Source organism: Dromiciops gliroides, chromosome 5 (genome assembly GCF_019393635.1).
Source record: "Dromiciops gliroides isolate mDroGli1 chromosome 5, mDroGli1.pri, whole genome shotgun sequence".
Lineage (NCBI taxonomy): Eukaryota > Metazoa > Chordata > Mammalia > Microbiotheria > Microbiotheriidae > Dromiciops > Dromiciops gliroides.
This window is the reverse complement of record NC_057865.1, coordinates 301,781,426-301,923,617: the sequence shown is the minus strand read 5'-3', so window position 1 is coordinate 301,923,617 and position 142,192 is coordinate 301,781,426. Positions and strand designations below refer to the sequence as shown.

General features: G+C 51.6%; 1 protein-coding gene across 2 annotated transcripts; it reads right to left on the bottom strand.

The window, feature by feature from the left end:
* Positions 1-28,005: 28,005 nt before the first annotated feature.
* Positions 28,006-122,467, bottom strand: WNT7B (Wnt family member 7B). 2 transcript variants are annotated; one of them, XM_043968339.1, is made up of 4 exons: positions 122,349-122,467; positions 57,174-57,400; positions 42,402-42,673; positions 28,006-28,490 (listed from the first exon to the last, which is right to left on the bottom strand). In XM_043968339.1, the coding sequence occupies exons 1-4, from the start codon at positions 122,417-122,419 to the stop codon at positions 28,011-28,013; spliced, it is 1,050 nt and encodes a 349-aa protein (XP_043824274.1). In that variant the 5' UTR covers positions 122,420-122,467; the 3' UTR covers positions 28,006-28,010. The 2 variants fall into 2 exon arrangements, with proteins under 2 accessions (XP_043824274.1, XP_043824273.1); XM_043968338.1 differs by lacking the exon at positions 122,349-122,467 and adding an exon at positions 114,435-114,539.
* Positions 122,468-142,192: the final 19,725 nt, after the last annotated feature.

Sequence of the window (142,192 nt, the reverse complement as noted above, 5' to 3'; positions counted from 1 at the left end):
CCTCCTCCCCCTTCATCAAACAGGCTAGGTGTTGAGGCATTTCCCTGTACCCTCATGTGTGAACAGTCCCTTCATCAGTCAGAGGTGGAGAAGCAGCCCTATCCCAAGGCATCCACTTCCACTCTGGTTCAACTCTGAAGGTTTTCCTGACACCATAACTCCTCCCCAGTGTGCCTGTCTCTATGCACCAAGTGCCAGACTTCATTTAGCCCTATTGAATTCCATCCTGTGAGATTTGGCCCATTGACCTGGTCGCAGTCAGTGCTGGCACCTGATGTTTCAGCCTTCTCTCCCAGTTAGGAGAATAGACTTCCTAAACTTTCCCTTGAGTCACTGATAAGAATGGTAGATCTCACTGGGACAGATCCCTCAGGAAATGCTATGAATGACCTTCCCTCGGGCTGGCACCATCTCCTCATTGAATCCTGTAAATCCAAAGATTTGAACTTGTACAAGCCTAAGATTCCAATGGACTCGAGCTTGTGGGGGAAGACTGATACAGTGGCTAGAGCTGGGTCTGGAGTCAGGAGGGTCCCAGCCCCTTCTGAACAGTGTTCAACTCTGTCAAATGAGTCCCTAGTCCACAGGGTTATTGTGGGGATTAAGCCTGCCCATTGTGATAAGGCTCCTGTTCTGCTTCAATGACTTTAGGATGAGATGGCTCTCCAGAAAGGCAGGGAGGCACAGTGTCTAGAGCTGGAGGTCCTGGGCAAAGGGTGACCATTTTGTGTCTCTAGGCCCTGAGCAGCTCTCTAAGACAAGGTGCACAGAAGATGTGCCTGAAGACAGACTCTTTACAGGGTCCAAGGTCCAGGCTCCACTGTACAGGTTCGGGGCTCCTGGGGTTCTAAGGCCCTGGACTCGAGATGCTTCTATTGATATCACCATGTCTCAAGGCAGCCTCTACACTTTGGAACAACTCTCCTTGGTAGGAAGGTTTTCTGCTTTTTGTTTTTTGGTTTGGTGAGGCAATTGGGGTTAAGTGACTTGCCCAGGGTCACACAGCTAGCAAGTGTCAAGTGTCTGAGGTCAGATCTGAACTCAGGTCCTCCTGACTCCAGGGCTGGTGCTCTATCCACTGCACCACCAAGCTGCCCCGGTTTTCTGCTTTTTAAGCCTAGTCTGACTTGGGGTTCCACTGCTCTTGCTTCTGCTCTCTGAGACAAATAATCCCCATCTGATCTCTTTCCTACATGGCAGCCCTTCCTTTGGTTCTGCTATCTTTGCTAAGTCTTCTCTCCTCCACAATAGACATCCCCAGTGTGATGGTCTTCCCATTGTAATGGTCCCCACTCTCCTCCTCTGGGGCATCAGTTGGTCAATCCCAAGTGCCCAGATGAATACACAGTGCTGAAGATGTGACCAGGAAAGGATAAAGGCTGCTAGGGCTTATCACCTCCCTAGCTCTAAGAGTGAGAGGCTGACCATGAGCCAGATGCATGAGATGGAGAAGAAGCATTTGCAGAGGTCGATAGAGCACGGAAATGCAGTATGACAGAAGCCAGAATGTGGAGGAATTGGAATGCCAGTGTAATGCTCCAGGGAAACAGAATGGCCCTCAGGTCCCTCTTCCATTGCTTTAGGGTGTTTATGTTGTCCAGTTTTTTCAGTCATGTCTGATTCTTTGTGACCTCATTTGGAGTTTTCCTGGCAAAGATACCAGAGAGGTTTGCCATTCCCTTCTCCAGCTCATTTGACAGATGAAGAAATGTAGGCAAACAGGGTGAAGTGACTTGCCCGAGGTCCCTCAGCTGGTAAGTGTCTGAGGCTGAATTTGAATTCAGGTCCTCCTGCCTCCAAGGCCAGTGCGTCACCTAGTTGCCCTTAGGGAGTTTATAGTAATGGGGAAATTAGAAGTACCATCACAATGGCTCTGAGCAGCCAGATGGGAAAACTCCTAATATTTGAGCAGAGGCTGGATTCTCTTAATTTACACTGAGATTTATCTCTAGTTAACCTCTGGTCTCTTTGTGGTTGAGGCACAATTCAGGGTCCTGGAAATGTTTGGGTAAAAAAGCAGTTAGGGTATATTAGGGTTTCTGCTATTAGCCAGGCAGATACAAGGAAGAGTGGTTGAGGAAATAAATCTTTGGTTGGATGTTCCCTCAGTCCTTGGAGAGGCAAGTAAAGCCAGTGGTGCCAGCCCAAGTCTCCTGCACTGAAAAGCCCGGAGAGCCAGGGGCCATCCTCAGACTTCTCTGCTGCTGCTCAGTCCTACCTTCTCCTTTTCCTTAGGCCAATTGTCCTGGCTTGGCTCTGAACCCAGCCCAAGTTCCTTGGGACATGACTGCATCATCATTCACCCAGTCAGAACAGGCTTCCTATTCTACCTAGTTCTGATAGATTCACCCAAGTGTAATTGCTTTCAAGTGAGGTGAGATAATCATTACCCTCACCTCTCTCTCACTCACACACGCACTCTCTCTCTCTCTCTCTCTCTCTCTCTCTCTCTCTCTCTCTCTCTCTCTCTCTCTCTCACACACACACACACACACACACTTCCTCCCTTGAGAATCTCCTGCTTCCATGAGTTCAGTGAACACTTGCAGGCAAATGATTCCCAGAGGTGCTTGTGTCCCCTCTCTTCTGAGTTTCAGCTCAGTCTCCATCACCAGTTAGTTGCCTGCTGGATATCCCTCCTTCCTGATGGTTTACCCATGTGCCCACATCAGAGCTCATCAGCCCCACCCTGGAAGCATCTGCTCCTCCAACTTCTCCCTTTCCCCTGGGGCCAAACATGCTCCCACTGCAGGGGTCTGGAGCCCCCACACTTTGGGCTCTTCCCCGAGTCATCTATCTTTCAACCTATGTCCAGGCATTTTTACAGTCCAACTCCACAGTCATGGAATCTCAGAGATGGACTGTGGAGGCCAGCTTGTGCTCTGCAGCTCACCATCTAACCTTCTCTTGAATACTGCCAAGGCTGGAGAGCTCCCTCCCTCCCATTTCCCTTTGGCTAGTGCTCGTTATCAGGACACATCCATTCTAGATGAGATCTGCCTCTCTAGCTTCCAATGATTCATTCTGCCCCTGACCACCACACACAATTCCAGCCCAAATAGAGAGTGCAGGACAGTGCTCATGCTTGGGGACCCTTTCTTTTCCCCTGTTCATTGGTGGTTGTAAGCATGTCCTTCCTTCAAGGTCTCCTCCAGGAAACCTCCCTTGGTCTCTGCAAGTGAGAATTCTTCTGATTTCAGATCCCTTTCTTCCCCTCAAGAGCATCATTTACATGAATATAAGGCCTGACACATAGTAGGTGCTTAATAAGGCAGTCACTGTCCTGACTTGTCTGATATCCCCCTAAGATGGGGAAAACACAAGAGGAGCAGCTGCCAGTTCCCTCATGTCCCTATTCCCAGCTTCCCACCCCAGAGACTTCAGGGAGGTTCCCCTTGGGTGAGATCCAGGACACTCTCTCCCTCCCTCCCTCCCTCCCTCTCTCTCTCTCTCTCTCTCTCTCTCTCTTTCCTCTTCTCTTCTCTCTGTCTCTCTTCTCTCTGTCTCTTCTGTCTCTATCTCTCTCTGTCTCCCTGTCTCTGTCTTTCTCTGTCTCTGTGTCTCTCTCCATGTGTCTCTCTGTCTATTCTGTCTCTACCTTTCTGTGTCTCTATCTCTTTCTATCTCTCTCTGTCTCTCTCTCTCTGTGCCTGTCTCTGTCTCTCTCCTCTTCTCTTCTGTCTCTGTCTCTCTTCTCTTCTCTCTCTCTTCTGTCTCTATCTCTCTCTTTCTCTGTCTTTGTCTCTCTGTGTGTCTCTCTGTCTCTTCTGTCTCTACCTCTCTCTGCGTGTCTCTATCTCTTTCTGTCTGTCTGTGTCTGTCTGTCTCTGTCTCTATCTCTGTCTCTCTGTCTCTACCTCTCTCTCTGTCTCTATCTCTTTCTGCCTCTCTGTCTGTCTCTGTCTCTGTGTCTCTCTGTGTGTCTCTGTCTGTCCCTCTGTCTCTTCTGTCTCTCTGTGTCTCTCTGTCTGTCTGTCTGTCTGTCTGTCTCTCTCTCTGTCTCTCTCCACTCCTGCCTCTCCTGCAGAGTGAGTTACTCTGTTCCCAATGGGAGATGATCCTGCATCTTACTCAAGGGGAACCTCCCTGAGGTCCCTGGGTGGGAAACTTGGAATAGGGATATGAGGGAGCTGGCAGCTGCTCCTCTCATGTTTTCCCAGGGTCTTTTCCTTCACCAACTTGAAGCAGGGTTGGCATCATGCATGTGCTCTCTCCGAGCTGAAAAGCAGAAGAGCCCAAAGTCTGACAAAGAGCCCAGCTGAGGTCTGTCTCTTGAAGAATCAAAAAGAAGCCCCCAGACTTGAGCTCCCAAAGGGGACTGGCTGGAGCCTCACCCCCACATAGGGCCTTCATCTCCACCAATGAAAGGGTCCCGTGCCAGTGGACCTTGGGGCAGGGGTTACACCTATTATTAAGTAGGGAATGTCAGTGCTGGGAGGGGCCTGAGGACAAGGACCGTCAGAACTGGGCAGGTCTGCGGGTAAATTGGTGTCAGTATTTTGGTTCTGTAGCCTAGAAAGAGGCCTAGCGAGGAGTATGAGCTACCCAAGATCCCAGGCCTTGAATCTCAGTCTCCCAGATGTCAGCCCTGGTCCTCTTCCCTCCCATCCCCTTCCCTCTAGCCAGCCCACTTGAGGGCCCCTGAGTCAGCCCACAGTTGGGCCGTCACCGTCTCTGGTGTCAGAAGAACGAGTGTGTCTGTTACTTTAGGCAGCCCAGGAAGGCCGTGGGGAGTTTGGGGTGAGGGGGAGGATGGGGGGCAGAAGCTTTCCATGGCCCATGGGTGACGTCAGCTCTGGTCAGGACTTCTATTTATTTTGGTTCCAAGTGTGGGCCTTAGCTTCTGATCCCTTTGATCTCCCCGTCTGGGAAAGTCCATGGCAGACAAGGAGTCAGAGGGCAAACGCAGAAGGGTCCCCGCCTCCAGGCCTGGACCCCGGCATTATGCACACCCCCCCCTTCTTTGGGGCAGCGGCCAAAGCCAAATCCGCAGCTGAGTTCCTTGATCGGGATGTGAGGTTTCTGTGGTTGGGGGTGGCTGGCAGCTGGCCGCACCCCTGATGTAGCCAGAACAGCTGCCCGGCCCCACCCTCAACCTCTGACACACAGACCGGCCCAGGCGCCAGAGACTCAGTCATTTACTGAGACATGCGTGACCCTTGGTAAGTCCTTGCCCTTAGTCCTGCCTCAGTTTATCTATCTCCCCTGATAACATTAATAGGCTGGAAGAGATGACCTAACAGGCTTTTCCCAGCCCTGACATCCCCTGTTCTAAGGCCCCTCCCAGCCCTGACATCCCCTGTTCTAGGTTCCCTCCCAGCTCTGCCATCCCCTGTTCTCAGGCCCCTCCAGCTCTGCCATCCCCTGTTCTCAAGGTCCTCCCTCTCTGATGTCACATGCTTTCTTTTCTAAGCCCAGTCCATGAAGTTTCCCCAGTGACCTCCTCCAGGAACCATTCCTGATAGAGCCAACACCTGTGTGGTCAAGCCCGTGTCTTCCACAGAGCCAATTGCTGCTCTCCTTTTCCTCCCTCATTCTGTGTGATCCCTTACTATGCTCCTGGGATCCCCCCAATCTCCAGAGCCAGGATCCGAGATCTTTGCCAGGCTGGCCACAAGCACTGAGGAGGAAAGGAGCTTTGTTCTCAGGAAATGCATTTTCCAGAGGCTCTGATTTAGCTTGTGGCCAGCATGTTTCTGAGGCGCGCTAGGACTGCCAGATCGTTTTTTTCCCTCAGAATTCCATCACCACTGTGCACTAACGGGCAGGGGGATGGACTAAATGACCTCCCGGGGCCACCTGTGCTTCGCATGAGCAGTGTGAGGGGGAGGGAAGGCCAGGTTTGAGCCTGTCTCTTTCTTTTGCTTGTCTCCTAGACCAGCTTTCCTGTCTGTAAAATGTGGACAGTGCTGGGGGCATCGCCTGGCTCCCCCAGGGCACATTCCATGGTCCTTCAGTGCATACGTGGCAGTGACCCTGAGACTGTCACACTCCCCCTGTCAGAGGAGCCAACCCCAAGCAGAATAAACAACTGCTGCTGCAGCGCCGTGCCTGTAATTGGCGAGGCCATCCTGGCAGCAGAAAGCGCCTCCTGCCATCCTGTAGGGCTATTTGTCCATGGGCACGAAAGCCTCAGCAGGAATCGAAAGTACCAAAGATTTGTCATTGAAAGTGGAGTTGGGGGAAGGGGCTGGAGTGTCAGACCTGGGAGGGGCCTGAGAACAGGGAATGGCAGAGCTGATAACAACCTCAGAAAACTGTCAGACCTAGGAATTACCCAGAACACGGAAGGTCTGATGTCTCGTGAGAGCTTTCACTGAGGCCTTGGCCAGGTCACAAAGTGAGCTACTTAACAATAGTCAGGGGGTGGCTATGTGGCATAGTAGATAAAGCACCGGCCCTGGATTCAGAAGGACCTACCTGAGTTCAAATCTAGCCTCAGACACTTGACACTTACTAGCTGTATGACCCTGGGCAAAAAACAAAGAAACAACAAAAAACCCCACAATAGTCAGGTTACAATTCTGTGAGGTATCACATTAGGAGACATTCCACTATATTTGGGGAAAGTTTTGATATTTTTCAGAATTAAAAGCCTCTGTAATTGGTATTGAAAGATGATAAAGCCTTTTTTAAGCACCGACTGTATGCCAGGCTATGAGCCACGGCCATGGCTACTTTGCCCTTAAGGGACTGCTAATTTATCTTGCTGAGACATCTGGGGATGGGGAACAGAACCCTAATTCATCAGCACATTACAATTTCCAGAGCTAGAGGCAGAAAGGGGCTGGGTTGGGAGGGGAGGGGCCTGAAGGGAAGGAGCTGGGGGCCTGGGGGCACCTGGGGGCTTGAAGGTGGCTACAGAGACCTCTGCTTGCTCTTCGAAGAGCCATCTTTTGGAGTAAGTATTAAAAAGCTCGATTAGACCCAGAACCAGATCCAGTGAAGGCCGGTCAGCCATCAGGCAGAACAGGGGCTCCAAGCTTGGGAATACCTCGAGGAGCCATCTGGAGGGCAGCCTGGGCTCGTGTGTGAGCTGCTTTTTTCTCATCTTGGTCTGTGGGGTTTGCTGGTGTTTTGTCACATTTATACCAACAAAAGAAAATGCATATAAAAAGAATTATTCAAGAAAAATGACTAAGTGCCCATAGCTTTTGTCCCCAGATGACATCAGAGAATCCAAGGCCCACTGCACACCCAGATACTCACAGCAGCCCTTTTGCGGGGCAGTCAGTGTATGGGGGGGCACAGACTCTGAAGGTCCTGGAATATTCTAATATCGTCATCAATGACAAACAAGAGAATCTTTTTTAAAAATCAATAAAGCATTTTATTTTTTTCCCGTTACATGTAAAGATAGTTCTCAACTTTTGTTTATACAAGCTTTCCAATTTCAGATTTTTCTTCCTCTCTCCGCCCTCCCCTAGACAGCAGGTTATCTGATATAGGTTATACACACACACACACACACACACACACACACACACACACACACACACACACACACACACACACATATATATATACATAATAACATTAAACATATTTCTGCATTAGTCATGTTATAAGAGAAAAATCAGAGCAATGACGAAAAACCTCAAAATAGAAAAACATCAGCACCAAAACCAAAAGAAATAGTATGGTTCATTCAGCATCTATACTCCACAATTCTTTTTTTTTTTCCTGGATTTGGAGATCCTCTTCTATCATGAGTTCCCTGGAACTCTTCTGTACCATTGCATTGGTGAGAAGAATCTAGTCCATCACAGTAGATCAACACTCAATGTTGATGATACTGTGTACAATGTTCTTCTGGTTCTGCTCATCTCACTCATCATCATCCCAGGCAAGACCCTCTAGGTTTCTCTGAACTCCTCCTGCTCATTGTTTCTTACAGCACAATAGTATTCCATTGTATTCATATACCACAACTTGTCCAGCTATTTATTCCCCAGTTGATGGGCATCCCCTCAACTTCCAATTCCTTGCTACCACATAAAGAGCAGCTATCAATATTTTTGTACATGTGGGTCCCTTTCCCCATGATTTCTTTGGGAAAAAGACCCAAAAGTGGTATTGCTGGGTCAAAGGGTATGCACAGCTTTATCACCCTTTGGGCAGAATTCCAAATTGCTTTCCAGAATGGTTGAATCAGTTCACAGCTCCACCAACAATGCATTAGTGTTCCAATTTTTCCACAGCTTCTCCAACATTTATTATTTTCCTTTTTTGTCATTTTAGCCAATCTGATAGGTGTCAGGTGGTACCTCAGAGTTGTTTTAATTTGCAATTCTCTAATCATTAGAGATTTAGAGCATTTTTTCATATGGGAATAGATAGCTTTGGTTTCTTCATCAGAAAACTGCCCAAACAAGAGAATCTTAAGGAACATCTAGTGCCTCAATGGGCTCCATCAACAATAGCAACTTTCTGAGATTGGATAAGGTCCCTCCTTGCTCTCCAGCAAAGGGATGGTGGCCATGTTGGGCTGGTCCCCACGGGTTCCTGAGTCTGAATTCTCTTGTGCCAATTACACTTCATGGGCCAGGCCCTCTGGGGCAGAGTGAAGCAGGAATGAGATCAGAGATATGGTTTCTATGTCTGCCTGGCCACTCTTGTATGGGTCAGCACGAGAGGGTCATTTCAAGTAGCTAGGCTCTGTGGATAGTGCTGGGCCTAGAGTCAGGAAGACCCGAGTTCAGAGCCGACCTCAGACCATGCGGGCATCCCTCAGCAAGTCACCTGATCATTGTTTTGTCTCAGTTTTTTCATCTGTAAAATGGAGAGATAATAGCACCACCCTCCCAGGGTTGTTGGGAGGATGAGATGAGGTAATAATTGCAAGGCATTTTGCAAACCTTAAAGCTTGAAGTCTGGGGTGACAAATATGATCGGCCCTTGGAGGCCTTGGTTAGCTTCCTTCTTCTGCACATGTTGAGGTGTTACCCATTGAGGTCTACACAAGTGTCAGCCTAGAGGCAGTGGCGGGGGCTGCTTTGCAGTATCATAGTGACCGCCACCTCAATAATAATGATTTTAGCCACTCCAAGTACAGCCTTCTCAAGTCTGCAGGATGCTCTCCACATATTCCCTCGGGCATCACAGCAACATTGGGAACGGTAGTGTTGACTAATAGTGCCATTTTACAGGTGAGGACCTGAAACTGAACTGCAGGGACGTCCTGGCCACATCACTAGATGCTGCCCTCAGCAGAATTAAAATCTGTCTCCTTGACTCTTGATTAGGGTTTGTTGTTGTTTTTTAAATATATTTCTGTATTAGTTATATTGTGAAAAAAGAATCAGAGCTCAAGGGGAAAATCTCAAAAAAGAAGGAAAAAACAATGGCCCAAAAGTAGAAACAGTATAATTCAATCTGCATTCATAGTCCATAATTGTTGTTTTTTTCTGGATGTTGAAAATATTTTTCTATCACAAGATCTTTGAAGTTGTTTTGGATCGTTGCACTGCTGAGAAGAGCCAAGTCTGTCACCATTGTTCATTACACAACGTTGCTGTTACTGTGTACAATGTTCTCCTGGTTCTGCTCACTTCACTCAGCATCAGTTCATGTAAGTCCTTCCGGGATTCTCTGAACTCCTGCTCATCATTTCTTACAGGACAATAGTATTCCATTACATTCATATATCACAACTTGTTTAGACATTCCCCAATTGGTGGGCATTCCTTCAATTTCCAATTCTTTGCCACCACAAAGAGCGCTGCTATAAATATTTTTGTATATGTGGGTCTTTTCCCTAGGAAGCTTCAACTTGACCCTCTGCCCTCACTGACCATGGAGCTCAGCTGTCCCTGGGGTCCATGAGCAATGAGTGATGCAGCCATGAGAAGCCTAGGAGAACAGGCTAACTCTACTGTGCCTCATGTATCCATTGATGTAACCCAGTGAAAAAGATACTGGCTCTGAGCCAAAGGCCCCAGGTTCAAATCCTGATTCAGTCACTATTTACTGGGCAGTGACCTGGGTAGGACTACCATTCACTCCACATTCTCCTTTCCTGATCAATGCTACAGTCCTGGTTAAAGGGGACGAGGCCATGATGCCTACAAATAATCCACGTTCCTGGGGAGTCCTTATCACGGGTGCCTACACACTACCTAGACACCCAGTGGAATTTGCAGGAACTGAGGGGAGGATATAGCAGACATAGCCGCCTGACCAAAATGCTGTGGACTCATGATCTTAAAGGAAGGAGTCAAGTCAACAAGCATTTGTGAGTCCCATCTAGATAACAGGTGTTGTGTTTTCTCTTAATGGACCTCTTTTCTCATCATGCCATGGGTCTGAGGTGCTGTTGGGAGGCAAGCAGTCCTTACTAGAAGAGCGATGGAGAGCAAAATCAGAGAAGAGTATTAAGAGCCAGCCTCTCTATAGTACCTGAGAGACACGTCGTCTCATCTGATCTTCACAGCATTCCTGGGAGGTAAGTGCTACAGATGAGGAAACGGATGCAAATAGAGGTTAAGTGACTTGTTCAGGGTTATACAACCTACAAGTGTCTGAGGCAAGATTCAAACTCAGGTCTTCCTGATTTAAAGTCCCGTGCTCTAGCCACTGTCTGGGGGTAGCTCTCAGGGAAGGGCTCTTGGGTCTTGGCAGCAGGATGAAGAGATAGATAGCAGCATCTGAGACATCCAATGTCTGGCCAGCGCTGAGGGCTCCTGAGTCATGCCAGCTGATCCCAAGGGGAGGGGAGCTGTGAATGGTGCATGGATAGAGAGGAGGCATAGATGTGCCAGCTGCATGGGTGCTGGAGCCAGCAACCCAAAGTCCCAGGAGAAGCAGGCATGCTCCTAAGGCACCTGGCCTCTGATATGTTCCTGGCTCTCCTCCCACTTTGAGATACCCCTTGTCTGTATCATGAGAACACTGAGGTGGGGGAGGGAATGACCCTCTGGAGGGACTCTCCTGTCACCCCTGTCCTTGCTGATGGGGGCTTGGATGGGAGCCCCATTCACTGTATTTAATAAATAAGTCCAATGGTTTCTCAGGCTCTTGATGCTCTAGGGAGGAAGCTCTACATAAACTATATTCTGATGTCCTTGGAGATGACTCTGGGTGGGGGCAAACACCACCCTACTGGTTTTATCAGAGAGGAGTTCTCAGGGGAGAAACTAGTGTGTCTGCCAAGGGTGGAGGGGCCAGGAGCCCCATGCAAGAGTCAGGTTGTGTAATGGGGGCTCAGTTGGATCAAAAGTCATGGAAAGCTGGCCCTGGGCTCCAAGACCATCCCCAAAGGTGAGAGTTCCTGTTCTAGGCTGGAAACACAGCCTGATAAGCCCTTTTAAGAATAAAAATAAATATTTGTGTTGTCGACGGGTGGGGGGGATGGCACATTGGGAGACTAAAAATAGGCAAAGCTCCTCCTAGACTCTGCAGAGGATTTCTCCCCTCCTCGCTCGCCAGGTTTGTTGTGCAATGCCCGGTGTGATGCATCAGGTGTCTCGTGCCAAGTTTTGACTTAACTGCCAGTGACAGGAGTATGAAAAGCATTAGAAAATTATTATGGGATTAAGGCCGCCCATTCCTAGGAGACAAAAGACATGTTGACGCTGAGCTCCGTGGAGGCCTCGAAGGCCAGCCCAGAGCGGGTGTGGCCCCAGCCCCGTGGGCATCCAAGATGCAGGGAAAAGGAGGGGTAAGTCTGGGGGGGGGCCTCCGATTCTGGGCCCGAGGAGGAGAGAGGCTCTGAGGTGGCGGTGGCTGGCGGGAGATGCTTCTCCCAAAGAGGCTGTCCAGAGGAGGGGCTGCCCGGGATGGGGGGGGGTGCCCTCATGGAGGGCTTTCAGGCAGAGGCAGGGGAGGATAAGCCCATCCACTGGGCATGGAGGGGGGGCCTCCTGTGGGCCTGGGGGACAGGGACAAGGAAGCTTCCTCTCCAAAAGCATGAAAGGGTTCCGTGCTTATCCAGAGTTTTATAGGCACAGAACACCCTGGGCACCAGCTCATGTTTACAGACTAGGAGCCTCCTGTGGAGATATTTGGTGCCAACTTCGTTATGCCCATTTTAGAGAGAGGGGAGCTGGACACATAGGCCATCAGGGGCCGGATCCCTAGCCACCCGATGCCAAGGGGGCTCAGTCTGTGCTCAGTGTCCTTCAGGCTCCTCCTGCTCAGTCCTCCAGGTCTCACCCAGATGACCCAAGGCTGGACCTCCTAACTCCAAATGACCTTCCTCAGTGCCACTGCCCCTCAGGTCCTAAAGTTAGAAAGGGGAAGCTGGCATTCAAATATTGGGCCATGAGGGTGGGAGATTCCCCTCACTCCGGGTCTTCAAGGGTAGGGAACTGGAGTTGGGCAAGTTGAAGAGGGGCTTCCTGCTCTGGGATAGGCTGTACCCCCCGGCCTTGGAGGCCTTGCCTCTGACACTCCTCTTATGACCTGGGGACCTCCATGGGCCTCACCTGACCCATCAATAAAGTCGGGGGAGTGGGCTTGGCCTCCCAGCTCCCTTGGAGCTCCATGTCCTGGGGGCCTCCTCTGCCTCAGATCCAGAGATCTGACCTTTTCTCCCACATGACCAGTGGGGGCTGTCCCGGCCACTCGTCCCTTCCTCACTTCAGCCCAGGCTAGAATCCTGGCTCTGCCAATGACTCACTGGTGACATTGGCAAGTCCCTTCCCCTCTCTGAGTCTCAGTTTTCCTCCTCTGGAGAATGAGAGACGCCAGCCTCCATGGTCTCTATGATGCGTCTAGCTCCATGGGCTTTCCCTGAGCCTGGGCAGGAGGCAGACTGGACAGTCACCCTGCACCTTTGGCCAGGCTTCCTGGGGTCAGCTCCCTGGCTCAGCCCCACTTTGGAAGGCCTGACCCAGACTTCAGCCCCACAAGGAAAACCATTCTTGCCATTCTGCACAAGGTGGGGAAAGAAATAGAAACTGGCCCCACCCTTGTCCTGTGATCCGCTCTCCACCCACCTGTGCCCACACCCACACCCAACCACCTGGGCCCCTGTCCTTGTGGAACGTGGGCCTCATCCTATTGCTTCCCAGAAAAGCCCCTCCCCCTCCTCTCAGCTACTCTCCAAGCCCTGTGATGGGAAGGTGCAGTGAGGGTCAGAGTCTGTGGTCTGGTGAGCTGAATGCCAGGGTGCCTGCTGCACCACCTTGGACAAACCTGTTCCCTCTCTGGGCCTCAGTTTCCTCATCATGAAAAGGTGGCAGAGATGGCTGGACCCAAGATGACAAAGTCCAGGTTTGAGTCTTGGCCTTGGCTTGCATTGGCTGTGGGACTCCAGAAAGGTTTCAGCTCCCTCAGGTGCAGAATGAAGAGAATAATGGCACCCACTTCCCTAGTTTGAGCTAATGCATGTACAGTGTTTTCAAAGGGCCAGAGAATGGGAGGTGATGGTGATGATGGGGAAGGTGGTGGTAGAGGTGATGGTGGCAGTGGTGGCGGTGATGGGGGGTGATGATGGGGAAGGTGGTGGTAGAGGTGATGATGGTGGCGGTGGTGGCGGTGATGGGGGGTGATGATGGGGAAGGTGGTGGTAGAGGTGATGATGGTGGCGGTGGTGGCGGTGATGGGGGGTGATAATGGGGAAGGTGGTGGTAGAAGTGATGGTGGCAGTGGTGGAGGTGATGGGGGGTGATGATGGGGAAGGTGGTGGTAGAGGTGATGATGGTGGCGGTGGTGGCGGTGATGGGGGGTGATGATGGGGAAGGTGGTGGTAGAGGTGATGATGGTGGCGGTGGTGGCGGTGATGGTGGGTGATAATGGGGAAGGTGGTGGTAGAGGTGATGATGGTGGCGGTGGTGGTGGTGATGGGGGGTGATTATGGGGAAGGTGGATTGTTAGAGTCAGCCTTGGAGTCAAGAAGAATGGGGTTCAGGTCCTACCTCTGACACATGCTGGTTGTGTGACCCTGAGCAAGTCACTTAACCCATTGGTGTTCCAGGCTCTGTCAGCTCTTTATGTGAGCAAGTTTCAGAGAAGGGGTTGCCCTGTCTTCCCTGGCACTGGTGTTAGCATTCCCATGGGGGAGGGGCTCCTTTGTGCCAGACTCATCCTCATGGTGATGCTGTTGGGGCTGCTCAAGATGGTGGATGAGGTGATGATGCCTCCCGATCCTTCCAGGCAGAGGTCAGGCGGCCCCTTCTGCTCCCATTCAGGTCTGGCCTGTTCAGGACCATCCATGTCCAGCCTATGGGGCTGGTGCTGGGGATCCTGAGGCAATAACAGCAGTGTCATTTCTATTGTGCTCTCAGGCCTGCACTTTCTGTACATTGTCTCCTCGGACCCTCACAACAACCCTGGGGTTGGAATGTTTAGTGCAATTATCTCAACTTACAAATGAGGAAACTGAGTTTCAGCTATTGAATTGGGGCTTAGCAAAGTTTCAGCCAAGCAACAAGCAGTTATTTAGTGACTACTATGTATACCAACAAGCATCTATTTAGTACCCAGGGCACCAGATCTAACTGGCTCTGGGGAAGGTGAGACCCATGATCACACAGCCTCTGACCTTCTCACTGGTCTCCTTGCCTCCAGTCTCTCCCTTATCCAATCTGTTCTCCACTAACTCCACCCCAAGGCATTTCCCTAAGGACAAATTCTTGGCTCTCCGAGAGTGGCAGGGCTAAGAATGACAGGCCCAAATGGGGGTATAAAGCTAGCATAGATCTATAAAAGTTCAGGGAGACAGAGATTGCTATCAGCTGAGGGAGGGTAAGACATCTAGGGAAGCTTCATGGCAGCCCCTAGGCTAAGCCTTGAAAGAAGGGAGAGGCTCTACCAGCACAAGGTAGAAGCAAGGGCCAACATCACACTGGGCTTTAAGGACATTGCAGAGATCCCTTGGCACAGTCCATTCAGGGAAGAGCTGAGCCTCATCTGGCTGGAACACATCTACTGAAGGGAGACCATGATGAAGCTGTAGAGTCAGTGAGAGCCCAAGTGTAGACAGCCTTGAATGCCAGGTCAAGGTGCCATAGGGAGCTCCCAAAGGCTTTTGAGCAGGAGGGAGGTTAGATTTTGAAGGGTTAGCAGCTTCACACTGGAGCTGGAGCCAAGAGGACTCGCCTGTTCTCAGACTGAGCTTCTCCACCCAAGGCACTTAGAAAGGCCTGAAGACTAGGCAGTCCCTTCTTCCTCAGCCTCAGACTAGAAGGAGGACACACCAAGCAGAGGGGCAGCCTGTGCAAAAGCCCAGAAATTGGGGAAGGAATGTTGCCTACAGGGAACATGGAGAAGAGTTTAACCCTGCATGTGTGAAGGTGGCTTTCAGAAGTTGGGTAGGAACCAGACAGAGATGGCTTTCGAATGCCAAACTAGCATTGACCACATAAGGGGTGACATGGTCTAACCCTAAATTTCGGGAAAATCCCTGTCTGCTTAACGGAGGCTGGATGGAAGTGGGGAGAGACTGGAGACAGGGAGACCAATGATTCTAGATGAGAGCCAATGAAGACCTGGACTTGGGTGAGAAGGGGCTGGTTGAGAGACCTGTCTTGAAGGTAAATGGGTCAAGATTTGGCAGCTGCCTGAATCTATGGTGTGAGTGAAAATGAGAAGATGAGATCACACTGAAGCTTTGAACTTGGGTGACTGGGAAGATAGCAGTGCCCTCTATAGTTATATGGAAGTTAGAAAGTGGGTAGAGATTGGGAGAAAGATAATGAGTTCTGTCGGGGATGTGTCACCAAGACATGCATTTGGAAATATCTGATAGGTATCTAGTGGTGGGGGCTGGAGCTCAGGAGAGAGATGAAGACTGGAGCTAGAACCCTAGGATGCATGTGTAGAAAGAGGGTCATTAAATCCATTAGGACTGATGAGGAAGGCAGAGGCTGCATTCCTAAGTCCATGGTCCTAAAAAGAAGCTTGTGGCCCTCATGTGGGGTCAGTGAAGTCTAGAAAGCCCCAGTGTAGCCATTGCTTCCAAGATTTCCATATTTATGGAGACAGCTCCAGGGAAGGAGTGGGGGAAACCTGCATGGAGTTGGTGAAAACACGATTTTGGTGGAGCAATGGTATGGCAATGTTCAGATTGGATAGCTTATGCATGGGGAAGGGAGGAGCAGGGGTGGAAGTAGAAGTGGACAGCATTTGAGGGAAGCAATGAGCATTTCTTTTTTGATGATAAAACAATGAGTAGAAGGCAATTTCCTGCAATTTAATAGGTAAAAATGCAAAGTCCTAGATGTGGGCTTGAAAAATCAACTACCCTAATATAGCAGATGGGTGGAGGGAGCTATGGCTAGGAAACAATGAATATAAAAAGGCTTAGAGATTCTAGGGAACTCTAAGCTGAATATGAATTATCCGAGTGAGATAGTAATTGAAAGAGCTCATGCAATTTTAGGGGAGCATTAACAGAAGCCTGTGGTCTAGCACAAGAGAGGTAAAAGTCCCACTCTGCTCTGGTTGATTCCATCTGGAGTATTATGTTCATTTCTAGACACCACATTTTAGGACTTATCTTGGCAAGCTGGAGGGCAACCAAGACAAGATGGTTGGGGAACAGAGACTAGCATTAGTGGAAGGAAGCAGAGATGATGAACCTAGAGAAGACTTAAAGAGGATAAGAGAGTTTAAAAAATGAAGACCTATCTTGTGGTAATGGTTTGGACTTGTTCCTCTTGGCTCTGGAGAGAAGAGCTAGGACCAATCGAGAGAAGAGAATAGGATGAAGATCTCGGTCAGACATAAGGACAAATATCTAATGGGATTAGAGCCGTCCAAAAGGGGAAGTGAGTTTCCTGTCACTGGAGGTGCTCCAACAAAGGCTGAGCCTACCTGGGGACAAATAGATAGGACTCACTATTTGGGCTGGGCTTGCACCACATGTTCTCTGAGGTCTCTTTCAATTCTAAGTCTATGGTTCTTATGTAAATAGTGTTAAAGGAGGTAGTGCAGGTGGACAAAAGTGCAGGAAAATGTCCGTGGTGGTTACTCATCACTGACTCAGTGACCTTTGAAAGACGAGGGGAATGGGAGCAGGCACCAAAGGACTGGGGAGAAGTGGAGCAGGTAACAGAAGAGTGGAGATATAGAGGAGTTTACCTGATTTTCAAAACTGGTAAAAAGGAGGGGGTCTACATGCTCAGGACAAACAAGTCGGCCTTGATTCCTGGCAGAATTCTAGACGTCACCACTGGAGGGATGGCTACTGAACCTCTAGAAAAGGAAGCAGTGATCCCCAAGAGCCAGCTGGCCTGGCTTCTCCTAGAGTAGGTCATGCCAGACTAATCTCATTTTCTTTTTTGACAGGGTTACTAGACTAATACATCAAGGGAATGCTGTAGGTCTGGTTTACCTGGATTTCAGCAGAGCATTGGACAGTCTCTTATGATGCCTGTGGGGACAAGGAGAGGAAATGTGGGCCACATGATAGTTCAGTTGGTTGGGTTGGGAACTGGTTGAATGATTGGACATGAAGAATAATCATTAACAATTCAATGTCAACTTGAAAGGGTCTTGTAGGATTATGGATTTTGAGCTGGAGGGGACCTCTGAAGCCATCTGGCCCAACCTCTTCATGTTATAGGTGAGGAAACAGCCCCAGAGAGGGGAAATGATCTGTCCAAAGTCACACAGGCAAGTGTCAGAAGCGGGATTTGAACCCAGGTCTTCTGACTTCAGAGCCAGCGTCCTTTCCTTTATCGCACGCTGTTCCCAAAATCCCCACAGAAATGTCCCAGGAAACTGTGCTTGACCCTGTCCTGTTTAATGCTTACCCATCACACTGATGAAGGTGTAGGCAGCTGAGATTCCTGAAGCTCTTTGCAAACAGTGTGTATTTTGAACCCCTGAACAATCCTATGAGTATTATCATTATTCTATTAATTCTAAGTTAAGTGTTAATATTACTCTCATTTTTTGTGGTTTCTAAAAACTTAACCTAAGTTTTTCAATGAACAAAAATGTATTTTCTTTCTTTCCCACTTCCCTATATTGAAAAAACAAAAACAAACAAAACCTTGGAAAAAATATGCATAGTGAAACGAAACAAATTCCTGAATTGGCCCTGTCAAAAAACCACATCTCACTGTGCACCCTCTAAGGAGGTGGGTAGTGACTTCATCATCAGTAATTATCCTCATTTTACATGAAGCACATGCTCTGGAGTGATTTTCCCAACTTCCCCTCTGGCTGAGGGCTTGGGTCTTCAGACCACAGCTGCTGAGTCCTCTGGGGGTTATAGTGGTAGCCCCGGGAGATTGGCAATATTTTTCAAGTGCTATGTTGTTCACAAGCCCCCAGTAGTGTGTTTCCTCCAGTGATTATCACTTTATATCAATTAGTCAACCAGACCTCACTGACTTTGTAAAAGGAGTATTTACTAAGTTAGTGCAGTAAGAACAGTTGCTACAAAACTTTCTTCCTGAAAGTGCAGCCTCCCCCCCCCCCCGCCCCAGTACATATGGAATACAAGGGAGATTGGGCTCCAGTGTAGAGAGCACATATGATAAAGGATGATAAACCTCTTTGTTATATTCCTCTAGGTATTTTCCTTATATAGTTTCTTTGCTGGGCTCCTTGCAGATCTGTGAATCTGTCCTGTCTCTCCTTGGCTTTTGATGTAGGCACATCTGCCAGCTGCTTCAGGGGCACTGGATGCTGATGGGAAGATGAGAAGTTCAAAACTCCCTAGACCCTTCAAAGCTTGAAGGTCCTCCTCTGGTCACTGGCAGGGGAGGGAAAGGAGGAGACCAAGGCTTGCTCATCTCCTTTCCGCCTGCCCCCACCAAGGGGTTCTTTCTGGAATGGTTCTCACCACTGTGCTGCTCAATGCTTGATTCCCCTAGTTCTGAACTGGTCTGGTATTTTATAGAAGACCCAAGGACATGCCCAAGTCCTTCACCCAATCAGAACATATTTCCTATCTGGCATTATTTGACATCATCCAGTGGCATTCAAAGATATGTGAAATATATCGAAGACTTTTCACACTAAATCTGAAGTCTTCATGGCTTGGTTGATTGAGATATGTTCTCACCTTATTAAAGTGTCAGGGCTCAGCATCTTACTTTAAGGTGGGGGAAGGGGAGAATAATCGTTCAACTGATTCAATGACTGCCACCCTTATATAAAGGAAGGGGACCCGAGGCTTATCAAGGGGAAATGACTTGCCCAGGGTTGTCCAGCCAATTAGAGGTGGGATTGGAAAGGCTCCTGGACTCCAAGTCCCCTTCTCTTTCTACAGAAGCATCCTCTCTCTAGCTTCCCTCTGTCCAAAGGCCAGTAGCCTGAAGCTGGGAGGGATGGTGAGTTCACTGGATAACAGAGGACTTTCCTGACTGTAGGCTCAGGAATGTATATGCCTCCCACCCCCTCCCCTTTATCTCCTTTCCTTCTCATGCATAGCAAGCCATCAGTCTAGACAGATCTCAACAGGTTAGATGGATGGGCTGCATTCTACAAGATGATGAGTCTGAGGCTGCTCCCACAGATGGGCTCAAGAACAGGGCTCAAACATCTGCTCTGTGAGAGGAGGGGGCAGGCTTGCAGGGGAGGGGAGAAGAGACCATGCCCCAGCTCCCCAAACTCTCTCAATCACTACCACTCACACCAGGCTTCACTTAGATTTGGGCTGAGGGGCTGAGGCCAAGAATGTGGGAGGAGGCTGCTGAGCTAGGGATCACAAAGCTGCCCTTGGGAGGAGCTGGTGGCACAAGAGGGTACAAGAGAGACCATCTGTCCCTGGGCTTCTCTGGAAAATCCCTGGCCACAGAGATGCAGCAGATTCTGGCAAGAGCAGGAGGGGCAAAGTGCCTGGGGCCCCCCAGTCCACTCCTCCACATCTCTGCCTATAGAGTAGGAAAGAGGAGCAGTATAAATTCTGGTGGCTGGGCTCCTCAGGAGCCTTATTCACAAACACCACCAGCAGCCACAGCCACCCAGCCTGGAGAGACAGAACTGATGCCCCCAGAGGGGAAATGACGCTGTGGGAAGATCCCAGATCTTAACCCAGCCCAGGGCTCTCTGCCTCAGGCTCAATCTCAGACATCCCCCTGCACAATGAGGGAAGCACTCAGTGAGGATTGGGAATTGGCCGGTCATGACAGTGCATTCCAACCTTATGGCATAGTGCAGAGAGGGCTGATCAGAAACTCAGAAAGATCTAGGCTATGCTCTTGTTTCTGACACTTTCTGTATAATTATGGCAAAGTCATTTGGCCACAGGGAGTCTCAGTTTCCTCATCTCTAAACTGGGGATAATCTTGCCTGAGAGGGCTAGTATGGCCAATCTCAGGAGTCAGGAAGCCCTGGATTCATGTGCAGTTGTGTGACCCTGGGTAGGTCACTTATCCTCTCTCCCTCCAGAAAACTCTAAACTTGGAGGTTGTACTGATGGAGGGATGGGAGGGGGTGTCAGGGCAGGGCTTTATCTCTGGGCATTCCATGCCCCAGGGAAGTCACAGACTCTATCTAAAACCAGTCACAACAATCCCTATAGTCCCCCTTCATGAGACTGTTGAAAAGGAGGGGAAGGAGAGAGAGAGAGAGAGAGAGAGAGAGAGAGAGAGAGAGAGAGAGAGAGAGAGAGAGGGAGAGGGAGCGAGAGCTGAGCACAGAGCAGAGACTTGAGAATAGAGTTTGGTTACTTGATGTAAAAACAAAAGATATGATATCTACATATCTATCTGTCATTAGTACAGGCATCCATGCCAGACTAAGGGGCTTGGACAGAATGGTGCCCAGTATCCCTCAGAAAACTCTCCTCCCCACTTGATGACTCTCTGGTGGGTCCCCACCAGGCCCCACCTCCCAGGGAGGGCTTTGCTCATAGCCAGGAGTCAGTCGATCCTCAGTAAACTTTCCCGGGCTTGAGGCTGAGCCTCCTCCCTGACACCCCAAGCTGTTTGGTGACCACTTACATGCCCTGGAAGCCCCCTGAGCCTCCATTCTCCCCCACTCTCTGAGCCTCTCTTATTCCCTTTGTATCATTTCTTCAGGTGCTCCCCAAGGTCTGCTTTCTTCATAGATAGGATTTGTATTCTCATCCCTAGATAGCCCTTTCCCTGAACGAAGCTTGGTTTTAGAGCTAGAAGGGACCTAAGAAGTCCCGCCTAAGACCCTCCCTAAGGGGTCTCCCCACCCCAACATTTAACAGAGAGTGAAAGTTAGCCCCAGGCTCGTCCCCATTGATAAGTCAGCAGGCTTCATGACCTGCCCTACCCCTGGGAAGTCCACAGCTTCCCCCTGGCCCAGGAGAGGAGCAAACACCCTGGGGACAGGCATTCCTGACCCCAAACACCCTCCTGAGGCTGGGGCGGTCCTAGCACAGTTCAGAGCCCAGGATGCTGGGGGTCCTCCGTGAAAAAGGCCTTGGGGTGCAAACGTCTGTTTGTCTGTAGTGTTTGGGAGCAGTGTCTGTGTGTGTCTCTAGTTGAGTGTGTGGGACTGGGTGTGTCTCTTGGGTAAGAGTTTCAGCGTCTATGAAGATATTTGTGTATGTCTGCATTTACCCGTGTTCAAATGTGTGTGATTGTGTAACTGTGTGCCTGCGTGCCAGCATGTGAGCGTGTGCAAGTGCTTGTGTGTCCGTGGAGTTTCTAAAGGCATGAGAGGCTCCAGTGGCTTCCAATACGAGCCTCCCACAGTGTGCAGGGGCCTGCCCTCCGGAGCCAAGCAACAGGCCAGGCAAAGGGATGACCTGGGGACTCTGCTTGAGGGCACACCATTTCCCAGCACCACCCCTTTGCTTAGACCATCCCCCAGGCCTGGCATGTGTCCTCCCTGCTGTCCCACTGCCCTTTAGGGTCTGGAGCTGGCTTCCCTCCAAGCTCCACTGTCCACATGAAACCTTGTCTGAGGAGCAGCTAGCTACCCAGCCCCTGCCCTCCACTATCCCTTTTGGGGGGCTCTTCCTTGGCCTGGGTTTTTCATTTTTATTGCTGTTAGATGAAGGAAAATTCTTTAATGCAGCTGAGCTCTTATTGATTCAGTGATGGAGATAGCAGGCCATTTCTGCCTCCCCAGAATTCACCAGGTCCATCCATCATGTGGGAGGCTGCCTCACTTTCTCCAACATTGGGAGTAGACCAGGGAAATGCTCTGGTGGCCATTCACCAATCCAAGTGTGATCGAATGAGCTCATACTGGTCCTGGCACATAGTAGGTGCTTCATAAACACTTGTTTCCTTCCTCCCTCCTTCCCTCCCTTCTCTCTCTCTCCCTCCTTTCTTCCTCCTTTCCTTCCTTCCCTCCTTCCTTCCTCTTTCCTTTCCTCCCTCCTTACTTCCCTCCCTCCTTTCTTCCCTTCCTTCTTCCTCCATCCATTCAATCTTCCTTTCTTTCATTCTTTCTTTCTTTCTTCCTCCCTCCCTTCTTCAATTCCTTCCTCCATCCTTCCCTCTCTCCCTCCCCACTGCCTCCTCTAATTCCTCCCTCCCTTCCTCCCTCCTCCCCCTTCCTTTGCTCCATTCTTCCCTCCCTCCCTCCCTCTCTCCTTTCCTTCCTTCCTTCCTTCCTTCCTTCCTTCCTTCCTTCCTTCCTTCCTTCCTTCCTTCCTTCCTTCCTTCCTTCCTTCCTTCCTTCCTTCCTTCCATTTCCTTGTAGTTACTCCAGGATAGGGATACAGAATCTGAGAGTGAAAAAAGCCTGGCCCACCTTCTAGGACAAACCTAGAGCTAAGCTCCCTAAAGGGGGGACCCTTGGGCAAAGGGGTATCTCTTTCTGGGCCTTCTCCTTCCAGGCCTCACCCCCTTGTCCAACAAAAAATAAAAAGGTCTGCAGAGGAGACAAGAAGGTGGCAGAAGGCTGAGGGCCCTTTGATGCACACAGGGCATGTTACAAGGCCTGTTTTGGGGCGGGGCAGGGCTGGTCAGTGGGCAGACAACCGTGCCCAGGGCAACAAGCCTCCTGTCTCAAGATTTACATGGTGTTTTCCTCCTAACAGCCTGGGGAGAGGAGGTGATAAGGATGATTCTCCTCATTGTAGACATGGAGAAACAGAAGCCTAAAGACAAGCAGTGACTTTGCCAAGGTCACACAGGAAATAGAGGCAGGATAGGACTCAGGTCTCCTGACTCATGACACTGTCCAGCACTTGTCAGAGCCAGCTCTGAAATGCCATGACCCTCCTCTGCCTTCATGAGGTGGTCATTCTAAGCCCTTGAAAAACTGAAAACTGAGAGAAAAAACGGTTTGGAATGAATCAGACACACAGTAGGAACTTAATTAGGGTTTGCTGGAGGCATGAAGGAATGAGGGAGGGAAAGAGAGATCCCTGGCTCCTGGGGCCCCAGGGAGTTCTGGGAGGTCTGCCATCTTCCAGGAACAGCTCCTCAGTTTCCTCTTCTGTACAACGGGGGTGAGCAGGCAGCTGTGTGGTGGCCCAGCTAGTCCTTAAGAGGCTCTCCAGGCATGGAAAGGACTGTGCTCCCTGGCCTGGAATCCCCCCCCCCCCCCCCCCGCCCATCACCGCCTCTGTCTGGGATCTGGGCTCATGCAGCAAAATGAATGGCATCTTTTTAAAGGCCAGAAACTATGTGGCCAGGCCGGTTTGGTTACTGGTCCTGCTCCCAACCCCGCCTGGCATGGGGCTGCTTTCTGATTCAACAAGCCCTGTCCGACGGACACTTTGTAAATCTTGAGACAGGAGGCTTGTTACCCTGGGCACGGTTGTCTGCCCGAACCCACCTACGTGTCACAGCCCAGAGAACGGCAGCTGGGGACAAAGGAAGTGCCTCCCAACCGCTGGATCCCACAGAAGAAGAAAGCTTCTGAACTTCCCTCTGTTGGATGCTCCAACGGAGCTGGCTCCAAGAAGGGGCTCTCACTGGCCAGTCCCCTCATTACAGAGGGAAGGCCATATGTGAGCCATAAAGGTAGAGAAATCAGGCCAGGAGAGCAGCTAGGGATTATCTCTGTAATGGGCCTGGCTTCAAGACCCAATCTGGCACCAAGTTGCAGCCACCTTACCTCTCTGGGGCTCAGTTTCCTCCTCTGTAAAAGGAGGGAATTGGGCTAAAGGAACTCTGTCTTTTCTCGAAGCCCCCATTTGTCCAGAGAGTCCAGGCTGGCCCTGTCCCTGGGCCCAGGGCTTGTGTCCTCTCCCCACCACCTCCCCATGCCGTTCACTCTCATGTTGTCCCACCCATCATGTAAGTTCTTTGAAGGCAAGACCCTCTTTCTTTTGGCTTCTGTTTTTCCCAGAGCTCAGCACAGGGCCAGGCTGGGACTAAGCCATAATACATTCCAGTTCTCTGGGAGGGGCTTTGAACGCAGCCAGTGCCTGATAAATATTGGGGGCAATTGAAGCAGGGCAAACAGGTGGTCTTTGTTGAAAATCTTTAATAACATACAGTATTCTGAGCTCTGTTAGTGTTCACTGCTTGCCAGGCTGGGCAGCTAGATGTGTGGGGACCTCAGGGGCCATGGCCCAGCCCTTGAATAGGGGACCACGGTACCTTCTTCTGGTGGGAGGAGGAGAGGGTCACTAAAAGGGGGGCATGAGGATCTCCCCAGCACACCATTCTGAGAGCCAAGCAGGGAGGGGCAGTTCAGGGATCAGGCCACTCTCTCCAGGAACAAGCCTCCCCTTCTTCCCTCCACCATGGGCTTTCAGGTTGCGTGGCATGCTGCTCCCCCGCAGGTCATGGAGTTCCTCAGATTCTGGCCCTGGGTCCAAGGTGGAACTTGCCAAAACATTCCCTTGTTTTCAAATCTTCTTCTTCTCTTTCCTTTCTGGTAGCTGAAGTGATGATGAGAACGTGTCCAAGGACCACAGAGCCAGGGGTAGGGGGGCAGCACAGGGGCTGGTCTGGCTGCTCCTTTCTTCCTCAGTGTAGTTCACAATAACTTAAGTATTCCATAGACATTTAAATGATATACAATAATATAACTTAATTGGGTTCCTTAACAAAGGCTTCTCTAAGGTATTTACAATCTCCAGTACCTCCTGCCTGTGCCTTCCTCGATCTGGGCACTTTTGACTCTTACCCCAAAAGAACAAGCTGAAAGGACACCCTATCATAGTGTACAGGGACCCCCACCTGAGAATCCAAAAGACAATTTTAAATTTGAGGAAGACGAGTGACCAGGAGTCCTGAGGACTGGCTTTGAATTCCATCTTTGCTACTTCCTATCTTTGTGACCTTGGGCAAATCAATCCCCTTCCCTCCTTAAGCTTCAGTTCCTTCTCCTGTAAGATGGGGATAATCCTGGCTACAGGGCTTTGGTGAACTGTCAGAGGCATGAGATCTCTAAAACGCTCTGTTTTCTGAGAAAATCTCAAGGCTCTTCTCCTCCCCCCCCCCAAGTCTGGGGCCCTAGTGACGATCAATCAGCACAACAACAGAGCAAACTACACATGAGGATATTTTTCTGTCGTCTTCTTTTTTTTTTTTTAACTGTAGCTGGGCAGAGGCAGATATCCAGTGGCAGAGCCAAGAAGCTCTGAATCTTGGCTCTACAAAGAGATATGAACTCAGAGAAATCTCTCCCCTCTCTGGGTCTCAATTTTTTATCTCTAAAATTGAGCAGACTCGACTCCACCCTCTCGTAGGGTCTCTTTCCTTCTCTAAAATTCATATCCCAAGACTTCCCAGCTTTGACTTTCTGCATTCTAAGGCTCTAACATTCAGTTTTAAGGACCTTCCCAGCTCTGACATTCTTTGTTCTAAGGTCTTTCTCAGGTCTAACATTCCTTTTCTAAGCACCCCCTGCCCTGACATTCTATGTTCTGTTTTTAAGGTTAGGAAGCATCCTATAAGACCCTTCCCAACTCTGATATCCTGTCTTCTAAAGGTCCCTCCCAGCTCTGCCATCTATGTTCCAAGGGCCCTCTCAGCACCAAAATTATAGGTTCTAAGGGCCCTCCCAGCTCTGGAATTCTAGGTTCTAAGGTCCCTCCCAGCTCTGGAATTCTAGGTTCTAAGGTCCCTCCCAGCTCTAACATCCTAGGTTCTGAAGTCCCTTCCATTTCTGAAACTAGATTCTAAGGTCTCTTCCAACTCTAAAATTCCAGGGTCCAAGCCCCCTCCCGACTTTCACATTCTGGGTCCTTGGGTCCATTCCAGTTATGACAGCCTAGGTTCTAATATCTACCCCAGCTCTGGTGTTCTATGTCCTTGGTCCCTAAGTCATTTTGACCCTTATCCAAGAGGCTCCCATTAAACACCTCCTCATGTGAAGATCCTTCTAGAGCCCCCTTGGGGACATAGTTTGAGGGTGAACAGAGAGCTGGGGTGGGGGCACAGTAGAAAGAACTGAGTGTGCTGCCTCTGTTAAGTCACCACTGTGGCTCTTTCCTTCAGAGCAGAAAGGACTCTGACTGCAGGTTGGTCCTGCAAAAGCCCCAGACCCAGGCAGAGCCTTGGGGTTCCCATCTTCTAATGGGAAAAGCCTTGGAGTGGAAGCCAAGATACCTGAGATCAAATCTTGACTCCCTCAGTCACTAGCTTGGTGGTCTTGGGCATGACATTTCATATCTCCAAGCCTCAGTTTCCTCCTCCACCTTCACACTATCTCTGGCTTGGATTTGCCACCAGGGCGGGGCTTTGGGAATGGGGCTATTATTTCACATGAGGATAAAGGAAAAGGGATTTCCCGGAACAAGGACTTTGGACATCCCTTAGAGAGGCCCTCAGTCAAAGGTGAGTCCTGGGGTGGAGGGGAAGAGGTCACGGGGCAGCCAAGAGGTCCTGAGGCACCTCTTCCTTGCTTTTGCACATAGGTTGACTTGGGAAGGAACAGGCAGGTACCCAGGCCAATGGCCAGGGATGGGAGAGGTGGTTCAAGAAGCACCATCTGGGAGATGTTTTCAAAGGATGGTGTTAGGGGTGGAAGGGAGGAGGCTGCTCATGTAGAGATTCTCTCAGTGCATTTCTTCAAAGTTCAGCTTCTTTTTGGCTTGGGGCTAGGAAAGGCCCCAGGTCCCATGTGCCGGAAGCATTCTGCACCTGTTCCCTGCCCTGGGGATGCCCAAGCCAGGGCTCAAGGGTGAGGGAATGCCACCCCAGGAAGAATCTGTCACCCCAGTTTGACCGATGTTAGCAGGCCCCACCTAGCACGCTGTAGTCTAAACATCTGCGACCACAGATCAGTAGCACTGAATGAAAGCAATAGCAACAACAACAAACAACAAGAACAACAACACAACACAACACAACACAACACAACACAACAGACCAATCCAGGAATCAGGAAGTCGAGGATTCCAACACGCGGCTGTTTAGTACAGAATGAAGACGTTGCTACCCGTTAGTGCTTAGACAGATATAAATAAGGACTTTCCTGTCCAGAGGCCCCAGGCACCAGATGCTCTGCTAATTGGGGATTTCGTCTTCGTTGCCTTTTCCTCACCTAAGACAGTGGCATTTTGTCCATTTCAACTCATTTTCCTACAAGTCCTCGTTTGTTCCCTAGCAGGTGTCAAAATCCCCCAAACACCTGAAGAATTTGAACAATCGCAACCTCACTCTAATTTTCTTTCACTCGCAACTCTCTCTCTCTCTCTCTCTCTCTCTCTCTCTCTCTCTCTCTCTCTCTCTCTCTCTCTCTCTCTCTCTCTCTCTCTCTCTCTCTCTCTCTCTCTCTCTCTCGGACCTGGGGAGGGGCTTCCTGTCTATGTTTTCTCAGAAATAGGCAAGAGGCGGGAAATGCGCTCTCTTCTCCAGACCGCTCTGGGAAGCGTTTCCCAAGCAGCTTCCTCCTTGGAGATTCCTTAGAGCCAGCGGACCTCGTACCCCCACCCCCACCCCACCCCTGCCCCGGCGGTCCGGCGACTACGGGAAGAAGACCGGCCTTCGAGGCTGCGAGGTGGAGGACTGAATGGAGCCCCCTGTCGAGGCTGTGCCGCTCCCCTCGGGTCCCAGTTGCCGTCAGCTGCGGGGCCACCGCCTCTCGTCTCCCCAAGTACGGGAGGGGGAGGGCCCGATGTCCACACCACCCCCGGGAAGATCCGATGTGCAAATTGCTGCCGTGGTCCGGTGGGCCGTCCTGGCGGCTTTGGTCGGGAGGTGGAAGTCGCTGGGAATCAGCCAGGCGCCCCGGCCGGCCGGCCGAGCTGGGGGGAGGCGCGCGCTCGGCCCGCTTGCCTACTTGCAGGTGAACACCTCGGTCCGCTCGCTGCACGTGTTGCATTTGACGAAGCAGCACCAGTGGAACTTGCAGTTGCATTGCCAGACCTTGGTGTACTGGTGCGTGTTGTAGCCGCGGCCGCAGCACATGGTGTCACAGCCGTCGGCGCCGGGCGACGTGCGGTTGCACAGGCGGCCCTGGGTGCCCACGCTGCCCGTGGAGGCGTCCTCCTCGCAGTAGTTGGGGGACTTCTCGATGTAGACCAGGTCCGTGTCCAGGGGCTTCTGGTAGCTGCGCAGCTGCTTGACCTTGAGGAAGGTCGGCTGGCGCAGGCGGCTGGCGCGCACTACCTCCACCTGCACGGCCGCGTTGTACTTCTCTTTGAGCAGGTGCCCGACCTCCCGGAACTTGGGCAGCGTGGTCCAGCACGTCTTGGTGGTGCACGAGCCCGACACCCCGTGACATTTGCATTCCAGTTTCATCCTTTCCTCGAGGACCTGGGAAGGGAGGGGAGAAGGAGAAGACGGGCCGGAGGTTAGAATGGTGGCCACCTCGGAAACGCGTCGGCTAAGAATCGCGGTGACCGCAATCCCAGAATGCCGCCTGCCCTGGGAAAGAGGAGGGCAGGGAAATCAGTGCTGGCTGGCTTCGCAGTCAGGACATTGAACTGAAGGCCCAGCCCCATCGCTAACTCACTACCTGGGTGACTGAGCAGGACATTCATTCCCGTCTCTGGGCCTGTACGATGTAGGTAGGGAAGGACATATTCTCTACGGTCCTACCCGACGACGTAGGACACAAAGAAGTAGGACGGACTTGGAAGATGCAGAAGAGACCTTCGGGCACAGATCACGGATTGTCAGAGCTAAGACCCCCGGGATTGGGAGACAGGGGACATCATATGGCATTGGCCAGAACAGACTAGGACAGCTGGGGGGTGCTCCTGAAGGCCAATCCCTGGCCCTCTCCTTGAGAGACTGACCCCTGAGGTCAGGCTGCCCCATCAAGTTCAGAGTTCAAGCCAGGATTCTCGATGCCTCCTCTCTGCCAATCCAGTCTGGGAATCCTTCCTCCCCCTCCCCCTGCCCCTGCCCCAACTTTCAAAGAGGTCAGCCGGGCTGGATAATCCCCAAACAACAGATAAGCCCCCAGTCATTTCTAGTTGGCTTAGGAGGGGTTGGTGTGCACATTCCAGCTTTGTCTTCATCGGCTGACTCACCCTCCTGTCTGCATTCAGAGCCAGGGCAGCTTAAGCACAATGGGGTTGCATTCCCCTAGCTGAGTTGGCCCCAAAGTGGGCTGGCCCTGGGTTCAAGAGCCCAGCTGGAGGGCACCCACTCTGGGAACAGGATGATGATGAGAATGACTGGAGATGAGCTACATGGGCAGTATGGCCCAGTGGCTAGAGAGAGAACTGAGGAAGCCCTGGGGTCAAGCCTTGCCTTGACACACCCTGGCTGGGTTACTCTCTGAGGGCCCCTGCATCTCTCCAAGACTCTGAATTGCAGAGCAGGTGTCGATCTGCTCTGGGATGTGGTGGGGAGGGCGCGTAAAATCACAGGGCTGGATGGTGGCGGCAGCTGTTGCTGCTGGACAGCTGGAAGGACTCCCAGAACAGACCCCTTGTTTTACCCATCAGGAAGGGTTAGGGTGAGGGCCATTGAGTGTCTAGAACACTCGTCATTCAGCGCCACCCTGGCACCCCCACGCCTCCTCGACCGAGAGAAGTCCTAAGGGTGATTAGGGAATGGGGGACCCAAAAGGCCCCTCATCAGAGACAGGATCTGAACTCGGGTCTCCTTCTTTCCAAGTCCCACAGTCTGGTATAGTCTGAGGGAAGGGGATCTAGAAGTGCCCTTGGGAATGTCGGAACCAGAAAGGCCTTTAGACCGAGGGATGTAAAGGTCAGAGCTGGGAAGGAACCCCGAGATTATCCAGTCCCATCGGCCCATTTGATAGCTGAGGTCCATGAAGCCAGTGATTTGTCCAGGGTTACCGATGGAGGCCGGGAGAAGGGGGATCCTCACTTGAACCCACAGGATCCTAGAAGCTGACATTTAAAGCTGGAAGAGACCTGTGAAATCATCTAGTTCAACCCCCTCATTGTGCAGATGAAGAAACTGAGGCCCAGAGCTATGTGTCCAAGGCCACATGGGCAGGAAGTAGCAGTCAGGATTGGAATGTGGGTCCAGCTCTCCCCACTGTCTTCTGCTTCTGCCTCTGACTCCCCGGAAAGTGTTCACGCCAGCCACTCACACTTTGGGCATTCTGGAATGAGCCTGGGATCAGGAGGCCTGGGTTGGGTCCCAGGTCTACTACGTACTGTCTGAGGCTCAGTTTCCTCGTGGTGACATGGGGATAATGAGCATTACATGACTTCCTTCAAAGGCCTGGTGGGGGAGAGCACCCTAGAAAGCTTAAACTCTGTCACCAGCGTCACTAGCATCAACAGCGCCATCTCCCCCAGTGTTCCCCCTCAGCATCCTCACCGCCAACGCCCTCAGCACCATCATCTCATCTCCAGAACAGCTGTCACCATTCTCCCCATTGTCCCCATCATCATCAGAAGCATTTCAAAATGGCTCCCATGGTCCCCATCACCATCTTTCCCCTCATCGCTACATCATCATCCCTACCACCATTACCTCCAGGACCCTCTCCACCACTGCCATCCTTCCTGTGGTCACTGTCACTGTCCTAGTGACAACCATTTCTACCACCATTACCTCCGGGACCCTCTCCACCACTGCCATCCCCACTATCAGGATCACCGAACCCTTGACATCTCAATTGGCTTTCAGCTCTTTCAATTGAGGCTCTCAACATCTGGTGGACCAGACCACAATGGCTGGCTACCTGACACCTTTCTCTTCCCCTTTCAAAGCTCCATTCAATTCAGCCCAAGGAGCATTTATTAAATGACCCTTGTGGGCTAGACACTGGGCAGGGAGTATGCAAAAGTTAAATGTCCAACACGCCTGCCCTCGATCAGCTTAAGGTCAGGATTTTAGAGAGTCTCTAGAGACAGCAGGGGAAGACTGATGTTTGCGGGGGTCTCGAGCCTGAGTTCTCTTCCTGGCCTCTCCAGGGACAATCACCTGGATCCTCAGTGCTCATTTGGAAAATGGAAATGAGAGCATTTATGGGGGGAGGGGGAGAGAGAAGCAGATATTGTGAGGACCCAGAAACACCTGAAAAGTGCTTTTTAGCTAGAGTAAAAGGAGGGATCCGAGGCCAGGCTCACCTGTTTGAGGCGGTGGGAGGAACACTGGATTTGAAGGGTTTGCTCAGCATAAAGAATGGATGTCTCTGGACCCTTTAAGCTCCAACAGTCTAGCCCACAGAGCCAGATAAGGAGCCCGGCGATTGTGCAGAGAGACAAAATCTCCCACAGTCCCCTGGCTGTGGGGCCACACAAAGGGAAGAACCCTGGGTCTGCCACCCAGTGCTTGGCTGATCGAAGGCAACCCCCTCCCTTCTACCTAAAGGACAAGGGGGTGACCTTAGATCTCTCCGAAGGGACTGCCAGCCGCCTCTCCCGTGAGCCTGTCATTCTGGCTCTTCACAATTTCCCTTTATCGGGGGCTCAGACGACCAGCATGACAACTGGGCTTCCCCTCTTCCTCCATTCCCAGAGCCAGCCCTGACCCCCGAGGTACTCATTTACCAAAATCGAACAGTTCCTGCCAAGCCCGAGGCCTGATTAAAGATGGAAAATCATTAGCTCCAGAAAAATTCCATTCATCATCCGCCAGGGCCTCTGGCTAACCTTGGTCAGCCCAGAGGCGGCTCTTCCACACGGGGAGGGCTCCTCTGCCCGGCCGCCTCTCCACTCGGTGTCCAGGGGCCACACTGAAGGCATGAAGAATTGGCCTTGGGAATGGAGAGGAAAGAGAAGCGAGGGGAGGCATAGGGGAAGGGCCCCCTGGACAGGTCCTTGTCTCCCCTCTAGAAGGGTGTCTCGGAAGAAAGACTAGTCTACAAAGGAAGAGCAGGAGAGGATCTCCTCTGAGTTTTTCACAGCTCAAAGGGATGGTGACCATGCCAGCAATGGTTTATAATGATCATAATAAACTTCTGAAGAGGTCTGGCAGGTTGTGGGAGGGAGCAAGCACTCCCCAGCCCAGGAGAGGGGGAGCCTGAGTCTGGCCTTTTTATTTTTGTCTCTGTAGCTTCAGGATATCTGATGCTTGGTACCTGTATGACCGCTTGCTTCATGTCCTTGGGCCTCAGTTTCCTCCGGTGTAAAATTAAGGTGTTGGGCTAAATGGCTTGTAAGGTCCCTGCCATCCATCTCTAGGGCATTGTTCTCTTTGGTGGGGCACTGAGCGTGGAGGTCAAGGCCAAAGACAAGGACATCCACCGGATCCCGGGCCATCACCGTCATCCTGGTGCTTGTCCTGCCACTGGATGACTGGAGGAGACAGTGAGGCTGGTGATTGTGCCTCACTTCCATCCAATTCATGTGCAAGTCGAGACATCATCCTCATGGATGTCATTGGTCCTCTTGGAAAATGAAGGATGACTGAGCTTGCACCTAAAACCCAGGCTCAACTTCCAGACCAAAGCAGCCTCTGCAGGATAGCCTGTGCCTTTGTCCCTTGTTCACTTTGTTTTTTTTGTTTTTTTTGGTGAAGCAATTGGGGTTAAGTGACTTGCCCAGGGTCACACAGCCAGTAATTGTTAAGTGTCTGAGGCCAGATTTGAACTCAGGTACTCCTGACTCCAGGGCCGGTGCTCTATCCACTGTGCCACCTAGCTTCCCCCTTGTTCACTTTGGAAAGACAGCAGAAGCAAGCTCCACCCCTGCCCCACTGAGACGTCTGAAACTGGTGAGCAGGGTAGAGTCCGTCAGGGTCAGGTGAGATAGGAGGCTGTGGGGACATCGGGAGAGATCAAACGCCTTCCAGATTCAGGGAGAGGCCAAAGCACATGGAGCTCCAAGCACAGCCAAGGGCATGTGGTGCCAACTGCAGTCTCAGAGAAAAGGGCACCAGAGAAGGCCCCAAGGGGTCCTGAGCTGGACTGTCTGGAGACTAGTGCTGTGTGACCTTGGGCAGCTTGTTTCCCCTCTCTGGACCTCAGTTTCCCCATTCTGTCATATGGAGATCATCATCCTAGCTTTGATGACTTGAGAGGACAAGGAGGGGTAAAGGTCCTGGTAGCTGTGGGTGGAGTGTGCCACTGCTGGGAGGGGCCTCAAGACAGAGAAACTTAGGAGAGGCAGAACGAGGAGTGCCCTTTTAGACACTGCCCAGGTGTGAAGTCCTCTGACTTGACTGCCCGTGTTTGTGAGGAGGGCTTTCTCTCTCTGTCTGTCTGTCTTTCCCAATGGACATGAAGTGAGGAGATGAGAGTAAGATGAAATAGATTTTTTTGTTATTGCAAAAATTTTGAATTAACTTTTAAAAAGAATGTCAGGGCTGGGAAGATTTTCAAGTTCACTTAGTATAGTGGTTCTTGATGTGGAGTCTCCTGATAGATTCCAGGGGGGGGGGTCTGTGAATTTGGATAAAAAAATGGCACCTTTATTTTCACTAATATTTGGTGTCCTTTGTAATCATATGGAATTTATTTGTTTGTTGGTGAGGCAATTGGGGTTAAGTGACTTGCCCAGGGTCATGCAGCTAGTGTTACGTATCTGAGGCCGGATTTGAACTCAGGTCCTCCTAAATTCAGGCCGGTGCTCTATCCACTGTGCCACCTAGCTGCCCCTATGGATTTTATTTTTTGCTGTGACAGACATGATTCTGAGAAAGTCCATAGGCTCCACTCAGTGGCCCAGGGGGTCCATGGAATGAATACAGTAAGAACTCCTGCTCCAGCTCAAACTACTCAGGAGATCAAGAGAAGTTTCTCATGGGATGCTTGTGAAAGTCCTGAGTGGAATCTCCCCTGGGACATTTTCTAGCTGTGTGATCCTAGGCAAGTCACTTGACCTCTCTCAGGATGGGTTTTGCCACCTGTTGTACCCTATGTGAGAGTAGGATAGAAGAGTGACATGATTTGCAAACTTGTAAGTTCACACCAAAGTTAGCTGTTATCATTTGTGGAGATGAGCAGGATAGGGCAGGAAAAGAGGCTTGGGGCCAGTGCCTTTGTAGTGAATTGGCAGGGGCCCATTTTTCCTGGGGAAATGTCCATTGTGGGGCCGGATGATAATAACCCCAGCCAACAGGGGCCAAACAGGTCCTGTCCCGAAGAGCGAGCGAGCTGGCCGACTGGTCACATCGAGCTTGGAGGGGGTAGCTGGTGGGCTTTGCAGACTCATCCCTGGAGCCTCCCACAACCCTGGCAAGTGGGGCCAAAGTGAGCAAACTGAGGGGCTGAGAAGTGACTTGCCAGGGTCACATCACTAGTAAGTGGCTAGGGTGAGATTTGAACTCAAGTCTTCAGTGTCCTCTCTGGGATGCCAGCTGCCTTGAGCACATGCCAGGCCTACAATGCCTATCACCCTTAATGCCTCACAACAGACCTCCAAAGGTCTACCCAATTTATAAGTGAGCAAACTGAGGCTTGGAGAGGGGCGGCCATGCATCAAGACTATGAGCTCTTCAGGGGCAGGGGCTGTCTGTTGCCTTTCTTTGCCTCCCCTAGGGCTGAGTGCGGTGCCTGGCACACAGCAGACACTGTATATTGGCTGACAGCGAGCTGGTGCAAGGACGACGAGATGCCTGTTCTGTTCTGGCTACAGCATCCTTGTCAGAGGTGAGAGGGATAGCTCTGAGCTTCCACCAGCCCAAGGTCATGCAGGATTTTCATGGCAGAACTTAAACTGGAACCTGAGTCCCTGTGTCCAGGATCTGTGTGATGGGCCCCATAAACCCCTGCTGGTTTTGTCTATCCGTGCTCCAAGAGGACCATGACATCGGGAGGTGACGTCATGGCTTACAGTCAACTGGATTTAAGGGAGGGGGCGCTATTCAAGGTCAACCTCAAGCTCTCCTCTGGAACCATCTGGGTCCAGTGGCAAGATATCTATCAGGAAGACTGGAGATGGACCCGGATGTTTGATTGTGGTTAAGTGACTTGTAAAATGTCTGAGGTGAAATTTGAACTCAGGTCCTCCCAACTTCAGGGCTATTGCTCTATTCATGGTGCCCCCGCTACATGTAAAGGGAAACCATAGAGAGCCCCCAGGAAAGCCCAGTCCACAAGGATGGAGACTGCCCAGAACAGTCCTGACCAACCACAGGCTGTGGAGGAGAGAGGCGCCACCACATAAGGTCTCCCAGCCTCTTGTCCTCAAAGACGCAGTGCCAAGCACAACTCTGCCTCTAGCTCCGTCCTCTCCAATGCCAAGCCTCGAGGGCCCAAGGCTGCAGAAACACTCCCTGGCTAGTGCCTCTTTGGAGGCCACTTTGACCACAGTGGGCGCCGGGGCAGCATGCCTGGCAGACACCAACACAGATGTAAGGATTCAGCTTTGAGGAGTCAGCCTGGGCTCCCTACCTGACCCAGCAGCATCCTCATGCTGCTTGTTCCAAGAACCCCAGCCAGTGGGGATGGCAGGAGTGCTCGAGGCCAGCTCAGCCCCAGGGCTAAGCATGCCTAGAACAGAGAATGGTAGAGCTCAGAAGGACTCTGGAACAGAGGACAGAGAACATCAGAACCCCAACAGCAGAGGCAGACCCGGAAGGGGCCTAACAATGATGATGGTGAGAGAAGTCAGGGTGTGAGGCTGAACCTCCCTTCTGGTCTTCCTGATTCTGGGTCCTGAGCGAGACTCAGAGATCAGATGGCCCCAGCACCATATTTTCCAGATGAAGAAGCTATAAAACTGAATACTCTCCCTCTTCAAGGGAGCAGACTTGGCCATTTGTCACACAGCTCCTGGCCTTAGCTACCCTCTGAGACTATTGTGAGGTTCCTGTGAGAGCCTGCATTGAAAAGTGGCACAGTCAGCACTATGCCTGAATGAGGAGCTCTTGTCACTGTCACTGTCGTGGGCATGGAAGCTCCTGGCTCACAGGAAAACTCAGCATGGTTCTCTGGGTTTAGGATTGTAAACTGAGGACAAAGATGCCCCTTTAGTCTGTGAGCCATCTGGAAGCCCCCATGTGGCCACACTGAGTCAGCCTAGTGTGGGGAAAAAAGCACTAGACTGAAAGTTAGATGACCTGAATTGGGATCCCAGTTCTGCCACTTCCTGGCCATGTGACCTTGGGCAAGTCACTTGATTTGTGGGCCTCAATTTCCTCCCCTCTAAAGGAAGAGGATCCCTTCCCCCTCCAAATTAAGAGAGGCCTGAGATTTATTACCTGGGCCTCAGTTTCCTTCTCTGTAAAAGGAGGGATTGTACTGATGAACTCTGAGTCTCTCCCAGCTCTGACATTTTCTGTTCTAAAGTTTCCACCATTTTGTGTCCTCAGGCTCCAGATCAGGCCATGTGAGTCTTCAGTGACTCTAGCTCCGGGGCTGTGGTCAGGACTGGTTTGGACAAATCCTGAAGTGCTGGAAAACTGAGCTTCAGTTTCCTTATCTGTAACATGGTATAGATCAGATCTCTACCTGGGGCAAGCCCCCAGTCTGGCCCAGGGTGCTCTCGGCCCCTGGGAGCACCCTACAGAAATGAGGCTGCTGAAGGGGGGAGCCCTGTCCTCCAGGAAGGCGGCTGGAAGGCGGGCGCTCTGATCGCTATCTGCTGCCACTGACTCAGCCTTCTGGCCGACTTCCGGCTCAGTTTCTCCACTTTGCTTTCTTTTCATCAATCTCATGCCTAGAAATGAATGAATGCCTACTCTCTGTGCCTCTGTCTCTGCCCCTCTCTATCTCTCTCTCTCCTCTCTGTCTCTGTCTTTCTGTCTCTCCCTCCTTTTTTCTCTCTCTCTCCCTCCCCCTCCTCCCTCTCTCTGTCTCTCTGTCTCTCTGTCTCTCTGTCTCTGTGTCTCTCCTCTCTGTCTGTTTCTCTGTCTCTCCCTCCTTTTCTCTCTGTCTCTCCCTCCCCCTCCTCTCTCTCTCCCTCCCCCTCCTCTCTCTCTCTCTCTCTCTCTCTCTCTCTCTCTCTCTCTCTCTCTCTCTCTCTCTCTCTCTCTCTCTCTCTCTCTCTCTCCAGATCCACATTACTAGTAAGCAGGAAACCCAGCAGATGAAAGTGATTGGGCGGCCCTGGGCCCAACCAGGAGCCCAGCCTGGCCGCGCTTGGGTGAGTAGCTTGGCCAAGAGTCTCCCCATGCAGTGATCACAGGCTCCAAGAATGTCCAGTGCTTTTCCCCTTAGCTTTCTGACAGTGGCGCCTGCCTGAGCCTGGGGCTGCTCCGGAGCAAGAAGCTCCAGATTCCTTTTAGTCACAGAGCAGTTACCCAGTGGCCCTTCCCCTCTCTGGGGCTCAGTTCCCTCATCTGTAAAAGGAAGGCCTTGGACTCCCTCAGTGGCCCCCTCACCTAGAATTCTATGATGCAAAGCACTTTTATTCACCTTGACCAGCTTCTATTAATTGCCTGACTTAGTGGAGACAGAGTTTGCCTTGGAGTCAGAGAGCCAGCCAATGAACATTTATTAGCCGCTTACTGTGTGCTCGGCACTGTGCTAATACAACAAGAGGCAAAAGACAGTCCCTGCCCTCCAGGACCGCCCGGTCACACCATGAACAGTTAGCCTAGCTTCCTTGTCAGAGACAGGGTGCCCCGAGAAGCTAAAGGGGAAGTGACTGGACCAGGAGCCTCCCCCTGCTAGATGTAGGCCCAACAGGGACTTGGGGAAATACCAGGTACCCCGCAAAATCAGCGGGAGCTCATTTAAGCCAGGAGCAAACATTTGTAGCTGGAAAGTCCCTCAGAGGCAGCTGGGGGTGCCACAGAACCCAGGGCACTAGACCTGCAGGTAGGAAGTCCTGAGTTCAAATGTGACCTCAGGTACTCACTAGGTGAGTGACCCTGGGCAAGTCACTTCTCCTCTGTCTGCCTCAGTTTCCTCAACTGTAAGATGGAGAGAATAATAACACCTCCCTTACAGGGTTGTTAAAAGGATCAAGTGAGATAGTTTTAAAAATGCTTAGCACAGCATGTAGCACACCATGGAGGATCTTCCCCTGCCCTTCCTCTTTCAAGAGGCTGAATCTGGGGAGAGCAGATGAAGGAACAGAGGCCCCCACAGTTAGGCTCCAGCAGAGCTGGGTTATCAAGGCAGGCCCTCCCCAGGCTAGGGAATGGGGGGGAAGGAAGGTGCTGCCCCCCACAGGCTAGGCATGGCTCACAAGGGAGAGGAATGGGCCCACCTGAGTAGACATTCGGCGCAGCCCATTGATGGCCAAACCATGGTGCCCCATGCCCAGGTTTGGAGCGGGATGGTACTGCCCTCAAGGAGCCGAGAGGAAAAGCATTTCCCCAGCGGCTCAGCTTCACAGTCTTCCCTGATAGCGATGGCAGAGAGGGAGGGGCAGGTAGAGCGCCAATTTCAAGGAGGTGACCTTTGGGTGGGACATTGAAGAAACTGAACAGGCCAGGGAGGGAGCACCCTGGGAACAGTGGAAGCAAAGGCAGGGAGGTGTGTGCTGTCGGGCATGGCTTCTGTATCGTCCAGGTCGTGGGGGAGCTGATGAGGGCCTAGCTCTGGTTCCCTGGCTTCATGGCATGAGAGAAGACAGCCCCCCACCCCCCAAATCCAGGGCCGGTGCTTTATCCACTGCACCACCTCATTTTAGAGATGAGACGATGAGGCCCAGGCAAGGGAAGGTCCTGGACAATCCATTGGGATCTTAGGGAATGGGACAATGTCTACTTGAATCCTTTCCTTCTTGGCCTAGAACAACTTCTCAGTACCCACCAGGCCCAAGGTGGCCAGAGGTAAATCTGAGGTCAGATAGAGCTGCTTGTCCTAGGTCTGAGAACCCCGCCCCAACCTTAGGGAAATCACCTTCCTTCTCTTGGGCTTTGGTTTCTCAGTCTGTTGAGTGAGGGGTTGGTGAGAACATCGCTAAAGCCCTTCTCCACTCTGGGACTCCCCAGTTCTGACTCTGCAATTGGATCTCCCCAGCACTGGGGAGTTGGAAATTTGGCCTCAGTCTTTCTTGGCCATGCAGGGCTAAGCCGCCCGAGCCCCTTTCCCAGCAGGGCCCCCCAGATCTGTGTCTCTACCCCACTGCCTCCCACTCTGGAAGGCAGCTGACCAATTTGTAGAACAGAGCAAGCCTTCCTATGACTCAATTCACCCCTGGGGAGCAGAGCTGCTTCTGCCTCTACTGGGAAGTCTTGACTGGACTGGGCTGCCCTGTTTGAAGGTGTACATAGAAGGGGGGACAAGAGCCCATCCCCTCTGAGGACAGCTGAGCCTTCAGAAGGCCCACATGGACAAACACGTTGACAGCAGCTCTTGCTGTGGAGGCCAAGAACTGGGCAGTAGAGGGGCGCCCACCAGTGGGTGTGGGCTAACCAGTTATGCATCAGGACATGACAGAATGCTGGTGTGCACCAAGAAATGGCCACACGGGGGTGGGGGGGGCGGTTCAGAGGAACCTCGGGTTAATAGGAGACAGTGCCCAGGGAGATGAGCAGCGTGAGGAAGCAGCGTGTCCAGTAACAACAGATGTACACAGTAACCCAACAACATACACAAGAACAGCAGTGTTACAAAGATCGACAACTGAGAGACTTAGGAACTGACACAATGCCCCACCCCAGTTCTGGAGGCCCCACCAGGGCAGCTGGGAGCACAGGGAAATGCTAGACCCAGGGCACACAACGAAGTGGCTATTTTTGGATACAGCCAATGGGGAAATTGGTTTTTCTTGACTTTGGATATTTTTACTAGTTTTTTCCCCCCTCAATTGGGGTGGGGAGAGGTAGGAGAAAATGGATACTTGTTAATTAACAAAATAATCAACTTCAATTAAAAAGGAAAGCAAGGTAGCAAGGGCAGATTGAAGGCTGGCTGTTGGCTTGGAACAGAGCTTAGGACTCATGCCATAGACACACATACTGGAGGCCCACAGGAGTCTTTAGCACTACCCTGGTCTAACTCAGCAGGCATGGAGGAAGCCCCCTCATTGGGCCCACTCCACATGAGTGGAGCTGGGGATAGAAAACCAAAACTCATAGTAAGACATGGTCTTCTGCTGGGGAGGGGGAAGAGGTGAGGAGCTGGGCTGTCAGGCCTGGTCGATGCTGGGAAATCCAACAAGCAGCTGCTCTGCTCCCCACATGGCTGAGCAGCCACGGAGACACAGGAGCATTAAGGAACCACAGACATCCTCCCAACAGCCCTTCAAGGAAGGCAGACAAACACAACTGTGCCCATTTTATAGACGAGAAGACTGGGAGCTTCCTAGAGAGGACACAGGATCTATAGGCATCAATTTAGTACCGGAACTTTCCGATGAGAAGCTGGAGGCTCAGGGTGGCTTAGCAGAGGTTTTACTGCAAGTCCTCCCTTGGGCCCAGGCTACACAAGTCAGCCACAAAGCCGGACCCCGGGCCCTCGTCTCCTGACTCCCATGTCCTCTCTATCCCTCAGATCAGGCACCTTCTGTCTCCAGAAATGCTCCCCAATGACAGCTGTTAGTGCATCCTCCCACCCACTTAATCTCATGGCATGGAGGGGAGATGATCTGTGAAATCAATGAGCTAAGAAAATTCAGAGCGGGGAGGGACCTCAGAACAAGGGAAATCAGGGTGGAAGAAGCCTCAGATCAGGGGATGTCAGAGCTGGGAGGGACCTCAGAACAGGGGATGTCAGAGCTGGAGGGACCTTAGAACAGGGGATGTCAGAGCTGGGAGGGACCTTAGAACAGGGGATGTCAGAGCTGGAGGGGCCTTAGAACAGGGGATGTCAGATGTGGAGGGACCTCAGAACCTGAGAAGATGAAGAGATAGAGCTGGGAGGGACCTTAGAACAAGGGAAATCAGGGTGGAAGAGGCCTTAGAATAGGGGATGTCAGATATGGAGGGACCTCAGAACAGGGGATATCAGAGCTGGAGAGGCCTTAGAACCTGAGTATATGAAGAGATAGAGCTGGATGGGACCTTGGGGCTCATCTGGTCCAACCTCCCTCATTTTACAGAGAAGAAAACTGAGGACCACAGAGGGGGCGGTGGCTCTGCCAGGTCCTAGCCATGAGCAGCAGAGCCCAGATCAGAGCCCACGTCTCTTGGGGCAGAGCTCTGGGGTCTTCCAAGCCAAGCTTCCTCCTGTCCTAGGCTATCTGCCATCAGTGACTAAGAGGCAGGCGGGCATGCAGACAACATCTGGGGGCATGGAAGCCATCCGTCCCCTGGGAGCCTTCTGGGGACACGGGCTGGGAAAGTGGGGCTGTGCCAGGCTTTCTGTCACTGTCTCAGAACCAGCTCATTCCTCTCGTTTCGCAGTCATCCCAGGGTCTGGATCTCAGGCTAGAGTACAAGAGAGCCTTCCCTGGGGGAGGGCTGACCTGCATTCTGGGCAGTCCCCAAGAAGCAGGCGGCATCCCTAGGAGAGGAAGGAGAATGCAAAGGCAGCCTTGCCAGGCCACTCAAAGGAGCTGGCAGTTGAGCCTGGAATAAGGTGGGGCATGCTAGTATTGGAAAGGCATGGGCAGGCCCACTGGCTCTCCCAGGGATGGGGAGCACAGAACCAGGAGGCAGAACCTGTGGCGGGAGCCACAGGAAGCAGCCTGGCTCCCAGGAAAGCCAGGAACCTCTGGGTCCTAGTGACAGGGGGCATGAGCCAGAGCAATGGGGGAATGACTCACACATGAGCATGTCCCTGGTGTTCACTCCTGCCCCTGCCATCCTTCAAAAATCTGCCCTGACTTGAAGCTGCTCCATCCCCCTCCAATGTGCCACAGTGAGATGCTGGGGGCTCCAGCAGGGATTGGAGGATGCTGCACACTGACAATGCTGACAAGAGCCTGCCTGGGGGGGTGCTCTGAGCAATAGTAAGCACCTTTCATACAGTCTCACTGGAGCTTCCCAGAGGGAGGAACTCCAGCTATCATTGTCCCCATTCTAGAGATAAGAACTGGGGATCATGGGACTCATGCCGCAGGGAAGATGACCAGGCTGGTCTTTCTGGCTCCAAGGCCAGCACCGCAGGGCCCCCACCAATATGCCATGTCCAGGAGCTTTGTTGGCCCAGCTAGTCCGGGAGCTTGTCAAGGGGAAAGGCTTCTGGCTCCTTTTTCAGCTGGGGTGGGGTTGCTCCTCTTGCATGGAGCTTGGTTTGAGCCCAGCTCTGCTACTACCCTGTTGTAGGACCACAGACAAGTCAATTCCTTTCCATAAAATGGGAGGATTAAAGGAGATCTAGTCCCAGGGCCTTCCCAGCTCTGGCATTCTGTGGGGTTCCTGCTCTCATTATTGCCAGAATCACAGCTAAGACTGCCTGTGCTTAATGCATGCTTGTAGAGCCTCCATTGCCAGCATCTGGTGACAGTAAGAGCCCTGTGGGCTGGGACGGTTTGGAGCGACTAGCCCCAGGCCTCCCGGGAGGCTCACCTTTCTTCCGGCCTCATTGTTATGCAGGTTCATGAGCCTCCTGGCATTCTTCTTGATCTCCCGGGCATCGACGAAGCGCCTGGAGAACTCGATGCCGTAGCGGACGTCGGCCGAGCAGCCGCCCCATTTCCAACCCTCCTCCTGGTTGTAGTAGCCCTGCTTCTCTCTGTCGCAGCCGCAGTTGCTCAGGTTGCCCTGGCTGCAGGCCGCGGTGACCGCATGGGCAACGCCGGCGGCCGTGATGGCGTAGGTGAAGGCAGCTTCCCGGCTCCCTGCGAGGAAGAGGAAGAAAGGGATGAGCTGGGCCACTAGCCCTGACGCCCGGGCCTTGGCCGTGGGCCAGCTCAGAACCCTCCCCTTCAGGGTCTAGCCCTGCCTCTACTGGGGAGACCTGGAACCTGAACCATCAAATGAAGGGTTTAGCACCAGACGACTTCTGAGCCCCTTCCCCCATGAGCCCTTGGGAGGATCCTCCCAGCTGGCCATCCTGCGCTTTTTACTCCCAGCTCACTTCCAGCCTAGACGTTCTGGATTCTGTGACTTGACTGCTCTCTCTGCACATAGATTAAGTCATGTGCTGTGCTCCAAGGCTTCCCCTTCTCATCACCCCTCCCGGCTTTCCTGTCCCCCTCCAGGGCCCAGCTGGAATCCTCCCATGGGCAGGAAGCCTTTCCCTCCATCCCTACCTCCTGGGAGGTGGGTGCTGTCATTATTCCCATTTTACTGATAAGGACACCAAGGCAAATAGAGGCTAAGCGACTTGCCCAGGGTCACAGAGCCAATGAGTGTTTGCTGCAAGATTTGAACTTCAGTCTTCCTGACTCCAGGCCCACTGAGCCACCTAGCGTCTCCTCTATCCAATTAGCTGTCTATGCAATTGACCAATCAACGTTTATTAAGCACCTGCTATATGCCAGGCACTGTGTGAAGTGTTAAGGGTACACAGAGAGGCAACAAACAGTCCCAGCTCTCAAAGAGCTCACACTTGAATGGGGGAGACAAGCTGCAAACAAATGTGCCCAAAGTATGCTCCACACAGGATTAGTAGGAGATGGTAAACAGAGAGGAGGGACTAAGAGGGGCTGAGGAAGGCTTCCTGGAGCCCTGATTTTGGTTGGGACTCCAAGGAAGCCTGGGAGGGTCAGTAGTGGGAGCAGAGGAGGGTGAGCATTGCGGGGGGAGAGGGGTAGAGAGCATGCCCAGAGTTGGGAGATGAAGGGGCTTGTTTGGGGGACAGCCGTGCAGGTGAGGGAGGGGTGAGAAGCCTGCAAAGGTAGGTGGAGCTGGGCTCCAGAAGGCCTTGAACGCCAAGCAGAGCATTTAATGTTTGACCCTGGAGGCCCCAGGAACCACTGGAGTACGTGGACATAGCCAGCTATGATACGAAGATGACTAGAAAATGATGGGCAGAGGGCTTGGCACAAGTCCTGACACACAGGAGGAGATTAATAAATGTTTATTGACTGACTGGCTGACTGACCAACACCTAGGCCCTTCCCACCGTCTTGCTGCCAGGTCCTCTCCCTTGGTGACCAGCCCCCTTCTCATCCCCAGCCCACGGCCTCACAGGACAGCAGAGCCGGGGTAGAGCTCGGTTCGATTTTCCCATCACCCTTCATTTCTCATTCAGATTCTCACAGCAGCACAGAGCCAAAGTCGGAAGGGCCTGATGCACCATCGTGGCCAACCACAGATAAGGAAACTGAGGGAAACAGAAGTTAAGGGACTTGCCAAGGCTCCCGCAGCTCCGAGGGCTTCCTCACATCCCATCTTTCCTCTGCTCTCCCTTTCCAAACTTCCCTATTCCTGGTGAGCTAATTACATCCTCCTCCCACTCCCTCAGACTCCCAGCCCAGGAGACAGCCTGGACTCCTCACCGTCTCTCATCCCTACATCCAAGCTGTGGCCGAGACCTCTTTGTTTCCCCTTCATGACACGCTCCCTCCTCTCCTCTGAAAGTTCCCACCCTGGTACCGACCCTCATTACCTCAGGCCTCCACCAGGGCTGCAGCTGCTGGGGGGGGGTCTGCTTGCTTCTATCCCCCCCACTAAAGGTCCCCTTCCATTCAGCCACCAAAGGGATCATCTTAAAGAAAAGGTCTGACCCTGTCACTGTGCCCCCTCGATAAACTCTAGCGGCCTTCAGGAGAAAACACAAAATGCTCTGCTTGGGAGCCAGGAAATATCCAGCTGAGGTTCCTGTCTTTGTGGAGTCATGGGATCAGAGGCTTGAGAAGTAGAAGGGACCTCGGGCTTTTCTGGAGCAACCCCCTCATTGTGCAGACAAGGAAACCGAGGCCCCAGGCGAGGAAGGGCTTCGTTCCAGATCACAGCGTTGGGGAGCAGTGGGCAATGGTCACAGGAGCCCAAACAGAAAACACACAGACACACACAGACACATACATGTATCTATGCATGTGTGTATGTATGGGTGTGTATGTTTATATGTAATATGGTGGAAACAGAGAGAGAGCATGGATGGGGGGGGCGGGCACCTGCCTCCAAACCAGGCCATGGTGTCCGCAGGGGAAGATGATCCAAATTGAATTTCATTTCATTTAATTGATGTGGGACCACCAGGCCAGCAGAGCTGTAAGTTATTCCTGGGAGAAACAGTCCACAAAGTCAAGGTGGTGAAGACTAGTGGTTACACCAGAGCCCTGGGCCGAGTTTGATTTCCACCTCAGGTCTGCATGATCTCTGTGAGCCTCACTCTTTCTTTTTGTGGATTAGATGGTCTGTCCAGCATCACCTACCTCTGCCATCCCCTGTTCTCAGGCCTCTCTCAGCTCTGATGTTCTATGCTCTAAGGGCCTTTTTATCCTTAGATCCTATGCTTCTCCTAGCTCGTCCTCACAGTAGCCCCCTTTAGGAATTAGGGCCTCCGTGTACCCCAGCACAATTTGGAGACTGTGCCCTTTGACTGGCCTTAAGGCTTTCAGGAATCAGGATGGGTAGATCATGGAATCTCACACTGGGAAATGTGAGGGACCTGGGAAGTGGTCAAGTGCTACACCCTGGAATTTCCAGATGAGAAAACACAGGGCTGGTCACCCAGGCTGTAAGTGGCAGAGGCAAGACTTGAACTTGGGTCCCTCGACCCCTAATGCAGTGGGTCCTCACTCCCGGATGCTCGCCCCAGTCAGACCATCCTCATGACCTCCACACAAAGCATTCTCACACCTGGGTTCTCACAGATTCCTCACAAGAATCAGGGGGAAAGCTGGAAATGTCCTGTCAGGGGAAGGGGTTCGAGTCCTGGCTGTTTGACTTGGAGCACCTCTGTCTCTGAGCTCTGAGGCCTCAGTTTCCTCCTCTGTCAACAGAAGTGATTAGACTAGACCATCTCTGAGGTTCCTGCCCATTCTAACCCTCCATGCCCTGAGTGTTTCCTGTAGACACAAGGGATGGGTGAAGGTGAATAACAAAGAGCTCGTGGGCCCATAGGACCCATAGTGAGTGTGAGACCATCTGAAGGGGAGCAACTTGCCACAGGTCACTTGGCTCATCGGGCTTGGGGTTGAGACCAGCGGGTCTGTGACCCTGAAAATGCCTGACTCCTAATGGAGATGTAGCATTTCCCGAGGGCCCTGCCTGTCTCCTGGCCCCCCCCCTGCTAAATTCTGATTTCTCCCTGGGGGGCGCCAGGCCAGGCCCCTCCCCTCTGGCGGGCATGAGGAGCTGGGGCTGAATGAGGAGGCCGGGAACCTTCCCTGCTTCCCCACTGCGGCCTCTGAGCCCAAGGCCCCCTCTTCTTGTTGGGCAGGTTTGGGTGGATGGTATTCGTTCTCCTCATTCCAATGGCATCTCCCCAGGCCCTAAGGTACAAGCTTAATGTGAACTCAATTCGGGCCCTGTGGAAGTAGTGCCCAGGCCATGGTCAGCTGCACCCCCCAGGCCCCGCCCATCTGTCTGTCCATCCTTCTGGACTCTGAGGGTGGACGGGGCAGGGCCCTTGCCCTGCAGAGGGAGCCCCCTCAGGGATGCACTGCCTGATCTCTGGGAGAGGGAGACTGAGGGAAGGGGCCAAGGGCACAGAGAGTGAAAGCAGGACAGAGGTCAAGTAGACAGGAGCAGAACAAGAGCAGAAAGGAGGGGGAAGTGGAGAGGAGGGTAAGGAGGGGGAGAGATGTGGTGGAGAGCCCGTGGGCAGCTCTCTGCCCATTTCCCTTCCTCCTCTCCTAGGCACCCCCAGTCTGCTGCCTGAGGCCACAGGTCACTGACCTCTCTCCTGCCATCTCTAAGGAATTAATTGATGTGGGACCCATCCGGCCTTCTTTGCTGCCCCACGAAACCCAGCACTGGGCCCTGCACTTCACGGGTGGGCAGCCAATGGGCCAAGGGCCTGCACTCACCTCCTCCCTTCCAGAGCCAAAGCCAGGCCTCTAATGGAAGCTGCAGAGCCCAGGGAAAGACCCTGGGGCTGTCGTCCCTAAGAACTAGACTGAGGAGGCCCATCCGACAGGTGAGGAAACTGAGGTTCTAAGGGGTTACATGACTTGTCCAAAGTCACACGTGTCAGGGGCAGGATTTTGAACCCATAGCCTCTTATTCCAAAGCCAGGGAATCAGCTGAATCTCAGTGGATAGGGTGTTGGGCCGGGACTCGAGAAGACCTGCATTCCAAACCAGCCTAAAACACTGACGGTGTGACTCAGGGCGAATCACTGAGCCTCTGACTGCCTCAGTTTTCTCAACTGCAAAACAGATGTAATAATGTCATCTATAATTTGGGGAGCAGATGGGCTCATTTGTAAAGTGCTAGGATTTGCCCTCCCTCCCTCCTTCCTTCCTCTCTTCTTCCTCCCTCCCTCCCTCCTTCCTCCTTTCTTCCTCTCTTCCTCTTTTCCTTTCTTCATTCCCTCCTTCCCTCTCTCCCTTATTCCCACCTTCATTTCTTCCATCCCTCCTTTCTTCCCTCCCTCCCTCAGCTCCTTCCATTGCCAATCAGAGCAGATATGGAGGAGAGGGGCATACAAGCTTGGCCCCGAAGGATTCTAACAGCTCTGGAGGAGGAGGAGAACAAGGGGGTACCTTCATTGCCGGCTTCCCAAGGGTGTGCTACTTGGCTACATGAACAAAGACTTGGTGTCAGCTAATTAGTCTGAGCTTGTAAAGGAGAGAAGACTTACTCTGGGCCCTGAGCCTGCCCAATGAGCTGAGCCCATGGGAGCATCTAGCGGCCTCCGGATCCCTAGGGCTGGGTCTGACCTGTGCCTTGACTCCTGGGCTCCTGACCTCTTTGGCTTCATGGATTCCTTTATCTACCTGCCTGCCTTACCCAGTCCTTCACTCCCTGTCCTTCTGGGATCTCCAAGCACATTTTAAAAAATCACTTATTTATCAACAGCAGGGCCCTGTGCTCAATTCTGGGATAAAGAAAGAGACAAGATTTGTCCTGGAGGGTCTGAAAGTGACCCAAGGTATCGTGAGAGTGGGGAGGGGGAGGCATAGAAAGATGGATGGGGCGGGGGGGGCAGAGAAAGAGAGAAAGAGACAGGGAGAGAGAAAGGGAGAGGAAGATACAGAAAGATGGATGGGGAGACAAAGATGGATGGATGGCAATGGATGGAATATATACACATATATCCATAGAGATAGAGACAGAGCGCACAAAGGGAGGAGTCTTCAAGTTGGGGACTGGGAAGAGGCAGGTGGGCAGTGACAGCTGTCTGCACTCATTGGTCCCACCCTGGCAGGCTGTGGTGGGGAGATATTTTGTAATCCTCAGCCGACCACAGGCAGAAGAGTTACTACTACTACTACTACTACTACTACTTCTACTAAACTATGTTATGACTTTAACTTAACAACAAGTTTTCACCTCCACAACCTCCTTTGATCTGCACCAAAGCACCTCCATGATGTGATGTCATTGGCCATAGTCAGGAAGGCCCAAGTGCCAATCGAGTACCAATGGTAATGATAACAGTAAATGTTTGGATAATACTCATTCCCTGCTAAGCGCTTTACAAATATATTCTTGTTTCATCCTTGCTATGACCTGCAAGCTGTGTGCCATTACTATGCCATTTTACAGTTAAGGCAATGGAGGCAGACAGAGGCTAAGGGACTTGCCCAGGGTTGCAGAGCTAGTTAGTGTCTGAGACTGGATTGGAGTCCAGGGCTTCCTGACACCTGGCCCAGCACTCTACCCACTGGGCTACCCAGCTGCTCTGACACTTGCTACCTATGTGAGGGGGGCAGGTCACTGAACTGCTCTGAGCCTCCATTTCCCAACCTCTAAAATGGGGGGAGGGGGCTACTAAGGCCCCCCTCTGGCGGTTGTTCCCTGGCTCCAAGGAGATAACTCTACTAGGCTTTGAGCCCTAAAGAAATGGGAGAAATCCCTCTTCTCATTACTGGAAGCTCCTTAGAGCCGTCAGGGCAGGGAGTCCAGTTCACTTTGGTCTCTGCCCTGTGAGCACTAGGCCCACAGTGAATGCATGTTGGATGGGGTGGGAAAGGCCTGGATGGATGGAGAGTGGGCAGAGACTCCCAGCACAGCAGCTGAGCTGGCCAGCGGGAGGGCCTTGGGAGGGCCCTCCGAGAGCTGGCGGAAACTCTGCTTTTCCAGCTGTGGTTCCCACTGGTGCTGGAGGTTGGCCGCTCTGGGCCCCTCACCTTAGACGAGACAACCAAGGCACAGGGAAGGGGGGAGACCTAGCCTAGTTCACAGGGAGGGGCTTGACCCCTTGGCCCAGCCCCGGTCCCTGCCTTCCCTGTGCCCTAAGTGGATCCCAAGCAGTCTTTTTATAGTCCCATGGTGTCATGGAGATAGGGCACAAGTCCCTACAGGGAGCCGGGAGGAGGGCCTCTGGGCCAGCTGCCCTGATTAAGCTTGAGTCAGTGTCTCCAGCGTAAGCCCTTCTATTATGTGATTAGAAATAGGGGATCATAAAAAGTCACACCACGTTCAAACATGCCAGGCCTCCTGTCAGCTCCCAAGTCATTTGTTTTTAATTAGTTGGGTGCTTTCAAACCACACCAGCAATGGGGAGCTCCAGGGATCCTGGGCCCACAGAATGTTAGGGCTGGGAGGAGCCTTAGCACAGGGAATTTCAGGGCTGGGAGGGACTTCAGAACAGGGGATGTCAGAGCTGGGAGGGGCCTTAGAACAGGGGGTGTCAGAGCTGGGAGGAGCCTTAGAACAGGGGGTGTCAGAGCTGGGAGGAGCCTTAGAACAGGGAATTTCAGGGCTGGGAGGGACTTCAGAATGGAGAATTACAGAGCTGGGGAGGCCCTTAGTGTCCACAAAACCAAGTCAATAGCAGAGCGGAGTCTCCTACTGTGTGCTAGGTGCTCTGGGGATTCAAGGGCAGAAACCCAAGGGAAGAATGGGGCCATGCCCAGTGACCTGTACCCGCCTTTCCACTTGTGCCCATGCGTGTGTGAGCCCTTGAAGGCTGCGGTTCTCTGCGATGCCTCCAATACCATCACACTTTGGGCACAGGGTTGTTATCTGTGGAATAGGGATGGTAAATACAGGGCTCACTCCAGACCTCTCCATCACAAGTCCGCAGGAGAGAGCAACCTCAGGGGGTAATGTTGAGGGCATGTTGAGGGCCAGCCCGGCCCTGCCCTCCTCAGAGTGCCTCCCATCTCTCCTTGGGCCACCCGTGGGGCTGCCACGTTCACACTTTTCTGGGGTCACCTTTGGATTGGGGAATAGGAAGGTCATGGAAGTGCCACACCCTCATTGTAAAGAGACTGAGGCCCAAAAAGGGGATGGCACTTGCCCCAGGTCCTCCAGCCAGGCTTTGAGCTGATCATTCACCACCAGATGCTCAAGAAGACTGGTCGTCTTTGCTGAGCATCATCTGCCTCCTGAGGAGGGGAGCCAGTCCATCCCTGAGCTCCCCCAGGGCCTTTTGGTTTGGGGCAGCTCCCCTAAGAGCCTTACGGATGGGTAACTCGACCCAAAGAAAGTCACTGGCGGAGGAGGGAAGGCATTTTGCAGGTGGGGAGAATGGAATGGGAAGTGGGCCAGGGGTGGGAGCCTCAGCTCTGCCTCTGTCCCGTCTCCCCCTCCCAATCTGAGCTTCTGTGGCATCCTTAAGTTTCCCAGTCAGGGAGAGATAGAGATGGGGCTGGGGCCCTACCTTGGGCTGCAGGCCCAGGGCTTCTCCACTGAATTCTCTGGGTCCAGGGGCTTCCTGGGGAACATAGTCCCAGCTACCAGAGACCTGGGCCTGGGCCTGGGAGAATGGCCCAGCTTTCCAGGAGTGTTCCTCCAGAACCCCCTCCCCCCAGCTCCACAGGCCTAAAAGCTGCTTGGGGTGCCCAGTTATGGCCAGAGAGCAGGGCTCAGCCTATTAACCTCTCGGGCTCCCCTGCTGAGGGAGCATTACTCTAGCTAAGCTCTGACTGCCAGGCCAGAGGCCAGCTTTGCATGGGGTGGGGGGACACAGCAGTAGTGACCGAAGCTACCCTGGTTGCCCAGAGGCCTCCAGGCCAGAATGCAAGGGGATGGGCATGAGTTCAGCCAGAGCCCCTCCACACTTGGCTAGACTCAGGAGTGCGTAGCTCTGTGGGTGCCCACAAACCAGGGGACCCTGGGCGAGTTGTTTCCCCCACTCGTTTCACTGTCTCCACCCCTACTTAAAGGAGAGCTGATAACCCTGGGCCCCTGCCCTGGCAGGGCTGGTGAGGAGTTGGGACTGATCTGCATCACTGTGTCAGAGCTGGGGTGTGGAGGGGGAGCTGAGAGAAGCCTTAGACGCTAAGTCAGAGGTGGAAAAGGCCCTGGAGATGCCTGGCTGGTGCGCCCCTCTCCAGAGGGTCCAGACCCGGCCTTAGAATTTGCTATGTGCTCCTAGAGCAGCTGACCCTGTGAGAGGAGGGAGACCCCAATGGTGGAAGGAAGCTCAGACCCCAGAGTGCAGCAGCAGGGAGACAGGAAGCCTCCACCCCGGCACCCCCCTCTCCTGACACCCTTTCCCTGTGACTCAGCACACACAGGTGTCCCAGGGGCCAGGGCATGTTCGCAGGCTGCCCCGGGCATCAGGTGGGGGTTGGGCCATGAACGCTGCCATCCCAAGCCAAGTTGGGCAGGGCATCCGCACGCGCTCCGGGCCGCCCGAGGCTCCGAGGCAGCTCCAGACTTGACGGGGATGACTCAGTGTTTATGAAGCAGTTGCTACTGGGGGAAAGGCCCAGAAAGGGACCCATGGGGAAGGTGAGTGGAAAGAGCAGGCTTCAGATTCCACAGGCCTGGGGCCCTTCTCTGGGCCTGCCGGTCGCCTGCCTGCTCTGTGACCTTGACCAAGACTGATCTCTCTCTGGGCCTTGGTTCTCTCATCTTTGAAGTGACAAGCTTGGACGAGAGGTTCCCTTCCAAGCCCTTGGATGCTATGACTTTGGAGGGCCAAGGGGGCTTCCCAGCAGGGCTGCAGCCCAACTGCATAGGCCCCTATAATGGCGCAGGGAGCAGCCTTCTTCTTCAGCCCTCCCTAGCTCCAGATGCTTCTGGGGAGAAGGGGCCGGCCAGGAGCCCAGGGCTTCTTTCTTTTTTTCCCCTTTTTTTCAGGGCAATGAGGGTTAAATGACTTGCCCAGGGTCACACAGCTAGTAAGTGTCAAGTGTCTGAGGTTGGATTTGAACTCAGGTCTTCCTGAATCCAGGGTCGGTGTTTTATCCACTGAGCCACCTAGCTGCCCCCTAGGGCTTGTTTCAACTGAGCCGACCCAAAGTGCCTCTTTTCTATGCATCCAGAGAGGACTCAGTTCATCTGCCACTTCTGGGCTATGTGACCTTGGACAAGTCACCCAACTTCCCCATCTGTTTAACGGGATGATAATTGTGACTCAGACTCCCTCTCAGGTTGCTCTTGGGTAATGGGTGTGAGCAGGCTCTAGAAATAGCAGAGTTGTCTGTGTATATGGGCAGATGGAGACATGAAAGCCCGCCCGCCCCTTCCTTCTCAGCTCGGAGCCTCCGTTTACACCAATACAATGAGCCTGACAATGTTGGAGGGGCCTCCAAGCCCTCATGTTAAGAGCTTCTCAGAATTCCCTGGAGCCCGATTTATCTCCTGATTTCTGCAGTGAATTATAAACTACCATAAAGGTTGGGTCCAGAAAACACACCAAGAGGGAGAGAACCACTTTGAAATGCAAATGGCTTCTGGTGAGAAATCCACACAGGCAGAGTCAGTCCCTGGGCACAGGGCACCACCCCCACAGTGGGCAGCAGACTCAGTGGGGGCACAGCCTGGCCAGCCCTGCCTAGCTCAGCCTGCTCCACGTGAGCCGGCAGGATTAGTGTCCCCTATGCCCTGTCATTTTTGCAGCAGGCACATGATGGGCATAGCTCAGGGTACCCCAGGGGGGAGGGGCAGGGAAGTCAGCAGGGCCCCCAGAGCCCCTCCCCACACTGCAGCAGCTCCGGCAGGGCCGGGTTCTGCCAGACTCCCTCATCAGGAAAGTCACTGTTAGCAGCCACCAAGCTTCCCGAGTCAGCCTCTAAGGGGGCTGGGAGTCCCCACAGAAGGAGGCCAATGAAGGCCCCTGTGGGGCTTCAAATCCCCAGGCAGGCTAGCACAAATCAGGGGTGTAGCCAGGCACCGATTCTGAGTCCTGATCACACGCAGTGCTTCGCTGCAAGGAGGCTGGTTTGTTTGGGAGTCTCAGGAATCCAGTTCGAATTTGGCTGGGCTGATCCCCACCTATGTGACCTTGGCCAAGTGATGGCTCTCTCTGGCTAAATGAAGTGCTTCCAGTGCCCTCCCATCTGTGATTCCTTTGAGCCCAAGCCTGAGCTTGGTCACAAGCTGAGGTCGCAGTCTGAGTCTTGACCAAACTCCTGAGCCCTGAGGTGGGCCCTCAGTCAGAGGCTGAGCCCTAGAATCTCAGAACCTCAGAGGCCAGTGGCCCCTAGCCCCATGGCTCCCTGATCAGGAAGATTCTCTATCACACCCCCAGCCATGGGTCCTCCAGCCTCCTTGGGAAGCCCTCCAGTGACAGGGATCTCACTACTTCCAGGGGCAGTGCCTCCCACCTTGCGACAGCTTGCAGAATTCAGGTGTTTTCCCTAATGCTGAGCCCAGAATCCTTGCCTCCTTTGCTCCCGATTCTTCCCTCTGCAGCCAAGCAGAGCCAGGCTGATCCTTTTGCTACCTGTCAATCCTTCCACTACTTGGAGGCTGCACCCGTCTCCTCTCTGTGATTCTCTTGCTTTCCCCAGGTCACCATGAGCAGTGTCTCAGTTGGGGACCTCCCCTGGGATTCCATGGATGTGGGAGATGCTGTCATCAGTGGGGAAGCTGTCTGCCTCTGCCAATGCAGGCCAGCACCTTCTTCTAGCCCCAGAGAGCTGTTGGGAGGTTTGCCCAGGGTCACCAACCCAGGATATACTGGAGACAGCCTGGAACTGGACTTCCAGACTCTGAGACCAGAGCTCTAGCCACCAGGCAACACTGCCTCTCAGGAACAACTACAGTAAAAGCTTACACGAACCCAGCACTGGCCCCCTCCTTGGGGACCCTGGTCTCCAGCTTCCTCACCATCCTGCTACCTGTCTCTGGGCCCTGTCTAGCTGGTCAATGCCCAGGTCTGATCGGATGCTCCAACGTGGCCTGGCCAGGACAGAGGGCATTGAGATGATCACTTCCCTATTTCCACTGTTATTCCCGCAGCCTGAAACGCCTTTCATTCAAGCCCATCATTTTACAGAGAAGGAAACTGAGTCCCAGAAAGGGATATGCTTTGCCTAACGTTGCCCTGCACACAAGCTGAGGCAGGCTGGGCACGAGGTCCTAGGTCCCCTGACTCCTGTTCTGCTGGTATCCCCAGCAGGCCTAAACCTTAGCAATTATGAATCAGGCTAGGCCTCGTGGAAGGAGCTGTTGTGAGAGTCCTTCTCATTTCCAGCCCCATGTCAAAGCCTACCTTGGACATCTAAGTGAATGATTTCTAGGTCGGAGGCCCTGCTCCCAACCCAGTCCTGACATCTGGGGCCGTGTCACCCTCTGAGTCACCCATCCCCATTCAGGCCATGGCATCTGCCTGGCAGCAGGGAGCAGGCTCTGTATCCTATTGTCCTGGCTGTTGGTGCAGGAATTGGGATGTCTACCTGGGAGAGAAGGTTTAGGGGGCCATGGTTACATGGTTAGGGAGTAACACCCTAGACTTGGGGTTAGCAGCAGAGTTCTGCCTAGGAATATAGCCCCTTGCTAGCTTTGTGCCCCAGGACCCAATCCCTTCCCTACTCCAAGCCTCAGCGTCCCCCTCTATAAAATGGTGATAATAATGCTGACAATATGATGGTCCAAGGACTCATCTGAAGAAACTTGCTGGACAGCCTAGTCTGCGAGTCTCACTTGGGTCCTATACTGTGAAGCCCCTTGATTCCTACCCTAGTCTCTGTGACCTTGTCCCCTTCCCCAAGGCCTATGCCTGGTCTGGTGACCTCTGATAAATTCACAGAATTGGGAAAATCAGAAGAGACTGGAAGGGTTCATTTGATCCAACTTCCACTTTGGGGAGAGGAATTAGAGGCCCATAGAGGTTGGAATACGTACCCAAGGTCACACAGCTAACCAATGGAACCACAGGGGTTAGAACCCCAGGCTCCTGGCTGGGTGAGGCCTTACCTCGCATCTCATGCCTAGCCAAAGTTTCCAGGTGGTCCCTGATGTGGCAATCAGTCTCTAGTGAGTTGGGGGATCCCCCATCAGCCACAGTCCAGACAGGAAACCAGAGACAGTGGGTGGCCAAGGTGGGTGGGGAAGAGGCCCTGAGAGCTGGGACTCTCAGCCAGCACTGGGATCGAGGCCGCCCTTGGGCCCCACATGAGGAGAGGAGCAGAGTGGAGTTGAGCAGCCAACGTCACCCACTGGCTTCTCCACAGAAGTGCCCCCAAGCAGCCTGGCACAGGGTTTTCCCAAACCCACAGGGCATGGAAAGTTTACCCCACCCACAGTCTTTACATCGATCAGGCCGCCCACATCCCAAACTCCAAAGCCTGGCTCTTCTCCTTCTCTGACTCAGAACCTGAAAACTGGCAGGGACTTTGGGGAGCTAATTCAACCTCCTCATTTAATGGGGGGTCCTGAGGCCCAGAGAGGTCAAGGGCTTTGCCCTCTGTCACACAGGTAGTCGTTGTAGAGTTAGACCTCAAACCCAGATCTTCTAGAGCCCGGGGACTCTTCACTACCCTGGACTATGCGGTAAGAAGCAAGGCATTAGCAACTATGGGCCAAATGAGGGAGAAAGACAGATGGGGCCTCAGGGAGGCTGAGGCAGAGAAGTCAGAGGGAGGACAGAAGCCCTCAGGGCCATGCTTTATTATCCCTCACTAGGCTGGACTAGAGCAATCAGATCTGGACTGGTTTTCCTGCCTCCATTCTCTCCTGTTGTTCTCTCTGATCCAGTCTCTACACAGCCACCAAAGTAAAATTAAGGTGAGAGTTGGAGGGCTGGGTTATGCACAGGTCTGACTATGACTATGTCACTCCCTTGTTCAAGAAACTCCTATAGCTCACTATTACCTATAGAATCAAACACACAGTCTTTTGTTTGGTGACAAAGCTTTCACCACCTGACCTCCACCCTACCTTTCCAACCTTATTGGGAATCACTCACTTCCCAGAATGCCCTCCCTATCCGCCTCAGTGCATGCGTGTGCACGCGCACGCGCGCACGCACGCACGCACACACACACACACACACACACACACACACCCTGAGTAATTAGCCTAAAGGCATCACCTATCTCCGAGCACCCAGACCAACCCAGAACCAGAATCTCTGCTATGAAATCCCTGGTGATGGGCATTTGGCTGCTGTGAGAACAGGAAAATCCTAGGATGTCCAGAGAGCACATTGCCCAACTTATACCTGAGCCAGGTTCCCCCTGTGACATGCCATTCCTCTGGTCAAAGAATGGCTGGATGAGTCAAATTCAGAATTTTTAGCCTGGAATTCAAAGCCCTCCAAAAACTTACATCAATCCATGCTACTCCCTTCTGAAAAATCAACACTCCAGCCAAACTGTATGATCAGAACAAAGACACCCCATAGATATCCATCCTTGAGTAAAGATTCGGGTAAGAGAGGTCAGAGAAGGGTCATCCCTGCCATTGATGTGGAAACAACTATACCAAATAAGAGACCAAGATGTGGATGAGATATCTCTCCTCTGAGAAGTCTCTGGACCATTTCAAGTAGACAAACAAGGAAAAGGGAGTCGGATGGAAGTGAGACATGGATGTTTAATAGATGGTTAATTGAAAGGTGTTTCAGGCAACTAAGGAAGTGGGATAGTGGGAGGAGCATCTGAGTTACAAAAATAAGTGGGATGGTCATATGTTATTTTATTTGGAGAAATAAGGAAGTGGGATGGTCTGGATTATTCAGTTAAAGAAATAAGGAAGGAAGGGATGGTTTATGCATTATTTCAGCTCTATAATTAGGATAGTTTATGTATTAATTTTAGTTACAGAATCAGGAGATGAGAGAGTTAATGCATTATTTGAGCAACCAAAGTAGGAAGCTGGTTTGTATATGGTTTTGTTTGAGCAATAAGGTAGCTGGTTAGGGTATTGCTCGGGCCACTGAATCATGCATTGGGATGGCTGGTGACTGTGATTGGGATAAATAAGAGGGTGGGGTTTTCGGGACGTTATTTCAAGAGAAATCAGGAAGCAGGACGGCGGGTGCCTGTCTTCAGTCTACCCAGGCAAGGCTGGTGAGAGGCACAAGGCCATGTCCCTGACGGCCGCCCACCCCATCCCATCCCTTTGGTTCAGCTGGCTTGAAAGGGCGTCTCTTACCCACTCGTAGCTCTTGCCCAAAGACAGTCTTCTCGCCGAGTGCCGAGCAGTTCCACCGGCCATAGCGGAACTGATACTGGCACTCGTTGATCCCCATCTGTGCCCCTTCTCCGATCACAATGATGGCGTCGGGGCGGCTCTGACAGATGGCTCGTTGTCGGGGGGCCAGGCCAGGGATCTTGTTGCAGATGATATTGGCTCCCAAAGCCACCACAGATGACAGCGCTCTGAGGGAGGGAGAGACAAGAAGGGGGTGAGGACCTGCTGTCCATTCAAGAGGCTGGTGCCCAGGGAGCAATGCTGAGGGATGGAGCCACAGCCACATAGATGTTTATATAATTATGGCTATAACTGGGGCCAGTTTTAGCCATAATTACACCCAGAGTGGGAGGGAGGGGAGAGGGTAATGGCAGCAGGACAGAGGGCAGGTGACTCTGGGGACAAGCATTCAAGAGAGGGCATTCCCTGGAGAAGAGTTGGCAGAGCTAGTCTGAAGAGGGGAAGGAGGGGAGCACTCAGTGATTGGCCCCTGGGGTGGTGACCAGGAACATTCCTGCACATGCCACTGGAGGAGCCAAAAATGAAACTAAGGAGGCAGCAGTGAGCATGAGCACAGAACCCCTACCCTCGAACCCTCCTTGCGAATACTTTGGGACAAATGACTTTTTGCCTCATTCAAACTCTACCTTGGACCAGAGATTTTGCAGATTCAATAAGACCTTATAAAATTAGATTTTCCAGGCCAAGACCTGCTGTGCATGAAGTAAGATTGACAAGGCACTCACAAATCTAGGAACTTGGTGGGCCTCCAAGACCCCTATGAGGACAGGATGGAGTTGGGGGGGGTGAGATTATATCCATTCAACAAGAGAGGAAACTGAGATTTAGGGAGGTTAAATGACCTAGAATCACAGATTGCTAGAGTCAGAAGGATACTTAGAATACAGATTATCCAGTGGCAGACCAGGAGGGGCCTTAGAACATGGACCATCCCAGCTGGGAGGGACCTTCAGAATTCTCCGAGAAACCAAGTAGTGTCTTTCTGAGATGTGTGGGAAAGCGAGAGATTGGTACCATTCCCATAAGGAAGGAGGCTGACCTATTTCTTCAGCATCACCAGGAATCGGTGAAAACCCAGGCATTCCAGGCCTGGGCGGACACTTGATGCCCACGCTCCCCCCTTATCTGGCAGGCAATGTCCCTAGGATCTCCAGCAGGGTACAGTAGGGCCGTCACCGGCCCCCACGTTGTTGTTGCCAGTGAACATCTGTGCCAGGAAGGTGAGGAGGGAATTTAATCCATTGTAATTGTAGCTCCTTGGAAAATGAAGCCAGGAGGGAGGGGCCCAGAAAAGCAAAGGAGCGAGCCTGGACCAAGCCAGCCCAGTGCTCTCAGGCCACCTTCTGGAGAGGACGTCGGCCCAGGGATGAGCCCTCTGGGCTGCTGCGGTGCAGCCTCTGCTCACCTGGAATTTCCCAAATCTCTTGCTTTCCCACACCTGTTGGGGGAAGAAAATACTTCCCTGTTTCTCACGGAATGACTAGGACCCCACCCACTTCTTAGAAGCTACTGTGTCCAGAGCATTGCTCAGCATGGAGATGACCATAATGAGCAGTGCTACGTGGCAAGTGAGTAAGAGAGGGAGGGGCCCGCAGTAGGCAGAGGGATTCTGAGGGGGCTGCTCATGAGCAGCACAGCATCCTGGGAGGTTGGGCTCTAAAGGAAGGCAAAGCTAATTGGGATATTCGACTGTCTTCTCGTACGGTAGGCTGGCTGTTGGACTTGGAGGTGGGGAGACCCGAATTCAAATCCTGCATCAGACAATTAATAGCTTTGTAATCCTGAGCAAGTCACTTCAACTCTGTGTACCCCAATTTCTTAACTGTTACATGAGAGGGATGGCCACAGTGACTTCGAAGACCCCTTTCATCTCTAAAGTTATCATCGAATTGGCCTGTGACCTTCCGACCCCCTCAGTCTGCAGAAGAGGAGACCAAGGCAAAGAAAGGAAGGGACTCTTACCTAAGATGCCAGAAGCAGCCAGTAGCAGAGACACAAATGGGTTCTCCCTCTTTGCCCTGGACCCCACTGCTCTGCTATGTCATCCCTCAGCTCAAAATCTATCAGCAGCTTCCATGGGATGGGGAGGTCAAGACCCAAGTCCTGCACCTGGCATTCAATGCCCTTCACAATTTGGCTTAGCTTTCCCCCTCACCTCATTATTCCTTTCCACATGCTTCTGGCTTCAGCCCGATTGGACAACCCATTGCTGCTCCCGCCCCTCACCTCCCTACAGTAACTCATCTCCACATCAGCTTGACAGAGCATCTGGCACCTCGTCTGGGCAAGGCTCAGAGGTAGGCACTGGGCACCAGGAAGATGGAGACATAACCCTGGCCCCATGGAGCCAATGTTGACAAAGCACTGGGCCAGTGCCTCCGAGAAAGGGGAAATGTCCCCCAGGACTTCAACCAAGATTGTGACACTGGGAGAGTCTCTAACCCTTTGTGCAGTTACTTCACCTGTGTCTGGAAAATGGATTTGCTGATCTCTAAGACCCCAGCTCACCTCCACAATTGAAGTTCTAATGTGTAGCTCCTCCCAGCCCTGCCATCCCCTGTTCTGAGGCCCCTCCCAGCCCTGCCATCCCCTGTTCTGAGGCCCCTCCCAGCTCTGACATCCCCTGTTCTATCCCTGTTAGGTCTGCCTTGCCCTCCTCTAAGCTTCCTCCCAGTTATGATGTCCTTTGATACATACAAACCATTATAAGACAAGGAAGGAAGTGAGGAAGACCTGAGGAGAAGTATCCATGTGGATGCCTGCCTTCCTATCTATCTGGTAAAAACCCCTCCTTTGTTCCAAGGCCTGGCTTAGGCATCTTTTCTTCTGGGAACCCTTTCCTCACTACCCCTCATGCATTCTGACCGATGGTGCAGGCACCTCAGCTATCCTCTCAGCACACTCGAAGAGCTCTATGGGACATATGATCCAGCCCAGACCTGAAGGAGAATCACCTTGACCAGCAGCCATCCAGCTTTGGTTTGAAATCCTCCAGCAGAGGGAAGCTCACTGCCCTAAGGTGCCCCTTACATTTGACCCCTCGGTTTGGGGGAGGAAACAGGCCAGCCCTGGAGAAGAGCCACAAGCTACAGAGCAGGGACTCTTCTGCCCACTGCCACAGTTAGGGAGGGAGCACAACTGAGGGGGCAGGAAAAGCCCAAATGATGGCAGCGCTATTTCTTCTGCTCAGAGGCTGATGATCAAAGCGGGCGGAGTTCAAGCCTCCATTCGCCACAAAGACATGCTGCCCACCCCCCCCCCCCGGGCTATTTTGTACTGTTCCTTTAATACCCGGAGAGTGTCACCCAGGCAGGTCTCCATACTCTGGCTCTAAAGCTCAGTGCATTAACAAGATAACCAGGAGCAGCTTCTTGGTAGAGCAGTGCAGCTCTGGGGCCCCTGGCTCCCTATCCTCTTTCCATGAGAATCTGTCTCTGTCTCTGGGGAGAGTCTGATGGAGTGGCCTGAGGTCTTAGGTACAGAGAATACTAAAGGATGAAACAGTAATAACAATTCTGGTCTAGGAGGTAAGGACTGGCTGGCTGAAGTTTTGGGGATGCTTCTCTCTTGATTGTCTGTCAAAAGCTCTCAGAACCTGGGATTTCTTTTGTTTTCCCCACTGGGTTCCAGAACACGGACAAGTATTCAGGAAGGTACTCAGTCTAGACCTTGGACAGTCAGGTGGCATAGTGGAGCGAGCACTGGCCCTGGAGTCAGGAGAACCTGAGTTCAAATCTGGCTTCAGACACTTGACACTAGCTGTGTGATGCTGGGGAAGTCACTTAACCTTGATTGCCTTAAATATCAGGGGCCATCTCCAGTCATCCTTATGTCTATCTTTCCACTGGACCCAGATGGCTCTGGATGAGAGAGCGAGTCTGGTGACTTTGCAAAACCCTGCCTCACTTCAATCCAATTCACTGCAAGTCCATCCATCTATCTACATTTCAATCTAATTGGTTTCCTTTGTAATTCTACATATTTTGTGTGTTTAAAAACATGATTCTGAGAAGGACTCATTGGATTTCACCAGATCACAACAAAGGCAAAGAACTGCTAAGAACTAGATTTCAGTTGCTCATGAACTCACAGAATCACTCACTGTGGTTGATGCCTGGAACACCATATCCAGCTACTCATCACACATGTGCTGGTACTTGGCTAGGAGCTGGGAGAGATTCAGCACGTACATTAAGCTCCTCTTGTGTAGAAGGTACTAACCTCAGTTCTGGGGGCACAAAGAAGGGGGAGGGGACATAAATGCTTGAAGAGACCACAGAGGCCAGCTAGTCCAACTCCCTCATTTAGTAGATGAGAAACCTGAGGCCTGAGGAAGTGAGGTGACACAGATAGTACAAGGTAGAGTGGAGGTCCAAACCTTCTGACTCCAAAGCCAGAGCCCTTCTTCGCTAATCTCTCCATGGAGGACTTCCCAGCAATAGCCGGCATTTCTGTGGTTCTATTGTCATTTGAGCCATGTGACCTTCATGTGGGCATATGATCAGGCTTATTCCCATTTCACAGATGAGAAAACCGAAGTTCAGTGATTTGCCCATGGTCACACAGTGTCGGAGACAGGTTTTGAACTCAAGACTTTCCTAAATTTAAGCCCTGTGCTCTTTCCATGACATCATTTTGACTCTCAAGAAACAGGCAGGTGTCGTATTGCAGAACACTTTAAATACATCCTCATTATGCTCTAAACAGCCTTGCTAAGGAGGTCCTACTTTGCCATTTTACTGAGGAGAAAACAGGCTCAGAAGGAGGGAGGCCAGGGCCACATAGCTCTCCAGTTTTGGAGGTAGGATTTTAACCTAGGAGAATCTGATTCCAAACCCAGAATTTTCAACACTGTTCATGTTGAACCAGACTTGAGTTTTCATGGAGTCAATGGCCAGATGGACCCAATGAACTCCAGATGGGAGCCAAGAAGCCCAAGTTCTTTGACATCTCCCTGACTGTGTGACTGTGGGCAAGTTTCATTCTGTCTTTGAGCTTGGCTCCATTTTATTTCTGGACAATGAAGGGGTTGGACCACATGGTTCCCCAAAGTCTGTTCCAGTTTTATTCTATAACACAGATCAGTGTGGGAGAATTTAGGGAGGCTTCCTGGACAGGAATGCTAAAGACCTCTCCAGAGGCTGGTATCTCTGGTTAGTGTGAGGTCTGTTGAGTTTGTACAAAAATTAATTATTAATAACTATATCTAATTTTGAATTTTTTAAAATTTGGACTTATTAAAAATTATGATTATATGAAAAATGATAAGTTTTGGAAAATTATAATTGGGCCATAAGTCCCATCTGGGTCGCCATTCAAATGTGAAAATATTTTGGATTGACTAGGGCTAATTTGGGGGGACTAATTTGATTGGGGTACTAATCTGGGACTGTTGATTGACTGGCTATCTGACTGTGTTTAATTTAATATGGGCTGTTTATAAAGTTCCACCACACTGCTCCACTCCCAAATTGATAAGCAAAATATTAAGAAGCCTCTTAACTAAATAATCCAAGCAGAGTTTATTTATGAGATACTATTTAAATTAAGAATATAGGGAAATAAAATGTACAACCTGACTGCATTGCGGCACTTCTCTTTCCACTGCTTGGAACTTCTTGAATACAATAAAGGCCTTAGCCGCCACTTGCCTTAGGGCACTCAGGTACTTTATTCTAACTCTGAGCCCCTTTCACTTTGTAAATCCCCCTGCTTCTAACTTTCCTCTCCTTACTGCCACCACTGAACCCCTGTGTTTCTCTCTCACCGACCTTCTGTCTGTCTGCTCCATCAGTCTGCCCTCTGCCACCTTTGCCGCCACTCTAATCTTGTCCGCCAGCCTTTCCTCCTTGCTCCTAGTCCTGCGTTACTGTTCAGCTTGTCCCCCGTCTCCTTGTACAAACCTCTTCTCAGCCTCTCTTGTCCGTCCTCCCAACCCAGAGTCTAACTCCCAGGTCTATATATACCTTTTCTTCTCTCCACTCAAATCTCCGGGCTTCCTGCACCCCCACAGACCAAGCTAATCTGCTAGCCAGGGCTGCGGCTAGTGGGGGGGGGTGCGGTCCAGCTTCACACGCCTCAGCACAGGCTATCTGGGATCTTTCAGATAGCTCCGCTCAGGTCAGAGGGAGCTGGGGGCTTTTTCCCCCCCAGCTCCGTCTGACCTGGCGTCTTGTACAGCCCATGGGGCTTTTTGGCTCAGCTGAAGCTGAGGAGGAGGGGCACCAGCTCCTTCCACACAGAAGAGACCTTGAGGGCCTAAGACTTTCCAATCTCAGCCCAAAGGTAGGGTCCCCAAATCAAAATAAATTTCCACAAGTTCATGGGTAGGTGTGGAGCCTAGTACACCAGGAAAGGTAAAAGAATGCAGTAGAAAAAGTGATGTATTTGGAGGCAGGGGACTCTGAGGTCAAATCCCAGCTGGGCTCCTTCATACCCATGTGACCTGGACCAAGCCCCTTCCCTGGTTGGGGTCTGTTTCCTTATCTATAAAAGGAAGTGTCGGGGGCAGCTAGGTGGTGCAGTGGATAAAGCACCGGCCCTGGATTCAGGAGGACCTGAGTTCAAATCCAGCCTCAGACACTTGACACTTATTAGCTGTGTGACCCTGGGCAAGTCACTTAGCCCTAATTGCCCCACAAAAAAAAAAGGAAGTGTGGACTAGGTCACTCCTAGGTCAATTCTAGCTCTGACATCCCATGAAATGCAGGCATATTTACCAAGAGGAGGCTGAAGGGGCTGTAAACTTTACCTGCCCCCAAGGGGCAAACACTGGAGTGTCTCCCATATTGATTGATCAACCAATTGATTGTGGAAGGCTCAGGGCAGAATCTAAACTCAATTGCCTAAATGTTGATCAATTGCCAAAGATGTTTCTAATCTTTGCCCCCTAAAACCCAGAGCCTGGGGGACTCTTTTTTTTTTTTTTTGTATTTTTCTTTTGGTGAGGCAATTGGGGTTAAGCGACTTGCCCAAGGTCACATAGCTAGTAAGTGTCAAGTGTCTGAGGTCGGATTTGAACTCAGGTCCTCCTGAATCCAGGGCTGGTGCTCTATCCACTGCACCACCTGGCTGCCCCCTGGGGGACTCTTGAAAGGGGTTCAGCATGAAGCCTCCACTCCGTTCATGGGTGTGGGTATGGATGTGTGTGTACCAAGAGGTGGGTGGCTCCACCCCGAGATTTCTCATGGAAAAAATTCAAACCAGACTCTATCACTCATCATTCAGAAGCACAGGGCAGGGGCTATGGAAGAATAGAAAGTGATTCAGAAAACTTTCCATCTTTCCATGGAACCACCCCCCTTGGCGACCTGGCCAGCATCTACCCCCACTACCTCCACAGGCTGCTCCATGGGAATGCCTGCTCTGCTCTCAACCAGCCTCTTGAAAGCCAAGGTCAGCCTTAATCCACAGGTGCAGGAAGTGTTTATAGGCTCACTCAGCTCTGCCCTTTTTTATCCTTGTGTCATGGAAAGAACCCTAGGCTAGGATCAAGAGAGCCAGGTTCAAGTTCCAACTCAGCTAGTATCTAGCTTTGTTACCTTGGGCAAGTCATTCCTCTGGAGGGAACTTCAGTTTCCTCATCCATAAAAACTCCCTTCCAGGATAATTGTGGTGGTGAGGATCAGATAGTTTGTATCTAAAAAAGCTTCAAAACAGAAACTCAAGATGGATGCAAGGGCTGGTTATTGGAATGCCTCAAGCACACAGAATTTCATTGGTGGCAGTCTGCCCACCCCGGCACAGAACTCAGTGTGATGATCTTGAGAATCATCATAGCCAGGGCAGCTAGATGGCGCAATGGATAAAGCACCAGCCCTGGATTCAGGAGGACCTGAGTTCAAATCTGGCCTCAGACACTTGACACTTGCTAGCTGTGTGACCCTGGGCAAGTCACTTAACCCTCATTGCCCCGCAAAAAAACCAAACAAACAAACAAAAAAAAAAGAGAATCATCATAGCCAAAAATTCACCCTTGTGGCCAACATGGCACGCCTCTCCAAAGAGGTGCTAGGATACCCAGCATGCAGGATTGGTGGGTGTCTAGCTGGCACAGGCTTCAGTAGCCCTGCTCACCTCCATGCCATGGTGGGATATCAAAAGAGGAAGTCAGTGGAGAGATTATTTCATTATTGAGACTATGCATCAGTAAATGAACAATATCCTGGGTGAGGGAAGAAAATAATGTAGGCCAATTCATGCTTCTGCCATGGATGGCAAGATGGAGAAGGATCCATGGACCAACAATGAACCTCTGAAGGATTGGTCAGGGCTGGTGGGATGTGATTGCTTCAAACAACAGGGGACTTTTACTATAGAGAAGAGAGGGCTTTGGATGGACAAGAGAGCTATCTTCAGGTATTTGAAGCACTGTCAGGCGGAAGAAGGATTAGCCTCCAGCTGCTTGGCCCCAGAGGACAGAATCAGCAGCTTGGGGGCAAGTGGCAGAGAAGCAAATTTTAGCTCGAAGGTTAGCTTAACAAGTGGAGCTGTCCAGCAGTGGAACAGACTGATTCTGGCAGGTGCTGAGCTCCCTCATCTCATTGGAGACCCCGTTAGGAATAGTATCAAGGGAAATCCTATAAAGGGGAGCTGGATAATGTGATCCATAAAGTCCCTCCAGACTCTAACATCCACAGAAAGAACCAGATAGAATAGCAACAACCTCCAAGAAAGGAGCCTTGCTTAGCTGGATTGTCGGTATCATTTCCCTATATTGACCTTGGTTTCCCTATCTGTAACATGAGGGAACTGGAATAGATGGTTTCGGAATTCATTTCCAGTTCTAGATTGTATGAAATCTACAGTAGCCAGGGGGCCTGTACTAACATTAGTGGCCAATGGTCCTAGCCGTTGTTGAGATGAACTGGCTAATGTCCACATTAGCTACGTTAGAGCAGATACAGCTACAGGACTAATTGATCACTGTCTTTGCTGAAGCTCTTGGTTGAAATGACTAAGCTAACATTTTTAAAGTCCTTACAGCTCATTTCTTTGGAACCATATTACAGCCATGTGAGGCAGGATGGTCATCCCCACTTTACAGGTGAGGAAAACGGGGACTCAAAGAGCAGTGGATCGCTCCAAGGTTCACTAGAGGACATGGGCAGAGCTGGCCCTCCAACTCAGACCAGATTCCAATGACTGAGAGCGGGGAGAGTTGAACCCTCTTGTTTCACTGATGTGGTAACTGATCTCCAGAGGCACCGAGTCAGACCTCTGGGGTTGATAAACAGCCACAGCTGCCTTGAAAGGCAGGGTGTCTACCTTTAAAGCCAGTGCAAGCCTAAGAGACAAAGGGATCAGGTGGGGAGAGTGGTGCACACCAAACGCAGCCAGCCTGGGGTACCTGGAGGGGTGGGTGCCTGGTCAGTTCCACAGCCTTGTGCTGCCATCTGCAGAGGTGTTAGCCCTCAGGAGGAGCTGGGGAGAGCCCACCTGCTCACTCCCTACAGTGTCTAGGTGCTGAGGAGGTTAAAGGGGCTGAGTCAGAATGAGCTGGAACCCCCAACACCCCCTGCTCCCTCCACCATGTGCTCCCTGCTACTCTCCACCCCTGCCACCCCCTGTTCCCCCACAGCCTTCTCTCGGCTGGTTGTTTACGGCTCTGTTTTCTTGGTCGCCTCCCAAGGCTGGGAGCTCAGGCGTGTTACAAAAGAGAAGGGAACCTCTCCCCCTACAAGAGGTTCCCAGAGGCCACCTGAGCTTTGTCTCAGGGGGATCAGTGTCGAGCCTCCAATGCATACCAAGAGCTAAGGCGCTTGGGGCGTGGAGGGCCCAGGAGGTGAGGGCTTGGCACATGCTGAGCTCCCCAACAACACCTGGAATGCTGGTCTCCCTGCCTCCCCGCCCCCCCCCCCCCTGCCTGGCCAATGCTCTCTGCTTTCAAAGCCAGGGGCAGGCTCCACCCCTCCAGAAAGCCTTTTTGGTTGCTCCATAGGGTCATGGGATCTGGGAGCCAGAAGTGGAAGTAACCCCTTGGTCTAAGGCCCTCAAGTCACAGAGGAGGAAGAGGAAGGGATTCATTTGGATCACCAGATCAGAGTTACTAGGAGCTTAGAGATCCTCCAGTCACAGAGTCTTAGCCCATAGAGACATCCAGGTCAGGGTACTTGTGTATTCTCTCCAGAGAGAGGAGGGCTGTACCCAGCCAGCTCTCATTCAGGGACCTCCAGTAGAGGGATGCTGACCACCCCAAAAAGCAGTTGAATCCTTTACCTTAGAGGGGGATTCTGGGACCCAGAGGGGAGAAGTCCAGGGAGAGAACAGATCAAGGCCTGTAGAGGTCTGGACTCCTGAGGAGGAAGTGTTTAAGTGACCCGAGCTTCCAAAGAGTGCTTGCTTTTGGTGGGCAAGGAGGGAAACAGGGATGCATCACACTACCCACACTGTCCTAAACCAGCTCTGCTCATGGGCTCAGTTTCTCTTCAACCAGCTGAGGCCATTTAACCATCATCAAGCCACACTATCCAAATGCCTAATGATGACTCAGTCTCAAGGGCCAAGCAGGAATGCTGAGAATCATGAGCCCATCTAATGGATGAAGACATGGAGGCACAAACAGGACACCAACATGCTTCTTAATCTTGAAAATATCCCCAACTCTAGTGAGAATTTTCAGCATCTCTGTCCTCATGTTAAAAACTAGGCACCTAATGTTCAAGTGAGAATTTGAAGTATAGAATAAAGAATATCAGAGCTATGTGTCAAGGCATGGATCTGGGTTCTAGGGAGGTATTAATCCTCAGATGTCTCTGCCCTTGGGCAAAGCTTCTATCACCTCTCCCTAGGCACAGCTCTGACCCTAGGTCATATAGAGCCTAGAGCTTTGGCCTCCCAGGACCACGATAGGTGAAGGTGACCTCCCCATCTCACCCAAGGAATTGACTTCATGAGTGACATAGTCAATCAGCTTAGGGGCAGGAAAGTCCTCAGAGGGCATCTAGTCAGTCACTAAACATTTAGTGAATGCCCCCTGTGTGACTGGCAGTGTAATAAGTGCTGGGAAACCAAGAAAGGTAAAAAACCAATCCCTGCCCTCAAGAGCTCAGTCTACAGGGTTGGTGCAAGTGCTGCCTCTCCAATACCCCCACTGTGTCTCTGCTGAGCACCTCTAGTGAAGGGGAGCTTACCACCTCAAGGCAGCTCTTTAGAGGTTGGTGACCCAATCAGGGCAGAGGACAGAGCCAGGAAGCCAACCACCTATCTCGTTCTAGATACTCTCTCATTTTCTGGCTTTATTTTTGGCCAGACCTGTCTCATTAGCAGAGTGAATGGCCAGTTAGGAACACCCTCTGTGAATGCCACTTGGTGCCTTCTCTATTATTTAGAATCTTAGAGTTTCATGGGGCAATAAGAAGGGAGATGAGATGACCAGGCAGTGGCCCAGCAGTCCACAAAGTAACCTTGTTGGACCTTTGTCATGAGGTTAGCTTACACAGACTGCTGACCAGCCAGACTCCCTTCTCTCCCCCCTTGGAGAATGGCAGGGCAGGGATCATGTCTTTTATACTAAACCACTGTGGCTCCTTGCCCTTGGGGTCCAGTGCTGCCATCTGGTCATGGATCTCAGATTGTCATGAGCCCAGCAAAATCACAACTGTGAGTGACCCAAGAGGCTAAGGAAAGATGAGTGAGCTGAAGCCTGGCATTAGGGATGATTCATTCATGAGGAATGGTGGGGGGCATCATCATCAATGTGGATCAAGGGCAAGAGGGCTTGCATTGTGCTGTATTGTGTCAAGATGAAAACAAACAGGAGACAGCCTCCAGGGCTTTGCTCTGACCCCAATGGAGGACTCAAGGAAAGGTGTAAAAGTGGATGCCATATAACTAGTTGTGTGACCATGGGCAAGTCACTTAACCCCAATTGCCTCACCAAAAAAAAAAAAAGTGGATGCCAAAGAAGGAATACAAGGCTGGCTGGAGACCAGAATTGGTGGAGGGAGGATTGTTGTCAATGAGACCACATGTGCTCTTCTTGCTCATGGGTCACATGTTCTACAGATGTCATAATAACTCTAGAAAGCTACCCCCAATTTAACAGGTAGAGACACTGAGGCTCAGTGAGGCCACAGGATGATAGACCTCAGAGGTCACTGAGACCAAGCCCCTCATCTGACAGGTGAGGAAACTGAGACCCAAGGAAAGGAAGACTCTTCAAGGTGGCCCACGTGGTAAGTAGCAAAGTCAGAATTTGAACCCAGATCCTTTGTCTCCCAATTCCAGTCTCTGCTGATGTGACCTGCTACAACGCCTTTCCCAAACCCCTTTCATGCTAGTGCCTTCCTGCTGAGACTTTGTCCTATTTATTCTGTCTATAGACTTCTTGAACTGACTGCTGCTTCTACAATGGACTGTGACCTCTTTGTGAGCATAGATCATGTTTTTGCCTTTCTTTGACTCCCCAACGATTGTCATGGTGACTGGCACATAGTAGGTGCTTAATCAATGTTTTTTGTCTGACAGCCCATAGGAATTTTGAAGGAGAAGGTCATTATTAACATTACTGACCCCTCCCCCCATCTCCCAGCATTCCTGACCTGTCTGGTCCTACTTGATTGCCTTATATCAATCAGCTCCCACATCCAGGACTGCTCTCCAGCCCCTGACTTCCCTTATGCATTTGCTGCTGTGAGCTCCACAATTCTCAGGGTCTCATCCTTCGAGGTCTAGTTCTCTGAGAAGCCTTCCCTGATCCATCCTTTCCCAAACCTCAGAGTACTTGAATCCTCCAGTGAATTTATCAGTTGTAGCCCTTAGGCTCCCTTCTTGCTCTCTCCCTGCCAGACAGGGTTTGGGGACAAGTCGCTCCTCTTCCTCTAAGATTCTGCAAATCTCCCAGTCAAGGACAAGTGGCTCCTTGATATATGACCTCGTCTTTATCTCTTGGTGTGGGAGAGAAGAGGTATTAGGCTCCCTACCAAACTGGAAGTCTATAGAGCAGTTTGCTGACCTCACTGTTGTATGCCTATGAAACCTACACAGTCTACCAGCGCCATGCCAGAAAGCTGAATCAATTCCATTTGAATTGTCTTAGGAAGATCTTGAAGATCATCTGGCAGAATAAAATACTGGACACTGAGGTCCTCTCTCAAGGTGAACTGCCAGGCACTCAAACCCTACTGCAGAGAGCACAACGCCAATGGTCTGGCCATGTTCAAATACCAACCATACATTTGCCTATAAGACTATTTTATGGAGAATTCACACAGAGGTCAGAAGTAATAATACAAGGACGCTCTTAAGTTCTTTCTGAAGAACTTTGGAATTGATTGCCTCACATGGGAGACGCTGGCACAGGACCACTCGGCATCACAGGCCCTCATCAAAGAAGGTGCTGTGCTCTATAAGCAAAGCAGGATTGCAGTAACTCAAAAGAAATGTGAGATTCGCAGATTTGGAGGCATCTCCACTCCAAGACTCCACATGGACTCTGTGCCTGTGGTAGAGCCTTCCACGATTGAATTGGTCTGATCATCCACAGTCAGACACGCTGTACATTGACCCCAACAGCATAATGTCATCGGTCATCTTCCAGTACAAAAGACAAAGGACAAAGAACAAGTGAGAGCTACTTTCTTCTAGATCCTCAGAAGTGAACAGTTCAGGGCCCTATTCACAAAAGCAACGGGCAAATGGATGAACGAAGTGAATGTGAGAATAAGTGAAGGAATGGGGAAATGAATGAAGAAATTGGAAGGCAGTAGAGTGGATAGCTTTTCATACAATTGGCTGTGTGATACAGGGCAAGTAACTTAAACTCTCTGTGCCTCAGTTTTCTCATCTGTAAAATGAGGAGGTTGAATTCAATAGCCTCTAAGATCTTTCTGTCCTGTATCTATGATCCTCTGAAAGAGGTAGGGAATGAACGGAATGCTGAAAATGATTGGATAAACAGTGAATGAGTGAGTAAATCAATGAAAAGAGTGAATTCTTTGCATAGGAGGCAATTAATAGATGAAATTTAGTCATTTTGTGAGAGGATGGATGGATGGATGAATGGGTGGGTGGGTGGATGGATGGATGGATGGATGGATGGATGGATGGATGGATGGATGGATGGATGGGTGGATGGATGGGTGGATGGGTGGATGGATGGATGGGTGGATGGGTGGATGGATGGATGGGTGGATGGATGGATGGGTGGATGGGTGGATGGATGGATGGGTGGATGGGTGGGTGGGTGGATGGATGGATGCCTTGGCCAGGTGCATGTCCCTACTCCCCACTTTGATTTCCCCAGACTGGGGATCCAGAGTTAGGGGAAGCCCTGCCCCTCTTGGGACCATATAGGAGACCTCCAATTATCATGCATGGTCCCAAGCCCTGCAGATGTCTGGAGCAACTACAGATGGGTTGTGCTCACTGATGTCATCCCCATTCTTCTTCCCAAGCAGTCCTGTGCTAGGTCAGCAGGAACTTGTCCATCACAGGTTCTTTTTTTTCAGGGCAATGAGAGTTAAGTGACTTGCCCAGGGTCACACAGCTAGTAAATGTCAGGTGTCTGAGGCTGGATTTGAATGCAGGTCCTCCTGAATCCAGGACTGGTGCTTTATCCACTGTGCCACCTAGCTGCCCCCTATCACAGGTTCTTAATAAGTGCTTCTTGACCTGACTTTCTGAGTTACAAGATGTCCAGGAAGGACTGGGAACAAAAGCCACCCAGAAACCTTTATGAACCTGTGGCAGTGGGAGTGGACAGTAATACTTTGGAGTATCTCTTTGACAGAGTGGCATCACCTCTAGTGATGGAGAACTCATTACCTATAGAAATGTCTCATTCCTTTATTAGAAAATATTCATTATTGGGCATCTTTTTTTACATCGTGCTGAAATCTGACTCTCTACACCTCTGCATTATTCCTAGTTTTGCCCTCTGGGACAAGAGAGACCAAGTGAGTCCCTCCTTAGCATGATATTCTCCCTGAAATTTTGAAGGTAGCTATCAGCCCTGAGTCTTCTCTTCTCCATGTCCCCTCTTCCCTTCTTCCCCAGGGGGCAGTGCTGTGGAAAGAGGTCCCTGAGCCTTCCTGGGGCCATCTCATTCCCCATCTTGTGTTTTCACCCCAGTTGCTTTACTAGATGTGTACATGGACAGTTGAGTCCTAAGGACAGGCAGGACACAGATGTGTTGGCAGTGATTATAACCACTCTCATGTGTGTGATGTTCCACACACACATACCCACAAACGCATGCACATACACATATATATGCATACATGCACACACGTACATGCAACCACAAACAATACTTTCAATGTAATACACATACATGTCCGTGTATGTACATGCACACATGCCAGCAAACACACGTGTGCTCACACATATACTTAGCCATATAAAACGCATGTGCATGTATACATTATGCACAATATACATCCACAAACATGCAGGCATGTTGTGTTCATCGCCATTAAGTATGTTGAGCCTCACAATAGTCCCATGAAAGTAGAAGATCCCTGTGAGCCCACGGTACTTCTCCCAGTTGGCTCATCAGCATTTCCCTGTGCCTGGTACCATGCTCAGTATTCAGGATGATAGAATGGTCCTTTCCTTGAGGCAGTTTGTGGGTTTGGGTGGTCAGGGAAGCAGGGCTGACCACCAAGGGTTAATCAGGAGAAACCGGAGCCATAGAACACAAGTTTGAATCCTGTTTCTGCTGCTTCCTACCCATGTGACCTGGGGAGTCAATTAGCCTCTCTCTGCCTCAGTTTCCTCCTCTGCAGAATGAAAAGGCTGACCTAGCCAACCTTCCACAGTGCTTTCCAACTCCAGACCAGTGGTCATTTTCAAGGTCTCCATAGCCTTGTGAAGGCTCATGCTGGCTCTAAATCCTTTTAAGAAGGAATCCAGGGACAATTAAGCCCATGTTAGAGAGGAGAAGGCTGGGGCTCAGATTGGGGCAGCAAGGGGTTGGTTTCCATGGTCTTCATGGGAGACAGATGTGCCAACGCACAGTCTTAGGGCTGATTCCAGAATCTCAGCATTCAGTCATCCCTGTGTGACACTGGATGGGTCCCTTCCTCCCTGAGCCTCACTTTTGTCCTCTGTGACAGGGTGAGATGGCCTCAGACCTCTCTGGGGTCCTTTCCAGCCCTGGACTCCAGCTCTCAAGAGCAGGAATGGCTCCTCCAGGAGATCTCAGCTTCTACTTGGGAGCTCCAGGGTTGGGGAGTTTGCTACACCACACTGCTGGCCCTACCTCTGGAAAGCAGTCAGACCATTTTCTAATATCAAGCCAGAATTTGTCCTTCTGCAGTTCTTACCAAATGAATGCAACAGAGCATGGCTGAGCAACCTTGGTAGTGAGAGCCTCTTAGATTTTGGGGATGAGTGACAAGTGACAGGGAGTCAGAGCCTCTTCCTCTCAGCTTTCCCTTGGCCAAGTCCCCATCATGCTCCTCCTCCTTTCCTCACCCCCCCCCCGCCCCCGCTGTCACTGGGCACCCCTGGAGAGGCTGCCTGGTATACAGTGCCAACAATGCCAGCCCTTCGACCTTGAATGAGTCACCTGCCCTCAATAGGCCTCTTCTCATTTATAAAATGGGGATAGTGAGTCCTATTCTGTCCCTCTCCCAAGGGAGCCAAGGGGGTCCATACATTGAGGGTATTCTCTCAGGCCAACCCACAGAAGAACAATGTGGAACAGAGAAGGCCTTGGTGAAGGTACTGGAGCTTGGCTTTCTTTCTGCCTTCCTTCCCTCCCACTTACCCCCTACCCCCTCCTCGAGCTCGGGCTGCTCCCCAGAAGGGCCTGCCTTGGCTGGGTCAGGTTCTCTCTCCCAGGAGGATTTAAATGTTAAGGCGGAGTTGTCCTTGGGGAAGGAAAGTCTTGATCACCTGGGAAAAGGCACAGGTGGAGGAGGGGGAGAGACCTGAGCAGCCACACCCTTGCAGGGGGCAGGGCAAGGAAGGGAGCCACTGACACCTCCCCCCCCCCCTTGTCAGGTCCCTGAGCCTCCACTTCCCTCTCTGTACTTGAGAATGATCCACAAGCTCCTTCTAGCATCCACAGCCTGGGCTGCAAATTTCATTCCAGCTTTGACATCTTGGATTCTTTCTAGAAGCCCTTTTTGGGTTGTCTCCCCTATTAGAATGTGAAGAACATGAGAAAAGAGACTGTCCTATTTGCTTGCTTTTGTCTCCCAAGGTTTAGTGTTGGGCCTGACGCACAGCGAGCACTTAATTGTCTGTCTGTCTATCTATCTACCTATCCATTGCTCTATTTATCTATCCATCTCTACCTATCCATCTATCTGTCCTATCATTGTTCTAAGGCCCCTCCTAACTCTGTCATTCTCTGTTTTAAAGTCAATCCTACTTCTGCCATTTTTTGTTCTAAGGCCCCTAAGCAGCTTTGACATCCCATGTTCTATGTTCTAGGTTGCAGACAACCTTGAGAGTCAGATTCTCTCATTCTAGGGATCCAGGGAGAGTTGGGGGAGGGAGAACCTTTTCAGCATTCCCTTTGTGATTGCCTCTTCCATCTCTGTCTGGGGCTGGGCTGCCTTGCCCAGGCTGGAGTGACTGGCCCCTGGCAGAGAGCAATGGGGCTCCCTGCTTCTCCCACATACCAGGCATTTTTCCCGGTAACCGATCGCTCCTGTTCACAGTATCACTTAAGGGGCCCAACCATCCCCAATCCCCAGGGCCAGGAGCTGTTCTGCCAAGGTATTAGGTGGCTTTGGTTTCAACCTTGGTGCAGGGCACAGCCAAGGGAGGAGGGTGAGATAGAGGCGGGTTTGCTTTGTGTTTGGCCTCCCTTTCCCCTCCCCCGCTTTGACCAGGACGAGCAGCAAACCCTTAGTTCTCAGGGAGGGGCCTCAAATATTCCATGCACTTCTCCCCCCTCCACCTAGTCCCCTCCTCATCCTTTCCTTTCCCCAAGGCTAGAGAGTCCCCAGAGGGCATTCTTCAGGCTCCTGGTGAAAGAATGGGGAGCACTGAGGGCCACCCAATGGGGAGTATTTGCAGAGGCCTAGGTGGGAAGGGGGAAGACATTCTTGGGGACCCCAGTAGCCTGGGATGATTTAGAGCTGAAAGGGTCTTAGAGAACAACTCGACAATGTCCCTCATCATATATTTAGAGAAACTGAAGCCCAGAAAGGGGCAAGTGGAGAATGCCAGCCAAATCAGACTTCAGACCTCTGGTCTCTGGCTCCACAGTGACCCCAAGGAGCAGGAAGGCTGCCTACCCATGATTGGATGAAGGACTCCCTGGGCCCCAGAATAGGAGCTGCCTGGGAGAGGCCCCCAAGAGCCCCAGAGCCCGTCCTGGTACACACACAGCCCCTCACCGTCATCACACTCTTTGCTCATCCCTACCTACTCTTTATGGAGAATGAAAGATGAACGACAACATGCCTGCCTTTCTACCAACACAAGAAAGGTCACCCCCATTTTACAGAAGAGCAAACTGAGGCTTAAACCGAGAGGTCACCCAGCTCATCCAAAGTCCCAGAACCCCAGACTTCTTACACAATGTCTGTTTTTAGCTACATCTCATTTCCATCATTAAAAAAGCACTTCATCGGCAAATATAACAAAAATGGAAAATCTTGGATATTGGAGGGGATGGGGGAAAGCTGGGACACTAATCCATTGTTGGTGGAGTTGTGAATGGATCCAACCATTCTGGAGAGCAATTTGGAACTATGGCCAAAGGGCTATAGAACTGTGCATACCCTCTGACCCAGCAATACCACTGCTAGGTTTATATCCCAAAGACATCCCCAAGAAAAAAAAAAGACCTATTTGTACAAAAATATTTATAGCAGCTCTTTTTTGGTGGCTAAGAATTGGAAATCAAAGGAATGCCCATCAGTTAGGGAAACAAGCTGTGGTATAATGATGGCGATGGAATATGATTGTGCTATAAGAAACGATGAGCAGGATGACTTCAGAAAGGCCTGGAAAGATGCATGAACTGACGTATAGTGAAGTGAGCAGAACCAGGAGAATGTTGTACACAGTGACAGCAATATTGTTTGAGGAAGAACTGTGAATGACTTAACTGTTCTCAGCAATACAATGATCCAGGACAATCCCAAAGGACAAATGATGAGACGTACTATCCTCCTCCAGAGAAAGAGCTCTTGCCTGACCAATGCCTCGAAATCCTACTCTTTTCCAGCAAAGGGCCCAGCAGGGGACAGATGCTCCACCAATGTGTGTTGAGCTACTTGGCTGTATCTAGTTGGAAGCACAGGAGGCCCCCGGGGTGGGGTGGGGGTGGGGGGAGCTCACCCTTGGAAATCTAGCAATCAGATGTGTTTGACTCTTGCCTCAGACAGTTCCTGGCCATGGATAAAGTCATTCACCTCTCTGAGACTCAGTTACAAGGGGGTGACAATAATAACATCTGTAACTTAGCGGAGGAATGGGGATGACCAAGGTGCTGCTCATTGTGTTCCCAGTCTGATGGGGCAGACAACCTCCAGATGATGGTCTCCATAGAAGAGAAAGACCCAGATGAATGAGAGGGGCCTCTGGGCCGCAGACTGCCCTTGGATCTCACAGAGCCCCGCCAAAGGCCTCAAGGGAACTCCAGGGGACCCCCAAGCACCAGTGAGCCACAGACAGCTCCACCGTGCTGGGGAAGGAGGGCTATGGATGCATAAGGACTGTGCCTGCTGGGGGCAAGTCCCAACAGGCCAAACCAAGCTGGACAGGCTCCACATGTGGGTCTAGCCATGAGTGGCTGCATGTCAGTGGTCCAAGGAGCAGCCAAGCCAAGTTCAGAGGCCTGGCACCAAAGGGCACCCACTGGGCCCAGGGAAAGGGAGAGGAAGCTGATGAATTTGTTGGACAAGGGGAGAGCCCTTCCCCAAATCCAATCTCATAGGGAATGTCTGAGCAAGAAAAGGGACCCCGGAGGCCATCACATCTAACATCCTAGGTTTAACCCAGAGGTTGGGTGACTTGCTTAAAGTCACACAGGAAGTAAAGGATGCCCCAGGATTTGAACCCAGGCCTCTGAGGCCAAGCCTAGTGTTCCTCCTGCCTCTTGAAGAGCAGAACCACAGAGCTGCCAAGAACTTCCCCCATACCTCCTGGTACCTCAGAAGTATTGGACCAAAAAGCCCCCAAATCTCCCTGGAGCTCCAGAATCTTCCTGAGACACACGACCCTTCCCTCTTATTATTAGTGTTATTTTTAACCCAAAGATATGCTGGACCACATGAGCTATAGAAATAGCTGGGTCAAACTCCAGATGTGTGAAGGGCCTACACCCTCCCTAAAGTGCTGGAATATTTTTAGATCCAGATGCAAATCCACTGGCAACCCCCGCCCTGCCCCTGATATTTTGGCATCTGGATGCCCTGAAACCAACCCCTACAATTGTCCTCACCACCAACTTCTGGCAATGGGCACACAGCCAAGGAGGAGACCTCAAATGGAAAAGAAGGGAATGCCAATAGGTTGGGTAATGCTTGCTCCAAGCTTGGGCCCTAGTGTGCCTCCTGGCTCAAATAGGGTCCTCCCAGGACCCTCAGACATCCTGCCCTCTCCGTTCTAAGTCCACCCCAGCTCTCACATTCTGTGCTCTAGATTCTCAAGCCCTTCCCAGCCCCAACATTCCTTTTTCTAAGGCCCCTCCCAGCTCTGACATCCCCTGTTCTAAGCTCCCCCCATCCCCAGCTCTGACATTCTGTGTCTGATATAAGGCCCACCTCCAAAAGTTCATCTCCTTTTCAATGTCTCAGTTTCATCACCCACAAACTGAAGAGAATTATTTCTTTGTCTCCCTCCCAGGGCTATGGTGAAAGTCCATTCAGAGAAGGGATGGGCAAGTACTTGAAGGGGAATCCCTCAGGGCCCCTGTGAAGAATTCTGCAGGGAGCTGTTGCTTGTCCTCATCCCCACAACATGGAGGACTGGCCGTGGTGCTGGGGCTGCTGTTTGCCCTTGGCTCTACCCAGCACATCTGCAGAGTGTACCAGGTGTGTGAGATCTCTGCAGATGGGGGCCTGAGGCTGAGTCTTGGACCCAGACTGTCCCTACCACCTGCATCTGCTCTCCAGTCTCAGACGTGGAACATCAGGCTGAAAGAGACCTCCCCCAACAGAGAAGAGCAGAGTTGAGATGGCCTTTAGAGCAGGGAGGGACTTTAGAAACCATCATCCTGCAGAGCAGGCAGGGGAGGCCCAGAAAGAGGAAAGGGGCGGGGCTCAACAACACCCAGCCCTTAGTGGATGAGGTCAATATAACTGAGTTTGGGGGAGTTTTCTTTCTCCAAGAGTCTTGAACTTGGAGCCCAAACTCTTCTGACTCTGAGTAGGACACTTCACTTCTGTGCCTGTTTCCTCATCTGTAAAATGGGATTGGTGATGTCTATCTATCCTTCCTTCTCCACCCCACGTGAAGAAAGTATATGTACCAATCACATGTCAATACAAGGCTACAGGAGAAAGGGAGATAGATGTACAGCACCTAGGCCTGCCTCAGGGAGCTCACAGCCTAGTAAAGAGACAAGCCAGCAACACTGTGGCCATACCGTGATGTCAGGTCTCTGTGAACAAGACTGTGAGAGAGGGCAAGGCAGTGTCTGGGGATTCTGGGCACGGAAACTCTCTGCCAGTGTAAATTGGCACCTGTTCTCCAGCATGGAGGCACTGAGAAGATGAATAAATGATCTGGCCAGGGGTACACAACCAGTATTCTTGGGAGAAAGGATGCTCATCAGAGCCTAGCTAAGGAGTCAGAGGATCTGGGTTCAAATCCTGACTCTGACACTTACTATCTATGGAACTTTGGGAACCTCAGTTTCCCATCTGGAAAATGATGAGGTTGGATGAGGTGGCCCCTGTAGCCCCTTGTAGCTCTAGAGACTGGCTCCCAGGACTATATAGCCCTCTCTGCATCCCCAGCACCTCACAGCCAGCCTCACACATGCTCACCAAGGCTTGGAAAAGCTGACTGATGAATTCCCTCACTCTCCCCACCCCTGGCCATAGCTATGCATCATTACTTTCCAACTCTTGAGGGAAGGCAGGGGAACCCATGGGCTCTTGAAGGCTGTGCTGGCAGGGGGTGGTAAGCTGAGCCAGGTCCCCCCAAGGCAGGAAGACTTGGGCCCAGGGCTAGACCATGGTGCTGGGGCCAAGAATCCACCAGGCTTATTGCACATGGACTACACTGATCAAGGATTGTCCAACCCCTCTCAAAAACCCTCCACTGAAGGGCAGCTAAGTGGCACAGTGGATACAGCACTGGCCCTGGATTCAGGAGGACCTGAGTTCAAATCCGGTCTCAGACACTTGACATGTACTAGCTGTGTGACCGTGGGCAAGTCACTTAACCCCAATTGCCTCACAAAACAAAAACAAACAAAAAAAACCCTCCACTGAGTCCTAGAAGGGTCAACATTGATGTCAGTGAAGGGAAGGCTCACCGATGTTTAGGGGACTAAAGCAGTCTTATTGGGTGAGCCTGTGACTCTGGCCCAGCCCACAGGAAAGATAGGGGCAGGGGACAAACCCAGCCTTGGGACATCCCGCTGAGCACCAGGTGGCCCTCAGGGAAGTGGAGGGTTTGGAAGGTCCCTTAATCTGAGTCCCCTAAAGCAGTCAGTGGGGGCAATGGCCATTGAGTCTCCAGGAGGGGGTCTACCCATGGGCAGGATTAAGAGGTCAGAGGTTCAGGCCTTTCAGGGGCCCATGGATGCTCATTCCTGTTGCAGACAGGATAGGCAGTAATTCCTTCAGCAAGAGATGGCCACCCTGGGGCAGCTAGTGGCACAGTGGATAAAGCACTGGCCCTGGATTCAGGAGGACCTGAGTTCAAATCTGGCCTCAGACACTTACTAGCTATATGGCCCTGGACAAGTCACTTAACCCCCATTGCCTCACCAAAAAAAAAAAAGAGAGAGAGAGAGAGAGAAAGAGAGAGATGGCCACCTGCCCACCATCAGGGTCAGCCTAAACCCAAACTCTTAGCCAAGGGAAGGGGAGGGGGAGGGAATCCACCTTTTCCTCCTCCTCCTTGTCATACCCATGCTGCCCTGGCCCAACCCCTGCAGGCCAGGGCAGCCCAAGGGCCCAGGTGGGTTTGCCTCCAGCCCTGGCCTGCACCTTTCTCTCTCTTTACTGCTTGTGCATTTCCCCTCCCTGACTGCCTGGAGTAAACTATGTGAAGAATGCTCTAATCTGCTGCCCCATCCGGCTGGCCGAGGCAGGGGAGGGCGGACAGTGGGCCCGATCATTGAGGAAGTAGCTTTGCAAACACACACTGGAGTGGGCCCTGTGCCCAGTGCCCAGGCCCAGGAGGCTGGGGCCAATCAGGCCTTCCTGGCACAGCCTGGAGCCAGCCCGAGGCCCTTCACAAACAGTGCACTCACCGGCGAGGGCCTCCCCCACATTGCCTGCATCCAGCTGGCTTCCCCTGCATTGCACAAGCACCAGCAAGGAAGCCAAGCCAAGATGCCGGTGCCGACAACAAGGAGAATGCCCAAGACTCCCCAGTGAAGGATCCCAACTCCCTTCACTGACACACACCTACAAGCTTGCAAAACCCTTTGTCCACATTGAGCTTCAGTGACTGTAAGGAACGACACTAACAGAGGAGGAAACTGAGGCCGGGAGATAGCAGGCAATTACTGGACCCTGGCTCTGGAGCTAGAAGTGACCACAAAAACCACAGAGCCTGACCCACCCATTTGCCATCTGGGCAAACTGAGGCACAGGAATGACACACATGGCTAGTGAGTGTCAGAGGCAGGCAGTAGGACAGAATTTCCCCAGCCACAACGGCCCTGTCTCTTTCAGATGGGTCACACAGCTAGCAGCAGGTAGAACTTGAACCCAGGCCTCTCTGACTCAGGCCCTCTCCACTGAGGCAGCAGGGCCAGGCATGACTATCCCCAGTGACCATTGCTTTACTCAGAGTCTGGTCAAGTCCCCAAGTTCAGGAAAGTCCCTTCAAGATGGAAATGCTTCAGGGATCGGTGGCCTCAAGGACCCGAGGGCAGAGAATGCCGGAGGCCTTGGGCCTGTGGCCTCTCTAGGCCTCAGTTTCTATACCTGTCAAAATAAAGGAATAGACTGGATGACCGCTGAGCTTCCAAGCTCTGCCCCTCCACAGAGGAGCCCCAGGTTAACAGACCCATCCTTCTGGGAGTTTCCTCAGAGACACTCCTGCCCAGGGAGAAGAGGGCCCCACTGCTCCCCCTGGTCCCTTCCAGCTCCCATTCCACAGCCCTGGGGGTGTAGGAAGGGCCGAGGTCTGCCAGACATTCTCCCCTGCCCTGCCTGGTCTCTCCCACTCGCAGCCTGGAGAACTCCAGAGCTTAATATTCTCTGGTTTTCTAGGCCATTGCCCGAGGCCTCATTGTTTTCTGGTCTCCAGTGTTCTCAGGGAAGAGAGCATGGCCTCCAAGACCAGCAGTGGGGAGCAGTCCAGTGTTGGTGGCTTTCCCTTGCTGGCTCATCGGTCAGTCAACTAGAAGCTTCTGTGCTAATCAAGCTTCCCGTGCCCACCCCTGGCCCAGGCCCAGGCTCCCAGGCCCAGCTAGCTTTAGGGCAGAGCCTCTCCCCACTGCCAACAGCCTAGCCCAGGACCCTTTCTGCCCACACGGGAATACAGTCTGATCAGCCACTGCTGGTCAAAAGTGATTCTAGAGCCCTAAAACTGGAGCACAGGAAGCTCAGGAGCCAGACGGTCCAATGGTCTCATCTCACAGATGTGGAAAGACAGCCAGTGCTAATGAAGAGATAGCTGAGGAGAGACTGGAACCCAAGTCTTCTCAATACCAAGTCCAGCACTGGGTCTCAAATGGGTGGTGAGCCTGCCTTAAGAAGTCACTCCCTTTCTTCTGGCTTCTTGTTATTGCTCATAGGCGTGTGTTTGTCATTTGTCCAGCACCTGAGTCTCTCTCTCTTGCCTACACTAGAAGTGCAGCAGCTGCTCCAGGACCCAAACCACTGCTGACAGTTTGCTTCAGCAGCCAAGGGGCCCCCGCTCCTGGGTGCTCACCATCCTGAGGTCAGACAGTGTGGATGCCCTCCTGCAGCACAGAGCTCTGCCTTCCACCAGAGAGCCCCACAAGCTGTGGCCATTGCAGGAGCAAGGAGGCGTGTGCCACCACTCATCTCGGGGCGGGGGGGGGCTTCCTCCATTTGGGGGTTTGTGTGTGATAAAATGACCTCTAAAAGGGTGATTCCCTCAACCTCTGCCTCTCTAATGCTGCATTTGCTGTGAACTGGCCCTGAGGTGGTCAGAGAAGACTTCCTGAGGGAATGCAAAGAAGATATTTCAGGTGGCAGGAACATCACAAGCAAAAGCTGTGAGGTGGGACCCATGGAGATGTTCATTATGTTGAATTCATGACATCCAAATGGTCTCAGAGGTGAGACACACACAGCCTTTGCCAACCGGATGTGGACTGGGTGGCCATCTGCCAAGCGTATCACTTACCTAACTGGTCGTTTGGGGACTGTGGCTGTGGGGTGGCTAGGAAACAGACCCTCAGAAGTGGAGCCTGCCTAGAACCTCCAGCGTGAGTACTGGAAGAAAGCTCAGAGCACAGCTGTTCCTATCACTAGCCTAGCTGAGCCACCCATCTTCCCTACAGCATTCCTAGGCAGGGATCAGCATGGCATGTCGGAAAGAGCCCAGGAATGAGATCTATGTGCCCTGTGCTGGCTCTGGACAAGGTACTTACAAGGCACTCATCTATTAAATGCACCCCAGTGAGCTCAATCCACCTTGAAAGCACTAATTTCACTGACTTCTTCCATCTTGTTCCCCATCCCTTTCCACTTATTCCAATCTTGCCCTTCTTTTCAGTGCCAGGTTAAGTACTACCTACTCCATTCAGGAATTTTTCCCTGACAAGTCAATCCCATACTGACCAATAGGGCTTAATATCAGCTCTACACAGTGTAAGTAACAAGTGACACTGTCTCTTACATGGGCTTGTTAATGGCTGTGTTTTTTTACCTAGACTGTGAGCTCCTTGAGGTCACAGGCTTTCTCTTTTTCCATCCCCCTTGGCACCCAGTACTACTCGGGCACACTGAGAATACTGGGTATGTAGAATCAAAGCGGGGCAGTTAGGTGGCGCAGTGGATAGAGCATTGGCCCTGGATTCAGGAGGACCTGAGTTCAAATCCAGCCTCAGACACTTGACACTAGCTGTGTGACCCTGGGCAAGTCACTTAACCCCAATTGCCTCACACACACACACACACACACACACACACACACACACACACACACAAGAATCAAAGGGCATGGGACAGAAGAAAATGGAACAAAATGTTTCTGTACAGAATGGAATGCAACCAAATGGGGTGGAATGTAACAGAATATAATTGAGTAGAATGTAATAGAAGAGAATGGAATACAATGTGACAGGATGACATGGAATGGAATGGAAGACAATGGAATACGATGGAATGGAAAAGAAGAAAATGGAATATAATGTAACAGAATGACATGGAATAGAACAGAACCCAGTAGAATACCATGTAATAGAACAATGTGGTATAGAACAGAACCCAGTGGAATGGAACTAGATGGGATGGAATGAAACAGAAAAGAATGGGAGACAGTGGAACAGAATGACCGGGAACCGAATGGACCACAATAGAATGAATACAGTGAGACAGAACAACATGATACAGAACGGGATGGAACAGAATATAATCAAATGAATACTGTGTAACAGAATGATATGGAATGGAATAAAACTGAAGAGAATGGAATACAGTAGAACAGGACACCATGGAATGGAATGAAACAATAAAATGAGTGACAACGTAAGGAAACAGAACAGAACAGAGGAAAAGGGGATACACACTAGTGGGATAACCTAGAACGGAATAGAACAAGATACAGTGTAATAGAATGACCTGGAACAGAATGGAGCAGAAGAGAATGAAATGGACAGAATCCAATGAATCCATTGGGAATGGAATAAAGTGGCTGCAGATTACAGAATCCTCCAGTGTCAGAGGCTGTCTAGTGAGTCCTACCTGTCCCTGAATAAGAAGACCTTTTGTCACAACCACATCACAATAACACCGGATATTTCTATAGAACTTTGAACTTCACAAAGGGCTTTCCATAGATTGCCTTACTTGAAAACTACATTCTGTGCAATAAGAGCTGCCGGTACAATTTTCTTCATCTTAAAGATGGGAAAACCAAGTCTCTGGAATGTCTAGTGATTTTCCCAAGGCCACACAGCTCAAAATGTCAGAGGTGGGATTGAAACCCAGGCCCTTCTGACTGGAGGCCCAGAACTATGACCATAAGTGTTTAGTTTGTTTGTTTGTTTTGTGGGGGGCAATGAGGGTTAAGTGACTTGCCCAGGGTCACACATCTAGTGTCAAGTGTCTGAGGCCGGATTTGAACTCAGGTCCTCCCGAATCCAGGGCTAGTGCTTTATCCACTTCACCACCTAGTTCCCCTGACCATAAGCTTTTGCTACTCCTCTGTGACTTTTGATTGAAGAACTCAAGTGATCCCCCAAAGACCATTACATTTGTGGAGAGCTCTTCTTAGAGAAGGTTCTGCTGATCACAAGCCCAAATTCAGCTCCTGCCACTTTCATCCTTCGCTCCAGGTTCTGCCCTCAGAGGCCAAGTGGAACAAGTGCCCTTCACCCCATTGGCAACACTGACAGCCTGAACCCAGCCTAAACTGCTGTTAGCAGTCCACGAAGTCAGCTAAAAGAGTTCCAAAGGGTGGCCTTCCCCCTCAGAATAACAACTTCTCACCTGGACATTGTACCCTCCTCCATCTCCATGCTGATGCTACCGGTAGGGATCCAGGACAGCTTTCCTCTGGGATTCAGCTGTGGACCTCAGGAAATCATGTGGAAGGCCATTTGCACATGAAAATTACATGCAAATCTCTAATTCCACGAAAATCATGAAATCCAAAGATGCCAAAGGTAAAAGGACCTTAGAACAAAAACTGGAAGGATTGGGAGAGACCTTAGAACCCCCAACAGGAGAGCTGGGAGGAGCCTTAGACTGGAAAACTCAGAATTCTCATCTTCAATTCTTCCCTCTCATATCTCTTCCCATTTCAATCAGTTACCAAACCTTGTCAGCCCTACCTCCTCGACACCTCTCACGTATTTCCTCTTCTCTCCACAAATACGTCAGCCCTCTGGATTGAGCCTCATCAGCACTTCTCTCCTGGGCTATTGAAATAGTCTCCCAGTTGATCTACCTATTGCAGTCTCTCTCTTCATCCTCCATGTAGCTGATATACATCTTCTTAAAGCTAGGATCCGATGGACTCACTCAAGAAGCCTCCATGTGTCCCTCTTGCCTCTTTCTTTATCACTGAAAGCCTGCCTTTGCAGACTCAGTGCATGTGGCCTTTGCTCACTCATGCCCTTTCCCACCCCACTGGCCCCTTTTCTGTGGCCCGCACGTGGCACTCCATCCTCTGTCTCCCTCCCTTGGGCCGTCAGCCAGCCATGTTTAAAAGACTTTTAGAAGGCCTGGTTCCCTTCACAGTTCCATTGGAGTGTCACTGCCTACCAGGGGGCTCTCCTCACCCCCAGGTGTAAGTTCAGAATGTCCTTGGCACATGCTTCCCATTCCCTGTCTATGTCCCTGGTAGAGTATGAGCTTTTTGAGGGCAGAGGCTATGATGACTCTTTCTATTCCCAGGGCCTAGCAAAGTACTTGGCACCTAGAAGATGCTCAGGAAGTGCTCCCTCTCCCCCATCTATGACCTGACCCCTAAGATCAAGTGACCCAGACTCATTGTTTTATAGATGGGGAAACTGAGGCCAAGAAGGAGAATGGCAATGATGACAATATCAATGTTGATGGTGGCATCAAGGGGGAGTAAGGGGAAGAGGATGGGGGACATTGATGCCAATTCCTACAGATGATTAGTGTTGTGCAGAGTGGCTCTGCAGCTGCAAACGTTTGTCACCTGCTGACAACTTAATGGGACATGCCTCCTAGAGCTTCCTAGTCCTCATAAACTAAGCCCAGAAAAAGCCCCAAAACACATGTTCTAGATTAGGCCACTGAGGCTCAGAAAGGCCACACAAAACTAAAAGGCACCTGCTGCAGGATTCAAATTCAGATCCCCTTGATTCCCATTTCATAAATCCAATCACTGCCACATTCTACACCAGGGCCATCAACCCTGGGGGTAGGGGACATGAATTAACTCAGACACACTCTGCCCTCCCAGAGTTCATCGGAGAATGTGACCCCATAGCCCACAAAGCTCACCGTTACCTCACCACAGACAGATGGAGGGGCAGAAGGTGGATGGTCCACGGGCAGCCCTGATGCCCACAGGAAAATGCAATGGAGAGAAAGCTGCTGTCACTCAGCAGCATCTGATGGAGGATTATCTGGGACATGGGCAACAGCCTCATTTTATGAGAAAGCATGGATGGGCTTCAATCTATACCATGGAAAGAGGAGCCACTACTTGCAATTCCCCTTATGTGATATCCCATCTCTCCCCTCTGTGTCTTTGCAGAGGCTGTGCCACCTGCCTGATGTGCTCTCCCTTTCCCCATCCTTCTCCTGGAATTTTCACGTGCTCTCTTCTCTGAGAGCCTTCCTGAATGCCCAAGGCTTTGTGGATCTCCCCAGTGCCTGAAGTGATTTTGTGGTTACTTGGAATTCACCTTCTGTTGACTTATCTGTGTGCATGATCTACGTATGCCTCACAGGAACACAAGTTTTGGAAGGCAAAGAATGCTTGGCTTTTGCCTTTGTGTCTCCAGTGCCTGGCACATGTTACTGATGTTGCTGATGTTCATGGAGTTTTCTTGGCAAAGACACTGGAATAGTTTGCCCTTTCCTTCCCCAGTGTGTCCCCATTTTACAGATGAGGCAAATAGATGTTAACTGACTTGTTCAGAGTCACATACCTAGTAAGTGTCTCAAACTGAATTTGAACTCAGATCTTCCTGACTCCAGGTTCGGGTGCACTATTTATTGTATCACCTAGCTGCCCCCACGTGCCTGTTATATAGTAGGTGCTTAATAGATGCTTGCTGAGTCAGCACTGAGGAAGAAGAAATAATCCCCCAATTGGGGAATGACTTGGATTCTTATAAATTTGATTTAATTCCCTATATATTTTAGAGATTTAAATCAAATTTATAAGAATCCAAGTCATTCCCCAATTGAGAAATGGTCAAAGGATATGAACAGGCAGTTTTCTGATGAAGAAACCAAAGCTATCTATTCCCATATGAAAAAATGCTCTAAATCTCTAATGATTAGAGAGATGCAAATTAAAACAACTCTGAGGTACCACCTGACACCTATCAGATTGGCTAAAATGACAAAAAAGGAAGATAATAAATGTTGGAGAGGCTGTGGGAAAATTGGAACACTAATGCATTGTTGGTGGAGCTGTGAGCTGATCCAACCATTCTGGAGAGCAATTTGGAATTATGCCCAAAGGGTGATAAAGCTGTGCATACCCTTTGACCCAGCAATCCCACTTTTAGGTCTTTTGCCCAAAGAAATCATGGAAGGGGGAAAGGGACCCACATGTACAAAAATATTTATAGCTGCTCTTTACGTGGTAGCAAGGAACTGGAAATTGAGGGGGTGCCCATCAATTGGGGAATGGCTGGACAAGTTGTGGTATATGAATACAATGGAATACTATTGTGCTGTAAGAAATGATGAGCAGGAAGAGTTCAGAGAAACCTGGAGGGTCTTACGTGAGCTGATGATGAGTGAGATGAGCAGAACCAGAAGAACATTGTACACAGTATCATCAACATTGAGTGTTGACCTACTGTGATGGACTATATTCTTCTCACCAATGCACTGGTACAGAAGAGATCCAGGGAAGTCATGATAGAAGAGGATCTCCAAATCCAAGAAAAAAAAAGAAAGAAAGAACTGTGGAGTATAGATGCTGATTGAACCATATTATTTCTTTTGTTTTGGGTGCTGTTGTTTTTTTTTTCTTCTATTTTGAGGTTTTGCATCACTGCTCTGATTCTTTCTCTTGTAACAGGATTAATGCAGAATTAGGATTAATGTTATTATGTGTATATATATGTGTGTGTATATATATATATATGTATATGTATATAGATATATAGATATAACCTATATCAGATTACCTGCTGTCTAGGGGAGGGGGGAGGGAGGGGAGGGAGGGGAGGGAGGGAGAAAAATCTGAAATTGTAAAGCATGTATAAACAAAAGTTGAGAACTATCTTTACATGTAACGGAAAAAATAAAATATCTCATAAAAAGAAAAAAAAAGAAAGAATCCCCCAGACTCACATTTTGATAGGGCTTGTGAGACTCATAGGTGCTCACAAGAGAGTGGGAAGGGCAGAGGCACAAAGGAATGGGGAGCTGGCTGGCCAGTGAGCCCTAAAGAGCTGTGAGGAATGCATCTCTGTCCCCAGTGTCTAGAGGAGTACTACAGGGATCTGTCCTTGGCCTGAGCCAGTCAATGTTTTTATCAATAACTAGGATAAAGGCAGAGATGAAACACTTTCCCAATGTGCAGATGACACAACGTTAGGAGGTACAGTCAATATGGTGCTTGAGAGAATCAGAATCAGAGAAGGCCTTGATAAGTGGATCCGATGAATCAAATGTAATGAGATGAACTTTATTCAATGTAAAGTCTTAGAACTGATTCAAAAAATCAACATTCCAAGTACAAGAGAGGAGCTAAGTAGTCCAATTACAGTAATGTGAAGATCTGGAGTTTTTTGTGGAGCACAATATAAATGGGCTCTAACCAAGAAAACCAAGGAAGTGGAGGCCCTGCAAAGATTCAGAGGGCCCAAGACGAGGGAGGAGAAGGTACTGCTGTCCCCTGCCTGGGTCTGGCTACCCCTAAAGCATTGTTTGGGGCACCCCAGCTCAGGAAGAACATTGACAAATTGGAGTGCACCCAGATGAATGTGATCAGGGAGGTAACAGGACCGGACACTTGATGGAGGTCCAAGGACCTGGAGAAATTTCATCTGAAGCAGAGGAGACTTAAGGGAGGAGGGGGTAATAGCTGTGTTCAAACGTAGATTACGAGGGAAAACACTACATTCAAAGCTTAAAGAGACTCCAAAACTGTTTAGTCCAACTTCCCATCAGCTGCAGCCTCCCCACCCTGGAGACACCTCCTCTCCTGATTGGTGATCTCTTCCAGAAGGGTGGGGGCATGTTCTCTCCCCTCCCAGCTCCACCCACTCTCCACCTCTCAGCCCCTATTAGAATGGAAGCTCTTGGAGGGGAGGGACTGCCTTGCTCTTTGCTCTTGCTTGTCTCTCTATCTTCAATGCTTAGCCCAGTGCCTGGCTGGTACCAAATGCTTCATCTATTTACTCTGTCATCTTGCACATGAGAAAATGTTCCAGAGAAGGGAAGGCACTTCCTCAGGGTCACACAAGCACTAAATGTGAAATGGGGGGGGGGGGCGCGACTGAAAAGTGGCAGATTTAGCTAGATTTGGAAACTTCCGACGACTGAGCCCCTCAGCTTGTAGTGGACCGCCCATCCTTGAAGCTTCTAAGCAGAGAATGGATGGTGACCATGCTGAGGAGGGGACTCCTTGTTGGGGGAGGGACACTTCCTCTGTGTCTTTGCTACTGCATCGAATCCAAAAGACTGGAGCCTGGAGCCAGGAGCACTGGATCTTCTCCTCCCTCCTCCATATCCTGGCTGTATGACCTTGGGTAAATCATTTCTCTCTCTGAGGCTCAGTCTCCTGCTCTGTAAAAGGAGGGGGTTGGACAAGATGGCAGCTCTGATATTCCAGAATCAGAAAAGCTGATGATGTCCAGGCTGCTTTCTGGGGGCCTGTGTGTATGTCAGCATGTGGGGAGAAGAGAAAGCAGTTGGCCCTGAGGCTCCTGACACTGGGTAATGACTATATTTGAGCGACTTCATATAGTTTGTGGTCTGTTCTGGGCTTGTTGGCCGGTGCTGGTGGGCAGACGAGCCACGGCCTCCTCAGCAGGCAGAGCAGAGACACACTAGACATGCCCATGCTTGAAGGGGCACGAACCTTCAGAGGCAAGACCTATGGAGGAGCCCCTTGCCCTGAGCAGGCCTGTGGGCCAAAGGCCAGGCTCTGGCAGCAGAGTCCAATTCACCTGATTTCCTTTTGGATGGGGAATCCAGGCAGGGAAGGTCAGGAAGGTGCCGTGGATGGAGTCTACCTATGTTTCTGGAAGGTATTTGAGCCCATATCTCATGTTGTCCATGGATGGGATGGAGAAACATAGCCTAGACTACAGCTCACTTGGGTGGGTTTGGAATGGATTGGATGGGGAGACCCAGAAAGCAATTGTTAATTAGTCAATGACAATGTGCTCAGTCGGCTCTCTGCTGCTGAACATTCTTATCAGTGACTAGGGTAGGACCACAGGGGGAAAGCCCATCAAATTTTCAGGCACCACAAATCTGTGCTGGATAAGTAACACATTGGCCGGCTGAGTCTGGAGTCAAAAGCTTTCAACCTCTAGAGCAAATCTCGATGAGTATCACAGAGGGAAAGCTAGAAGAGACAGACCTCAGGGGTCGAGCCCCACTTTACAGACAAGGCCCAGCGAGTTTCAGAGACTTGCCCAGGGTGAAACAGGGTCTAAGGGGCAGAGCCACGAAATGGAATAGAGATCAATGGCCAGTCCAGTCCTTGTATTCAAAAAGTCAATGGCACAAGCCTGAGATGGGAGAGGAGGCAGCAGAGAGCAGTTTGTCTGCAAAGAATCTGGGCTTTTCATGTTCTAGAAAGACCCAGATGCCCCAGAAGGAATGTGTGCTGGGACTACATTGGAAGAAATGGAGAGTTCACCACTAGGAGTGAGGGAGTTCTCCTCTCCCCTGAGGTGGACAGACTGAGCCCCCCCCCCCCAGCACTACATTCAGTGTAGGGCATCCACTCCTCACCTCTGAGGAAGGCCCCCGATCAGCTAGATCACCCCATAGCTGGGGGTCTGTACATGTGCTCAAGTGCATGAAGGACTCAGAGGGCAGGACCAGAAGCAGTGGAGAGTGAGGTACTGGTGACCAGGGCAGCCAGCAGAGGACTTACAAAGAGGCGGATCCAAGAAAGTCCATCAGAAAAAACCTGCTCTCAGTGAGGGCTGCCTGACAGGGAAGGTGGGGGGTGCTCACCTGGCAGGCATGTTACGGAAGGAATGGGACTCCCCTGGCATCTCTAGGGGACCCCCCGGCTTGGCTCCCAGGACTTCCTCAAAGCCTCCCTAGAAATGGGGCCAACTCTGGTGCTTGGCCCTTGCAGGGGATCTTGTGACCTTTGACATCTGGTTCAAAGGCTGTGATTAGACATTCAGAGCAGGCAGTTGTGTGTATGTGTGTGTGTATAAATATGTGTGCATGTGCACACACGCAGATGTGTGGTAGGTGGGTGTATACCTCTGTGTGTGGAGAAAGCACTGGATCTGATGTGTACGCATCCTGCTTATACATGGGAGTGCAGATGTGGGCCTTCACACACATCCATGAATCAGGTTGGAGTTGGCGCCAGGGGAATGCATGTGTATAACACACTAATGTGTATTATGTGTGTGCACATGTGGATGCCTGTTCTTGTGTGCCCACAGGTGTGTGCTGCATGTCAGGGGCCTGGGTACACATGCCTTCTGCTGTTCTTCAGTTTTCTAGCCCACATAGTGTCAAGGCTTTGGCATGGAGAAATTATTCAGAACACATAAAAATAGTGATGGGTCACTCAACTGGAGATCAAAGCATTTGGATAAACAAGGCCGAGATAGCATCAGCCTGTGGGCAAACACATGCAGCCCTTGTAGACACCACACCGTGCTGGGCTCTCCTCTCTGATCCCCTCCCCAGCCAGGGCCCTGAGGGGCCAAACAGGACTCCTAGAACTTGGCCTGAGCCTGTCCTGAATCTAGCCTGAACTTCCCCAAGCAGCTTCCCACTCCTCCCTGCTCCATCCCCGCCCCCCCCACAGGGCCCGGGTACTGTCCCATGGCCCCCTCTGCACACACTCAGTCCCCGTGGGGGCCCCCTGGCCCAGGGCACCTGTAGAAGCACCCCCAGCCCTCCCCTTGGCTGCCTCCACCCTCACCTCCCGGGACCTGGGAACCAGTGGAAGGAGAGATGTGGGGCAACCCCTAGAAGAGGCAGCAGCACCTAGTCACAGGAGGACTTGGTCCCCTACCCTGGACTCTGCCAAGCTTCTCCGAATCATCCACCCACCAGTCCTTATTAAGCACCTCCTGTATGCACAGTCTTGTGGCCTTTTTGTGGCTTTTTATCCGTTCCTTGTAGAATCTGACTCCCACGAGGGGCCGTCACTCCTCTGTCATAAACAAACAAGTCCCAAAACATCCCCTGCTAGGCAGGTGGGTCAGGGACAAGGGGAGAAAAGGCCCCACAGACAGCAGCTCCCTAAAGAGACCCCTGTGTGTGGGCAAAGCTGCAGACACCGTGGGGCGCAGGGGCAGTATAATCTCCCTGGGCTGGAAAAACAGGAGCCAAGATGGATCCAGAGAAGCAGGGAAAGACTTCGGCAGGCTGATGCAGAAGGAAGAAAGCCCAGCCAAGGAGTCGGAATCGGGAACCGAGAGAGCGGCCCCGCCCCCAGCCCTCAAAGCTGCCTCCCGCTGGGGAAAGCCCTCCCAGCTCTCCGTGGCTGCTTTGAGGAGTGTCTGGAGATCCCGGGCTCAGCCCAGGTTGTGGATTCTGTTCGTCTGAATGCCTCTGACCCTCTGCTGCTCTCTCTAGCGCTTGTCTCAGCCTCTGCTTCTCTCTCTCTCCTCTCTGTCTGTCTGTCTGTCTCTATCTCTCTCTGTCTTCCCCCACCCCTCTGTGTTTCTCTCTCTGTTTCTCTCTGTCTCTCCCTGTCTCCCTCTCTCTGGCTCTCTCTCTCTCTGGCTCTCTCTCTCCACATCTCTCTGTGTCTCTTTCTCTTCCACCTCTTTCTGTGTTCAGTCTTGTGTCTTTTGTATATGCCAAGTTTCCTGGAAAGCCCAGGGAGGGCCCCAGGATTTCTCATCAGAGTTAAAAGGCAGGGCTCCAACCTGCTTCTGCCAGAGGGAAGCACACCCCTGCCCCCCTGCCCCCCTGCCCCCTGAGACAGGCAAAGCCTCCCTGGGAGCAGCCCACGGCTCCCTGAGGGGGAGCTGGAGAAGCCAGCACAGAGGGAATAGCCAGGAGCACAGCTGGGCCCTCTTGCCATGCTGGGAACCATCTCTGGGCTCCTCTCCACCTCCCCAGGGAGATCTCAGGCCACCCAAAGTGGAGAGAGCCTGATGCAGAGGAGACAAAGGATAGTGGATTTCATGGTTGGGCATGTTGGCATAGGTGTGTGGGGCCTCAGGGGGGAGGAAAGAGCCCAGCCACCTGCTGGGACTGGGGCCCAGGAACAGCTCCATGGTTTGGCCGACAACTCCCCTGAGAGGAGCTGGAAGAGAAGCCAGGAGCCCAGAAGGGTTTCCCTGGTGTGCAAGGCCAAAGGCAAGCCAGGCAGATGGTCAGGAAGAAAGAACACCTGGGCTCTCATCCTGGGCATGCCTCTAACTCACTCTTTGGCCTTAAGCATGACACCATCAAGTCTCTGAGTCTCAGTTTCCTGAGTGTAAAACCAGGATCATGTTATTGGTAGTCCCCACTCATGGAGCTGATGTCCACATAGGCCAATAGAAGAGGGGAGAGACAAGGGCATCTCTCCCTGAAAGGCTGCTGCCAGCACCATCCAGCCACCTCAGGGAGTTCCAAGGGTCAGGTGAAACACCACACCTTCCTCAGGCACTGCAGCTTCTCATCAGAAGCTCCCTAAGGCCTGCCTGCTCTGACTTTGCACCTTCTATATAAGTCCCTCCCAGCTTTCACAGTCTCTGATCTTGGGGCCCTCTCACTCCGATCCTCTCTCAGGAAGAGCCTGCCCCGCCTGGGATGCCCAGTGGCTGAGAACAGTCTCCTGGCTCAGGAAGTGCAGCCTCTTGGCATTGGCTGCCAATTCCCATTAGGAGCACCACTGGCTTTGCCAGCTGCCAGGCCCCACCCCAGGGTTCCAGATCTGTGCCTTGGGGGGCAACCTAAGACAGGTCCCAGCCCTCTCTTCCACCCCCTCCACTCTGCTCTTCATGTGATTACCAGAATGATGGTCGTTACACACTCCTCTGCTCAGAGACTATCCATGGCTCCCACTTGATGTGAGCAACATTCCAGTTCCTCTGCCTGACATTCAAGGCCCCTGACTCATAAGTCACATCTCCTATCACTCCCATAGCATCCTCAGACTCCAGGCAAATGATAACACTTTGTGCCCCAGGCTGATCCTGTGTTCTTGTACCTCAGAGCTTATGTCCCTCAGGTCCTGGAATGTCATGCCTCACTCTGTACCACCCCCTACCTTGTCCAATTACCACACAGCCTTCACAGCCCAACTTAAAGGCTGCCTCTTCCAGGAAGCCTCCCCTGATTGCCTCAGTTGGTAGAGATCTCTTCATAGAACACACTGTTTGTGCCTCTAATGCACTAGCCTCTATTCTTGTGCAAACATTATCTGTGTTCATACCTCATCTTGCACTTGACTGGGACCTCCAGGAAGGCAGGGGTCTGTGTCTTCCCCAATCTAAAGATCCTTCCCTGCTTCCTCCTCCCCTTCCCTTCTCATGGCTGAGCATGAGCCTTTGCACACAGCAAGCACTTAATCAACGTTCTCTGAAGGAAGGTGGGAAGGAATTTACAGGTGCCCGGATCTTAAACTCGATTCTTGTACTGGAGCTGGGAACCTGGGTGAGTAAGTTTCCCTGGGGTTCCTGAGCCTCCCAGACAAGCAATGAGATTGAAGTAGAGAAATGTGGCTCAGGAGAAGCGGGGGAGCCTCCTGTCTTCCCGAGGACACGTCAGCTCTGCTGAAGCAGTACCTGCCTTCTTCTCACGTAGCACCAGCCCGGGCTGCAGAGGAGCCAGCAGTGGCTGAAGCCAAGCTACCCTCCTCACTCAGGGTGGGATCTTGCTGGTTCACCCTTTCCCAGTGAGAAACAGGCTCGTGTTTTAGCCAAGGCAAAGAGGGTTTGCCTTGGACTATTTATTTCAAGCTCTTCCCTCATAGCTTCTCCTTCTTCCTCTTAGGTCTCTTATGGAAGGATGCTCCCTATCCCAGGGTGTAAGTCAATGTGCTTGGCTTTTTCTGCATGAAAACTCCGCTTTTAGCCTTCTTTCTTCCCTCTGACATATTGTTCATCCATGCCACTGACCACTGCTGGAGGACGAGCATTGCCCAAGGTGATGGATTAAGCCACTGGTCGCTCACCCTCAGCAAAGTCTCTAGTCCCCAGCAGCAAGTGATAGAGGCAGGCCAGGGACAGCACTGGCATGCACCCTTCTGCCAGGGGGCCAACCCCAGCTGGGGAGGGGGAAAGGTTAACCTCTAAAGGTCACCCACAAGTCCTAATACACAGTTTGAGTATTTGTTTCCCAGACCAGCCTGGGAAGTCAGACTAACAAGTCGCTGAGACCCCTCCCAGGTCTGAGGTTGGGTGACTCCAAGAGGCAATGGGGGAAAGAGTCTGTGATAACAGGAGTCATTCAGCTCTAATCCCAGATGCTGAGAATGTGGACAAAGGAGGTATGGAAGCAGAAAAGGGGATGAACTGGCCAAGAGAGGCGGAAAGGCAGAGTTGTCTGGGACCCCAGCAGTCCTGGCCAGGTGCAGTGAGCCCTGGCCTGGGAGGCAGGCAGGCAGCTCTCCCACCAGGTCCCTGGGGCACCTGGGACTGCTCCCTTCTCTGACGTGGGCCTCAGTTTTCTCATCTGTAAAATGAGGGCTCCTGGTTCCAAATAACTCTCATCTCCAAGATCTAGGAGAACAAGGGTTAGCCCAGGGAGAGGGCAACTTCAGCTCAGCAAATGCCCCCAGCCACACTCTTACCAGGCCCCCATTATAGCCCTGGTGCCACAGATATCTTTATTCCTGGTTTTCTGTTTGTTTGCTTGCTTTTGTGTCCAGGGCCAGATTTCATCATCTAGAGGTCTCCCAGATGAGGAGATCCTCTGCCAATGCAAACTGGTAGCTGATCTGCACTGAAGAACCATGGCTTTTCCCAGGGCACGGAGAGGTCCAGGGACTCAACCAGGCTGTTTTCAGAGGCAGAATTTGAACCCGAGTCTTCAGCTGCCTCTCTGCTTTCTCTGCCTTCATGTGAGATGCTCAGAGTAGGTCAGATGCTATCTGGCCTCTGGTTCAGTGTCTCCCATGAGCATCCCTCACCTCCCCCCAGGGCAAGGGCCCCAGCTGGCAGCTAGTTTATCCTGGAGGCTCAAGATCTTACCTGACATGCCCCCCCCACCCCATGTCTTTTCTAGGAAAGACTCTCCCATACCTGGGGCTCTGGGGGCAGAGCTTGGTAGGCAAGGGACCAAGGGTTGGATGAGATGGTCTCCCATAAACTGGCCCATGTTTCAACCCTCTGAGGGTGTGGCCAGTCCTTGGTGACTGGCTCATGGATCGGGGGCCATGCTTGAACACCTGTTCTGTGCTTAGGGTGGTGCCAGGCACACTGTAGGTGCTGAATCAATATTTGCCTCCCCATTGATTGATCAATTGCTGGGCAATGTGGGGTAATGGATCATTTCCCTATTCTGAGTCCCTACTTCAGCTCCCAATTGAGCTGGAAGGACTAGATTCATGGATTTACAGCTAAAAGGGAAGTAAGAGCAAAAGTCCAATAACACATCAGAAAAGGAGGAGACTGAGGCTGGGAGAGGTGCAGGGACTTGCCCAGGTGATTCACTGAGGAAGTAACAAAGCTAAGATCTGAACCCAAACTCCCCAGTTCTGAAATACTGGTCTCCTTCCACTCTCCAGGGCCAAAATTCTCCCTGGCTGGTGCAGTACTCCCTCAGGGAGCCATGGAGAAAGGGGAATAGATCACTGTGGACTGGGACAGTCACGGAGAACTTCATGGAGGAGGACGTGGCCTCGAGTCGGAACCTGAAGGGTGATGGTAGAATTCAGAGAGGCTGCAGCTAAGAGGATTCCAGGAACACATTAAGCAAAAGGAGGAGGGGACCAGATACATTTCAGAAAGTGGGGGAGATCAGGGCAATGTCTAAATCCTTTGCCTTCCATTTAAACCCCTTCAAATTTAGGCACTTCCCAATATTTCCAGTTGTACCATCTGTGACTCCCTGCTGCAGAGTGACCATTCCAGTCAAATGACCCCCTTCTCCCACCATTTCCTGCCTCCATGCCTTTACTGTGTAGCTCTGCCCTCCCACCTCCTTTGGGTAGCCTTCCTTCCTGATCCCCTGGCTTGGTCATGACCTTTCTAGGGAGACCTTGCCCAGCCCTTGGGTTACACCTTGCTGCACACTTAGCATATACCGTGCACTCTGGTGAGCTCTGTTGTGGACTTTTTCCCTTGCTAGATTACAAACTCCACTAATGTCTCTTATTTAAGCCATGGATCTCCCTCACCCCTGGCACTGGGCTCTTCCCACAGAAGGGGCTTGCTTGATAAGTTAGGAAAGAACATAAATCTTGATTGAATGAGTGAGTGGAAGGCCAGTGAATGGTCACATTAGGTCAGCAGGCTCAGACAGCATGAGAATCAAATGGGGAGTGAGGAAAGGAGAGTTGGTTGCTCCCCTTGGAAAGCTGCCCTTCACATGATGGGGACTGTGGCTGATCCTGCTCATTTTGACCACTTCAGGATCCAGGATCACCAGGGCCACCCCAGAGAGGAAGCACCCTGATTTTTGAATCAGTGTTTGTACTTCAGGTGAGAATAGAGGTATGTCAACAGCCCTGGAAATTCCCAACCCCTCCTGCCAAAGAATGAAGCACCATGAGTAAGACCTAGCTCAGAGGCAACCACAAAGCCCATTAAGCTCCTTCAGCTGCCCCTCCCCATCTAGTCTTTGATACTGCATTGATTCCACAGACAAACCGCTTCATCTGAGACCTTAAGCCCAACTGCCCTCCTCTTCCCTAAACTGACCATCCTTCTGGCTCCTGTCCTCCCTGCATGGAAGAGGGGGTTATTTCTAAGGCTTATTGCAAACCTATCCCTAGAACCAGCTACAATTTGAACCAGGTAGCTAGGCCTTGAAGGCCATGCCCACTGATTCATATCATACACAGTTCTTGCGTCCCCTTGGAGAATCCATGAGTCTCATGTCAGCAAGAGTCAAATAAAATGAGATTCTTGTAAAGTGCTTGGCACATGTAGTAGGGGCTACATTAAATACTTATTCCCTCTCTCTCCTCTCTCCCCAAACAGCCTGGACTTAGAGGTCAGGAGACATGGAATGATGGATGCTAGAGAATAATATAGTTAGTTGGCACAGCCTGGATATACCCCTGACTATCCTGGGCCTTAGGGCAAGTCATTTTCCCTTCTCTGGGTTTCTGTTTTCTTCCTTCTTAAATAAAGAACATGATCTCTCTTCTGCTAGCCCTCACGATCACAGATCCACACAATTTCTGAGCTGGAGGGACCCTGAAGTGTCATCTAACCCAACCTCCCACCCAGTTCAAGAATGCTCCCTCCAGCTTCCCAGTCTGCTTGTAAAGCAGACTTCCAGGGATGGAGAACTCACACACCTGACTCTTGGGAAATATTCCCTTGGGTTATTCTGAAATCTGTCTTCCTGTGACTTGCACCCATTAGGCATAGCTCTGCTGTCAGGGGCCAAACCAAACAAGCTGACTTCTTTTCCTTCTCCTCCTCGGCAGCCCTTGATACCGTTAAAGATCACTATCACTCCCTGTCCTCCATGCTTCTCCCACCCCCACCACATCTTGTCTTCTAGGATAAACACCTTCATTTATTTCAGCCCGATTCCCCCATGGCATGGGTCTTCTTGCCAGACTGGCTGCCAACTTCCCTACCTGCTTGTAGTGTACAAGGGCCCATCCTAAACTGTGGTTCCCATAACTGAACCCGGCCCCCAGAATTAGGGTGTGACCCGAATCCCTAGTCTCTGATGGGGCCAGAGGACAGAGGGCAGTCTCGCCTCCCCAGGGCTAATTACTATGAGGACACTTAGGACGGTTCTGCTGGCTGCCACAACCTGCTGCTGACTCTCCTTCTGAAAGCCCTGGGTACTTCTCACTGCGCCTCACTCGTTCTCAGCTTAGAAGTATGAAGCTGCTGGTTTGGATCCCACATGTATGACCTTATTTCCCCTTGTTACTTTTCATCCTCAGTTCCAGTCAGTCCAAATCCCCTGGGCTTCTGTTGTCCAGTGTGGTCACTGATTTCCTTCCCTCCCAATTTTGTGTCCTCTGAATACAATCCATGTCTGCATCTAAATCATTGAGAAAAATGGGAGACTGCACAGTGGCAGCCTGGTGCAGAGTGCCCTGAGACACCCCTCTGGAGACCTTCCTCCAAGCGCATATCAAGCCAACTAGTCTCAAATCCACCTGACTTTCCAATCTCTGGAGTGCACTTCTCCATCTGGTCTACCACAGAAGCCTAAGAGGCTTCTCCAAGGCCTTTGCTGAAATCCAGGCATACTGTGACTGGGCCCTTCATTCCCCCCTTCAGTCCAGTTACCTTGTTCAAACAACAAGGAAACAAGCGTAGTCTGGCGTAACCTGCGCTTCACGAAGCCAGGCCGGCTACTGACAACCACTGCTTCTTTTTCTAAGCCCTTTAATAATACATTCTAGAATGTTCTCAGGCCTGGATGGGACACTCACTAATCTGAAATTTCTGGAATGTGCTGGGGAAGGGTCAGAGAAGACAATGAGGTGGAAATGCCTTCAAGCCCTTCAGGTCTCATGCAGATGGAAGGGGTTGTTGCTTCTGTTATTTCCCCTTATTATTGTTCTGGACTCCAGCTGTGTTACTCCAAATTCAGGAAACATTTGGCAGACACCCAGTGTGAGATAAACGCCACATACTTTTAGTCCAAATCCATGATTTCACTGGTATTGGGAACTTTGGGGGAGGAAAGACCCTCTTCCAACACAGGTTGGCACCTGCTCTACACCAGGGGCTCAGACATCAGTGACCCATCCAGAGTCACACAGCCAGGAGGTGTCAGAGGTGGAATTAGAACCCAGAGCTTCCTGACTCCGTACCCATCCCTCTATCCATGACACACTGGAGACTTTGAATGATAAAGACAAAGAGAGATCTGGGGGAATCTAAGGAAGGGGAGCATGACAGAGCACCAAGGTCTGGGAGCTTGGGAAGAAAACTTGCCTGGCTCAGCCTTCCCACTTCCCTGGGAACAGAAATTCCAATAGTAACAACAATAACAGTCATCGCAGTTATCCTGGTAATGGTGATGACAGCGAAAAGAGGGGGAGGATGCCCTGTTTCTGATAGCACCCTGACATGGACAAAGCACTGTCCTCAAAGGAAGCCCATGAGGCACTAACCTGTAACTTCTATGTCTGTTTCATAAGGAAGGAACAGACTCTCCTAGCAGAGAACTGACTTGTCCAGTGCCACCCAGGGGGCAGGGCTTGGACTGTGAGGAGCCTGGTCCCCACCTGAAGGGCACCTCCCAATGCTCCACACCACCTCAGCAGAGGGATCTCAGCTGTTGCTTGGCCTCTCTGGGAACACCCCTGCTCTGGGGGGGGGCAGGCTTGTGGGCCACCTAGTTTTTCATCTGGGAGTTGAGGAGCAGGTCTGGGATGGCCATAAAGTCTTCTGGCCCTGGCTTTATGGCCACCTCCATCACTGAGGGTGGTTTCCTTTGGCAGCAAGCCTGTCCTGTGGCTCTGGGCTCAGGGCTGGTGGCCATACACTGGTTCCCAGGGGACAAGTGTCCACATCACAGGAAACCACCACTGCAAATCGGAGGCCATGGCGAGCCCCCTGGGCTAGCGGGGCTGTCCTCAGCCCCTGTCACTCACCCATTCAGGCCTGGCTGAGGGGCAGACTCTAGTGCCATTCTCTAGGCCTTCTTACGCAGTGTGTTCCTGAAAGTAAATGGGTGGTCACCCCCATTTTAAGGGTGAGGTCAATGAAGCTCAAGTCATAGAGGGGGCAGGAGGACTGGCCCAGTCACACAGATGGCCGCCGAGAGTCTCAGAGTTGGGGAGCACTCCAGAAATTGTCCAGTCCCATTTGCCCCAACCAAGAATCCCCTCTATTACACCAAATGTGACAAGCACAGATCTCAAGCTGGAAGAGACTTTAGGGGTCACCCATTAGGTTATTTTATAGTTGGGGAAACTGAACCCCCAGAGGTAAAGGGTGTTAGAAGATACATTCAGGTGCTCCAAGCACTTTACACTGAATCACAAGGTCACTGTCTTCTGTAAAGACCTTGGCCAAGTCCTGGTCTCCATTCTATTCTCTGTAAAATGGGCAGAAGAGGCCTGACTTTGAGTTAGGAAGATGGGAATTCAAAGAGGGATACAAATTGAGAGGGAGAAACAGAAGAGAGAGACAGAGAAAAGGAGAGAAAGAGAGGGACAGACAGGAGAGGGAGAGAGAGGAAAGAAAGAGATGGACAGACAAAAGTAAGAGAGGAGAGAGGGAGAGAGAGAGAGAGAGAGAGAGAGAGAGAGAGAGAGAGAGAGAGAGAGAGAGAGAGAGAGAGAGAGAATCACTGTACTCTGACATGGGAACAGAGCTTTCCTGGCCATCACTGGGCTCTCTGGGGCACTGGCGGGGGAGGGGTGGAGGGAGGGCGTCATTGGTATTCACAGGTGTGTGCAATCTATATTGTTGGAGCCACTGGGCATAGACCAGGAAGGACACAGAGAAGAGCCTTGGGAGACTGTGGGATTGATGCAAGGTGCAGGACACAGAAGCAGAAGCAGGAAGACAGTGCACATCCCCACTGTGACAATGGGAAGCGTACCCAAAATGGATGTCGCCTTGAGCGAGGCTGCTCTCCTACCCTTCTATCCACCGCTTCTTGGTTTGCTTCCCAGGTCCCTCCTCCTGCCTTCTGGGGAGGGGGAGGGGGAAGGGGTGCCCCAAGGCTCTGCCCCAACCTCACAGACCTACAACTAGGGGTGTGCAGGGACAGCTCTAACCAGCTTGCCAGTACCTGTTGCTTTATTCGCCACTGGGAGCATTTATCCCTCAGGAATTGGCAATCGCTAGAAATCTGGGCTCCATTTATTTTTGTTGATGGTCTAGACTTAAGCAAGTATTAATAATGCAGACTAAGCTTTAAAGGGGTGTTACTACATATCACACACACACCCCCTTGTTAAACATTTTGTCAGCATACCACTGCCTCCATCTCTTGGTAGGGGCTCTCCCCTAGACCAGTCCCAGACTTCCAACTGCCTGAAGGCTAGTTCCACCCAAATGGCCCGTCACACTCAGCACGTCCACCTCAGCCTTTCCCCCCAAATTGTCCATGGACCTGCCATCTCAGCCACTGGGTCTTTGTTCCTCCGCACCCCACGACCCCAGCTCTGTGTTACCCCTCTGGGCTTCAGTTTTCTTATCAGTAAAAGGTGGGATTCTATCAGATAGATGCCTCTAAGGTGCCCTTGTTGCCACATCTTGTCAATTCTACAAAATCTCTTATACTGGCCCGGTTCAAGTCACCAAACTAGTTCAGAAGCTACAACCATTTGGGACCTTATTGTAATTACCCTCTAATTGATTGTCTTGCCTTTAGTCTCTTCTCTTTACAATCAACCCATCCATCCTCTGAACAGCTTCTAAAATAATCTGCCTAAAGCTCAGATCTCCCTCTCCTCTCACTCCCTTCGTCATAGTCCTTCAGGGGCCCCCTATTATCACCTCTTGGTGATAACATAACCCCTGCTTAGCTTGACTTTGAAGGCTTCCCTAATGGGGATCCAGTTTGCTCTAATCCTTGTCTTATACCCTGTGCTTCTGCCAGACTTGAACTGTTGTCCCAACTCCCCTTACCATCTCTCCTCAATCTGTGGCCCCAGTGCCTTGCTCCCTGGTGTACCCATACTAGGCACCAAGATTGTGAAACGGAATCTAATCAAACCCAGGCCAGGAATCTCCTTCCCAATCTCACCTACAGAGGACCATGCAACCTTTGCTTAAACACTAATAATAAGGGCTCACTACCTCTCTGTCCCATCATGGGACAGCTGTGAGGAAATGATGTCTCACCCCATAGATCAGGGTCTTCCCAGCTCAGCTCCCCCAGCAGACTGGATCATGGCCATGGCCCCTGCCCCACCTCCACTCTCACCCTCTATGCCAGCCCCTGCCCAGTTCTAAGTGCTCTCCAGAGAGGCCTGGGTGACTGATCAGGGAACCTGGCCATCCCCCATGAACACAGCAGTTTCTCCCTCACATGCCTTTGAGTTGAACCTTTCTCCTGGCCCCTCAGTGTTGGAAGGGACTCTAACATAGCAAGTCAGAGATGGGAGGGACTCAGAACATAGAACAAACAATGTCAGAGATGGGAGAGACTTGGAACTTGTTTGTGTTCTAATACATCAGAGATGGGAGGTACCTTGGAATAGAAAACAAAGAATATTAGATCTGAGGATGAGCTTGGAACAAGAATATCAAGAGTGAGTTTAGAACACGGAATGTCAGAGTTTGGAGGAGCTTCAGAAAAGGGAATGTCAGAGGTGGGAGGGGGCCTAGTTGTTGTTGCTTGTCATCCTTCCTTCTCAAAGAGGACCATGACAATGGGGTGATGTCATGACTTATAGTGAATTGGATTTAGGTGAGGGAGGGCTGTGCAGGGCCACCAGCCTCACTCTCTCCTCCAGAGCCATCTGGATCCAGTGGCAAGATATCTATCAGGACGACTGAAGATGGCCCCAGATGTTTAAGGCAATTGGTGTTAAGTGACTTGCCCAGGGTCACATGGCTAGTAAGTGTCTAAATTGAGATTTGAACTCAGGTCCTCCCAACTTTAGGGACAGTGCTCTATCCACTGTGCCACCTAGCTGCCCCAGGAGGGACCTTAGAACAGACCTTCAGGATAGAGGATGTCAAAGCTTGGAAGGGCCTTAGAACAAGGGATATCAAAGCTGGGAGGGACCACAGAACATACAAAGCCAGAGCTGGGAAGGTCCCTGTAGCTCTTCTAGTGCCACACCTGCTTTGTGCAAATGGGAAAACCAAAGCCTGAAGTTACTTGTGACGAGGTGACTCATTCAAGGTCACATTCCCCTCACCCACCTTGGCTGGGTCCTGAACTGTGGGGTCCCTTTCATCTGCTCTGGCCTGGCCCGATTGTTTCCCTCAGTGTTGGTGTCCCTATGGAGAAGGGCACTGCCCAGACCAGAAGGGGCCTGCCGGGGCCTGTGTCTAGCTGGAGTGGGCCTCTTCTCCTTCCTCAGAGCAGTGGCCTGCCCTCCCCCTCCAGGTCCCCCAGGCCTCAGGCCCGGGGAGGCCCAGAGCTGAGGCTCCTCCGTGGTTCCCAGATAAGACAAATGATGTTTTTGTCCTCGCAGAGCTGCCTGGCCCAGGCTCACAATGACCCTTTTATCAGGTTGGGAGCCCTTCCCTGGGTCTCATCTGACAAGGGAGGGAGGGGGCTGAGGAAAGGACCCAGTCCTTTCTGTGCCCTGCTCCCAAGAGCCACCAAATGGTGGGCCTGGCTCAGACATGAAGGGAGGAGTAGGAAGTGGGGTCAGAGGAGGGCAGGGGACAGGGTGAAGGTCTGGAGATTGTCCGTGTCTGAAGATGGGCTGGGTTATTCAGCCTGGACAAAGGGAGACCTGGGCTCGAGGGGAGGATGGGGACGTGGGCAGGGTCTCCATGTTTTTGACAGGCCATATCATAGAGGAGAAATTAGTCTTGCTCCTCTTGTCCCAGGTGGCAGCACTGGGGGCACTGGGGGCAGCCCTCAGGAGGCCTGTTTCTACTTGAGGGCAGATGACCACCTGCCAGGGCTGTGGTTCAGGGGAGTCTGGCATTGGGCTGGGACCATGAAGGGAGGGGGCCCTCCCTTTTGCCCCCAGCACTGCCTGAGAGGGAGAAGAGGAAGAAGGCAATGGTCTTGGGGGGCCACAAGGGAAACCCTAAGAGCCCCCTAATCTCTGATCCTAAGAGCACATGAGCTTGGAGACCACCTGACCATCAGTCAAGAATGCTTTCAAGTAGACTCTTGCATTCAACCTGAGGCAGCAGAGTAAAGAGAGTAATAGGCTTAGAGTCAGGAGACTGGGGCTTGGACCTGAGATATAGGTATGTGTGCCCCAGGACTGGTCAATTTCCCTTCCTGAGCCTTAGTCATTGTTAGCTGGAGACCTCTCCTTGGTGTTAGACAGATACAGCTACAAGTTTCATCTTTGGCCCACCAAGGCTGTGTGACCCTGGGTAAGTCACAGCTTGCCCCAGGCAACCATCAGGGGGAGTTTCTTACCCCACCGAAATCGAGGGCCCAGAACATAATAATAAGCTAAGTTTGAAGATCACACTTAAAGCAATTAACACCCACACAAGACCAGTCTTGACACAGACTCTCCAAGATGCCCAACTGCTGAAAGAACTGTAACAGATTTGGAGAGTACTGTTCCCAAACCAGATTCAATGTTAGTGAACCATAGGGGTCCTTAACACAAGACGGCCAGAGAAAGAGACCCTTCCTCATACAAGAGGATGGAGAGATGCTCCAAGACCACATGATAAATGGCTGAAAGTAGTATTGGGACACAGACTGCCAAGCAGTGGACTGGGGGGGGGCGTGGCTTCCCTTAGGCTATTCTAGTAGGATGTCAGCTCTCTGGAGGAGTAGGAACTGTGTCCCTTTAGTGTTTGTATCCCCCTGCACCTTGCATAGTTCTGGGTGCTTAAGAAATACTTCTTGACTCATTTGGCAAATGAGACCAAAGCCTTTTACCTCCCATTGGAACCTATGACATGACTAAGATCCAGCCGAAGCATCAAAAGGCCTTCCATGGGTGACATCCACATGAACTCAACAAATTCTATGTCAGCAAATGATGAGACACTCAGATTGTGATCCAGGGACAGGTCATCGACACTAGAAATTACACAAAGCTCATCATGGAGCCCAGACTTACTGATCCATGCAGGTTAGGGAAGGAAACAGTGGAAATCAGGCAACCCAGCACTGCAAGTGGCAAAAATGTCCCACCTGCCAAATGCCTGAGCCATGAGCCAGTGATCAGAAGGAGCCATTTGAAACCTGTTGTTCTCTTTCATGAGAGAATGGGCAATGAGCTGCTCTCCACAAAAAGGACAAGCCCCCAAATATATTTGAGTAATCCACCAACAAAGTGAGCTGGAACAAAGGCACTATGACGGCTGGCTGCCCCGAATTGTGCAGCGATCACACTAATCCAGAGAAACCTAACAACATTTTTTTCAAAGTCTACCATTCCCAAGACTGATAATCTTTAAACTGGACAAAATGAAAAGTACTTCACACATGGAGGCCTAACGAGAGAAGCCAAAGCCATGTGGGAGTGCGACGAGACAAACGTCATCCCCCTGACCTGGGGCAGGGGGGGTGGGGGGGGGAGCAGAAGAGTCCCAGCGAACTTATATCCTGGTTCTTCCATCCAGCTACAGGAAGGAGTCATTCCATCCAGTTCAGAAAGAGTTCAGCAGATATTAAATGTAAAAAAGAGTAACAAGAGAGTGGCCTGTCCCGGAACGTCACCAGATCAGGTGCAGCAGGAGGATGAAGCAATGATGGGGCGGGGTATAATGAGGTCACATGTAACTCAAAGGCCCTTTCTAAGTGAGAAAAGGACTGGAGGTGTCATTGTCGTTATAATCCTCATCTCTGACTTTCACACCATGAACTTACATTTGATCACAAGCCCCTTGAGGGCAAGGATCATTTTGTCCTCTTTGTGTACCCTTGGCAGCTTAGCACGGCGGTTGGTATGCAGTAGGTGCCTAATAAATGTTTACTGAATTGAATGAACAAGTGAATTGCATTCTGCAAACCTTTTCTATCCATATCCCACTTTGGATCTTCAAAACAGCACTGTATGGGAAGCAAGGCAAAGGCTATTGTCCCCATTTTCTAGAGAAGGACCCTTAGGCCCAAGAGGTCAGGTCACTTGACCTAAGTCAATCCTAGGGTTCATGGCAAATATAGGTATAATCCCCAGCCTCCTGACTCCCACCATACACAGCACTACCACTCACCTAATAATCAATGGATGGAAGCCACTTAGTCCAGGCTGCAATAGGAAGAGATTATATCACCATAGAGCTGAAAGAGACCTTAGGTCACCTACTCCCTTCCTCTCATCCTGCCTAGAAGTAATGGGACTTCATAGGATCCTGGCCTTATGGCTAGAAGTGGCCTCAGAAGTCATCTTTTCCAGTCCCCTCATTTTACAAAAGAGGAAACTGAGGACAATACAGAGAAAGGGACTTGGCCAAGGTCACACAGAAAGTGAATGTCGGGTCTTCTGTCTTCCAGGGTAGCACTCATTCCACTGCCCCACAACTGGTTGTAAACAGGACACCCTGGTGACCAAAAGGGGAGGCATTTTCTCAGTCCCAAGTGGAATCCCTACAGGACTGGTTGGCCCAGAGATGAGAGGCATTAACCTTCTTGCTCCCAAACTAGAGAACTGCCCCCTGTCCAGGAGTGGTCCTTAAGTCTATCCATCTAGAGCTAGAAGGCACATTGGAGTCACCCAGTCCCAACTTCCCTCATTTGATAGCTGAGAAAACTAGAAGCCCAGAGAAGGCGAGTGACTTGCCACGCAGGAGTGAGTGCCTGAGCCAAGTCCTCTGGCACCAAATCAGTGTTGTCTAGATGACTCTTCAGAAAGTCCAGTCCACATCCTGCCCTTCCCTGCTCACCTACCTCCTGTGGCTTCCTACCAAACATAAGGACCTAACTAAACTCCCAAGACCTCCCCAGTCTGGCTCCACCCTATTTCTCCAGCCTTGTCTCTCATTCTTTTCATTCACAAGCCTGACTGATGCTCTGGCCTGGAGGGCCAAGCACTCCCCTCCCTTCCCCTCAGTCTTCTCTTCCCACTTCCTCCCATCTCTTCTGGTAGACCACCCTTTACTGCCCAGCTCTGATGCCCTGCCAATACTTCTGTTGCATTTGGAGATGTACAAAGCCCTTTGCTCATAAGCATCATAGGAGGGAAGGAGGGAGGCAGAGGGGCAGAGGCAGCATCATGAGTCTGGGGCTCTGATCTGGCTCTTCAGCCCACGGGTGTCTGGGGTTCTTTCTAGGCTGTGGCGCCGATCTCTCTGTGTGCCTAGAGCCTGGCTACTCAGGAGCATCCCTCTTCCCTGTGACATCACTGTTACCTTGAACCGCTCTTCCATCAATTGATGAACCAACAAACCTTGATTTAGCTCCTACTATGTGCCAAGCGCTATGCCAGGCATTTGGGTTACTAAATGATGAATTGAACAACCTCCATGGCCATCAGCCTCCTCCTCTCTCGAGTGAGGGGTAGATGATCTTTAGGGCCCTGCACAGCCCATACATTCTCTGTTCTTGGCTCCTTCCCAGGATGCGTATCTGTAGGTAGGTGCAAAATAGATAGAAGGGATCGGAAGGGCACTGGCCACTGGGGGAATTGGGATGGACTTTCTTTTCTGCCAAAGGAAGTGCTAGGTAAGCTGAGTCTATAAGGTCACTGAGGATTTTTAATTAATTAATTTAGAGGCAATTGGGGTTAAATGACTTGCCCAGGGTCACACGGCTAGTAAGTGTCAAGTGCCTGAGGCTGCATTTGAACTCAGGTCCTCCTGAATCCAGGGCCAGTGCTCTATCCACTGCACTACCTAGCTGCCCCTGGTTACTGAGGATTTTAGGGGTGAGGGAGGACAAGCACAGGGGACAGTGAGACTGCTTTGTTTGCTGAAGGCACCCAGTGTATATATCCCTCCCCTGGAAGAGAGGGATTTTGTCCTACTCATATTTTTCCCTCCCACCCCAGACTCCAAGCAGGAAGATCTTCTCAAAATGGGGACAAATGGAACTGAATCGCTGACTACTATTTCTATGGGGCAGCTAGATGGCGTAGGAGATAGAGTACGGAGTCTGGAGTCAGGAAGAGTCATCTCTGTTTGCCTCAGTTTCCTCATCTGTAAAGTGAGCTAGAGAAGGAAATGGCAGACCACTCCAGTATCTTTGCCAAGAAAACCCCAAATGGGACCATGACAAATCAGATGCAACTGCAGTGACTGAATGAGAGCAGCAAACTCTCCTAAGTGATGACTGAGGTAGAGCTATGAAGAATGTTAAGGCAATGACACCAGCTATCAGAGCTGGGAGGGACCAAAGAACAGAGATTGTCCATACTGGGAGGAATCTTAGAGCACAGCATCTCAAAGCTACCACAGAATGTCAGAATGGGGAGAGAGCTGAGAAGAGAAAAGGTCAGAGCACGTTAATGAAGGCTCACCTAATCTAAGCCCCCTCATTTGGCAGAGGAGGGAGCACGTCCATGGAGGGAAAGGGACTTGCTCAAGGTCCCCAGCGCAAGGGCTGAAAGGTAACTCTCCTGCCTCCCAGGACAGGGTCCTGCCCACTGGGCTTTGCTGCCAATCCCATGTCCTGATGACAAATGAAGATTCAGCTTCAGAGATGGCAACAACAGAAGGAGGTTGCCCCTTGACTCTGAGCCAAATCTCATGCCCAGGTGGTCAATGAGTAACCATGCTGTCAGCCTGATGAGTCGGGCTGTTCCAATGGGCAATCATAGAATGGGACCCAAATTGTCCAAGCTAAGAGGGTCCTTATCACAGTCAAGTCAGGGCTGGGAGGGTCCTTGGAACATCAAACATAAAATGCCAGATTTGTGACTAGCCTTAGCACAGGGAACTGAAAAAGCCAGAGCTGGGAGGAGCCTTGAAAGCAGACCTCCTGCCCACAGCCTTGCCTTCCCCTGCCTCTGCCGAACAATCCTCCAGGTGAACCACTCTTCCCTCCAATCTGCTCCAAAAGAGTCAGCCTATTTCTCTTGTCTCAGAGGACAGCCATTCAAGCCATGCCTGAAGCGTCTGCTCAACATGTGGCCACCTACCCTGCTCTAAGGGGAGACAGATCCACAGAGATCCACGTCCCTTAGTCCAAGCCCCTTTTGTAGCCCGTCTCAAAGAAATTAAGATTTGCTACTAACCTCTGATTCTGGAATTACTAACCACTAAATACCCAGAAAAGAGAAGAAAAAGAGTCTGCAGAGCAGAGGGAAATTGAGTAATAAAAGTGTAGTAGACCAAGTCCCCGGCCATTCAATGGTGTGTGACAAAGAAATCCACAGAGAAGGTTTTAGAATACCAAAGTTCATCTGTATTGGGACAGCCCGTGTTCCTAAGGGGATCTTACAATTGATTTTAGAACCACAGAGGCTTTGGATGGGGCTGGCATTTATTTATATGGACTTTTACAATCTAAAACATGCTATACCTCACTTCTCTCAAGTGATCCCACCTACCCACTCATTCCTGAACCCCTTCTAGAAAATCTCTAACAACTAGTCATACGCAGAGGGCTTGAATCCCTTCAGTAACAGGGAGCTCACTACTTGACAAGGCTGCCTGACTCTTGCTGTCTCCCTTTCTTTATAGCCAACTAGAATAGGTTTTCCATTGACTTCCATAGATATGATGGATCTCAGGTCTACTATGAGGTTCCCGTAAGCTGAGGGAGGGAAAGTGCTTTCCAATGGTAAGTTCCTCATCGATGTCAGTTTTCAGGATGCTGGGATGCACTTAGGACTGCTCCCTAAGGGAATGTCCCCTCCCCCTCCCTAGGGAACTGGCAGTTCCTGGAAGGCAGGGAAGGACCACCTCTCACTCATTGAGACTTGGTCACACAGAGTAGCTGTTCAATAACATCGTTTGCATTGTTGAATCTGGACAAACCAGCCTGGTAGAGAGAGCACTTGGAATCAGGAAGTAAAGGGGCTCAAACTCCAGCCCTGATGCTCACTGGCTTTGAAGCCCTGGACAGCTCATGCCCTCTCGTGGGGCCTCAGTTTCCACATATGTAAAATGCGGAGCTTGGACTGGGAGGCCTTGAAGGTCCCTTTCAGCTCCAGAATTCTGTGCTACAATCTCTGGTGCTGCTGGGCGGGGGGCAGGCTTCTTGATTGGTGGACACTGAGGCGGGAGCTTCTCCCCCACCCTCAGCACCCAGGACCAGTGCCCTCAGATCACCAGCGAGAGTCAGGAATGGCTTATCCTGATTTCTGTCTGATTCATTTGGTCTCACTGTGGGACCTGGGCCAAGAGCCCTCGCTAGGCCTGCCTCAGTTTTTCCAAATGTCAAATTAGGGGATTACTGGCCCTTCAGCTTTGACATTTTAAGTTAGAACATCATGCCCCTTGCCTTAGCCCCAGTTTCCTCCCCTGTACAACAGAGAACAGCTGTTCTAACCACATGGGGCTCCTTTGAGGCAAGGTGGTCAGAAGACCCCAGATAACTGGTTATAATTCTGCCTCTGAAATACCCTCCCTTTGTGATGTTGGGCAAGTTTCCCCATCTGTGAAATGTGCCCATCTTTCCTCTCTCCAGGGTAGGAAGGGGCCTTGGTGCTTGGGTAGAGATACTCTGGCCAATCAGGGAAGGCAGTGGGCTAGTGCTCTCCTAGGAAAGTACCCATTCAGGGCTGGCCCAGGGCATGATGGGAGACCTTGCCCTCCGGCATGGACAGCCTGCCCTTTTATCTGCCATCTTCCTCAGGTTTGCTTGGGGAAAGGGCAGGGGAAGGGCTGAAAACCTACAGGTGTTGATAGTGGGCTAGGAATCCTGATGTAGGGAATCAGAGGATGTCTGAGTGGGAAAAGACCTTTGACCACTGAATGTCAGAGCTGGGAGAACACAGACCATCAGAGCTCGGTCAACCCATGGAACAGAGAACACAGAAATGTGAAAGCTAGTGGGGTCCCCAGAGGTCATCCATTCGAACCTACTCATTTTATTGGTGGGGGCCCTAGCCACATCGAGGCCACCTTTCCTCACACGGCTGTAAGCAGGAAGGAGTCTCGGAGGGAGTGATCCCAGTGCCTGTATCGCTGATATTCAGGAGCAAAAGAAGATACTGCAATGACTTGATTTCCTGTTGAGGAGGGAATGGGCTGGGGTTGGGGAGGGGGGAGATTCTTCCCCCCGGGGCTTGAGTGAGAATCCAGCCTGGACAGCCATAATCTTTTTTGTTTTGTTTTGTTTTGTTTTGCAGGGCAGTGAGGGTTAAGTGACTTGCCCAGGGTCAAGGGTCTGAATCATATTTGAACTCAGGTCCTCCTGAATCCAGGGCTGGTGCTTTATCCACTGCGCCACCTAGCTACCCCAGCCATGATGTCTTTGGAGACCAGGTCCCCTGGTCCACAAAGGAGCACATGTGTTATGGGTGTCAGAAGCAGAATTGGAACCCAGACCTTGAGGACTCCAAAACCAAGGCTCTTTCCACCGGAGTCCCATGCTTCAGCCAAAACAACCTGGCCTCTGGGCCGAGCTCTGACTTGGCCACTGCCTGGCTGACCTTGGGTACAGCTTTGTCATCCCTGAGCCTCTGTTTCCTCCTCTATAAGATGAGAGGAATTGCCTAGACCCACTTTCTGAAATCCCTGGCAGCTCTGCTGGCCTGTGATTCTCTCTATGATGTCAGGGCTCAATGAGCTAGCCCTCTGCCCCACCCCCTCATCCCCCAAGTCCCCAGCTGTCACCTCCTCAGTGGCCCATGCTGCCCGGGCCCTGCCCTGCCCCCGCCCAGAGCTGCAAGGGCCCCGGGCTTCTGCCTCTGCCACTGGGCCTTGGGGCTGGGGCACCGATTGCGGACCTTATAATTATGTCACACAGCAAGGGAAACCACAGCCTCCCAGCATCTGGTGTGCGGTTGAAAACTTTTGTTTCAAGATTTGTGACTATTTATAGAAGGAAAACTTGGTAGGATAGTAATTTCCTAGGGGTTGGAGGGGGGAAATGGGCTTCGTTTGTAGTGGGGGAGGGGGAGTTCTTAGGACTGCCTCCTGGCCTCGGCCCAGCCCATGGCCCACCTCCTCCGGCAGAGGGTTGGGAACGAGCCCTCTCAGGGCCCGCTGCAAGAGACCAAGGAGTCAGAAGCCCAGAGAGACCCCAGGCCAGAAACAGCCAGGAGACAGAAAGAGGGGAAGCAGAGACCCAGGGAGAGACCCTGAGAGTGAAGAGATGTTGACCCAAAGAGAACCAGAAACTCAGAGTCAGAGAGGAGAGCTAGAGACTCAGAAAACAGGCTGAGCCGATGACCTAGAAAGAGTAAGAACCCCAGGGAGAGACAGACTTAGCGCGCAGTCGACACTGCTGAGGCTCCAGAGTGCGGAGCTCTTGAGCTAGACCAGCCTGGAGAGACAAAATCGGGAGACTGAGGCAAGAACCCACCGCGTGCGTTTTGCTTGCTCGGGGCTTAATCAAGGCCGTGCCACTACCCCACCCCCTTCCCAGAGCTGCCCGCCCCGCCCGCGGCTCCCCCCCCCCGACCCCCCCAATCCCCGCCAACTGAGGTTCCATCAATCAAACGTCTTGGATAGCCCGAGCCAGCCACGTGCGTTTCATTACCAAGTCCTAGGCAGAGGGAGGCGCTGCGGCCCGGGCCGCGTGCGGACCCTCTGTCCTACGCTATCCGGGAGAGAGCTTGGGCTGCTCCCGAGACTGGCCCGAAGGGGTCGGCAGGGAGCTCGGCTGCTTGGCTGGCTGACGGGACAGCAGGCCCTTCCTTGGCTCCCCCAGACCACAGGTGACGCTGGGGGGAACGGGCTCTGTTCTGCCAGGAGAGCCCTGTCTCCCCTTCCTCATTACTGCCCACTGCCTTGCCATTTCTGCCCACCTAGCTCCCCAGACCCCAAACTTCGAGGGTTCACAGCGGGAAGGGACCTTCCCTTCCTGCCATATCAACTCGGCTCACCTGCGCTCCTGAGCAGGGCTGCAATTCCGACTGGTCCTTCCCTTCCTGACCCCGCACCCTAAGTAGTAGGGGGCAGGGCGGGAATGGGGCAGCGCTCAGCCCCCATCCTGGGAAAAGGAGGACGGGAAAGGCCCCCCTTCTCCCCCCCAACAACCGTGCTGCGCTTTTCGGGGGCAAGACCCAGTGCGCTTCTGAGTCCCCCACTCTCTGGCCGCCCCATTTGCTCAGCCCTAAGGAGGATCTTTGAAGGAAGGCGGGAGTGGAGGGTGGGGAGGGGGTCGTATTGCTGGGTCTGGTCTCCTTGCCCCAGTTCCTCCTACCCCAGCCCAAAGACTCCACCTACAGACCCCGGGAGAACCCACCACCTGAGCGCTGCGCCCCGGGCCCTCGCCTGGGAAAGGCATAGATGCTAGTCGTCCGTGGGAGCAGCTGCAAAATCCTGGGCACCCCGGGGCGGGAGGAGGGTAGGAGGGCGCGGCAGATGCCAAGGCCGAGACTTACAGGTAGCTGCCGCTGGTAAGCGTGAGGAAGAGCCGCGGGTAGTAGAAGGAGAAGAGAGCGCCGTGCGGGCAGGCTGGGAGCATGGCGGGCTCAGGCGGCCGGCGCCCCGGCTCCCGGGCTCTCCCTCTCCCCGGCTCAGTGCAGAGCTCCCGGCCCGCGGCGTGCGGGGGGCGGGGCGGGGGCAGCGGTGGCTCCAGTAGCCCTGGGGGCTGCCCCGGGCCAGGCATGCGGGGCCCGGACAGGCCCCGAGGAACGATCGCTGCCCCGGGGCGCCCGTGGGACCGACACCCCCACGGGACTGGGGAGGAGGGCCAGCTACTGGGCCGGCCGCTACGCCCCCAAGAACCGGGATCGGGACCGGGACGGGGCCGGGTATCGGGATAGCCCTGAGCCCGTGGCGCTGGGGCGCGGGGAGGCGGAGCGCCTGGGCTGCAGGGGCAGTCCCTGACACGCTGCTGCTTCTGCCGCGGCCGCCGCCGCTGCTTCAGGCCCGAGACTCTTTCCAGCTCCCTCCCACCGTGCCAGAGAAGGAGCGGACGCTGTCCCCGCTGCCAAGTGCACCGGCCTATGCGCTCGGGCTCGTGCGCTTGTTTGTCTGTGTGTGCGCGTGCGAGTGTGACAGGCAGGATCTCTCCCGCCTCCTCCCTGTCTCCTCCTGGCTCTGTTCTCTTTCTCTCTCCATCCCTCTTTTACCCTCTCGTGTCTTTTCCCTTTCTTCTCCATCTCTGTCTTTCTCTTTCTCTCCCCCGCTCCCCGCCCCCGTCCTGTCCATGTCTCTCTGCCTCTGTCTCTCTCCCCGCTGGTCCCCCACCCCCAGCCTTCCCAAAAGGTTTAGAGTGAACTGCCTTTATCCTGGAGAAGTGGGGCCAACCCTCCAGGTCTGTTCCCCCTCCCAAGAGGCTGTTTAAAAGGGCAGGAGGATGACAATGAAGAAACTGGGACGGAGTCACTGTCGCACCTCCTCCACACACACCTCGAGATCCCCGGGGGCTAGTAACTCCCGGGGGACCAAGTGTCCCCAGAGTCCCCCAGCCTGGGGAAGGCGGGGACTGGAGAGGGGGAGCCTTGGTCAAAAGCAGATGGGAACAGGAGGGTGTTGGAGATAGTTGTCAGCGTATAATGCTTGTGAGTGAGTGAGTGAGTGAGTGAGTGTGTGTGTGTGTGTGTGTGTGTGTGTGTGTGAGAGAGAGAGAGAGAGAGAGAGAGAGAGAGAGAGAGAGAGAGAGAGAGAGAGAGAGAGAAGCGCTCTGGGAGTGAGGCTCAGTATCTCAGAAGCGGATCCTTTCTGGGGGACTTTGTGTGAGGATCCCGGCTGCAACCGGGACAAAGAAAATGAGGAGGTCTGGTGGTAGAGGGCTGGTGGGTTTCTGGCCCTTAGCTGCAATTCGGCCGTTCCCCGCCTATGTATCCAGCAAGGAGAGACCCAGCAAGGTGACCTGCCCTGTCTAGAAGACTCCAGTCCTTGTCTAGTGGGCCAGCTGAAGCCCTGGGAAGCCCTGGGTCCTGGGACTTTTCTCTCATCCCTGCCCAGGGCCCAGTCAAACTAGGCTGAAAGCTGCCCCCCACCCTAAATTTCTTGCCTTAATGGAGCTCCTCAAAGTTTTTCCTCTTCCTTTCTCTGGCTCCTCAGTGCAGCCTGTGCCAAAAGAAGGCATGGTTTGTCAACCTCTGCCCCCCACCCCTAAAATGACTGAAATTAAGGCCCAGGCAGGAAAGGGGACCCTGGAAACTAGAGTGGTACTGTGAAAAGCAGGGACTAGAAGGGAGGGGTTCGAATTAGAAGGTGCCCCCCTCCATCTCTCAACTCCTAGTCTAGAGTTCTTTCCATATCCAGGCCTTTCGCAGCCTCTGGGGCCAAGGGGAGAAAAAGCTTCCATGAGATCACAGCTCACCACCCATCCAGGCTGCTTAGTAAGCTGTGGCACCTTGTACACGTCACTTTCCCATCAATTGGCCTCAGTTTCCCAATTTTTAAAAAGGGGTTTTTACTTGGTAACCCGAAATCACTAAATGCCCTTAGCTTTTCCCCAGGTCACAGGGAGTGCTCCGGGGCACATGTGCACAGCAGACCCATCTGAGGCAGTGTCCCAGGTGGCGGCTGTCATGGCTGCCTCTTTCCTGACCTGATGGCCTGCCTTCCTCGGGGGCCAGAAGTCAGTTCTACTCAGAAACAGGTCTCACCTTACCCACCAAAATAGGCAGAAGTCCATATACAGGGAAGACTGCTTCCCCAGACCAAACGCATTGAATATTCTCCAAGGACTGTCGCCCCTTCATTTCCCAGAAGAAAAAGCAGGCCCAGAGAGGGGCAAGGCCTCCTGTAGTTGGCATGTCTGCCAGTCAAGGCAGGAGAAAAACCCAGGTCTTCTGAGTCTCTGGTCAGTCTTTTCTGGGGAAATCCCTCCTCCTTTGGGTAGCCAGTCCTGGGCTAAGCTCAGGTATCTCTCAGGTTCTCTGGCTAGTTACAGCATCAACCCCTGTTTCTCTAAGACTTCCAGGTTCTCAAAGCAATTTCTGCCAGTGATCCAGCAAGAGGGAGCACAAGCACTAGCACAAGTTCTCCATTTTACAGATGGAGAAAGAAGCTCCAGAAGGGAGGAAGGTAGATCCGAGGAGCAAGGACCATGGTGTCCAGTGATAACCTCTGCTTGGTTTTGTCTGGCCACGTCTCCCTGAGTCGAGGACTGGAGAGAAAACGATTCGGGTGATTGGGCAGAGAGGACACCCACTGGATGACTAGTGTGCCTGGAGGGCCCAGTCTGGCCTTCTCTGCTCCCTCCCCCCTCCTTCTCCCTCTCCAATTCTTTTTTTTTTTTAAAGTGAGGCAATTGGGGTTAAGTGACTTGCCCAGGGTCACACAGCTAGTGTTAAGTGTCTAAGGCCGGATTTGAACTCAGGTCCTCCTGAATCCAAGGCCAGTGCTCTATCCACTGTGCCATCTAGCTGCCCTCTCCTTCTCCAATTCTTAGGGTCTTGACTTTCTGGGTCCCTTCCAACCCAGTCCCCGATAGACCCCAGGCCCAGCTGCAGGCTAGAGTGAGGGAAGCCCTGTCTTCAACTGTCCTGTTCTGGAGCAGGGAGGGATGGGGCATTCATTCCTTCATTTTGTAAAGTAGAGACTTCCTTCGGAAACCATGACAACTCATATCTTTATAGCAGAGGACTAAGCCTTTTCATCAATGAAGATTGCAGAAGAAGACAATGAAGAAGACAGCATTCCCATTAAACAGAATATTTTGTTGACTTTTCAGGGTCTCAGTTAAATGACTTGGCTATGAAACAAAGCTAACTTGGTAAATGTAGTGTTCTTTCCATTGTATCAGGTGAGGCGTAGAGGAATAACCTTCCTTCTCCAGTCCCAACTTAAAAAATAACCCCAAATCACCAGACTTTCCAAGAATTCAGGGCTACATGTTGGGGTTTCCTTTGGATTTGGGGATATAGAATGGTTAGTTGCCATCTGGGGCTCTGTCCTTGGTCTAATGCAGCAGTGGATGATTGGATGGATTGAGGAATGGTTGGATGGATGGATGGTCTAAGGGTTGGTGCCCAGAGGATTCCCACTGAAAGGATGACTCCTAGATAGGAGAGAAGACTTGGCTGGCCTTTCATGAGAGAGGCTGCCAGGAAACGAAGAAAGGGAACCCAAGGGAAGGTGCCCTCCAGCCAGCCAGAATGAGCCCTGGCTCAGACTCACAGAACATTCAAGTTAATGGGACAAACAAGAATGAAGTATTTTCTATGTGCAAGTCATGATGCTAGAAAATGGGAATAGAAACTTGGAGAAACTACAGGGTCCCCCACCCACAAGAAGCTGCAAGGAACATTAGAACAGAGTACTGGAAATCAGGGGGAACGTGGGATTCATCTAGACCATTGAAATCCCCACCCCCCCCAGTGGGTGAGAAAATGACACCTAGAGGAAGGAGGGGCCTGGACCAAGGACACACTGACAGAGGATTTGGGCCAAGATATAACTTCTAACTTCAGTACAATACACTAGAACATCAGAGCTTAGAACAGGGAATATCAGAGCTGGGAGCATGTGGATCAACTGTTCCCACAAATTCACTTTGCAATGAAGGAAACTGAGGTGAGGGGAAATGACTTGCCTCAAGTCACAGTGAGGCAGAAGCAGAACAAAGACCAGACCTCCCTCTGCTGACTCCATGGCTTCCTCCCATGGGCTGCCTCCCTGACATGTCTGAATGTGTCTACTTGAGTTTGTATTGGTGTGTTTTCGTTTGACTATGGGCTTGTATTCACCTAGATGGATGGGCTTCTCTGGGAGGGAAAGTGCTGGATGCCCATTTTTCAAGCATGTTGTCCAAGGAAATCTTGTCCAATCCCAGATGGCTAGATGCCTTTGAAGTCCCTTCCAGCTGGGAGATCCTAATTCTGTATGTATGGGGTGTGTGTGTGTGTGTGTGTGTGTGTGTGTGTGTGAATGTGTGCGTGTGTGTGTGTGTGTATTGTGAGTGTGTGTCGTGGATGTATATGGGGTGTGTGTGCATGGTATGGATGTGCGCTGAATCACCATCTTTCCCAAATTCCTTCCCCTCTTCATGAAACCTCTCTACCCCACCCCACCCCCACATCCTCTACCCAGACTCTTCTCCCTGAGCTTGGAGTCCTTGCTTGGACCCTGGCCTATATGGCTCAGTCTGGCCTAGGATGCCATGCCTCTTGGTTCCCAGAGTCCCCAGAGAGCCAGCATAGGCCATTTCAGAAGGAGGTTTTTCCCTCAGGCAGCCTGGAGTCACTAAGCTGCAGCTATAAATAGGGTGGGCTAAATCCATGGTGCCACCACCACCATCATCATCACCAGCACCAGCACCACCCCCCTGACATCTCCATAGCACTCTACATGTGTTACCTCCTTTGACTCTCACAACCACCCCTGCTGTAAACCAGGTGCTGTTCAGATTTCTTTTATAGAGGAAAGATAGTGACTGCTGGGGTCACAGAGCTAGTAAGTGTCTGAGGCTGACTGGTTTTCCCGAGGCTCAGGCCAAGCTCCATTGGCCCAAAGAGCAGCCTCAGAGCCTGGAAGAACTGCACAAAAGCACAAAGGGGCATGCTGCTGGCCAGGGCTCCCCACCCCTCCCCATCGCACCCCCATTGTCCCTCCCCACACACACTTCCACATATGAAGGAGCCTGCCAGGGGATCCCCCTTCCCACTCCTGTTTCCTCTCTGTGTCTCATCTCCATGCTTTCTCTGGCTTTGTCCTCTCTCCTCTCCCGTCTGCCTCACTCTTCTCTTTCTCTTTATTTTCTCTGACCATGTTATTTATTTCTCTTTCTCGGTCTCGGTCTCTGCCTGTCTGTCCTCCCCTTTGTCCATCTCTCTCTCTCTGATAGTCTCACTGTTCTCTGTGCCTGGGAAAGGCTGACTGAGGAGAAGGTAGATGAGGAACTCCTCACTATTGTAAGTCTGCTGGGGGGAGGCAGATAAAGCTTAGACCAAATGCCCTCCAAGAGTCCTTAGAGCTCAGGTGGCTTCTCTCTGGTCCGCTGTCTGCCACCTCTCTCTCCCTCCTCCTACTGAATCCCCTGTGCAGCCCTTCCCTACAAAAGGGTGCATTCTCATTGAGGATACCTCTGTAGTGTGTTCCCCCCAAGAGCCTACAGCTTCCCCTCTCTCCATAGTCTCTCCATCTCTGAAAGGAAGCTCCCATCATCCTGTGTGGCAAGACGCAGAGAGCTTCAGCAAGTGCTCTCTTGTGACACTCGGAGGAAAGGGCAGAGCCAAGGTAGTTCCAGTGTCTCATTTCCCCTCTCCACTGCAGGGGGAGGCAAAGTGCCATGCTCTGCTTACAGGTCAGAAGCTTTGGAGATTGGGATGTAGAGGTCCCCATGGGCAGGTTCTTAAAAGCCCCAACTCCAGTCTTAGCCCCCTGGGAACCTTGGCTCAGGGGATCTGTCCTGGCAAACTCCCTCCTCCACTTCAGTATTTTCAGCTGTCCAGGCTGGCTGGGCCATAGGTTGACAGAGACCACAGGAACCATGGGCATGCAGACAGCCAGACACATTCCCCCAGGGCAGAATCCTCTCACACAAGACTCTCCAGGACCCTCCTCTGGACTCAGGAACCTCCAGGGGGATCTCTGGGTGTGACCACTTTCATGTGTCCCTGAATGGCTCCTCCCAGAACAGTGGCCTCAGGTCCCCCAAAATCTGACCCTGCCTGGGGGCTTACCTCAGCAGCTAAGTCTTAGGCAAGGTCTGCTCCAGGTGGTTCCCACAGGCTGCCTCTCTGGCTCGCTCCTTCTTATTCTCTCTCTTCACTCCGCCTGCCTCTTTCCCCTTATCTGTCCCTTTTTCCTTTCTCCTCTTTTCCTTCTCGCCTCTTGGGGTTCTTGGGAACTCTGATTTATTGACAAGCCCAGAGAGTGTGTATGTGACCCCAGCCCCTCGGGCTTCGCTCAGCACGGCCCTGCTAGCCCGTCCTCTCCCTCCCTCGCCCTCCGGGCTTTTCTCCCCATCTCTTCTGCTCTGCCCTGTCTTCTCGCTTCCTCCCCCCTGCTTCTTTCTGGATCTCTGGATCTCTCTTTCTCTTGGTCTCTCTCTCTCTCTCTCTCTCTCTCTCTCTCTCTCTCTCTCTCTCTTTCTCCTTCTCCCCCCCCCCCCCCCGCACACCCTCCCCCTGCAGCAACGAGGCCTCAGCGAGGCCGAATCTGGCGAAAAGGAGCTCGCAGCCGTTCAACAGGTAAGGACTCGGCTGGGCTCAGGAATGTGGAAATACGACTCGGCGGCGTAGCCTAGTGAAACGAGCAATATTAATCAGGGCGCCCGCCCGGGGAAAGGAAAAGGTGGAGAGAGCCAGCCAAACTCGGGGCCCGAGCCCAGCACCAGGAGAGAGATCCGCAAAGACAGAGCAAGACAGCCACGAGCCCAGAGAGGCCATCCCAGGGCCTAGAGGCAGAGTCCAGTCAGTGGAAGGGGGGCGGAGACCACGCGGGGGACCCCGGCGTCCCGGGTGAGGGGACCCTGCCTGAGGAGGTGGCCCGCGCGCCTCTCATCCCCAAGCCAGACCGACGAGTTGTCAAGGTAATTTCAACACGTCTGAATGATGGATAGAGACGCGGGTGGTGTCTAGGCCTGCAGCACCTTACACACTCACACTCACACACACACACACACACACACACACACACACACACACACACACACACACACACGGGCCCCATGTAACAAGCACAGCTCCTCCCCCCTCCCTTTGGAGCCCCCTTCTTTCGGAAGTCTCTCCGGGTCTAGGACTCAGATTCTGCCCCCCACGCCCAACTGAAAACACCCGCAGATTCCCGAGCGCCCCCAGCCCTGGCTTTGGTCGCCGCCACGGGAGAACAGCGCTGGTTCCTGGTGGGATCAGAGAGAAAGATGCATACTCGGACACCGCCGCTCCCTACTTAGTCCTAAGCAGGCGGACCCAGCGGAGCGAACCCATCCTGGCAGCCCCCCGGGAACGAGCAGCCAGCTCCTGGCTCCTGGGCCGGCTCCTGATCGCTGGGCTGCTCCTGGCCGGGGCCAAGAGTGCCTTCTCTTCCTCCCCGTAATTCTCCGGGCTGAGGGGCCCCAATGCCGCTGGCAGGGAAATGGGCCAGAGACCCCGGCCAGACGCAGAGTGTGTGGTGTGGAGGGTGCGGAGGCTACAGCCTCTGAGGAGCCGAAGTTCCATCCCCGGGCCCGCTGTCCATCCCCGGGCCCGCGTTCCATCCCTGGGCCCGTGTTCTATCCCCGGGGCGGCGCGTTCCATCGCGGGCAGGCGCGTTCTATCCCCTGGCCCGAGCGCTCTCTTTGGCCACTAACGAGCCACTAAAGATGTTACCCCACCCGCAGAGCGTTCCCCAAGGGAATCTCCCGAGACCCCCCTCATCCTCGGCGCGCCCGGCCCCCGGCCCAGATCACTCACCCCAGCTTCACGTAGAGGACGCCAAAGCAGAGAAACACGTAGAAAATCCACTTGCGAAAGTTTCTGTGCATGATCCAGGAAGATAGACTGAGCCATAAACAGCTGGGGCGGGGGAGGGAGGCCGGGCTGGGGCAAGGGGCGGGGGGAGCCCCGAGGTGCGGAGCGGGGCTCGGGCTTGGGCTAGGCAGCGGCGGCCCGGAGCCCGGCGCTCAGGAACAGGACAGCAACAGAGGCAGCGACGGGGACCGGCACAGGCGGGCGCTGGGCGCGCCCTACCACCATGGTGAGCCTGCCCGCGGCATCCTGAGCCCAGCCCGCCCCGGCTACCGAGCAGTCAACTGGCCCGGGGGCGGGGCTGGGGGGGGGCTTGCGGGGGCGGGGGCGAGGGCGTCTCCCAGGCGGGCGGGGAGGGGGCGCCCAGGATAATTCGCCCAACTGGCCGCAGAGTAGAACCCCAACCCGGGCAGGGGGAGGTTAGGGGGAAGGGGAGCGAGAGGCGGCCCCGAGCCCCCCAGGAAGCGCCTGGGGGTGAGGGTGGGGAGTGGGGAGAGGGACAGCAATGGGAACTGGGATGGGGAGCAGGGACAGGGACTCGGCCAGAAAACCGCACAGATGGCCGCGCGGCAGCTCAGGGCCGCGGCTGTGGCTCCTCAGCGCCCTGGAGTCCCGGCCCCAGTCTCTCTCGGTCCCATGTGCCTTTACTTGTCTGCCGGCCCGCCCGCCCGCCCGCCTGCCTGCCTGCTGCCCAAGGGGAGAGCGAGCGAGCTAGCGAGGGAGCGAGCGAGGGAGGGAGCGAGCGAGGGAGGGAGCGAGCGAGGGAGGGAGCGCACTCTCTTTGGGGAGGAGCTGCCTGCCAAGCTCTTGCGGCCGCAGGTAGAAGCAGTCTCTCTATCTCTCCCTGTCTCTGTGTGTCTCTGTGTGTATGTCTCTCTCTGCCTCCTCTCTCCCCTCTCTCTTTCTCCCTTTTCTTCCCTAGTTTCCAAGATTCATCGTCCTAAATATTTCTCTTTCAGGGGTTTCTGCTTGCTCCTGTGGCTGTGTCCCTGTCCTCGGTCTCAGTCTCTGTCTCTGATGATGAGGGGTGCAGGATGGGGGCAGGGAGAAGAAAGGAGGCAGATCTGGGTGGGAAAATAGGGTGTGAGGGGGTGGGGGGAGCAGGAAAGAGGCGAGTGGAGGTAGAGAAAGAAGGAGGGAAAGAAGGGGGAGGGAGGGGGAGGACACCTGCAGAAGGGGCCCCACCTCCTTGGAGGCTGGAGGGGAGCCCAGGGCGGGCGGCAGGGCAGGCGGGCTGGGGGGGGGGGTGGTTGTGGAGGGAGGACTTGGCAGCCAGAGAGGTTTCTCTGCTCGCTGGCTCCCTGGGGAAGGAGGATCCCCCTCCCCGCACCCCCCCCATCCCCCGTGCCCAGCCTCCCTCCCTCTCTCCCTTCCATCCCCACCCTCCCATCTCCCTCCTTATCAGGCCCAGCTCAGAACCACAGCAGTCAGTGAGGGAGGGTGATGGCCTCAGCCGACTGGTTTCCCTGCCCTGGATCTAGCTGCGGGGGTCGGTCTTCTGCTCCCCCACTTGGAGGCCCAGCTTTCTTTGAGCTCTCCTGCCACGGGGCAAATCTTCAATGGAGGGTGGTGGTGGTAAGAGAAGTAGTAGTATTTATCAGGAATTTAGTCAGTAGTAGTGTGTGTGTGTGGGGGGGGGTGCCCATTTTACAAGTGAGAAAGCCGAGGACCATTGAGCTGAACCACACGCCCAAGGCTAGGGCACTAGGAAGGACAAGAGCCCAGGGTGGAGCTCAGGTTTGTACTCACCACCGGCCTATTTCAACAACCCAGGAAGTTGAGTCTCATTTGGAATAATGATGATGACAATGGGCATTTCTAGATTGCTTTCAAGTTAGTGACCCGTCTCACCTGAGCCTTACAGCAAGGTTTTGATATTAGTATGAAGGTACCATTGTACCCACTTTACTGACGAGGAAACTAAGGCACAGAGAGAGTTAGACCATCAGGTGGTCATACAGCCGCTACAGTCTGAGGCTGGACGCATTCAGTCACACACTCATTCATTCATTCATTCATTCGAGGAGCATTTATTAACTCCTACTGTGTGTTGCCCCCCTGCTAGGTATTGGGAATGCAGGCAAAAAAATTTAAAAAAGGAACTGGTCCTTTCTTCGGAGATCTTCATTCTCATTTGGCCTCGTGTTACCTGACTCCAAGCCTAGCAAAGATCCCCTTTGCTATAGGGGGAATTGAGATGGACAGCCGAAAAGCAGCTTCCTGGGCCTCGGGAATCCATCTGAGCACATTTGTGGTTCAAGGCTCCCTCCATGTTGCAATGGATGCCTCAGTGTCCTGTGGGAGGGTCTCTCTGCCCCAGCCTCCCCCCTCCCAACCCCGAGAGATTAAGAGAACAGGGAAAGAAGGCATTGAGTCTCTTCTTCTCCTCCAACCCCACCCCCAGTCCCAGAGAGCTCTGGGCTCACAGAGGGTGGCCAATAAAGACAAATGGGGTATAGGGCAATGCAATAGGGTTGAGCTGAACTCAGTTGAATGAGGCGGCTGCTTTGGATGGGACTGAATTGAATCGAACTCACCACAACTGAATTGATTTGAAAAGCCCTTTGTCTTTGGGGAGGGACTGCGCTCAGAACCCCCGTAGAGAAGTTTCATCCTCAGTTGAGGGAGGGGGGGGGAGAGGGAGGGAGAGGAAAAAGAGAGAGGGAGACAGAGAGAAGAGGAGAAAGAGAGCGAGAGAGAGCGTGAGAGCGAGAGAGAGATCGAGAGCGAGAGAGCGAGAGAGTGAGCGAGAGAGCGAGAGAGAGAGCGAGAGCGAGAGAGAGAGAGAGAGAGAGAGAGAGAGAGAGAGAGAGAGAGAGAGAGAGAGAGAGAGCGAGAGCGAGAGAGAGAGAAGGGGAGAGAATTGTCTGTTTCTGAGTCGATGTGTATGTCTGTGTGAATGTGTGTGTGCCCAACAAGGGAGATGAGTCTTCTTCTCCAGGATCCAGCTGACTGAGCCCTTTTTCCTGGACAATCCTCCCTCTACCCCCAACCCCCAATCCTCCCTCTCTCTCTTTAGGTTTCAGAACTGGAAGAAGCTCTGGCCCCACAAAGGAATCCCTCTCCCTCTCCCCCTCCCAGGGCCCACGCCCACCCCCAGCCAGCTCACGGCTGGAGCCGGCTGATCCCTCCCTAATCCCCTTAAATCCTTTGAGTCTTCCTCACCACCCCTCTTCCTCCTGACCCCAAAGAATCAATGGGACATACCTGGAAGGGACTGCAGGTCACAAAACGGAGACTGACAGAGCCTGGAAGGCCCTTAGATGGGACATTATTTCGTCAGAAAAAAAGAACTAAGAAAAGACCCTGCTGGGAAAAGGCGGTAGTGGTGGGGGTTTAGCAAATGAAATATCAGAGCTGAGAGAGGTCTTAGAACAGAGAAGGTGGAATATCTGGACTGGGAGGGACCTTAGAACAGGGAATGTCAACGCTGGGGGTGGGGTGGGGCTTAGAACAGAACATGGAAGATCAGGGCTGGGAAGGGCCTTAGAACAGAGGATGTCTGAGGGGTTAGAGGGTCCAGAGCTGTCGCACCCCCTTTTGTCCTTACACATGACAGTTATAAGGAGAGGCATTTGGAATGGGAGCACCAGAATTGATATCCAGTCTCTGCCACAGCCTACCTTAGTGAGTCTGGGTCCCTGTGGGCCTCAGTCCCCTCTTCTGTCATTCACCTCTGAGATTCCTTCTAGTTCTAGCCCTATGTTCCTGCCCAAGGTCTCCCCCAAATCCCACAGATAGGAGGTACCCAATCTCTCTCCTGCTGAGAAGGGGATGACCTCTAGGAGGGAGAGGGGGGTCCTAAAGCTCCTCACCATCTTAGCCCCCCAACCCCGATGTCCTCTCAGCCAGACCCATGGCCGGCTCCCTGTGTGCGGCTGCGGGCACGGGCTGCGAGTCTCAGAGAAGGTGGCCCCGCTGTGCCCCAGTCAGAGGCCCAGGGGCTCTTCCCTTGGGGATTGCTCTAGTGCCATGACTGAGGCTGAAATGCCCAAGGAAGCAGCGGCGACCGAACGAGCGGAGGCCAGGTTACTGAGCGGGGCCGAGCGGCGTCCTGCGCAGGGAGAAGATGTTGCCCGCCCTCCCCCGCCCCGCCAGCTCGGCCGGCCGGAGCGGGCCAACACCTCCCCCTGCAGGGCAGAGAGAGCCATGGCAGGACTGGTCCCATGTGAAGAAACAAACTTGGAAAAGTAAAAGCTGGCATGGTCAGGTCGGCCCCCTCTTTCTACAGCAAAGAGCTGGGGAAACTGAGGCCAGTGGAGGGGGTGAGACTCGCTGTGGGTGACGGTGCATTAGCGGCTGAGGCGGGTCTGGAAGCCGGACCTCCTGAGTCTAACTCCCAAACTAGGGCTCCTCCGCCCCAGGAACAAGGGCGGACGCCTCTTGTTTCATGAATCACGGAGAAGTCCAGGTCCCTAGAGGTGAGCGCAGCGCGAGAGCTCCCTCCCTTCCTCCCCCCAAAAGGACTGGGACGCTGGAGAGCCCAGCCCCAGGCCAGAAGGCTCGGAGTTGGCGATGCCCAGGGCAGCTGCTTCGGCGATCCCGGAGTCCTTTCTTGCGCTGCTGTCCCCGGGGCTGGGGAAAAGAGGGGAGAACAGCGTCTGCTCCGGAACCCAGGGACTCATTCCTTCCTTCTTACCCCTGCCCTTCCTTGCTCTCCTCCCCCCACATCTGTCTAATGGAGTGATCCACCCACAAGCATTTATGAAACCCGTGCTCAGTGCTGGCCCTGCCTTCCTGAGGATGAGCACACAGGTGCCCCGTCACAATTGTACTTTCAATTTCTGCCCGCTCCCACTCTAACTCTATGTGGATTGGTGGGACAATGTGCCCAGGATTGGGGCGGGGAGTAACTAAGACTCTTGTCATGCTATTTGGGTTGGTGCTAAAGAACAAAGTGGCTAAGCCTGCTGGTTGTTGGGAGGGAGTAAACGAGAAGGATCCGGAGTTGGTGTTAGGCAGAGAAGCACCCATGGGACCGGGACCGAAAAAGCAGCCGCCGCCGCTCACCTGGGGGGGGGGGAAGGGAAGGAGAGACCGAGGCAGAGACACAGAGAAACACGCAGATACATGTGTGTAGAGAGACATAAACCTAATCCCCCTAGCTTCCCTATAGTCTACACACACACACACACACACACACACACACACACACACACACACACACACACACACATACATCATATGCCTTTCCCCTTCTTTCTTCTTCCTTCCCCCCTCCCCATCTCCTCCCTCTCCCCACCCCGGCTCAGAACCCTCCAGGGCCTCCTCTTTCCTCTACTTGCTCTCCCTTTTCTCTCTTCTCCTGCTAATCCAGTCAATTCAATTCAGCAGGCATTTCCCCGGTATGTGGAAGTCGCTGTGCCCAGACCAGGGGGGCACAAAAACAAAACTTAAAGTCTATGTCCAGGCCCCCCCCCCCAGGACTACACAGTCCATTGTGTGAGGAGGTTGGTGAGAGACAGGAAGGATAAACAAAAGTAGAAAGTGAAGTTCCAATCCAAGTAGAGGCCTTTGCCAGGGGTGTGTCCTAGCCTTCCTCTCTTTCGCACCTTCTGTCTCGCACTCTCCACTCATCCCTTTCTTCCTCCCTCCTTTCATGCTTTCCCAACTTTTCTTATTTCTCACTCTTCTCCCTTCCTACTACTGATCTTAGCCACTCTCCTTTCTGTCCCCTCTTTTCTTCTCCATCCTGCCTTCCCCCTTCTGTGTGCTCCCTCCTCTTGCCAACAATAGCTGAAATGTAATGGAAAGACCTTGGACCAGAGAGCAGGGGACTGGGGACCCAGTGTGTGACCTAACTTAGTCCTGCTCTCTCTGGGCTTTAGTTTCCTGCTGTGGAGAATGGGTGATTTGAACAAGGTGCTTTCTAAGGCCCCCTTAAGCCCTGACATTCTAGGCTTGAGGGCCCCTCCCACCTCTGGGCCTCAGTTTCCTCTTATGTAAAATTTGGGCCAAAGGAGAGCTGGTGGAGAAAGCTTCAAAAAGCACCTAGGAGATCTGAAGCCAAGTATGTGACTGAGACCGTTGGAAGTGGGTTGCTGCCCTCTACTGGTATTTAGCCACTGTTGGCTGGTGATTGGATTGAGAGCCGGAAGAGGTCAAAATCAATCCAAAACTTTCACTATACAGAGAGATTATTAGAGGCTGACCCACAGTCACAAAGCTAGGGTAAGGGTGTCTGTGTGTCTGTGTTCTATAAGTTTTGTACATGAAAGTTATGTGTGCCCACATGGGGCACAGGTGAGACCAGAGGCTGACAGCTGTCCTTGGAGAGAGGAGGCGCTAGCCCAGAATTCCATCTATCCCCTTTAGCTCCTAGGGAAAATCCTTTGTAGATTTGAGCTGGGCTTTACAAGAGTGCTCCAAGCTATACAGGCAAGGCTGGACTGTCTTCTCACCAAATATCAAATAAACCCATTTCTCCAAGCTGGTAGCAAACAGACCAGAGAAGGTAGACAGAGGAGGAGATATGCCAGGCAATAAATACACAGAGTCAATACACTCTCCCAATGGGAACAAGGTATCTCAGCTCAGCCGAGACAGAGGGTCTGGAATCGCACCCAAGGAGACGTTCCCCAAAGCCCCCGTGTAGCAAGCTGGAAAAGGGCCGTGGTGGAGACTGGGAGCTCCCCTACATGTCAGCTTCTTCCCAGTCTTCATCTCCTGTAAGGAAACTAAATCGAGTCTGTAACCCAGAAACCAGTCTCTCTTCTCTCAAGCTCCCTCCAACTCTAGTCCTTGTTCAGCCATGGACCTTGGAGTGACCAATCCCCCACCAATGAGGAGAGTCTCATGCAAATACAGGTTACACCAGTAAGTCAGAATTTAGGCCCAGGTCTTCAGGACTCAACGTCAAATGCTCTGTCCTCTATGCTACATAATAATGTACAGTAACCAGATTAATGTATCAAGTGTGTTCCAAAAGTTTCATGCAATTTTAAGCATTAAAACCTAAAACTGCGCTGAGATTTTTGGGACAACCTTTACAAAAGGCCGAACATCTGTTACCCTGTTTGTTCCCCAGAAGTCCCCCGATTCCCCATTTTACAGATGAGCAAACTGAGGCAGCCAGTGGCATGCCAGGGTTGTATAGCTAATAACCAATTTAGATGGATTTGGACTCAGATCTTTTTGACTCCAAGTTCAGAATAATATCCAGCACAGTACCTTACTCTCCTCTCTTTCTCTCTCTCATATATGTGTGTGTGTGTGTGTGTGTGTGTGTGTATGTATATATAGTAGGCCTCTCCTCTCCAGGGCACTGACGTGGGCGGATCAATATGGAAAACGGGCTGTTGCCCATGCAGCAGGTTTTCCCTCTCCGAGACATGGGTGGATCCAAAGGAGAGGCAGAGCCAGTACATTTTGGCACCAGTGCCGCCGCAGGAGTTGCTAGAGGGATGTGATGTCTGACATCCAACTGCCTAAGGGACTCCGACTCCTGATTTTTCCTCGGGGTGAACTCCCAAAGCCTTTCCCATATATGGGTATAGCCGCAAGGCAGCTGAGGTTTAAAATCAGGGTTTCCTTCCCTGATATATATATGATACATTTATGCACATACACATACATCATATACATATATTCTAATCCAATACAGATATGGATGGTGATTGAGAAGCCAAAAAAACTTAAGTGTGTAACAGTAAAAAGTTCACAAGACACAGCTTAGTCACAGGACCCTAGTTCAAATCTCCACTCTGCCTCTGTATGTATGACCTTAAAGAAGTCACTTGCCTCAATGAGCCTAATGCTCCTTCAAGCTCTATGCCCATTAACCTATGATGTGCCTTCACAGTCTCAGTCTCCCCTTCTGGGTCACAGTCGCTTCCACCCTTGAAGAGATGGATGTTCCAGAGGTTTCTGTGATTTTTATTTTATTATTTTTTCTTTTTGTATTTATTTTATTTTCCATTTATATGTAAGGGTAGTTTTCAACATTCATTTTCATAAGATTTAGAGTTCCAAACTTTTCTCCCTCCCTCCCTCCCTTTCCTCCCCCCTCCACAAGATCGCAATCAGGTTATATATGTACAATCCACAAGTGTTCTTTTTATCAGTTCTTTCTATAGGGGTGCATAGTAAGCTTCCTCATTAGTTCCTGTGGGTTGTCTTGGATCATTTCAGAGCTGAGGGTAGTTAAGTCATTCACAATTGCTCCTTGAACAATACTGCTGTCACTACTTTGTGCTTTTTAAAAAGGAGGTGGGGACGTGAAAATACCTCTGGTGGTATGGCCCTGCCAGGCTGGTCCTCAGCTAAGGGGAGAGGAAGATCAGGAAAAGGAAGAAGGCACTAGGGAAAGTGAGTGGGAGGTGGAGTCGGACAAGCGTTTCCAAAGCCCCTACGATGTGTCAGGCACCGAGCCAATACAAACCAGCTCCTGCCCTCAGAGAGCTGCCAGTCTTCCATGGGAAGACAACACATTAAAGGGAGGTGAAAGTGGGGAAGAAGAGGACAGGTTACCCATGGAGGAACATGGTGGTAGAGTCCTCAGAAGGGAGGGTCACTGCTCTGGGCCCATCCTCATACAAGAAGTAGCAGGAAGAGCTCCCCAATGGGACAAAGAGACCCTGGGCAAGGCTTGGGGGAAGGGAGGCAGAGAAGGAAGGCTGTTGAAGGGGGGGCGGTCCAGAGAAAAGCACCCATGGCTGCTCTAGGCCCATCCTAAGAATGATTGACAGAGGCCGAGGGGGAGGGATGGCCAGGCTTGTTCCTTAGTTACCTGGGCATATCTTTCCCCTCTACCACTGCCCTCCAACTCCATAACCCAATGAGAAAACACCTGGGCCAGCGACCGGTCCAAAATGGGACATTCCCTCCTCTTCCCTGCCCCAGTACCTGCCCTACCAGCCTGGGGGGTCCAGGCTTCCAACCTAGGAGTCAACCTGAACTCTTCCCTCTCTCTCACCCCCCTCCCTTCCAAGCTGGTGCCAAAGCCTTGTGACATCTCTTAAACGTGCACCCTTCTCCCCTCTCACCCCACCCTGGGGCAGGTCCTCATCACCTCATACCTGGACTATTGCCATGGCTGCCGCCTCAAGTCTCTCCCTCCAGTTCCTCCTCCATTTAGTCACCAAAGGGGTTTTCCTAAAGCCAGGGTCAAGGGGCAGCTAGGTGGCGCAGTGGATAAAGCACTGGCCTTGGATTCAAGAGGACCTGAGTTCAAATCCAGCCTCAGACACTTGACACTTACTAGCTGTGTGACCCTGGGCAAGTCACTTAAGCCTCATTGCCCTGCAAATAAAAACAAATGAACAAACAAACAAACAAAAAACCTAAAGCCAGGGTCTGACCATGCCATCCCCCTACTCGATAGACTCCATATCATCTCCAGAATCAAATAGGACCTCTTTTAGCATGCAGTGCCTTTCTTAACCTAGCCATTCCCACCTTTCTGACCCCCAACACACACACACACACACACACACACACACACACACACACACTCTCTCTCTCTCTCTCTCTCTCTCTCTCTCTCTCTCTCTTTCTGTCTCTGTCTCTCCCTCACAGAAGACTCCAAACATTTTCTCTGCTTGTTGCCCATGACTGGGAGGCCTTCCCAGCTCTGACTTTTCCTGTTCTCAGGCCCCTCCCAGCCCTAACATCCCCTGTTCTAAGTTCCCTCCCAGCTCTGATATCCCCTTGTGAAATTCTATAGTTTCCCATTTCATTTTCCCTGCACCCAAAAGGGGCAGTGTGTGTTCTATAGGAGGAAGCGCTCGGGATGCTTCCACCTCCCCCACTGGGGGCTTTTCCAGCATGCCAAGCCCTGTGTTCCCCGAGCCCAGGCTCAGTCCCAGGGCCTCATGTGGGGCTTGACCTTTAGAACCCCCCATCCTGAGCCAGAATCTCCTTCCCTCCACTCACACATGGAAGCAGGACAGGTAGGACAGAGAGTGGATTTTACCTAGAATGGGTTCGAGCCTTATGGAGAGCTATTCTTGTTATTTCAATCTCTGTCTTTTCTGGATATTCCTGTCTCACCCTAGAGTGAATGTTCCCTAGGTAATCAATCAACCTTGAAGCAAAACCAGCCAGTGATGGTGCTGATGGCCACTGGACAGCACCATAGTGCACATAGCCCTGGGTCTGGAGTCTGGAAGACTAATCTTCTCGAGTTCAAATGTGACCTGAGACACTTCCTAGCTGTGTAACCCTGGACAAGTCACTTCACTCTGCTTACCTCAGTTTTCTCACATCTAAAATTAGCTGGAGAAAGAAATGGCCAACTGTTTCAGTATCTCTGCCTAGAAAACCCCAAATGGGGTCACAGATAATCGGACACGATTGAAAAGATGGAACAACAGAGTACAGGCAACATTCTTCCTGTGAAGTCCTCCACTTCTTTGCCAAGCAGAGGATTCGGCAGGAGTTCTTCACCTGCCCTGTGTCATGGGCCCTTTTGGCCCAAGTGCACAAAATGTAAAACAGGATTTCCAAGGAAATCACTCACATTGAAATACAACTCTCAAAATATCTTTAAAAAACAACTTCCTGGCCCTCAGGTCAAGATCCCTGGTATATATCTGGGATTTTGTTTTCTGCTTTTCTAACAAGTCTCTGTCCCCTGGGGGGGGGCAGATACAGAAATAATCACCATAATAACGTTCATATTCGCTCACCTTTGCCCAGTCCTTCACAGTTTACAAACCACTTTCTGGTCCTCCTGACCACACTGTGAAGTGTGGGAATCTCATCACCATTTTATAGAGGAAGGAAGAAAGGCGCAGGGCTGCAGTCACTTGCCCAAAACCACACAGGAAGTTGGCAGGACCTGGGGAGCCTGACTGTGTTCAGAACTCTTTCCACTGGGCCTCAGTTCCTCCAGTGAGTTCAGAATGACCCCTGCTCCATCTGAAATACAACAGGCTGGTCCAGAGAGTCATTGGACTAATTTAAAACCATTATTTTTTTAAAGTCTGTTTTTCCATATATGTCAAGAAATTATTAAAAACTGCACAAGACAAAGAGTAAATTGTCTCAGGTTTTAGAAAAAAATCTATCTCCCAAATCCCAAAATATCTTACAAAATATAAGCAACCAAAAATTATACTCCCAAGGACAGAGCACTGGCATGCAAGGACATGGCACCCCAAGTGGAGGGAGGGCGAGGGGCTGCAAAGGCAGAAGAATAGATGTCTCTAGCCTCCACTGTGACCTGGGCCATTGCCAGTCTTCCTGACTTTTGTCCTGCCATTAGACTCTGATGACCCAGGAGAGAGTGAGGCCGAAGACTCGGTGCAGCTCTAGCTCACAAATCCAATTCATGAGCGAGTCAAGAAGACATCACCCTAGTGATTGTCATTGGTCCTCTTTGATGAGGAAGGATGAACAATGACAACCATGGTTCCTGCCATTCTTGGCACTCACAGACTCCCTCTGTCCTAATGGAGTCTATCGATGATGCAAATGTTGAAGGATCTACCTTCTCCCTTTTTCTCTTGTTTGGCCCAGCCTTTTCTGGTTTCTAGTTCATGGCACCTCCAATATTCCTCCATAATTTTTCAAAGATGGCACAAGATAAAGGGATTCCACAGTCATAGCCACCACAGTCCTTATAAGTAGCCTAGAATGCACCATAGGATTATAGATTCAGAGCTGGAAGGGCCTTTAGAGACCCTATATCCCACCCCACCCCCTATTAGTCAGATGGGGAAACTGACCCAAGGTCATACAGTTGACAAGTGGCAGAACCAGAATTTGGACCCAGGTCCTCTGACTTTCTTGTTTGTTTGTTTGTTTTGTGGGGCAATGAGGGTTAAGTGACTTGCCCAGAGTCACACAACTAGCAAGTGTCAAGTGTCTGAGATCAGATTTGAATTCAGGTCTTCCTGAATCCAGGGTCAGTGCTCTATCCACTGCACCACCTAGCTGCCCCCTCCTCTGACTTTCAATACATGCTGTACCTCGATGCCAGCCTGGCGACTTATTCTCACTAAGATTAGCTAAACTTTTGTCTCTTCATTAACTTGGGCTTCTTTTTTGTTCATTTTAGCTTTCTTTTAATCATAAAAGTATTTTATTATTTTCCAGTTACATGTAAAGATAGTTTTTGTCATTTGTTTTCATGGGATTTTAGCTCCAAATTTTTCTCTTTCCCCCCCTTCCCTCCCCCCTCCCCAAGAAAGAAAGAAATCTGATATAGGTTTTATATGTATAATCACATTAAACATATTTTTTCATTAGTCATGTTGTGAAAAAAGAACCAGAACAAAAGGGAAAAACCTCAAAAAAGAAAAAGAACAAAAAGTAGAAACAGTATGGTTCAATCTTCATTCAGATTCTATAGTTCTTTTTCTAGACATGGAGAACAATTTCCATCATGAGTCCTTTGGAATTGTCTTGGATCATTGCATTGCTGAGTAGAGCTAAGTCTATCACAGTTGATCATCACACAATGTTGCTGTTACTGTGTACAATGTTCTCCTGGCTCTGCTCACTTCACTCAGCATTAGTCCACTTAAGTCTTTCCCGGTTTCTCTGAAATCTGCCTGCTCATCATTTCTTACTGCACAATAGTATTCGATTACATACATATACCACAACTTGTCCAGCCATTCCCTCCCCCCACCCTTTTTTCTTTTTTTCGGAGCAATGAGGGTTAAGTGACTTGCCCAGGGTCACACAACTAGTGTCAAGTGTCTGTGACCGGATTTGAACTCAGGTCCTCCTGAATCCAGGGCCAGTACTTTATCCATTGTGCCACCTAGCTGCCCCCAGCCATTCCCCAACTGATGGGCATTCCCTCGATTTCCAATTCTTTACCACCACAAAGAACTGCTATAAATATTTTAGTACATGTAGGTCCTTTTCCCTCTTCTATGATCTCTTTGGGATACAGACCTAGTAGTGGTATTCACAGTCCCATAGCCCTTTGGGAATATTAACTTGGGTTTCAATTCCCTATTATTCAGTTTTCCTCCAGCCTTCTGAATCCCCAAATCTCTCTCTTTGGTAAAGAAAATAGAAGCAGAGCCAGAGTTGAGTAGTTTTGCCTTGTGTTCTTACTGTGAGCCATCAGCCTAGTCCAAGTCAGTCTTGATCCCTCTTTCATGCTCCTGGGGACTCCAAGTTAGCTTAAACCAGCCATCTTTTTCCCGTCAGCCTTCATCAGTGCCCTGCCTTGACTGCCCATGTGCCCTTTAACTCTGCTCCTCAGTTTGATCCTCGGACCCAATGAGGGGGTCCTGTGGTATATGATAGTGATGGAATATTATTGTGCTATAAGAAATGACAAGCAGGAGGATTTCAGAAAGGCCTGGACTGATGTAGAGTGAAGTGAGAAGAACCAGGAGAACATTGTGCACAGAGACAGCGATATGGTTTGAAGACCTGTGAATGACTTAACTATTCTCAGTAATACAATGATCCAAGACAATTCCAAAGGACTAATGATGAAACATACTATCCACCTCCAAACAAAGAACCGATATTCATTAAACACAGACTGAAGCGTGCTATTTTTCACTTTATTTCTTTCATTCATTTGAATCTTCTTATGCAAAATGACTACTATGGAAATGTTTTACATAATTGCACATGCATAATCTATATCTGATTGTGCCTGGGGAGGGGATGGAGGAAGTAAGGGAGAGAATTTGGAACTCAAAACTTTAAATAAAAATGTCGCTTTTTTAATAGGTCTGGAAGAAGCCCTCCTGTCTACACACCGTCTCTAGACCACTCCCCCTTTTCCTCCTCCTCCTCCTCCTCATTGTTTTCCTTTATGAAGCCTTCAGAGTCCCATTACTAAGAGCTTCCCTTCTGCCATGAGTCAACTTTTCCCACAGAATCGAGTCCGCGGGATGCTGTCTGTCTTTTCAGATCTGTTCTCCCTTCAGCTGGGAGGGGAGGAGATGTCAGACTGTGCCAGGTTTTCCTTTCTTTGTGGGTTACAAATTCTGAGTTGAAGTGGCAGCTTCCCCCAGCCCTCACTGCCCCCAGCCCCTACTGCCTCATCACTTCTCCCACGGGGATGGGCTCAGGGCTTCTCTGGTGAATATTTAACCACCTGCTTGCTGAGAAAAAAAACCTACCCTGAGACACTTTTCAGTTGACTATGCATTGTTCACATTTTCTCTGTCACTTTCTTAAGTGTAGAAATCAACAAAAAAATAGAGCAAGGCCTGATTTGTAGAATGCATTCATTTCCACACCAAACACTATCCACTGTACCATCCTACCTGCCTGCTCTTCTTTAGAAGCCACACTCTGGGAACATGTGTTTTTTCTCTTATGTTCAGTCTGTGACCCAATAAATGGGAAGGCAATGCAGTCCACTGGAAAGAGCCCTGGTTGTGGAGTCAGCCATCCTGACTCTCCCTGGGCAACATTTGTGGTGGGAGTGGGGTAGGAAGGATGGGTATACACATTTATTAATTACCTACTATGTGCTAGGCACTGACTAAGCACTTTACAAATAGTATCTTATTTGATCCTCACAACGACCCTGCAAAGTAGGTGCAATATTCTCTCCATTTTACAGTTGGAGAAACTGAGGCAGAGCGAGGTTAAAGTGACTTGTTTAGGGTCTCCCAGACCCTTAACCTCCTAGATTCTGCATTTCCTTATCTGAAAGATGACGACATTGGACTAGACAGTCTCTTAGGTCTGGGTCCTGACTCGATTCTGCCATTGACTTGCTATGTGACCTTGGTCAAATCATGGTTTCTCTCGGAATCTCTGTTTCTTGGTCTGTAAAATGGGGGAACTGGACTAGAAAGTCTTGAAGGCTCCTTCTGCTCCCCAATTCTATCACTTTATGTCTGGAATAATAGAAAGAATATTGTGTTCTCTCACAGGACCTGAGTTCCAATCCTGACTCTGCTTAGTCATCTGAGTGACTCTGGATGAGTCACTGCTCCTCTGTAAAATGAAAGAGTTGGATCTTCTGGTTTCTGAGGACCTTTCTAGCTCTGGGTGTATGAAATGGGATCTCAGCCATTCCCCTTGTCAGTGAGAGCCAGCCTTGACAGCCATTCTCACATGGGCCACAAGATGGCAGCTGTGCCTCGGGAAAGAAAGGCAGCCCCAGAAGCCAGACTTGAAAACAGAGGGCTTGGACTCTGAGACCATCTTTTCTATGTGGTAAGTTCCCTTTCGCCTCTGGAGAGCACAGGTTGCTCGCCTTCAGAGCTAGAAGGAACATGAGAGGTCAACAAGTGAGAAACCAAGGCTCAGAGCTGTTTCTTACTCAAGTTCCAACAGTTAATGAGTATCTGAAGCAGGATTCGCACCCAAGTCTTCCTGACCCAGAACTCAGCACTCCAGGCTGAGTTTCATTGGTTTCTGCTTGAACTTGCCTTAAGAATTTCTCTTCCTGAGAGAGTCATAGAGGAGAGAGATAGCCCAGATGGTCACTGAGCTCAGATCCTGGTTGGGGGGTGGGGGCTCTTGAGGGGGTCCTGAATTACTGTGGGAAAGTGTAAGTGGCCAGTCCACCACCAGAGCTTGGGGCCCTGGTTTCTTCAGCCTATCGATTACAGTAGAACGTAAGCTCTCAGGACAGGCACCACCAGCATGCAACTTAACATCTTGAGCTTAGAAGGACTTCAATGTTTGTTCCACTGAATTTTATCAGGGCGTGTCCCCTCTGCAGGACTACGGGCAGCAGGTGCTGCCTTCCCAGCCCCCAGCCTAACTGCCCAGCCTTCCTAACTGTATTAATAGGGGGGTCTCTTAAGACACTGGGGTCTTTCCTCGTGTCCTTTAACTAAGCTAAGCTAACATGCTGGAGAGTGTAGTGTTAATAGTGCTATAATACATGCTGTATAGCGCCCCACTCTGGCCTCACTTCCAACTCACACTGGACTAACAACAGTTTAGGTTAGGAGCTGGACAGAGGACAATGTGCCAAGAACTGTGCTTAGTGCTTTACAAATATTCTATTACTTGATCCTCACAACAGGCCTGGGATAGAGATGCTATTGAATTTCTCATTTTACAGTTAAGGAAACCGAGGCAGATATAGGTTAAGTGACTTGCCCAGGACCACACAGATAGGAGGTATGGCTTCCTGACTGCAAGCACAGTACCCATAGTACTACCTAAATGCCTTCTCCTTTCAGGGTACCAGGGATAACCCTGAGGGCTTATGACTTCTAATACCATTGATCACAAACCCCCATCTCGTATGCTCCCCCATCTCAATCATCAACCAGCAGAACTCTGTTACTTTTTAGAAAAGGGAGTCTTTACTGAGAAAGTATAACAGAAATCATAGTTACAAATTCCCCATACAAGGTGGGGATACACTCACCCCTGGCACCCCTAAAGTTGCTAGGGAAAGTGGGCTGAACCTTTAAGTACAATGGAAGTGAGAAACATATGGGAAGGACCCGTCTGGCCACAGGGTCCTCCCAACTCCTTTTCCTGGAAGCCTTGCTGTCCTGTTGAGGAGTCTTCACATGGTTCCCCTCAGGTAGAGCTCTCTGGGCTCAGTGGGTTCCTGCCTTCCTGGAGCCCATAGTTAGCTCTTCTCTGTCTCAAGGGATCAAGGCTCCAAGAGCAGCTGCATTCTCAGGCTGTTCTCAATCTCTAGAACTTAGTCACCAGCAGAGCCTCTCAGATGGCTCCTCCTGCCTGCCACACACTTACCTGGGCACTCACAGCTCAGGCCACTGGCTCACCTAAAGTAAGGAATCAATAGACACATAGGACATCAGAAATGACCTGGACATCTAGAGTCCAAATGGGGGATGGGACTGCTGGCAACCCTAGTGGTCCCCCCATCCCAAAACTCCCAGGGAAGAGAGAAGTTTCATCTGCTCAAGTCCTCTGAATGCACACTCAGCTCTGGTCTGGCAACTAGTGAGTCATCCATCAACCCTTCCCCTTTGGAAGCCAGTTAGAAAGCTTTTCATCCTCTCCATAACCATCAAGCTCCAAAGTGCCACATGTTGGATTGGCAGCAAGAGGAGAAACTCTTCCTCTGTTAGGAAGGACAAATCTGAGCATGCTCAAAGGACAAAGCCCTCATTGGTCAGCCCCCCACTCCCACCCCACTGCACTGAAAACATTGAAAAACAAGCTTATTATTCTTTTGACTCATTGTCGAGTTGTTTTTAAATGTTTATATTCAGATTTTTAAAATGGAATATTAAAAGCAGGTTATTCATCCTGCTGTATTTGTAGTTTTCAAGGATCTGAAGTGAAAGTTGGACCCAGAAAACATTGAGTGGGGTGGATATGCATGTGAGTGTGTAGGTGTGTGTGTGTATTCATGAGTGTGTATGTGTAGTGTGTGTGTGTGGAATGTGAGTGTGAATATGTGTGACTGTGTATATGTGTGTGGTTGTCAGTGTGAATATGAGTGGCTGTGTATATGTGTGTGATTGTGAGTGTGGGGGGATGAGAAAGAGACAGATAATGACAGATAGAGAAACAGAGACAAGTCAAAGGCAGCTTTCAGGTGTGACCCCTTGTGGTAGAAAAGAGAACCAACCATATAAGGGAGAAAGAGCTCCAGTCATTGGGAATCAAGATGCAGAGAGGATTAGGCTCAATGAACCTTGCTGAGGAACCCACCAAAGGAATTGTACTCTGGGGAAAAGCAGTAGGAAGGAAGCCACCATGAAGAGAAAGGACATCCATAGGGGACCTACAATACTCAAGATTTTAGTTACCTTTGCCACATGTGTTTCTGACATAAGTTCCTCATTTCCCATGTACTCTGTGCTCTCACTCTTTCCACTAATGGAAACACTTTGTATATTTCTGTCCCCTACCCCCAGTCTCTGGACCAAATGTTTTGTAATTACTATCCTTCCTGGATCAGCTCAGGAAATGTCTCTGCTGTAGTCTTGTAGTACCTCCTGGCAGACCATTAGAGGCAAGTGAACTTATGGGGGCTCATGAGCTGTCATTTTAGGAATGCAAACCCAAAGGGTGTCTTTGAAACAAGGAGTAACTACCCTCCATGTGATCTAACGCATGTATGTTCGTGTGAGTGCAGGTTGGGGGGAAGGTGGTACTGCATGTTAAATCCTTTGTTAAATAGATGAAATGATAAGTTCCCTTTCCAGTTTAAAAAGCATTTTCATAATCTTGCTTTTGAGGTGGTGCAGTAGACAGAGCACTGGCCCTGTATTCAGAGGTATCTGAGTTCAAATCCAGCCAGGTACTTACTAGCTGCATGACCTTAGACAGCTTCCCTTCTGTAAAATGAAGATAATAATATCACCTCCCTCCCAGGGTTGTTGTGAGCATCAAATGAGACAATATTTGTAAAACTGAGGCGAACAGAGATGAGTGACTTGCCCAGGGTCACACAGCTAATAAATGTCTGAAGCTAGATTTGAACTCAGGTCTTCCCAACTTCAGGCCCAGCACTCTCCAACAGACCAGGGGGTGCTAGGGAGGGTCAGTCGCTTTTGCCTTTCTTTGTTTCCCCAGGGATCAGCCTGGTACACAGTAGGCACTTAAAAAATGGCTGTTCCTTCATTGATTGACTGCCCCCCAGAGGAGGGTGATGGAGACAGTGAGGAAGTAGAGCCCAGGCCCTGCCAGGACCAAGCAAAGGAACCAGGGCTGTTTAGTTCAGACAGGAGAGGGCCCAGGCCCATCCTGGGAGGCAGGGATCCGTGGGCTGGGCCCCAGAGAGCAGTGGTCACTCTCCTGCGTGGGGCCCCAGTCTAGACATTGGAAGTGGAACAGACCTTAGTCATGGGTAGATCTGGAGAGCTCTTTTCCATAGAGGCCAGGACCCAAAGGGACCTTAGAACCTAGAACACAGAACTTCTGAGCTGGGAGAGCCTTCGCACGCTGAATGTTACTTACAGATCTTGGAGTCCTCATTTTTCAAAGTAGGAAGCTCTGGCCCAGACAACAGAACTGACATGTCCCAAGGCCTCAGAGCAGAGCCAGCCTAGAACCCAGGGGTCTCGTCTCCTGTCTGGACCCCTGTTTCCCAGGCCACCTGCCTCAGCCATCTCCATCAACTGAGCATGGAGGCTCTGACTGGAATACCCTGGGGCCTCCCGGGGCCTCCTGGGGCCTGGCCTCTCCAGTTACAAGGAGCTATTCGGGCAATGCTGGGAATGTTCTATTCCTGGGAGCAGCATGGACAGGAGCCTTGGGGTGGGGCCATGTCCTCTGGCAAAGGTCAGTGGCTTTGGGGGGGGGGGGCAGTGGCTCCCATTTCCAGACATGGCCTAGGGAAGCCTGTTTAAGCTTCATGGTTGACTGCTCCTTAGATCAGTAGAGATGTGACCACGGCAAAGTCTTAGGGGCAACCATCCCTCTCTGACCAACCTCAGGCAACCCCGCCCTAGAGTGAGGCCATGGGGTTGAGCCTCTCCCAGGACAAGAACTCACTCCATGAAAGCCCCTCCCAGTAGCCAGTGGGCCTCTGCCCAAGGGCCTGCCTCCATGCAGCTGGTTCACTTTGGAGTGGCTCCGGGATGAGGGCACAGCCTTTCATGAAGCCCAAGGCTGCTGTTCTGCCCTTGGGGCCAAGCAGAACCAGGCTGGTTGCCCTTCCCCAGGAGAGCTGTTCAGGTATCTGAAGACCTAGAACCTTGGCATCCTCAGAAGATCCCCATAGTCCGGCCTAGCTCCATATTCCTGGCTCTGTGTTCTAAGGCCCTTCTTGGTCAGTTCTCAAGCCCATGACCCTAAATCTCCTCAGGGGATGGAACCTTTGAGAGTTTCTGGTCCAAATTTGCCCAGGGATTTCTTCTCCAGACTCCAGGCCTGTCTAGTTTCACCCTTGCTTATTTATTGCTCATTAACAGGAGGGCCCCAGAGCAGCAGCTTGGGGCCCTTCCTTCCTGTGCTTGGGGTGT

Coding starts and splice junctions, on each gene's coding strand:
- WNT7B (XM_043968338.1), bottom strand. CDS start 114,517: ATGCTCCCAGCCTGCCCGCACGGCGCTCTCTTCTCCTTCTACTACCCG. Junction 42,674..57,173: donor TGGGCAAGAGCTACGAGTGG/GTAAGAGACGCC, acceptor TCTTCCTCGCAG/GGAGCCGGGAAGCTGCCTTC. Junction 28,491..42,401: donor ACAATGAGGCCGGAAGAAAG/GTGAGCCTCCCG, acceptor CTCCCTTCCCAG/GTCCTCGAGGAAAGGATGAA.